This window comes from Coregonus lavaretus (assembly GCF_964263955.1).
Source record: "Coregonus lavaretus genome assembly, chromosome: 3".
NCBI classification, from domain to species: Eukaryota; Metazoa; Chordata; class Actinopteri; order Salmoniformes; family Salmonidae; genus Coregonus; species Coregonus lavaretus.
Window position 1 is genome coordinate 20,151,773 of NC_139990.1, and position 144,179 is coordinate 20,295,951.

The 144,179-nt window shown below is 43.0% G+C and overlaps 2 protein-coding genes across 2 annotated transcripts; both read left to right on the forward strand.

Annotated features, from left to right (window-relative positions):
- Positions 1 to 11,939: 11,939 nt before the first annotated feature.
- Positions 11,940 to 74,225, forward strand: LOC311126873 (transcriptional repressor p66-beta-like). The gene is made up of 11 exons (XM_084158573.1): positions 11,940 to 12,027; positions 44,284 to 44,658; positions 51,620 to 51,749; positions 52,143 to 52,274; positions 57,259 to 57,387; positions 58,264 to 58,431; positions 58,736 to 59,114; positions 59,686 to 59,888; positions 63,633 to 63,746; positions 64,071 to 64,287; positions 70,186 to 74,225. The coding sequence occupies exons 2-11, from the start codon at positions 44,285 to 44,287 to the stop codon at positions 70,320 to 70,322; spliced, it is 1,983 nt and encodes a 660-aa protein (XP_084014699.1). The 5' UTR covers positions 11,940 to 12,027; position 44,284; the 3' UTR covers positions 70,323 to 74,225.
- Positions 74,226 to 77,264: 3,039 nt separating this feature from the next.
- Positions 77,265 to 94,198, forward strand: LOC311114148 (DNA-directed RNA polymerase III subunit RPC7-like). Its single transcript, XM_084157158.1, has 8 exons — positions 77,265 to 77,455; positions 77,931 to 78,066; positions 78,436 to 78,565; positions 81,060 to 81,128; positions 81,519 to 81,575; positions 92,080 to 92,150; positions 92,296 to 92,415; positions 93,393 to 94,198. The coding sequence occupies exons 2-8, from the start codon at positions 77,947 to 77,949 to the stop codon at positions 93,477 to 93,479; spliced, it is 654 nt and encodes a 217-aa protein (XP_084013284.1). The 5' UTR covers positions 77,265 to 77,455; positions 77,931 to 77,946; the 3' UTR covers positions 93,480 to 94,198.
- Positions 94,199 to 144,179: the final 49,981 nt, after the last annotated feature.

Sequence of the window (144,179 nt, forward strand, 5' to 3'; positions counted from 1 at the left end):
GTGGTCGTGGTCACTGATGGCTCAATTCCTAGTCCTGACAAGTCTGTCACGGTATCCCACAGCTGCCCAAACTGACCGGTGTCAAAATATTTCCTTAAGAAATATGAGTTAATGCATGTACAATATCGTGCACTTCCCAACAGTGCACACTGTAGGGTAGGCTACTAACGGCGAAAGAATAGAAGAGCGTGCGCATGGCACTGCGACAAAGACCAACCTGGCAGCATAGAGAGGAGCTGTCCGGGCAACAAGGGCTGAAGCGCGACTTTTGAACCATTTCGCGCAAACGTGTTAAAGCACCTCAACATGTTAATCCATATATATCGAAATTCACTATAAAAAAATCATTAAATGAAGCACTTAATTCATATGCTATTATTATGGGATTAATATTCACATAGCATCAGAGTTCAACTTTCTTATCAGGAGCAGAGAAAAACGAAACTTGGTTAATTCATTCTGTAAGAAATGTTCAAATCTATTGCCAAAGACGTATAGACACCAGTACAGTCCGCTATTCGATTCTTATCTCACCAACACTGGCGCCTCCGCTCTTTCCCATCCCACCCGCATCGTCACGCACCAATGACATCTCTTCAATTCTGAGGCAAAAATTCCCGCATGACCTCTCAATATTTCCCTGCATTAGAGACAACAGGACCGCCTGCGGTAGCCAAATCACCCTGAAAATCAATAATTCCATATGTCTCTGAGGCAATTATTATATTTTAGGACCCCTTTTAGGACCCTTTTTGTGACAAGAAAGACATATTAATAACTCTTTCGATCTATAAAAATGTGTGAATAAGACGTTGCCTTTTGGCACAGATCTAGGATCTGTTTTAACCCTTCACAAATTCCAACCACTACATTTTTTTTGTTTACAATTAGTGTTTCATTTTTCATACATTTTTTAGAAATGTTAGATTGTTTAAAACATTTTGACATTACAGCGTATTTGGTGTAGATCGTTGACAAAAAAATGACAATTAAATCCATTTTAATCCCACTTTGTAACAATAAAATGTGAAGAAAGCCAAGGGGGTGAATACTTATGATACCCACTGTAAAGGCCTATATCAGATTGTCCACTTGTGGTTGTCTTTTTGTGTTATTGTGTGTGCGCATTGATACATGTGTGCCTGCACACCTTTATGTCAGAGAGTTTGATGCCTCTCTAAGCTCTAGAGGCTACTTACCGCCCCCAGAATGGAGGGAAAAGGAGAGAAGAGAGGGAGGAAGAGGGTGAGCTTGAATCAGTTAAAAATGGCGGAAAAAGGGGACATGGTTTGTTAAAGAAGAATGGTAGAAAGTGTAAGCAGAGTGAGCTGTAGGTCGGATCGAAGACAGGAGGAGAAATGGAAGTGTGTGAGGGCGAAGTATCGGAGGGGGTAGATGTGGTGAAGTTTTCGGAGCCTGAGGCTTGCACCGAGGGTTAGGATAAAGATGAGTCTGTGACGGTAAGAGTGAAATCTTTCGAAAAAGTGTACCCTTGCCTTTTGGCTGATCCATTTGTGGTTTCAGGGTGGGTGAAAACAGAGTTGGGTGCTGTGGAATCGGTGAAGGTAACCAGAAGTGGTCTTGTGATAATTGTTTGTGTTTCTGCTGGTCAGAGGGAGCAGGCGCTCTGCGTCAAAGGAATGGGAACAAGAGATGTGAATTGTTTTGCTCTCAAGAAAAGGGCTCCATTGAAAGAAGTGATTACTGGGGTAGGGGTAAATGTGAAAGTTGATCAACTGAAGGTGAAGATTCCCGGTGTTTGTGATGCTCATCGTTTGGTGCGACGCAGACAGGGGGGCATGAGCGGAGAAACAGAAGAGTCGTTGTCTGTTCTTTTGAGTTTTGATGTTGAGTATTTGCCCGACAAAGTGATTAGGTTAGGATATATAAGTTATCCCATACAAGCTTTTGTGTCGAAAACATTACATTGTTACAGGTGTCAAGCTTATGGGCATGTGGCAGCAGTGTGTAGGAGGGAGGTTCCTACGTGTGAGAAGTGTGCAGAAGGGCATGAGACAAAGAAATGTGTAGCATTGGGGAAAGTAGTGTTATGTGTTAATTGTAGGGGTGCCTATGGGTCTGGGGATCAGAAATGTCAGGTGCGAGAGAGGCAGGTTGAGGTTTCCAGGGTTAGAGTAGTGCAGAAGTTGTCGTATGCTGAGGCAGTAAAGAAAGTAGAGGAAGATGGATCAAGGGGGAGGGATCCTGAGAGGAGTGGTCTGAGTATTAGATTTGTACCAGTACGGGGGGATAGGCCAACAAGTGATATATGCTTCAGTAAGATTAGATTTTTTTGCATTTATAGCAATGGTTATCAACTGTACTGCAGGGATGGAATGTAAGTCGCAGAAAATTGAGGTTGTGGTGGCAGCTGCAGAGAGGTATTTGGGTGTACGAGACTTGATGTCAGAAGAGTTACAGGGTGTGTAGAGTGGTGCTGTCCCGTCCTTTCATGCTGTTGGCCTGAGGTAGGACTAGATATAATTAAATAGTGGAGTAGGGTGCTTGGTTTTTAGTGAGTGTAGGGTTAGATGGTAGGGTATTTGTTTATTGTATTTTTATTTTTTTCAAGCAAAGTATAAGGGAGTTATACTCCAGTCTAGTAGATGGCGGTAATGCAACATTTATTGGATGCCAACTGTCGTTAAACCTCATCGAAGAAAAAGGAGAAGAACTTGAGCTAACTAGAAACAGACAGGAACTATATTAATGGCATAATCATAACTAAAGTTATTTAAATTGACGAGGAGACATGCAACGCACAAACCCACACCAGGCACACTAGTAACGTGTGGCACAGATTTCATTTTCCTGATTTAAATGTTTTTTTCCTCTTTCATTTTCCATCCGTCCTGTAGGTCAAACGAGTTCAGCTGCCGTGAGGTGATTAACAAAATGGCAACTGTGGACAAGACAGCCTGATCAGTAATAAATGCTGTCTTCTAAGTTCAAAGGTTGCTAATTAATAAAGGCCAATTATGCCACTTTCAGTGTGCCAAGTTCCCACAGGAAAGAACATCCAGAGTTAGACATTTTGTTCGAAAGCGCTAAATGCTCGGAATGGGGTAGATGGCAACTATAGAGATGATTTGTCATGCCAACAACACGCAAATAAAATGCTTCTTTAGCTTTCATTATTGATATATCAGTTAAACCAGTCAACAAGACTTTCATTTTGGCTGGGCATTTCTCATTGGATGTGCCCCCTACTCTCCTCTATAGGCTACTCTCAGCGTTTATCAGCAGACTTTTGAATATACAGTCAAAAGGATGTTGTAGCCCTACAGAGGTATAGTAGGCCTAGTGAATGATTTTGGAAGTTGGAAAAATATATTCCTCTTCTTTGTTTTTCTACTTAGATCTGATAGATGGGTATGACTAGTGTTTCCTGAGTGCAATAGTTGTTGTTTTTAATGAAAGTTTATTAATTACACTTTTGTTTAAATAGACATTTGTCTTTTTCTGTTTCATGCTTTTTTTTCAACCACCAAGACACTAAACAAATGACACTACACATAGCCTACACTGAAACGAGAGGCTGGAAGGAGCCGCAGAGCTGTAAATGTAAATGCATTGCAGACCTAATGTCTCCTCTCTCTCATCTGAAAAGACATGACAAGTGAAGCAGTATGGCGGAAGCCTACAGGGGGACTACTTTATTGTGAATAGAGTAGGAAACCTTTTATAAACTATTGAGATTCACCAACAGGGTTTGACCAGAGAATGAAGTAAACAAAAGGAGAATACTGACCTCTGCTGTTTATATTTATAAGGTGCAGCTGGGTGTGCTATTATTTTTGTTTTGTTTCCAATAGTCACATAGTGGCACCAGGGCCCTGTTCATATACCTTTTTCTTTTTTTAAAGGAGTAGGGCAAGTCCCACCCCTTACACATGGTTTTGTTTATTGGATAGGACAGAAGTAGAGAGGAACGTGGAGAGTGTGTTGAAATAGCAGTGGGCCTGATGACTACAATTTTATTGAATTCAAACCACGATGCAGCGGTTTATGTGCACTGGAGGCAGTGGCTTGGACCGCTAGACCGCCCTAGGCCACACAAATACCTTTAAAGTACATCCATCTTTCCTCCCTTCCTTGAGGTAATCACTGACCTGTAAGTGGATAGGTGAAAAATGATTTGACCATGTCAGATTGGCGATTACCTTGGGGAAAGAAGGGTGCATTATTACATTATTAATCAAACAGAGCCCAGATATAGTTAAAGGTAGGCACCAAGTTCAAGCGTTTCATTTAGGTTTTTATTTTGACTGTAAATGTCACATCCATAATGCTAGAATTGTCCTAATCTCTTCTCCTTTTCACACGTTATTCCACCTGCCCTGCACCTATTCACTTTATGACTGTGAGTACACTATTCTGACCAGATATCCTGTCTCCTACAATGTCATTTCATTTTCAGACCAGGCTTCAGATATGTTTTGACCATTTTCATACATACAGTGCTTAGTGACAGTGCTCACTTGCTTGCACAATTTTCAAATTTTGTTGCCTTAAATTAGAAAATTCATGAGATTTGTATTTCTTTTCAGCAGTCTCTTTCTCCACACTCGCAGATTCTCTTAATGTAAGTTATTTTTATACACAGTGGTATAGGGTAGAAAGCAACTCCTTTCGTTTGCGTTGCAGTCCATCCCTGCAGACAGGGTTATGTAACCCTCATAAGCTCATAATGTGTGTCAGACTACAAGTAGATCCTTGGTCCCATGCCCTGTGCTATTGCTAGTGTGCTATCCTCTGTTTCACACGAAATATGATTTCATACTTTGGCATTCCTTGTGTTATGAAAAAGAATAGCAGGAATATGATTCCCAAACCAAACCATACTCCAGAATATTACAGCAGTATGGAATTATTTTGGAGTACATCATTCGATGCAACTTAGATTCTGCCACTCATATTTAAAGTGATAAAAAGGGTGCAAGAATCCCCAGTGTTTCTTTAGGGGTTAATGAGAATTAAAGGGATAGTAGCTCAGGCTTAATTTAACCACTGGTTTGGTGTGAAGATGAGGAATGTCACCACTCTTAAATGCATAGACAGAGCAATGGATGTAAGGACTGACAATCCATGAGATCTATGATAGGGTAAGGCAGTTGTACTAAGCCCATGAGGAATGTATTCATATTATTGCATTCTTCAATAATCAATGGTCATATCATTCATTTAAATAAGCATTGAACAGCAGGAAATATCCCAGATTGTTCCCTTTAATAATGTAAACTGAATATATAGTATATCAAATTCTAACCAAAGCATGTGGCCTTGCTGTGTAAGTATACTTTTAAATATATGTATGTGTATGTACTATTTATAAGTAACACTTTATCTTACAGCCTAGCTTTTACCAGGTAGCTACTTAGAAAGCACCCGTAATAATGGTAATTACCAAATAATTACAAAGTAGCCTAATTAGGGTAGCAATGACAATACAGGGTCGCTAGCTTGCTTGATATGTTGAATAAAGTGTGTATCATTGTTCTCTCTTCATATTAATGTGTGTTGCATAACAGTCTGAGAACATCCATATTCATATCCAAACATTATACAGTAGGCTATTAATGAGTTGGTCACATTGGTAAGGAGGAGCAGGTTGGAACAGTAGTGGATACAGCTTCAACCATCAATGGTGTTCTGGAAGCAGACATCTTGTGAAAATCTCCCTGTGAAGCATTTGAACAAACACACCTACAATATGGAGGACAGGACCATCCACACCCCTTCTGAAAACAGGTTGAGTAACCCAAAATCAACCCGGATTAAAGGAATTTATGTAAAGGAATGCAATGCCAGAATATGATCACTAGATGGAGGACTCCCCTTGAATCTTCTCTTTCATGAGTTCATGTATTTGAATCCCCAAATCGACCCCTAGTCCCTAGTAATAGGTTGATACATTTATTGGTCCCTAGGCACTCCTGTAAATCTGAAAGGATCAGATGGGTTTGAGGCAATATGGTAATTGCTTCACTTTGCCCTGGGTGGAATTTTCAGCACAGTCCATACATTTATTCGATGATTTTAGATCTACAGGAGTGCCTAGGGGTAAGCAGTTAGGAGTTGATTTGGAAGCGAGCAATCCAGAGGTCAACACACCTTATTGTCAGACCTACAGTATGAGGCAAAGCTTTCAGGATCAATCGACAAGACAATTGGACTATTGTGTCAATGTGAGTTATAATATCTTCTCTTCAGTTATAAAGGTTCTTTACTATTTTATACATTGTGTGTGTGTGTGTGTGTGTGTGTGTGTGTGTGTGTGTGTGTGTGCATGTGGTTGTGTGTGTGTGTGTCTATGCATCTGTGTCCGTCTGCTTGTCCACTGTATCTACTAACTGTCTGGAACACCACTTGTTCCTCTCTCTAACATCTGGCAGTCTCAACAAAGTGTTTGCTGCCTTATCCGTATTTTGTAGTATGGGTTTTTAATCAGGAGTTAAACCTCGTAATCTACTTAGAGTCAGTATTTAATGTGGGCCCCATGTTGACACACCAAATTTAGAGGGGGCAGGATTATAGATTGAATTTGGGCAACCATAATGAAGTGTTTTTTTGGCAAAGACTGGACCGGGGCCAGTTGAAACCTACATTCGCCCTCAGATCTCCCTCTGTGTGATTCCCCCCCCCCCCTTTCTATCCTACTGTAGGTCGACGAGAGGTTAATGTCAGATTAGGCCAAACAGCACATCTAATTGTGGTGTAAAAACATATCTCTGTGTCAGCCGGGGCGATGCAAGGGTTTAAAGGCGTCAACCATTTTTTTCAAACAAGTGTTTTTGAGTGATGACAAAACCCCACTTGGATCTACAGAGACGGGGGCTGCAGACGCTGCCAAGAAAGTCTGTCCATCAATTAGATGTGAGAAAAGGCCTATGAAGGGATAAGAAAGCAGATATCTTTAACCACATTCTTTTAGACTCCCCGTCTCTTAGAGGGATGAACGACCTGACGTTATTGGTGGCCCAGTGTAAGCATGATTTTTACCTGCATGGTAAAGCAACTGCCAGACAACCATATGAGTGGCAGAATGTACCTGTAATGAGTGCACTTCTCATCAGCAATCAATCAATCATCAACGTTTGAGATGACACAGTTTTTCTTTGCTGTGCATGCTAATCGCTTATTAGCCACTTAACCAAACTATTTTACTGGAATGTTAGGGGAATCTCCAGTGCTGTAAACAAAGAATATGGCCGGGATTCAATACATGGAGCTGCACTATAATTGATGTTAAAAAATAATTTCAATTTACGTCATTTAGCAGACGCTCTTATCCAGAGCGACTTACAGTTAGTGAGTGCATACATTATTCATACTGGCCCCCCGTGGGAATCGAACCCACAACCCTGGCATTGTAAGCGCCATGCTCTACCAACTGAGCTACAGGAGGTGATTGTCGGCTGTCTAGTTCTCTTAGACTGAATCCCAGCCTATGTCTTCCGAATGGTTGGGAAGGGAAAGGGTTGTGTTCATTAGGCACCAAACTGCCTAATGAAGAAGAAAACTGACTGAAAAAGGGACTTCCTGTACTTGTCCAATAAGAATCGCGCATAACATTTTCCCCTAATGAACAAGACCCAGGTTACACTACCGTGCATCACCCTCCCTCCGTATCTGCAGTGTTTTGAGCGGTCCCTCACCCATTTAACTGTAATTTCATGTCATGTACAAGAACCCCCTTTTCATAACCCTTAATCCCCACATCATGTGGAGGATGGAGAGCTTTGGCGTCAATGGTCACGTATCCTTTCATATGGGGTCAGGAAGTCACTCAGTGTCTCTGTTGGTAATACTTTGAAGAGACGTTCTTCCTCCCTTCATTAGTGGAGTCACTGATCTGACATGACTGTGAAGGTGTAAGTTCTGTGTAGCCATGTAAAATAATACTCCCCTCTCTTCCTTTCCACACAAAAATGGCCAACCATTAGAGAACATGTTGTTGGATTACAGTGGACATGTGTAAAATGTATCTGTAATCTATTTAATACCTAACTCCAGTGAATGATCCACATTGTAGGAAATCACCACAGAATAATCATACCAGCTTCACAGAGGAAGTAAAGTGTTGGTGTTCTTCAAGTGTTTCAAGTAGGTGTTTTACAAGGGGAATACATTGACAACATTTTGCAGGGACATTTTTATAAATCACACTGCTGGCTCAAGCAATGTGCATTAAGGCACTGAGATTAAATAATGCATGAGATAAGTCACACAGCATCCTCTCTCAAAGCAAGGTACAGTGAATATAATGTAATAAATTACAATGCGGTTGGTGGACTACTGCAGTGTTGCAACCCTCCAGATGCCTTCTCTGTTTGCTGTTGATCTTTTCTCCAGTTGCAGTGCCGACCTTCACATGAATGATTTAGAGCAGGCCCCGGAGAAGAACACTCTGGCTCTCACGCTTTGTGCCCTGCATGGTCCTCTGACAGTACAGCGGCTCCATGGATGTTAACGAGACGTTCGGCGCAGGGGACTATGTGGCATTCCGTTCCTACTAGTACGTTGTATGTACCTACCATTGCAAACCCACTGCCTTGTCCAAAATTAGCGCTTTACTCTAGAAGACAAAGCAGGCTAGCGAAAACAGGTTGACTTCCTGTGTTTGTGGGTTATTTTTGGGCAGCAGTGGTAGGTCACTTCTGGGAAAGGCTCTGAATGTGTTTCAAACGTACAGTACAGTACTGCAGTTAGAAAGATGACCTGGTGGCTTGGGAATTTGGATAATGAAAACAAGAGAAGCGTAGTGTCTGAATTTAGAGTAGGGGACATAACCGGGAACTGAACCCCTATCAAGGTTCACTTGACCCTGACAAACTGCAGATAAAGAACTTGTTTATATTTTGTAATCTTAATTTTATGATTCATAATTCTTTGGGGCTGATGAGAGAGTCCAAAAAGTAGTCGACAACAGCAACAGCAAAAAAACTTGCTTCTCAGTGAGCGACAGATGCATTTCTCATATTTGGAATCCGCTCTCAGTATCAAGCAATACGTCGATGGCTGGGGTTAATTAGACACACACACACACCATACACATGCACACAGACACACAAACACACACGCTCTAAAAATGAAAAAGTGTATGCAGTCATCATATTCTGTCCATAAAGAGTGATGAAGGCCCCGTGTAGCTCAGTTGGTAGAGCATGGCGCTTGCGATGCCAGGGTTGTGGGTTCGATTCCCACGGGGGGGGGGCAGTATGATAATGTATACACTCACTACCTGTAAGTCGCTCTGGATAAGAGCGTCTGCTAAAATGTAAATGAAGCTCCTATTTTCACTGTACAATACAGGGACTGAAGAACCCTGAACAAGAGTCTGCTTGTTTTTGAGGCATTACCTCATCCCGTTGAGTAATGTCAATTAGTGAACAAAGCTCCCTAACCAGGTTTCCTTGGCTACTCTTCCTGGAGTTAATCTAATTCTACTAGTCGAAAAGCAGGATAAGATGACTTCAAGATTTTAACTGCTGACCCTGTGGTCTTGCCATCATGATTATATTAGAGGTTGATAATGTGACATTCTATTTTACAGGACATGGCTAAGCAAGCTCAGGTTATAAGACTAACGTGAACCAGTTTAATATTTAATCGTGAATAATTAATTATATAAAGTGTAATATAACGTTTATGGTAAATAACAAGAAACTGATGTGAAACCCATAATTTACAGATGGTAAAGTCTCAAAATTTCATCATTGAGGGTTGACATGAGTAGCATAGTCTTTGTGATTTTATACAATCGCCTGATAGGCCTATATAGTACATGTAGTACATTGACCGTATGGTTACATATGTTGGCCAAGTGCCAAGCGAGGGTTCCTTTGCGCGTCACTAGAGGGCTCAGTTACCGCTGTTGCCAAACGTAATGATTTTTAACAGTGAATATCAACACAATCGCGATTCATATCACATAAACTGCGCATCTGCACGCCTGCATAGGGTTGAAGAGCTACGGGTAATATACCAAAGTTGACCAGAATCTTCAGTAAATTTGGTAATTAATAGAACATCAATGGCAATCTATCGTAACGTTGGTAATTTATACAAATAACTTTTATAAAATGTATTCATATAGAGTATTCATTTTTTATATCTGTGTCCATATTGTCCATGAGTTTCAAGAGACAATAGCCTAATTAATGAAAAACAATGGCATTATTTTCAATTGCCTCTGCATCTCATCCAACTGTTTACTTTTTCACATCTGCCACCAGTTGGACGCCAAAACATTGGCAACAAATACATATTGACATAGTAAAATAAATAAAAGTGAGTAAAATATTTAATGGTATTTACTAAGTTGATGGTTTATATTTAGGATAATATTTACAGCTTTGTCATTCAATTGTTTATTTAAAAATAATCTTATTTTATTATTTCATATATTTGACATTAAATAAGACCAGAGAGAGGGCCCGAGATAATTACAGACACCTGTAATAATCTGAAGTACCTAAAAGGGCCACTAGATGTCTTGTGATAGATTACATAAAATCCTTGAAAGATACCAAGATTCTGGTAGTTTACTGGTAAACTTCGAAAGTTTCCAGTAATAGACTCTCACTTCGCAACCCTGTGCCTGCACGTGCATGTAAAAATGTATGGGTATATATTTCCAACATAAACATTACTCAAATTAACCATTAACTTGCCCCAAAGTCACACCAAGCTGCAGTTGTTGACACACATTTTGCCACTTGAAGACGGGATAGTGGTTTTTATTAAATGGCTGCTTATTTTTAGCCATTACAATAATATACAATGCCATAATAAAATTTCGTCTATGAGGGAATCTATGTGCAATGAAGTGGAATCTGAACTCGGTCACTGAGTTCATATGGAGCAGTCCATACATACAGTAGGCTAAGCTTTAAGTGAAACTTGTTTTTTCCTCGTTTCCCCCTGCAATATGGCTATAGCCTACTGTATAGGTTATGGTTATTATCACAGCCATCAATAAACTATGACTGAAGTCCTCGAATTTAGGTTATTACAGGCTAAGGCTATACAATGCTGACATAGCCTATGCATAACCAATGCAAACATTTTTTAAATAAAAGAACAATATTGCTTGCCTTGTACGCATGACCTAAAGTGGAATTCAACAATCCTTCTGAGACAAATCCCCGCTTTAACGATCCTATTTTAGTTCCAAAGATGCATATTGAAACATTTACATTCGATTGGGCTATAGTTTGTTAAGTAGGTCAGCGAGTGGAAGGCATCTTATTGTTCATAATCTATTTTATTTTGAGTTTATTTATATTGTATCCTAAATGATAGGCTACTGATGTTACATACTCTTATGTATGAATATGTATATGTAAGCCCTATATGTACAATATGTATATAGGCTATATAGCCTATGTATTTTTTAATACAAATCCTAAATTGTGTAAAAAATATTCAATTTGAAAAAATATATAATATATATAACACCAAATTGAGTTATCTTATTTACGCTTTTGCGCATATGATTTACTGCCGTATAGACCATCAGGCGGTTGATCTGGTGTTCTTGGTAGAAAAGCGATACTACAAGTTAATTTAAATACAATTTGGAAGAAAATACTAGGTTCAAGATGAGTCCTACAAACGGCATTGTTCCTCCGAGATCCAGTCGATGACCATCGCCGAATGAAGAGGGAGTTAATATGGCTGTCCACTATGTATCTGTCAATGTAGTAAGCTTGCCTTGTCCTGCCGACACGGCGCGCATAACAACCTATTTAGTTCCCATAATTTCACTGCTTCTTGTCCCCTCCCCTCCAGACATAGACAACAACACACACCTTAATAATAGGGGCGCGCCTCCGACACAGCCGCCGACCAATAACCCGTCTGTCTGGGCTGAGACCAAGGGGATGAGCGCTAGCGGAGGCCCAATCATCGCTTTTGTGTTGCCTGCCGGTGCCGGGAACTGGTCGTGAGGAGCTACTGCAGCGCTTCAGGATCGGAAAGAGAACCCTGAGCTTGTGGAATCTGAGGGGAAAGGCGAGTCAGGTGAGTCCGAGGATATGGATGAGGCCTAGCTGAGATGGGGAATATACATTTTGAAATTGCGGCGGCAGGATTTGGAATCTTTCGGATGGAGTGAGCTCTCCTTGGGTAGTAATAATCGCATCCAAGGTTATGGGGGGTGATTATGGGGGAAATGTGCTGCAAAGACAGACAATACAATACCATGGTTCACATATTGATGCAAGCTGATTTGCAAGCCGATCAACAACCAACGGTTCAAAGTGATTAATCAAGGTCTGGGATCATTTGATAGGCATTTTTGGATACATGTCGCGCTTTGTCATAAACTACTCATGTGAAAGAAACAAAAGTTTAGAGAAATCATAAAGATGCGTGCAATGGCAACATTGTAACCAATGTCTTAAATCCGTTTCATTGTTTCATTTCGCGTCTCTGGGGGTTAACTCAGATTGGCGGAGAAAGCCCTGCGTGTGCCCGGCTGGCTACACAAGCAAAGCATGTGCACACGGTGAAATCCTCTAAATATACCAAAATATTTCGCTTTAAAACACCTTGTGTGAAGCATATCCGTGTGTACGACCAATGTAGTTCTAAACACAAGACTAAGCGGTAGCTTCACAGAGTTGTGTGGAGGGCGCAGAGAGGAGCCTATACTAGTGTGCATTGTAGCTGAGGCAGTACAATTATTTAAACAAATCCGAAAATCTATCAGCCATATACTTAAGTGAGGACGTTCTTATCTTGTTCCATATGCACGCAAATGGCTGCCTGACGCATGACATGCCGTAAGACTTGAAATGTAATTCTAACGCGAATGCATGTATTGATTGTAACCAACGGCCAACCACTGATTAACAGCAGTAGATGTCGAGATGACTTTAGGAAAGAAAGGCAGATCAATAGCTAATATGGGCCGGCTATTATTCTCGGTGCGGCAGACAAGTCAATAGTGAGGCAGTGCCTAATTTATTTATATAGGTGGACTGGGTAGAGCCTAGGCTACTCAACTGGGCCAAGCCTAACTGTCTGATCCTCATGCGGCTTTGGCAACATTTTGGGGAGTCCGTGTGTAGACTCTCTTGCCAGGCAGCTGTTGGAAGATATATGCATTTGTTCCCACTGAGAATAGTTTTAACCCATTAGATTAGCCTATCGATAGTTAACAGATTGCCAAAAGACTTAGATTGAATTCAATTTAAATTATTCTACCCTTCCCTTGTTGAATTACTTTCTAAGAATTCATCTGACAACGGGAGCTCAGTGTCTATGTAGGCCTAATTATAGCATGCAGTTTACAGAACAATGTAAGGAAAAGTCAGCTGAATTGATGAAGACTAGTTGGAACACAGGAGGGACCATTCTTTAAAAAGTTCCAAATATAGCCTATATCCATAGCCTCGGGAGGTAGGGGTGCTGAGGGTGCTGCAGCACCCCCCTGAAAAATCAGAATTGAAAAAAATATGAATAATGAAAAAACATATTAGTGGCCAATATAGACGTTTGTAACATCTGTAGCACAGGGTAAGAACATTATTTCTCTGCTTTGGCAAAAAAGTTAGTTGTATAATTTAAGAACAGTATCATTCAGTAGTTGGAATTGTAAGAGAGGTTGCCCTGTCCCTTTCTCTGTGATTGTCATTATAATGGGATCCAGAAAGAACAAAACCCTGTCCTCAAACATTTACATCAAAAGGTGCAAAGTTATGGGCAAATATATAAAACATCCACATCAAATTAAATATTTTTCTTGATCAAATAATATGGGAACAACTACTTTTTGTGCAGTATTAATTTACCATCCTTACAAAGCACTTACTTTAAATGTACAAAACTGTATTGTACATATGCTGGTCATCTAGTTTTGTACCTGTAGACTTTCCATCACCATAAAGAAAAACAATGCACAATATAGTAATTGAGTACATTGAGACATCAAGTGGTTTGTAATGAGATGTGATGTGATGATGTGGCTCAGTTGGTAACATGGCGCTTGCAATGTTAGGGTTGTGGGTTTGATTCCCACGAGGGACCAGTACGAAAATCTATGCACTCACTACTGTAAGTTGCTCTGGATAAGTTAGTAATGCTGGTAAAAATAAATAAATAAAAAGTAGTGCACTGGGCCTTTACTAGTCCTGTGTTAGCAGACCGATATAGACATCTTCAGCGCGGGCAAAACAAATTGCACCACCCCCAAACTACTTCCTGCGGCTATGCCTATATCTGTTCTATTTTGGGGTCTCAACTTCAGAATGACGCAGGGGTACTCGGGCAGGAGGAAGTATTTTCTTTCAGATCATATATGGAAATAAGACATACATAACCTACTGTATCTATACCAATCCAATATATGCAGGAATGAAGGATAAACACATCTGAACATGGATCCTTCATCATGGGTCTTGTTGTCTGAATATTGTATTTTTGCTTATTTAATGTTCCCTGTCTTTATAAGCCTACAATAACTTTTTGAGGTGTATTTCAACCGGTGCTTTGCCACCAGACACTATATTCTACCAGTTGAATCCAAAAGAACAGTACTTTCAGAGCCCTGGAAAATCCAATGCTCAGCTCTCTCTCTCTACCTACCTCTCTCTCTCTATGAATGAAAGTCTGCAGTCTGTAAATGGGACTCCCTGGTGTTGAACACTGTCTAGCAGTATGAATGAATGGTTACGGCACTGCTTTGTCAATGATGGACCATCCATGGCCATGTCCTCTAATGTGTATCACTCTACCATCCATCCGCTCCTTCCCAAATGTGTATGGAGAGACCTGTAGCCCTGATCACACTCAACTACAGTGAGGGAAAAAAGTATTTGATCCCCTGCTGATTTTGTAAGGCTGCCCACTGACAAAGAAATTATCAGTCTATAACACTTCACCCAGTTCTCCTCTGAATCATTCAGATGTTCATTGGCAAACTTCAGACGGGCCTGTATATGTGCTTTCTTGAGCAGGGGGACCTTGCGGGCGCTGCAGGATTTCAATCCTTCACGGCGTAGTGTGTTACCAATTGTTTTCTTGGTAACTATGGTCCCAGCTGCCTTCAGATCATTGACAACATCCTCCCATGTAGTTTTGGGCTGATTCCTCACCGTTCTCATGATCATTGCAACTCCACGAGGGGAGATCTTGCATGGAGGCCCAGGCCGAGGGAGATTGACAGTTCTTTTGTGTTTCTTCCATTTGCGAATAATCGCACCAACTGTTGTCACCTTCTCACCAAGCTGCTTGGTGATGGTCTTGTAGCCCATTCCAGCCTTGAGTAGGTCAACAATCTTGTCCCTGACTTCCTTGGAGAGCTCTTTGGTCTTGGCCATGGTGGAGAGTTTGGAATCTGATTGATTGATTGATTCTGTGGACAGGTGTCTTTTATACAGGTAACAAGCTGAGATAAGGAGCACTCCCTTTAAGAGTGTGCTCCTAATCTCAGCTCGTTACCTGTATAAAATACACCTGGGAGCCAGAAATCTTTCTGATTGAGAGGGGGTCAAATACTTATTTCCCTAATTAAAATGCAAATCAATTTATAACATGCGTTTTTTGTTGTTTTGTTATTCTGTCTCTCACTGTTCAAATAAACCTACCATTAAAATTATAGACTGATCATTTCATTGTCAGTGGGCAAACGTACAAAATCAGCAGGGGATCAAATACTTTTTTCCCTCACTGTACATGGGGTAGAGGAGGAATCCATTACAAATGTCTTATAATTTTTGGGGTGGCTGTAGCATATTCGTGAATTCTGTCCCTGATATAGAGCGTCAATAGTTCATCATCAAGGAGGGTTTACTCAGTTTAGGTAGTATGTGACATACAATGTTATTTATTTATTTGATTTCTTTGCGGTTCTTTAACACAATTGATGTGCTCCAGTACACTAGTGCTGCCCGTGAAGGGATTTCACACATTGTGCACTTTCATTTCCATGGTGCCTTATCGCTACTGACTGCCTGGTGTAGCAAAGCCCATGAGGCCTCCTTCACTCGTCCTCCTGCATTTCTAATGCGACATTGTGCCAAGATTCAACCCTGACAAGTTCCTATTGATTCAGATTCAGTTTCACAAAGAAAGGTCCCGCTGTTGCCTTGATAAACGTTCCACTGGTCGGTTTCTGTAGATGTGTATCATCAATGCAATATTTCAGATCGATCACAGATTATGGCTATAGCCAGTCCCTTGGCTCAATAGAACTTGCAGATTTAATTTTTTATCATCCTCTCAAACTATCAGGTTCTGCTTCTCATTCTAATTTAAGGATAAGCAACTACCTCCTCTCCTGGGAACAAATCTGTTCCAAATAAACATGGCTTATAAATTAGATTTTAGGCCTATATCGGACCAACTGGGCAGTTTTATGTAGGCCTTTATCATTTTTGGAGGGAAAGATCACAAAAGCACTCAATGTAGGTGGCCTTGCCTCTGCTTCAGGGTTGTTCACCTTGGTCAAAATAAAAAAGGTTTGAAAACAGACGGGCTGCCCTTTAAACGCCCCCTTTGTCCCAGACACAGCAACGTGACAGGCTCTAAATACATGACCAGTGCACCTGGATAACAATATTTTTTAAATTTAACTAGGCAAGTCAGTTAAGAACAAATTCTTATTTACAATGACGGCCTACCCCGGACAACGCTGGGCCAATTGTGCGCCGCCCTATGGGACTCCCAATCACAGCTGGATTGTGATAGCCTGGAATCGAACCAGGGTCTGTAGTGACGCTTCTAGCGCTGAGATGCAGTGCCTTAGACCGCTGCGCCACTCAGGAGCCCATAACAATAAACCAAGTGCTCTCCACTGATGTGCTTAGGATGCAGTCACAATGACCCCTGATGAAAGGAGCATGTTGTGTTGGAGAAGCTTGAATGTTGAATAGGGGATTTCAAATCAAATTTTATTTGTCACATACACATGTTTAAGCGAAATACTTGTGTTTCTAGCTCCAACAGTGCAGTAATATTTATCAAATTCAAAACAATACACACTCATCTAAAGTAAAGGAATGGAATTAAGAATATATAAATATTTGGACAAGCAATTTCAGAGCGGCGTAGAATAATATGCAAAAGAATAGAATATAGTATATTCATATGAGATGAGTAATGCAAAATATGTAAACATTATTAAAGTGACTAGTGTTCCATTATTAAAGTGGCCAGTGATTTCAAGTCTATGTATATAGGGCAGCAGCCTCTAATGTGCTAGTGATGGCTATTTAACAGTCTGATGGCCTTGAGATAGAAGCTGTTTTTCATTCTCTCGGTCCCAGCTTTGATGCACCTGTACTGACCTCGCCTTCTGGATGATAGGGGTGAACAGGCAGTGGCTCGGGTGGTTGTTGTCCTTGATTATCTTTTTGGCCTTCCTGTGACATCGGGTGCTGTAGGTGTCCTGTAGGGCAGGTCGTTTGCCCCCTTCTCCACTGCGGTCCCGTCTATGTGGATAGGGGGGTGCACCCTCTGCTGTTTCCTTTGTTGACGTTGAGTGAGAGGTTATTTTCCTGGCACAACACTCCCAGGGCCCTCACCTCCTCCCTGTAGGCTGTCTCGTCATTGTTGGTAATCAGGCCTACTATTGTTGTATCGTCTGCAAACTTGATGATTGAGTTGGAGGTGTGCATGGCCACGCAGTCATGGGTGAACAGGGAGTACAGGAGGGTGCTGAGCACGCACCCTTGTGGTGCCCCAGTGTTGAGGATCAGCGAAGTGGAGGTGTTGTTTCCTACCTTCACCACCTGTGGGCAGCCCGTCAGGAAGTCCAAGACCCAGTTGCACAGGGCGTGGTTCAGACCCAGGGCCTCGAGCTTAATGATGAGCTTGGAGGGTACTATGGTGTTCAATGCTAAGCTATAGTCAATGAATATAGCATTCTTACATAGTTTTCCTCTTGTCCAGATGTGATAGGACAGTGTGCAGTATGATGGCGATTGCGTCGTCTGTGGATCTATTGGGGTGGTAAGCAAATTGAAGTGGGTCTAGGGTGTCAGGAAAGGTAGAGGTGATATGATCCTTGACTAGTCTCTCAAAGCACTTCATGATGACAGAAGTGAGTGCTACGGGGCGATAGTCATTTAGTTCAGTTACCTTTGCTTTCTTGGATACAGGAACAATGGTGGACATCTTGAAGCATGTGGGGACAGCAGACTGGGATAGGGAGAGATTGATTATGTCCGTAAACACTCCAGCCAGCTGGTCTGCACATGCTCTGAGGACGCGGCTATGGATGCCGTCTTGGCCGACAGCTTTGCGAGGGTTAACACGCTTGAACGTCTTACTCACGTCGGCCATGGAGAAGGAGAGCCCACAGTCCTCGGTAGCGGGCCTCGTCGGTGGCACTGTGTTATCCTCAAAGCAGGCGAAGAAGGTGTTTAGCTTGTCCGGAAGTAAGACGTCAGTGTCTGCGACATGGCTGGTTTTCCCTTTGTAGTCCGTGATTGTCTGTAGACCCTGCCACATACGTCTCGTGTCTGAGCCGTTGAATTGCGACTCCACTTTGTCTCTATACTGACGTTTTGCCTGTTTGATTGCCTTACGGAGGGAATAACTACACTTTGTATTCGGCCATTTTCACAGTCACCTTGCCATGGTTAAATGCGGTGGTTCGCTCGCTTTCAGTTTTGCGATAATGCTGCCATCTATCAACGGTTTCTGGTCTCCTGTACGCCTCCTGATAAACTCAGTCACCGACTCAGTGTATTCGTCAATGTTATTCTCAGAGGCTACCCGGAACATATCCCAGTCCGCGTGATTAAAACAATCTTGAAGCGTGGATTCCGATTGGTCAGACCAGCGTTGAATAGTCATTAGCACGGGTACTTCCTGTTTGAGTTTCTGCCTATAGGAAGGGAGGAGCAAAATGGAGTCGTGATCAGATTTGCCGAAGGGAGGGTGAGGGAGTGACACAGTCAATGTGTTGATAGAACTTCGGTAGCGTTTTCCTCAAATTTGCTTTGTTAAAATCCCCAGCTACATTAAATGCGGCCTCAGGATATGTGGTTTCCAGTTTGCATAAAGTCCGGTGGAGTTCTTTGAGGGCCATCGTGGTATTGGCTTGAGGGGAAATACACACGGCTGTGACTATAACCGAAGATAATTATCTTGGGAGGTAATACATCGGCATTTAATTGTGAGGTATTCTAGGTTGGGTGAACAAAAGGACCTTGAGTTCCTGTATGTTATCACAATCACACCATGAGTAATTAATCATGAAACATACCCCCCCGCCCTTCTTGTCTAAGCGATAAACTGAGAACCCAACTGGCTGTACGGACTCAGACAGTATATCCCGAGAGAGCCATTTTTCAGTGATTGTATGTTACAATCCCTGATGTCTCTCTAGAAGGAAATCCTCGCCCTGATCTCGTCAACTGTATTATCCAGAGACTGAACATTTTCGAGTAAAATACTCGGAGGCGATGGGTGGTGTGCGCGCCTCCTGAGTCGGACTAGAAGACCACTCCGAATACCTCTTCTCCGCAGGCGGTGTTTTTGATCAGCCTCTGGAATCAGTTCAATTGCCCTGTGGGGTACGAACAAAGGATCCGATTCGGGAATGTCGTATTCATGGTCGTAATGCTGGTGAGTTACCGCCGCTGTGATATCCAAAAGTTCTTCCCAGCTGTATGTGATAACACAAAAAAAATCTGGCCTAATAATGTAAGAAATAACACATAAAAAACAAAATACTGCAAAGTTGCCTAGGAGCTAGAAGCACGGCCGCTCTGTCTATCGGCGCATGATGTTGAATGCACTCACCAATTGATTCAGAAATTCAGTGCTTGTGTTTCAAGAGACCCTCGCTTTTGATGCTTTTGCTGTGTGTGTGTGTGTGTGTGTGTGTGTGTGTGTGTGTGTGTGATGACCCTACCACTGAGTTGGCATGTCCAGATTGACTCAAAGGCCCTGGGTTGGGCAGGGGACTGGTGCTCTCACTCTCACAGATGAAGCATGTGTGCCTTGACACCAGCTGTTCACATTCCCTGTTGGTTCTATACAAAAGCAGAGTCATGACAACACCATTACCTCAGACTTTCCTATGACAGTGTACAGGAAAGCTCTCTGAAAAATATCAACAGAGTATACGACTTATTGGTCTGGAGAAGCTATGGTCCGGCAGCTTTCCCACTTAAGTTTTTATCAGAGCTGATTATGAGGGGGGTATGGTAAATTAAGAACGCAGCCTTTTAATGCTTTATTTAAAGGAGGTCAAATTTGCAGCCGAGTCAGTCAGCTTTGGTACCACTATGTTGTTATGTTATTTTCCAGCATTCAAAAGTAGGCCTATGTTTTTGAGCTCAAAAATATTTGCAGTGCAAAAAGGATTGTCATACTCAACACAGCCTGTGGTATCTTCTGAAAGCTGCTATGTCCAACGAAACTCCTTCCTTGTGTTTTCAGTCGTGGGAAGAGGGATCCTTAACACCCCATTACAATCTATGCTAATTTAGTGGTCCATACTTATTTGAAATTAAGAGATACACGCTCTCTGTTCGAGCGGAAAGAAATCTGTATAATTAGCTCTTAATCAGGAAAATTAAGTTTATTTAAGAATCCACCCAAGTGAAACTCCTTTGAGGGGGAGAAGCCTTGTCGGTAGTTGGCACGTGGCGCTAATTGATATGTGTGATGTTAATGAATGCATGTAAAGTGTAACAATAACAAGGGATTCATCTCGCATAGCAACCTGTGTAAAACGAAAGGAGAGTGTGGAAAAAATGCGTCCTCACAGGCTTCTAATTTGTTTCTGACATGCCCAGTAATAATGTTTTGCAGTTGATTTACATTGAGATTGTGCACATTGCAGCTTGTACGGAAAACGTACTATTGTACTATTGAGAAGATCACTGTAATGCCGTGTTGCTTTTAGCCATTTTCTCCCTTTCTACAGATCATGAAAGGTCAGCCCAGCCAATGATGTCCCCTTAGTTACATGTATAGTTTGTGTTATGTTTTAACCTTTAACCTGTGCTGTTCCTTGAAATAATTTTTATTAAAAGCAGTCCCGGTCCAAGCCAATGAGTACCAATGAGTAAGCCAAGGCATTCCCAAAGAGGAGTGTCGAGGCATGCAATGGGGGATACCCTTCCTTTTAATGTGGGTTCTGTTCAGTGCAAGTCCTCAATCAAAAATGGATAGACTAAATGAAATCCCCAAAAGCTGCAGGCTCTACATGCTTACACATATCCATTGGTTAACCAAAAACCGTCGTTTGAATCCGGAGGTGAGATGGGAAGGTAATTGGCAAGACTTTCCCACAGATATTACACCGGTATTACATCGGCCGATTTGTTGTCAATCATAGAAGAAAGTACCTTTACCACTCACCTTGGAATGTCCCTTCTTTCAATGGGCAACGCAACCTTAACCAGCAAACCGAGAAGAGTATCAATTTAATTAATTAGCAGCATGGGATGTAATTGGTTTGTGAACGGGTCTCAAGAATGCTTGGTTTTGCATGTTAAGTGTGTGTGTGTGTGTGTGTGTGTTTGGTGTCGTGTCCTTGTTAACACCTGAATCGGGGTGGCTGTGTTCAGTGGGCTTCACGCGAGGCTTATTAAACCCTACGCAGAACAAACAGCCCAGATGACTGGCTCCCTGCAACTCTTAATTAGCGGGCCTCCCCAACGTTTTGGCTCGATAAGCCACAGCGGGAAACGCAGCAAAATGCAGTTGTGGAACTCATGTGGAACACGTGTTCACCAAGCATCACCAGGTACCGGCTGTCTCATACCCTTTCACACTACTATGCCAACCCGAACCTTGCTGTGCTGGAATATACATTTAGTTTTCCAGTACAGTTCCAGCAAAGATGGTAGATGCGTAACCAGGCCAGCCCAGTACGACTCGGCTCAGCTCAGTAGTGTGAACAGGGTAGCCTATAATTGGTTAGATCAGACAAACTGAGACCTTTTTAAATTACTCCTTTCATAAGAACATTTTAGGTCCACGGGGGTCCTAATGCCACCATGTTCTCTTGTTGGACCTCTGCCATTGTGTCAGAGGTCCAACCATAAAGGTTAAATGCGTAGGGCACCATGGTGGCTAATTGGCACCGTTGTTCTGGATGAGTAGTTTGCCTCCCAGTTGGCTTTCACAACATCCCCATTTCTGGGTGTTCCTTGTTGGGTTAATTGTGTTTTTTGTTTGTTAAGATGAGCTTAAAATGAAAATGAATGCACTGCAAAGGTAGGCTGGGAGGTTGGCATGAAGGGGATGAGTTGGTAAATGGAACGAAAATGAAAGGCTGATGGACTGAGGGAGAAGTGGTGTCTATGCTTGGTCCGGTGATCATTTGCATGACAGGAGGAAGAAGATATAGGGATAACAACAAGGTTACAAGGAAATTCAACTTTTACATTGCCATGTATAAAATACTCCTTTATAGACTTGTAACATCCCCATTTAGGTGAAGGGAGGAGACCATTATGCACCAATACCCCCTCAGACTTCGTTTGATGAAGAGAGGTGGTGATATGTATGCAGGTTTTGTATGTAGGAACTGCTGTATTGGAATCATAGACTGACGTGACACTATAGATTGACATTAGTAACTCTCTTCCCACCTGTCAATGCGAAGATGGTTCCCTTCTTTTAGCACTTCCACCAGGCAGTAGCTTCTCAGATTTTCTCGAGGTAGATTGTGCAGCAGCAGTGCTACACCACTGTAGCTCTCCTTTTGTTGCACTGTGTACGTTTCACATCTGAAAAAAGTCCTTTGAAAATTGCTTAGACAGGAAATCACTGTTACGCCCTACAAAAACAAAATTACTTCAGTTTTACGGTGTGCCACGTCTTGTTAAATTACGTGAATTGAATTGTCACCTTCCACAATGTATTTTTGTCCACCAAAGTATACACTTCACACAAATCACACCACTTTGACCTTGTGACCTTTTGTAGAACGCGTATCCTGGCACGGCTTTGGCCTGTTCCTGCTCTTTTGACCTTTTTTCCCTGTGTTGAACTCTGTGTCCCATGTTCCCAGGGGGACGTGTCCTGGCTGTCATGTGTATCCCTCATCGTCACCCAAACACTGTCCCCTTCACTTATTGTATCTGTAGTGATGTCTGTGCTGTTACGATTCAGCCAGAGATGTAAAGTAGTGGTAACAGAACTGGTTGGTAAACACTAAATGCCAGTCCAGTCTAGTTATAGTTTAATTTCTTTGCTCTCTCTGTGTCTTAGTGTAAAGAGAACTAAGGCCAGTAGGTGAAGGAGAATCTGGCACTCCATTTTTCTGTCAATAACTGTGCTGTTGTTTATGGCGTCCATCTCAGACTCCTTCAGGACAGCGTTTCTCAACGTATGTGTTTGATTCCAGCACCACCTGATTCAACTAGTCAACTAATCAATCCAGCCTTTGATTAGTTGAATCAGGTGTGGTGAAATGGAACAAATAGGTGCAACGGTCCCTGAGGGCTATGTCCCAGTCGTCTTCACCCACAGCCCTCTCCCTCCCTCTCTCTCATATGAGCATGTTTATGCACTGGAACAGATTGCTATTCTGCCCCTTGAGATATTTCCTCATCCATGTCCTTTATGGCAGCGTCAGCCCACCATGATGAGAACTACGGTTTGCCTTCTGCAATAGGGCACCTTTGTGTGGCTGTGGCCAGACCTCAAATGTATTTTGTTCATACAGTTAGTGTCGTCAGCCCACAGAAGACATTGGAAACGAGCAAGATGTTTTCATACACTCCGTCTTTGTAACTCTCTTCTCTCTTCCTTCCTCTTCCTGTAACCTATTTTCACCTGGCTCTGTATAGTGGGATCTTGTGTTGTCCTTTGTGTATGTATGTGAGTGTATACGTGCCCATTACTCTTAGGTTGAGATAAGTAACTCTACTGACTCTATCTCCACTTGATGAAGCGTCCCTCCCGTAAGAGTATCAGTTGTGTGATTCAAGGGGTTAGTGCTCACAGGGTATAATGTAGAAAATTAGCCTGTCTATGTTGATGTCTTCACTGTACCTATTATTCTCTGCTCTCCTCTCATTTCGTGGAAGACATCGATACCCTCACTTCCCCATTCAACCCCATTTTACAAATCTATTGGCTTCCTCAGTCTCTCCAGATGGCCTAAGTTCCAGCATTTTTTCAAATATTTTAGTTTTTTGTTTAAACAATGTATGCCCCACCCTGTGGTCTGAAGTTCCGCAATGATCCCTTTTTGTCAAGGTGCCAGGTTTTAGAATCAGTATCTCGCAAGAAGTAGATTATCCTCTTTCTGCCCTGAAAGCACAGGGGCTTCATTGCCCCTCCCCCATCCCTCTCTCTCCCTCCCTCCCTCTCTGACTTTTTCTCTCTCCCTGTCTTCGTGTGACGTCCTGACCACTAACGGCTACATATTAAGAGATAATTCCATACCCTGAGGTTACAAACCGGCTTAGACTGGATCTCTTGCGTTTTGACTGTGCTGGGTACTCTGGGTAATAAAAAAGAAAAGTGAAGAGGATTGTGAGCCTGCTTTTTAAAGGAACAGGAGACAAATGTATGCCAAGAGTGACATTAAGTTAGGGTACTGTGTCTGAGAAACACATCCACAAATACAAATGGTGGATGGAGTAGACTACAGAGCCTCATTGCAAAATGTGGTAATCATGGGGGTAACCACACATTCTCAATGAACGAAAACGAAGCTCAATTCAATAGAGTAGACTTGTTTTCATGGTGAACCAATGACTTGGGAAGGTTTCTGATCGAAGTGCCCTCTTAACTGTAATTTAACCTTTGTGTTCTACCCTTGCCTCCCCAAATCCTCCTTGAGGATGCAGAGTACCTCAAAACACAGTGTCACAAGTCATTGTTATGCAGTTACATTACTGTAAGGTAGGTCAGGTAAAATCTAGTCTCAGTGAAAAATCGTAATTAGTTCATCTGAATGCTAACCTATTGTATACGCCATAGTACTGTATGTCAGCATGCCTGTGTATGACCCACTTAAAGTTAAAGGGTTCCATACTTGATATATGCACACAAAATCATCATCTATGAAAGCACAACATCATGTCCATATGACCAACACTCAAAAATGAAACCCATAGTCTGAATAGACTGGAAAAAAGTATGATATTTCAGTAGAGACATGCAGTACCAGTCAAACGTTTGGACACACCTACTCATTCAAAGGTTTTTATTTATTTGTACTATTTTCTACATTGTAGAATATTAGTGAAGACATCAAAACTATGAAATAATACATATGGAATCATGTAGTAACCAAAAAAGTGTTAAACAAATCAAAATATATTTTAGATTTTAGATTCTTCAAAGAAGCCACCCTTTGCCTTGATGACAGCTTTGCACACTCGTTGCATTCTCTCAACCAGCTTCATGAGGAATGCTTTTCCAACAGTCTTGAAGGAGTTCCCACATATGCTGAGCACTTGTTGGCTGCTTTTCCTTCACTCTGCGGTCCAACTCTTCCCAAACCATCTCAATTGGGTTGAGGTCAGGTGATTGTGGAGGCCAGGTCATCTGATGCAGCATTCCATCACTCTCCTTCTTGGAAAATAGCCCTTACGCAGCCTGGAGGTGTGTTTTGGGTCATTGTCCTGTTGAAAAACAAATGATAGTCCCACTAAGCGCAAACCAGATGGGATGGCGTATCGCTGCAGAATGTTGTGGTAGCCATGCTGGTTAAGTGTGCCTTGAATTCTAAATAAATCACAGACAGTGTCACCAGCAAAGCACCCCCTCACCATCACACCACCTCCTCCATGCTTCACAGTGGGAACCACACATGCAGAGATCATCCGTTCACCTACTCTGCGTCTCACAAAGACACGGCAGTTGGAACCAAAAATCTCAAATTTGGACTCAACAGACCAAAGGACAGATTTCCACCGGTCTAATGTCCATTGCTCATGTTTCTTGGCCCAAGCAAGTCTCTTCTTCTTATTGGTGTCCTTTAGTAGTGGTTTCGTTGCAGCAATTCGACCATGAAGGCCTGATTCACGCGGTCTCCTCTGAACAGTTGATGTTGAGATGTGTCTGTTACTTGAACTCTGTGAAGCATTTATTTGGGCTGCAATCTGAGGTGCAGTTAACTCTAATGAATTTATCCTCTGCAGCAGAGGTAACTCTGGGTCTTTCCGTCCTGTGGCGGTCCTCATGAGAGACAGTTTCATTATAGCGCTTGATGTTTTTTGCGACTGCACTTGATGAAATTGTTCGTATTGACTGACCTTCATGTCTTAACGTAATGATGGACTGTCATTTCTCTGCTTATTTGAGCTGTTCTTTCCATAATATGGACTTGGTCTTTTACCAAATAGGGCTATCTTCTGTGTACCACCCCTACCTTGTCACAAAACAACTGATAGGCTCAAATGCATTAAGAAGGAAAGAAATTCCACAAATTAACTTTTAACAAGGCACACCTGTTAATTAAAATGTATTCTAGGTGACTACCTCATGAAGCTGGTTGAGAGAATGCCAAGAGTGTTTAAAGCTGTCATCAAGGCAAAGGGGTGGCTACTTTTAAGAGTCTCAAATATAACATATATTTTGATTTGTTTAACACTTTTTTGGTTACTACATGATTCCAAATGTGTCATTTCATCATTTTGATGTCTTCACTATTATTCTACAATGTAGAAAATAGTAAAAAGAAAGAAAAGCCCTGGAATGAGTAGGTGGATCCAAACTTTTGACTGATACTGTAGCTATGGAGTTGTATCAATGTTTTTCTGATAGATACACCATTTTTCAAAGTGTTTATAATTTATCAGCTAAATATTCACACCTCAATACCCAATTGAATGTATCATGGTTTTCCTGGAAGTACTGAATAAAAGATAGGTTCTATTGAAATGAATGGAATTAATTCCCATTCAGGTTCAATTAAATGAATGAAATGAGTTCACGCTCAAATTCAATGTAGAGACGTTACTGGAACTGGAGGTAGTGTAACCATTTCATCACGATCCCAGTGTATAGGCATGTGTCCAATATGTTTGTTGTATTATGGAATATGGTGTTAAGGATACGTTTGTTTTTGTTTCTCTCTTTTTTACATTCGTACTACCCCAAACACTTTGAATATCCCACACCTGTCTTTGAGACAACACATTTTGTTAATGGGCATTCTTCAGAACCCATCTGATCTTTGTGGCCATGGGTATGTAATTTTTGCCTTTCCCAAATTAAATAAGGGAAACTAGCCTATGTCATAGGGCCTCAGATGAGTTAGCTTATGCTCATCTTATGCATGTATTTTGGCCTGACATGGCTTGCCGTCTTTAAAACGCGTGCTCCAGCAGTGGATGACTGGTTCTGTGGGAACCATGACCCATTGGGTTCTGGGCCCATTTGTTCTCAGCTATGTAACCTAAACTTATTGGGTCCTGGACCCATTTGGTCTGTGATTGATAACCATGATGACCCATTGGGTTCTCGTCCGTTACCGCCCGTATGGTAGTCTCCAAAAACCCAGACTGTGAGGCAGACGTGCCGTCTGTCGAGGACTTATTGCAATTAAGTCCTGGGTTGTGTTCATTTGGCACCAACTAGAAGACAACTGACTGAACTGAAGGTAGGGACTACATGGACTTGTACAGTAAGAAACGCTCATTTTTGTTTTCTGTTGCAAATATATTTTCTAAATATTTTCTAACTGATGAACACAGCCCTAGTTGAAGATTCATTCCTTTTCTCAATAATTCTGCTGCTCACCACAGATGGTCCCTCAAGGCCACTGTCGAGCTCCGCCATGTCAGTCGGCTACCTCGGGTCTCGCGTTTGTGCGCTCGGCTCTTTGTCTCCCAACTTCACACCCCCACACACTTCCTCCCCTTTGACCCCTGCCACTGCCCACCCCCCACCCCTCTTCACCACCACTACCCTCCTCCTCCTTCCTAGCCGCCCCTCCCTCTCTCCCTCCCTCAAGCGACAGCAGAACAGGAATTGATTAGTGGCACGGCTTAAAAATAGAAGGGGGTCGGTTGTCATGGTGATGACCACAATGAGCTGTTGTCTTGTTTAATGAAGTCCAGGGGTGTGTTTTAAGTGTTGTGGCTGAGCAGGGTTAGTGTGAGCGGGAGGAGAGACGTAGATGTGTATCGATGCGGGTGTGTTCGCTGCCTGGAGGAGAGACGTACGTTTGGTGTTCAGTAGATGAGGTAGACTTGCATGTATTTTATGTTAGTGTGCAGGTGTGCACATATATGTGTTTGTATGTAGCTAATTGTTAGAGTAAATGTGTGTTTTATATTGATTTGGAAGCCCCCCCCCCACACCATTTTTACGTGGATGTTGTTGCTTCTGAGATGTGAGACTGATTTTCTCTGTCACAGTCTAAACCTTGATAGGCTTACTCAACCTGAGGGTAAACAAAAACCACCAATATGAAATGAGATGCTGTAAGTCTGTCAACATCTCACAATTGCAGTGCTTACTATTGGCTTTGAACCCACATCCTCTTATCCATAACTCCTGAGCAGTTCAAGCCAACCAATTACAACTCTGTTGCCATGGGCACAATCCGCCTAATTGGCCTCATTAGTGTCAGAAACTAGCCGTATGCAAATTCTGGTCATATTCCCAGCAGAGCCCCCCATCTGAGTAATATACGTCAGGGCTGCCAGTGTGTGGGTTGATCAGGATGTAGGTCCAATTAGTACATTAACCAATGAGCTTAGCTGCTGCCCCCCTGCCCAGACCTCCCATTGGCTTTTTCCAAATTGCTGTGTCTTGTTTTTTGCTGTTCCCAGACATAACTTTATCAGCACAAGGATTGTGATAAGGTTGACCTCAAATTCCCTTTCTAACAACTAAAATGTGTTACTGTTCTGTCCTAGGCTATATTAACATTTATTTATCTAAATTTGTGCGGAAAGAGCACAGTAAATGTGAGCCATGGACTGCCACCTTTTGTCCGACTAATGTGAACTTGACTTGTGATCTGCATGTACCAAACTCACAGCACTGACGGTCTTTCCAGAAAATATGTATTATAAATTTTTTGATTTTGTGTTGATGGATGAATTGTATATTTATTTGTAAATGGGATCAAATAATTCATCATTAGCTGCTATTGATACCATGTAATGTTGCTTCATTGAAAAAATGCATAAACTATTCTCTCTATCTTGTAGCTTAATCAATTTGCCCACTTACCATCACCAGTTTGTTTTTCTATGTAGTTGCACAACGTTTAGCGCAAAAGCCAAGCTAACGGAATACCTCCCAGCAACTCGTAAAGCTAATCGGCGCATTGTTCCAATTCTCTGCCCTGCCTTAGTGTGCCAGTGAATTTGTGAATAATCCTTTTGAACAGATTTGGTGACTGATAAAATGGGCTCGTCTACATCTCCCCTCCATTTTCTTGAAGGATGGGATTTGGACATTCTCGCTGTACGCTTCCACTGTTTTCTGCTTATAACATTTGCAGATCCAGGTAGTTTTCCAACCTTTTCTCTTTGCATACAACTGCATCAAGATTTATTCCAATCGTCAGACCAATACCAATCAGAGTATTGATTTCTATCAACTAGATTACAGTTTTTCTTTTTTCTTAAAAAAAAAAAGAATCATCAATCAAGGTTGATTTTTGGGTCACCAAGCCTGGAAATCAATACAAGGTTAGATAATTACTAAGGAGTGGGTGTGGAGCTCTTGTAGGAAGCTCTGTAGAAACCAAGCTTTGGCCCCAAATGAACCCAGAGGATATATTGAAGCACTGTAACTCCACATCTCTGGCATTTTGGTGCTGCTCACCATTTGGTAAGCTCATGTTCCCCAATAATGCATTTTCCTTAACTATAAGCACTATAAAAGCAAAAAGGATGGATCATCTGCAAAAGCTATTAAACTGAAGAGATCTTATCGAGTGAAATGGAGGGAAAGGCGGAAACGGGACCTCTGCAACCCCAGCGTTTCTGACCTGTATGGTGTTTTGTCACCTGCAATACGTCTCCTGCGATGTTACGAGGCGCATGAATGGCTGCAGCATGAGATCATGAAACCAGTGTCTGCTGCTGAAGTAATATTTCTGCTTTATGTGCCCTTGGGGATGTCGCACTCTCGCCTGGTGCGTTGTCGCCTGTGTAAGCGAGTTCACAGTCTCTCTGCCCTGCTGTGCGGAGCCCCATCGGACTGCGCTCCTAATCACAAAGGATTGGCTGTTTGTCGTGGCGACCTTCAACCCCGAGCAGGGCAGCTAAACTGCATTAAATCTGGACTTTGTCTCCATTGTGCAGAAATGCGGGTCTGCCGCCGATTGTTAATCATAAATATCCCTCAGGAGTTCAGAGCATACAGCTACACAAATGAAAATAGGCTCTTATCTGATCCCTTGATACTATGGTTGCAAACGGCCTGTGGAATTCAGAGGAACTCAAAATCTGAGGATGTGTGAGGGATTTAAAACACACCAGTCACGTGTAGGAAGCTATTTTCAGCAACTAAAATCATCTGTCAAATGATATGACCTCCACATGATGTCATTATTCCAATAGCATTATTGCCATGTTCAACTGGCTAGTAAATGTTCACCAGTTCGTGAAAGGTTCATAGGATTTCTCTCAGAAATCCAATAATCACAATGGAAAGCCAGTATTTCTATGTTCCGTGTTATTCCTCATACAGTTTATATTTATCTGTGGTACAAGCACACCAACCTATGTCTATGGTTACTCTATCCTGCTTTGGAACTGGGAATGTGAAACTGGAGATTAGTCAGCCATCAATGGTCATGGGCTCTGAGCTCAAATTAAAGATGTCTGCCCTATAACCTCAGAGAAGCTGACTCATGCCAACACTTATCTTTTCACTTCACCAACCATTATCTTAAACAAATAGGCACCTATTCCTCATCCGCATGAACTTCAATTAAATGTTGTAATACAACTTTGAATGAAGTCTGTTGATTTGTGCAAGCTAGTTAATCAATTAGACTCCTTTTAATTTCAGCATATGTACAGTGCCTTGCAAAAGTATTCAACCCCCTTGGCTTTTTTCCTATTTTGTTGCATTACAACCTGTAATTTAAATGGATTTCTATTTGGATTTCATGTAATGGACATATACAAAATAGTCAAAGTTGGTGAAGTGAAATGAAATAAATAAATTCAAAAAATAAATAACGAAAAAGTGGTGCGTGCATATGTATTCACCACCTTTGCTTTGAAGCCCCTAAATAAGATCTGGTGCAACCAATTACCTTCAGAAGTCACATAATTAGTTAAATAAAGTCCACCTGTGTGCAATCTAAGTGTCACATGATCTGTCACATGATCTCAGTATGTATACACTTGTTCTGAAAATCCCAAGAGTCTGCAACACCACTAAGCAAGGGGCACCACCAAGCAAGCGGCACCATGAAGACCAAGGAGCTCTCCAAACAGGTCAGGGACAAAGTTGTGGAGAAGAACAGATCAGGGTTGAGTTATAAAAAAATATCAGAAACTTTGAACATCCCACGGAGCACCATTAAATCCATTATTAAAAAATTGAAAGAATATGGCACCACAACAAACCTGCCAAAAGAGGGCCGCCCACCAAAACTCACGGCAAGGAGGGCATTAATCAGAGAGGCAACAAAGAGACCAAAGATAACCCTGAAGGAGCTGCAAAGCTCCACAGCGGAGATTGGAGTATCTGTCCATAGGACCACCTTAAGCCGTACACTCCACAGAGCTGGGCTTTACGGAAGAGTGGCCAGAAAAAAGCCATTGCTTAAAGAAAAAATAAGCAAACACGTTTGGTGTTCGCCAAAAGCCAAGTGGGAGACTCCCCAAACATATGGAAGAAGGTACTCTGGTCAGATGAGACAAAAATTGAGTTTTTTGGCCATCAAGGAAAACGCTATGTCTGGCGCAAACCCAACACCTCTCATCACCCCGAGAACACCATCCCCACAGTGAAGCATGGTGGTGGCAGCATCATGCTGTGGGGATGTTTTTCATCGGCAGGGACTGGGAAACTGGTCAGAATTGAAGGAATGATGGATGGCGCTAAATACAGGGAAATTCTTGAGGGAAACCCGTTTCAGTCTTCCAGAGATTTGAGACTGGGACGGAGGTTCACCTTCCAGCAGGACAATGGCCCCAAGCATACTGCTAAAGCAACACTCGAATGGCTTAAGGGGAAACATTTAAATGTCTTGTAATGGCGTAGTCAAAGCCCAGACCTCAATCCAATTGAGAGTCTGTGGTATGACTTAAAGATTGCTGTACACCAGCGGAACCCATCCAACTTGAAGGAGCTGGAGCAGTTTTGCCTTGAAGAATGGGCAAAAATCCCAGTGGCTAGATGTGCTAAGCTTATAGAGACATACCCCAAGAGACTTGCAACTGTAATTGCTGCAAAAGGTGGCTCTACAAAGTATTGACTTTGGGGGGGTGAATAGTTATGCACGCTCAAGTTTTCTATTTTTTTTGTCTTATTTCTTGTTTGTTTCACAAGAAAAATATTTAGCATCTTCAAAGTGGTAGGCATGTTGTGTAAATCAAATGATACAAACCGCCAAAAAATCCATTTTAATTCCAGGTTGTAAGGCAACAAAAATATGAGAAGTGCCAAGGGGGGTGAATACATTCGCAAGCCACTGTACATCGTCGTGGCACTGTCCCTCCAAACCACATACAAGGCCAAGGGGATAGCAGGATTGTGCGTTTCCAGAAAGGTCCCAGAGCCCAGCAGCCATCCCGCATCCCCAGAGACTTGCAATGCTCACCCTGTCTTACCCTGGGACAAGGCCAGGCTTTTATAACTCCTAACTGGGTCACAGCCCAAAGCCTTGTGATACCATACCACATATTACATACATTACTTAGAACACCATACATAAGTGACTTATAAAGCCATGATGATAACTGTGATGATGATGATTTATAATGACAAATATGTTGACTCGATTAGGGATTCAGCCCCAGAGCATTTCACAAGGGTGAGTGTCCACTTTTGTTATGGCAACAGCGGCCATTTTGTGTGCCCGCAATGCTTGCTCGACATCAGATGTGGTGAAGAGGAAAATGATTAATCGAGCCAATTGAGCTGGTGGGTGATCAGACAAGCTGGATGGGTAGAGCCAGATATTTTTTGGGAGTTTGGCCAAGATCACAGGATGGAGATGAGGGGGCAGGGTGGTGATGGCGAACATCCCTCCTGCGCCTCTGCGATAAGCACCCCCACCGTCACACAAACCTAACGGTTAAAAAAATATATATTAGAAAAAGAGGATGCTCTCGTAGTCTTGCGTGAAGTTGAGTCGGAAAGGGGTGAAGAATTTCTGTGTGCCCTCTCTCTCCCTCTCTCTAGCCCTGGGTGAAAGATGCAGTGCCGCCAGCGTATTGGGTTGGGGAAGGTGGGGTCCGGGAGTTGCGTCAGCCAAATATATTGTCATGATGCAGATCAGGCGTGAAATGAGCTGCGGATTCCACCGTGTAGTTGCAAATGGCCTTATTACTATTGTACCCCACCATCTGGCATTTGGCCTGTTTGGTAAACTCTCCAAACCAGTTATGTCTAGGAGCATAGGACAATTGATTGTGCAGACGTTTTGACGTTAAGGTTTCTGGAGGTGGTGAATTTTTGAGGTGCAAAAAAAGAGGTGGACATTCTGGTGTGTGAGTGTGTGTGTGTGTGCTCTGATCTGATCGACAGGCATGCACATAAAGAAAATTGTGTGTCGGTGGGGGGATGGGCGGCGGGGGGGAATTTAGGGTTGGCATTATAAGGTAGCGTGTCAGGAGAGCGTTTATTTTTTCTGCTCCATTTCCCTCTATCCTCGTCCCCACCCCTCACCACGCACGTACACGTGCACACACACTTTTAGATGGGGTAGTGTAACGTAAATGCATTAATAAAAAATGAAGCCCTCCGCTGTCAGTACCTTCGAGGGGCCCCCAGAAAGTAAGCATGTGTGTTTATTTTTACGAGGGGTGAGAAAATGGGGGAGGGGTGCAGGAGAAGGGAGGGGTCGCTTATGCACACTTCTTTGTGGTGTGGCACAGCTGTAGTAGAATGCCGGAGAGGGGAAGAGGAGGGTGGAGCATGGATGAGGGGGGTTACAAAAGAGTGCCTTATGTTGGAATGGCCTGTTATGTCCCTGTGTGCCGGATTTTTTGGGTAGGATGCCCTTCCTCTCACCCTCAGTCCCCTCACTGTCCCTGGGTTCCGACTGTGTTTCTTGTAAAGATTTAGTGTGTGTCGCAGGTCGCAGTTGTAAATGAGAACTTGTTCTCAACTAGCTTACCTGGTTAAATAAAGCTGACATAAAATAAATAAATAAATAAAATAAATATGTATATGTATATGTGTCAATGGCAAAGTGAGGTGATGAAATCTGCCCAGAGAGAGGTGGTGGGGGGGTTAAATGAAAAATGGCGATTTGGGGTAAAGGGGGATGATGTTGTTCTTATCTCAAATTGTCTCTCCTCCCTCTCGCACAGTCTTTCTTTCTTTCTTTTCGATTCCCTTAGCTGCTGCTGCGTTGGCTGGCAAAGTGCCCAAAGCCGTGAGTCTGTCACGGAGTGCGCGTGTGCAGTTTTCTGTGAAAGGAGGGAGGAGGGGTGGGCGTTTTAGGCGGAGGGATAAGGGGGAGAGGGGTGTTTGGGTGGAGAGGGGTTGGGGAGCAAGCGTCTGGTTTGTGTAGCAGCTGACTGAAACAGCCATTATATTATGTAAAGGCAGATGGGGGAACAGTGGGTGGGGGGGGGGCAAGACTGACGCGCACCACAGAAGCCACACTGATTGGCTCGGCCAGTGCCATTGTTGGCCATGCGCGTGCTTGTGCTCTTTTTTTCTCATTAGAGGTGGGTGGCTTGGCATGGAGGTTGCAAGGGTGTTTTTTTTATTATTATTTTTATACACGAAATGGAGACTGTGATTCACATCATGCCTTTGAGGCATCCAAAATTAAACGAGGCGAATGTGCACTCGCATTGCCCCAACACTCCCTGAGTCCTTATTATTGAGGAGGGGATATTACGTTATCGTAAAAGATTCCTCACTTTTTTTTTTTAAGAGAACGCTTCAGATCTGGAGATGATAATATTGAGATGTTACAGAATGACAGGCTGAATGGATTTAATGGTGCCAGCCAGAAGAATAAGATAATGCTATAGATGAGGGGGAATGATAGAACGACATGACAAGGAATAATCCACTAATAGGGAAGTGATTAAGCGATAAAAGGGGCCAATTAAATGTCTTTTTTGAATTCCAATTGAGGAGGCACTCGCTACATGATATTTTTGTACAGTTAGATGTAAGGCCTTAGGGATTAATTAGATGATGGTTCCTGTACAATGGTGCAGGTGAACTACTAATGCTGATGGCTCAGTCTTACAAAGGTCAGTTCAAAGCAGGTGTTTGCATACTGTGGCCCTTTTGAGGGCCAACTAAATCTTCTTACGAGATTCAGTGCTGAAGTTAAGAACATTTTGGACTCTGATAACTTGTAGAAAAGAGTCTTCGCACTCTTTGAACAATGCACATTTCAGTAATTTAATGTGCCAAGCTTTTGGGCTTATGACCTTTGTCAGAGCATCTGATTCTCTGATAGCTTAAAACAGAATGTGACTGTTTTGAGAAGCTAGAGAAACAAACTTGCCCTTGAAGAGCTTGACCTCTACATTGCCCTTCACTTGGCAATGACCAGCGAGTGTGGTCTGAGAGTTGTGTGTTCAGGAGCTCAGTCTGTCTACCTGTGAGTCTACCCAAGGATCTAGATACTTTTGTAACACTGTTCGAAGTCTGACTCCATGTTTGTAGGTAAACCTGATTTGAATCATTTGCGGCAGCCCCCTAATGCATAGATGAGGCACAAGTTATTATATTTTGGCAGTTGAAATCACAGCAAATTGGGATCCATTTGTCTTTGAGACCCTTAACCTTTGGAAATTACTTTACTGGTGGTGGGCACTACTGGCTCTTTATTCAGTTTCAGGTTTTGTGAGACTAATTTGAACCAGGACTGAAACCTTACTGCTAAAGCGGTAGGCTATAAACGGAATACTTCACAAGAAAGTAGACCATTGGTATGCATTGTGAGGACCAGGGATTCAGTGGAAAACAGTCACCAGTCTTCTTCAGACGGTGTGTCTGGAGACTGTTCTTCTTACCGGACCTCATCAAACGCCTCTCTGTGAGGTCAAGTGCGAATCAGACCACATCAGTCAACATGGCTGAACACACATAGCGGTTACAGTCCAGCAGCCTCTGTGCCTGTCACCAAGGTGAATAAGGTCAGAACGTCAGCGGTAACACTGTACCAAACAAGGTTGTCCACTATCGGCATATCTATTTATTATGGCCATCGAAATGTTAGCTATTCAAATTAGATCCAACAATAATATCAAGGGGCTAGAAATCCAAGGCTTAAAAACAATCAATCGTCCTATGCTGCTAGACATAAATGGTTTGGAGAGTGATGACTCATATTTTCTTTTAAATCCGCAATCTGGATCTCTGCACAGCCTCAAAGAGGATCTAGATAATTTCTCTAACCTCTCTGGATTACAACCAAACTATGATAAGTGTACCATATTGCGTATCGGATCGCAGAAATTACAACTTTTACATTACCGTGTAGTTTACCAATAAAATTGTCTGACGGTGAAGTGGACATACTCGGTATTCATATAAATTATCTCACTACAATACATTTTTATAGAAAGTTAGCAAAAATAAGATCTTGTGACCATGGAAAGGTAAATACCTGTCTTTTTGTGGAAAAATCCCCCTGATTTTAATGATTTAGTCATATCCCAGTTGACCTATTTACTTACAGTGAATTCAGAATGTATTCAGACCCCTTGACTTTTTCCACATTTTTGTTATGTTACAGCCTTATTGTGAAATGGATTCAATCGTTTTTTTCCTCAATTTACACACAATACCCCATAATGACAGAGCAAAAACAGATTAGTAGACATTTTTGCAAATGTGTATATATACAGTGGGGAGAACAAGTATTTGATAAATTGCCGATTTTGCAGGTTTTCCTACTTACAAAGCATGTAGAGGTCTGTAATTTTTATCATAGGTAAATTTTAAACTGTGAGAGACGGAATCTAAAACAAAAATCCAGAAAATCACATTGTATAATTTTTAAGTAATTAATTTGCATTTTATTGCATGACATAAGTATTTGATACATCAGAAAAGCATAACTTAATATTTGGTACAGAAACCTTTGTTTGCAATTAGAGATCATACGTTTCCTGTAGGTTTTGACCAGGTTTGCACACACTGCAGCAGGGATTGTAAACCTGTTTTCGCTTTGTCATTATGGGGTATTGTGTGTAGATTGATGAGGAAAAACATTTATTTAAGCCATTTTAGAATAAGGCTGTAATGTAACAAAATGTGGAAAAAGTGAAGGGGTCTGAATACTCTCCAAATGCACTGTATGTGGCCCTGTCTACACGAACAACTTTTTTAGGTGAATTATGTGAGCATTTGGAATCGCAAGCCAGACAAAATTAAATAGGCCTATTTATATAATGAATATGAATTCGGAGGGCTTTAATAATCTAAATATTAAAGCATTGAACCTCTCACTAAAGGTTTCAGTCATACAAAGGTTATACTTAAATCCAAACTGGTTCTCCAGCAGATTAATAAGAATGGCTCACCCATATAAAAAAATTGCCTTTTTTCCCTTTATCCAGATGACAATTTCTCACTTTCAGTTATTTGAAAATGAAAAATGTCCAAAATATAGTTATTTTTAAAACAAGCCATAGAAAGCTGGTTGCAATTTCAGTTTCATCCACCAGAAAAGACAGAACAAATATTACAACAAATATTATTGATAAATTGGTAAAAAAATATATTTGTTATTTTATTCTTTGTCCAAATTATTTTATGATATCATAAATAGGACTGGTGGAGTTATGTCACACATGGAGCTAACAAAAATATATGGAAATGACTGCTCTATCCAAAATTACAACCAATCGATTGCAGCATTACCGCAAAAATGGAGGAGGCAAGTCGAAGGGGGAGTAGGTAAGGAAAAAAATTGGTATGAAAATGTTTGGGGTGATAAATAAAAACGTATACCAGTTCCATTTATTAAGGACCAAATAATTCACATCTGCGCCACACAGGTTGCAAAATAGTTGAAGAGATTTTCAACGTAGTGTTTCAATTTAAATTATTATACAAAATTCTTGCAACCAATAGAATGTTTTGAATATGGGGAATACAATCATCCCAGCTCTGCAGATTTTGCTGCGAAGACACAGAATCATTAGATCACTTGTTTTGGTACTGCCCATATGTAGCTTGTTTTTAGTCGCAGGTTCAGGAATGGCTGAAGAATAGCAACTCTGCAAATAGCACTGCTGGGTGATTCGAAAAGCCGTAGTAAATCGATCAATAATATAATAATACTCTTTGTAAAAATCAACAAAAATGGATTTAGAATCTATATAAACTATTACAATAGAAAGGTTCAGAACTTTTGTGAAACATCACAGCATAGTTGAAAAATATATGGCAAGTAGAAATCAAAACATTCCGAAGTCGGAAGTTTACATACACCTTAGCCAAATACATTTAAACTCAGTTTTTCACAATTCCTGACATTTAATCCTAGTACAAATTCCCTGTCTTAGGTCAGTTAGGATCACCACTTTATTTTAAGAATGTGAAATGTCAGAATAATAGTAGCGAGAATGATTTATTTCAGCTTTTATTTCTTTCATCACGTTCCCAGTGGGTCAGAAGTTTACATACACTCAATTAGTATTTGGTAGCATTGCCTTTAAATTGTTTAACTTGGGTAAAACGTTTCGGGTAGCCTTCCACAAGCTTCCCACAATAAGTTGGGTGAATTTTGGCCCATTCCTCCTGACAGAGCTGGTGTAACTGAGTCGGGTTTGTAGGCCTCCTTGCTCGCACATACTTTTTCAGTTCTGCCTACAAATTATCTATAGGATTGAGGTCAGGGCTTTGTGATGGCCACTCCAATACCTTCACTTTGTTGTCCTTAAGCCATTTTGTCACAACTTTGGAAGTATGCTTGGGGTCATTATCCACTTGGAAGACCCATTTGCGACCAAGCTTTAACTTGCTGACTAATGTCTTGAGATGTTGCTTCAATTTATCCACATCATTTTCCTTCCTCATGATGCCATCTATTTTGTGGTCATTATGGCCAAACAGTTATATTTTTGTTTCATCAGACCAAAGGACATTTCTCCAAAAAGTAAGATCTTTGTCCCCACTGTAGTCTGGTTTTTTTATGGCGGTTTTGGAGCATTGGCTTCTTCCTTGCTGAGAGGCCTTTCAGGTTATGTCGATATAGGACTTGTTTTACTGTGGATCTAGATACTTTTGTACCTGTTTCCTCTAGCATCATCACAAGGTCCTTTGCTGTTGTTCTGGGATTGATTTGCACTTTCCGCAGCAAAGTACGTTCATCTCTAGGAGACAGAACGCGTCTCCATCCTGCGCGGTATGACGGCTGCATGGTCCCATGGTGTTTATACTTGTGTACTATTGTTTGTACAGATGAACGTGGTACCTTCAGGCGTTTGGAAATTGCTCCTAAGGATGAACCAGACTTGTGGAGGTCTACAATCTTTTTTCTGAGGTCTTGTCTGATTTCTTTTGATTTTTCCATGATGTCAAGCAAAGAGGCACTGAGTTTGAAGGTAGGCCTTGAAATACATCCACAGGTACACCTCCAATTGACTCAAATGATGTCAATTAGCCTATCAGAAGCTTCTAAAGTCATGACATAATTTTCTGGAATTTTCCAAGCTGTTTAAAGGCACAGTCAACTTAGCGTATGTAAACTTCTGACCCACTGGAATTGTGATACAGTGAATTATAAGTGAAATAATCTGTCTGATTGTTGGAAAAATTACTTGTGTCATGCACAAAGTAGATGTCCTAACCGACTTGCCCAAACTATAGTTTGTTAACAATACATTTGTGGACATTTGTTGACTCCAACCTAAGTGTATGGAAACTTCCGACTTCAACTGTATATCAATTGATGGATTTCCTTATATGAACTGTAACTCAGTAAAATCGTTGAAACTGTTGCAGTACAGAAGTGGTCAGATGACGCGGATGCTACGCTACAGGACTGTTTTGCTAGCACAGACTTTAATATGTTCCGGGATTCATCCAATGGCATTGAGGAGTATACCACCTCAGTCATCGGCTTCATCAATAAGTGCATCGACGACATCATCCCCACGGTGACTGTACGTACATATCCCAACCAGAAGCCATGGATTACAGGCAACATCCGCATCGAGCTAAAGGCTAGAGCTGCCGCTTTCAAGGAACGGGACACTAATCCGGACGCTTATAAGAAATCCCACTGCGCCCTCAGATGAACCATCAAACAGGCAAAGCCTCAATACAGGTTTAAGATTGAATCCTACTACACCGGCTCTGAAAACTATTTACGGACTACAAAGGGAAACCCAGCCGCGAGATGCCCAGTGACGCAAGCATACCAGACGAGCTAAATGCCTTTTATGCTCGCTTCGAGACAAGTAACACTGAAGCATGCATGAGAGCACCAGCTGTTCCGGACGACTGTGTGATAATGCTCTTGGTAGACAATGAGAGCAAGACCTTTTAAACAGGTCAACATTCACAAAGCCGCGGGGCCAGATGGATTACCAGGACGTGTAGTCAAAGCATGCACGGACCAACTGGCAAGTGTCTTCACTGACATTTTCAACCTGACCTAGTCTGTAATACCTACATGTTTCAAGCAGACCACCATAGACCCTGTGCCCAAGGAAGTGAAGGTAACCTGCCTAAATAATTACCGCCCTGTAGCACTCACGTCAGTAGCCATAAAGTGCTTTGAAAGGCTCACATCAACAGCATCATCCCGGATACCCTAGACCCACTCCAATTCGAATACTGCCCCAACAGATCCAGGAAAAGGCGTGCTGAACAGGCCCCCATTAACATCGACAGGGCTGTAGTGGAGCGGGTCGAGCGTTTCAAGTTCCTTGGTGTCCACATCACCAACAAGCTATCATGGTCGTGAAGAGGGTACGACAACACCTTTTCCCCCCCCCCAGGAGACTGAAAAGATTTGGCATGGGTCCCCAGATCCTCAAAAAGTTCTACAGCTGCAACATCGAGAGCATCCTGACCGGTTGTATCACCGCCTGGTATGGAAACTGCTCGGCATCTTGACCGTAAGGCGCTACAGAGGGTAGTGTGTACAGCCCGGTACATCACTGGGGCCAAGCTTCATTCCATCCAGGACCTATATACTAGGCGGTGTCAGAAGAAAGGCCAAAAAATGGTCAAAGACTCCAGTCACCCGAGTCATAGACTGTTCTCTCTGCTACTGCACGGCAAGCGATACCGGAACGCCAAGTCTAGAACCAAAAGGCTTCTTAACAGCTTCTACCCCCAAGCCATAAAACTGCTGAAATGGCTACCCGGACCCCCCCCCCCATTTGTTTTTACACTGCTGCTACCCGCTGTCTATTATCTATGTTTAGTCACTTTACCCCTACCTACAAATTACCTCGACGAACCTGTACCCACGCACATTGACTCGGTACCGGTACCCCCTGTATATAGCCTCATTATTGTTATTCAAATGTTTTTATTATTTTTTTCTTTAGTTTATTTGATAAACTGCATTTTTGGTAAAGGGTTTGTAAGTAAGCATTTCACGGTAAGGTCTACACCTGTTGTATTCGGCGCATGTGACAAATAAAGTTTGATTTGATGTTGCGTTTTATATTATGCAAATTATGAAAGTAATCTTTCATCTACAAACCAGAACAGAAAGGGTAACACCGTTACGACACACATGGACGCATGTTCTGATGGGGAAGCATCATATTACAGAACACCTGCATTGAGGTGATATGTGTGACTACAGACAAGGCATCCTCCATTGTGCTACTTCTATAGCTCTGTTTGACTGTTGGTGCAGTGTGCTCATATATGCATCACTGAAGGCCTCATCTGTCATCTGTTAACTGAGAATGAGCTTGGCTCTCCCCGCACATTGTCTGAATATGAATCGAGATAGTTTCTTAATTGGGATGGTTTTTCATCAGATACTGGCTGTATCTACAATGGAAATCCATATATGTGCTGCCAGGGGAAACTTATCTTTGTAGAAAATCCTGGAAATACCTGAAGATTATAACAGAGCCATACATCCACAGATTTTAATGTACTCATCATGTTTCCCCCAACATCTTATGTTTATACTATCCTTTGATGCTTTATACTATCCTTTGATGTGCTGTTATTTATTTTATGTTTGTATGTCTGGCTGGGATGTTTTATCTAATATATTTTGACTGCAATCTTATGTTTTGTCTACTTGTAGACAGTGGATAGCATTTTGTAAGGTCAGTTCTGAACTGCTTATTGTTGGTATGCAGAGCAAGATCTCTAGGAACCGATGCAGACGTCAGAGCACTGTGCAGTGCAACGCCTGATAGTAATGCACTTAATCTCAGGCTTGCTATCTACGGTGACTGGAATACAAATGTATTGAGCAGATAGGGAGTTGCCAGCGGACAAAAGCCGACACATACTGTCTGGTGTGTGGGTGTGTGCGTCTGTCCTCGGGCCTTCCATAGCCCACCCAAGCGTGCTTAACTTAGTGTGATAGGCACGCACATACATGATCATTTAGATCGCTTGTACGTGACACATGGTCAAACTGGAGCAGACTCTGTATGTATGCACACAATTTAACTCACGGGCACTTGAACACGTATGACCTCATGCGCATATGTTCTCCACACACATTGAACATACACTATCTAGTATGATCTGGATTGATACTGGCCTCTGAGAAATGTTTCTTCTTATGTGGATATTATAGGACCTTTCTTTAGAATCTAAATCTTACGGCTCTACTGTAACTGTACAAACAGAGGGCTCCTTTCACGTGCATTATGAAGATGTATGTGTAAAACGTACAATCTGTTATCATTGCCTTATTCAGTAAACATGCAATTACTGTGTCAGTGTTTTGAGGCTTTTTGCACTTCCAGCTTGCATTCCTGACGCAGGCTTTTGATTGGACCAAATGCTCAGTCAGCCTACTTATAGCAACCAGTCACATGACAAAACCGTGTTTGTGAGAGGTCATTGGTTGCCACCCAACCGAAGTCTTCCTCACTGGTGTGATCCACATAGTAACCACGCACAATTTGGCTCGCGGGTGATTTTTATTTGTCACCCCAAGTTTTCTGAGCAAAAATAAATACAAATGAAATGTATTTTTTATTTTAATTGTTGGACTTAAGACTGTAAAAACCCCAGCAAATCAGCTCCAAGTAATTTTTAATTTAGTAAATCTGTTCCAAAGAATTCCCACGCATAATAGAAAGATATATGTGATCGTATACCAATGTAAGCAAGGTTTAAAATGGTTATGTTTTAGTCAAATATTATATCTGTTTGGGCTTCTTGCGGTCAATTTGCAGTCAACAAATCATTTGTAATTATGTTCCGGCACCCTGACCATCCGCTAAAGAAAAAATCGGCCCGCGGCTGAATCTAGTTGATGATCCTTGGCCTAAAGAGATGTCTTGAGCACCAATGTAGGTTACTTGAAAATGTCAAGTCAATGTTTAACACGCATTAATTGTATTTGTGTGTTCCTTCTCATACATTCATTTGGTGGATAGGAACTTGTTTTAATATAACGACATGACATGAATAACCGTCATCCACTTGTTAACATAATTGTCAGTTAGTCACGGGTCAATGCACCTGATGTCATCTGGTGATATTGCAAAATAAGAACACCCCCATTCACTCAAGGTGAAAGAGTTCACTTTCAGACTCTCACAGATTCACCGTTGAGGATGAGAATTCTGTAGGCTTTCAAATATTTTACAATTTCCCACTTGAAAGACTCAAACATCCCTTTCTTAAATATTTTTGTTGACTTCAATATTCGTGCCATCAAGTGGTGAATATGACTGGTATCAAAATGTAATGCTTGTGTAATTAGTTAATTGGATGCTGTCAGGGAGTCACCTGATTGCGTAGTTAGTCAGTGGGCGGTCAGGGATATAACAATCCCACACACTCATTTTTACGCACACGCACACACACACACACACACACACACACACACACACACACACACACACACATAAAGAGCAACAAAGGCCCTATTTTCACTATAAAATACATAGCTGCAGGGCGAGACTGTTCGTTTTGAGGTGTTATCTTCACATAGGCTCACTCTCAACCATGGTTCATAAGCATCTGTGATCTGTGAAATGCTTTCAAATATCTGGTTGAATTGAATTGAACCTCACGTTCCTCCCTCCCTTCCTTTGTTTCCAGGATGGAGCGGATGTCTGAGGAGGCGCTGCGGCTGAACCTGCTCAAACGGGGCCTGGAGACGTCCGAGGAGCGTGAAGAGGCCCTGGCCAAGCGCCTTAAGATGGAGGGCCACGAGGCTATGGAGCGCCTCAAGATGCTGGCCCTGCTCAAGCGCAAGGACCTGGCTGCGTTGGAAGGGGCAGCAGTGGCAGCCGGGTCCCTGGACGACGGCAAAGGGGGACTGGAGGGGAGCCACCACCACCAGAGTATGCTGGCGGGCGCGGCGGCGGCCTATGAGGAGAAGATGAACGGGAGGCTGGGGGGCCACGGAGGGCCGAGTAAGAACGGCAAGGAGAACATGGTGGACGAACCAGTGGACTTTAGCGCCAGAAGAGGGTAAGAATAATATACAGTGGCTTGCGAAAGTATTCACACCCCTTGGCATTTTTCATATTTTGTTGCCTTACATCCTGGAATTAAAACAGATTTTTTGGGGGCTTTGTATCATTTCATTTACACAACATGCCTACCACTTTGAAGATGCAAAATACTTTTTTTGTGAAACAAACATGAAATAAGACAAAAAAACAGAACTTGAGCGTGCATAACTATTCACCCCTCCGCTTGCTTGGTGGTGCCCCTTGCTTAGTGGTGTTGCAGACTCTGGGGACTTTCAGAACAGGTGTGTGTGTGTATATATAAATACAGCTCTGGAAAAAATTAAGAGACCACTGCAAAAATATACATTTCTCTGGTTTTACTATTTATAGGTATGTGTTTTGGTGAAATTAACATTTTTGTTTTATTCTATAAACTACTGACAACATTTCTCCCAAATTCCAAATAAAAATATTGTCATTTAGAGCATTTATTTGCAGAAAATGGTCAAACAACAAAAAAGATGCTGTGTTGTCAGGCCTTGAATAATGCAAAGAAGTTCATGTTAATTTTTAAACAACACAATACTAATGTTTTAACTTAGGAAGAGTTCATAAATCAATATTTGGTGGAATAACCCTAATTTTCAATCACAGCTTTCATGCGTCTTGGCATGCTCTCCACCAGTCTTTCACATTGATGTTGGGTGACTTTATGCCACTCTTGTCGCAAAAATTTAAGCAGCTCGGCTTTGTTTGATGGCTTGTGACCAGTGGTGTAGTGGTCCCTGGAGAAGTGGGTATACTCTCAGTATTCACCTTTTTTTTTTTTAAGTAGTCCAGAAAAAAGCCCTGTTTTAGAAACAGTGACATGTAAGACTATGATTTAGTTTACCCAAAAATATGTAATTTCTACTTGCACACTATTATAAAATGATCATGACTTGATTAGGAGCAGTTTGTAGTTACTACTGGTCACAAGAGCAGCCTGGATGAATGTAAAATGTATTTATCATGAGGCAAACAGGAAATGGTGTTTCGATTATTTTTTGCACATTTATTTAAATAAAATACTTCAAATCTGAAGGTGACAATGCATCCTTGTTCATATTGCTATATGCTTTGTTTTGAACATGTTCATTTACCGGTAAATCATTCAACAAAATATGTTACAACAATATTTAGTTAACAATTAACAAAAATATATGCATTAACAACACATCAACAGTGATATACTCTCTCAACCCAGCACTGGGTTTCTGACCTTTGCTCATACTACAGTATATTCCAGACAAATTTGCTTTCTGCAGGAGCTTTCACACTGCACTGTCTAGAACGCACCGAAGAGGCAGCACGATGGCTCTTCAACCAGGTCCTTGTATATTTTCTAGGATCAAACTTGGAAGTTGGTGGGCCGTTGATATTAATCATCATCAAGTTTGATATGTTTGAGATCAGAAGGACAGCCCTCTTGTCTGAGCTTATATTGTTCATAAGGCTAAAATTCCTCTCACACTCTGCTGTACCGACAGGGAATGTTTTCATACAGTTCATAAGTGGTTTTAGGTCCTTGGGCTCACTACTGGGCTCTTCCAGTAGGTCCCGCATCCCATTCAGTGCTTGGTCTGTGCACAAGTTAAATCGCTTGCACAGTCGCTTAACTTGTTCTTCACCATGGCGGATGCTGGGCTTTGATGGCCACTTACTCTGATCAAGGATGCTGAGGTCCATGATGGTCTCATCTTCAAAAGACAAGCGTTTCTCCAGATTGTTCACAAGGCTTTGTAAGAACTGGCCTGGATTGATAGACTTCAGCTTTGCATTTGTTTTCAGGGCTATAGACCGATACTCCCCAGTCTGTTTTGCTTCTAAAGCCTCACTATATTTCTCACCTGGACTCTCTTTGAATGACTGGATCACTCTGATTGAGCGTTTCAGCAGATGCTCTGCTCTGAGGAGCGTTATAGAACGAGACTGAAGCTCCTGTGACAGGAGACTTAGTTCATGGAGAGTGTCGTACATGAGGCCAAGGTCACAAATGAATTCTGGACTTTGAACACGGTCTAACAAACCTCTGTACATCTGCCTCTCTTTGGTGGACCTCATCTCATCACTGCAAGCATTTTTAAAGTGCTGCACAAGAGCTCCCAGGGATGTCCAAACAGCACGAACAGTCCGAAAGCTACTGGCCACCCAGCGTACATCCAAGATTCTGCCAATGCGAAGAAGTTGTGAGCCTACTTCAGCTGCTGCATTAACAAGTTCACGTTCATTTTTGTTTGACACACTATACAGAGAGTATAGCTTCTGGATAAAAGTTTTAAAGTGATTGACAGAGTTTACCTCATCAACTGCATCTGACACAGCAAGTTCAAGTCTATGGTTCATGCAGTGCCATACAAAAAGCTTTGGGAATCTCAAAGTCAGTCTGGTTGCTACTCCTGACTTCTTTCCTAGCATGACACTGGCTCCATCAGATACAAATGTTACCCAGTTTTCATGAAGCCACTCTTCTGTAAAGCCAGCATTAGTTAAACAGGTGAGTAACGCCTGTAATATGCCATCTGCTCTCTGATTTTCCAGTTCAACAAGTTCCAGGAATATGAACTCAGGGCTTTCTTCTTGAATTGATGCTTTAATAGAAACTGTCATGACAGCTTTGTGACTTAAAGAAGATGCCTCGTCAATTAGGACAGCTAACTTACTGGATGATGCTATAATGCTACTGATGATTTTGCTCTGCATCTCACTAGCAACATGTTGTATTATTTGTGTTGCACTGTAACGTGAATGAAGTATTGAGCCCATTTTTACACCATTCAGTTCCTGCAGCTCAATGAGGCTCTCATGGTCAGAAAAGGGTCGGTTCTTTTTGGCCAGATGGTAGGCTGTTCGAAACACAGCTTCAGTTTCCTTCATGTAGGACTCAGTCATAGTCTCCACTGCATTCTCAATGGCAGCTTCTTTCTGTTGCTCTGCCACCTTCACAGCCTGAGTGTGGGCCTTGGACAACGCATGTTTCCTCACCTTATTTCTCAAGATTGACAAACTTGTTGTTCTACTTCCCTGGCCAGACACTTGAATTTCAAAGTTCATCCATTCTCTTGAGAGCGATACACCTTGTCCTTGCTCCTTGTCGATCCCAATGGAGTTCACACTGCTACAGACCAGACATCCTGCGAAGCATAAACAAACAATGTAACTACTCCTGTATCCACAGCTGTACGTGTGCATGGTCCTTTACACACACACACACACACACACACACACAAAGTTATCTGTGCCCACTGTTTCAGAAGTTACCCAAACTAGCAATCTACCTAAACTTACCCAATTTTTTGTTTTTGGATCCCAACCAGGGGTTCTTGGATTTGAAGTCTTCTGTTTGTTTAGCACTCCACAGGTCTGGCCAGTCATTATTGATGTCTACAGACAACAACAAAACTAATTATGCATCTCCCTGTCTCTCTCTCTCTCACACACTTACACACACACACACACACACACACACACACACACACACTACTGTGATCACAATAGTCATCAGCAAGACATGGGTCCCCCTCTTTACATTAACAATCTGCATAACCAAGTGGAAATATTTTCAGCAAGTGAAGCTGAAGCATACAGGAGATTAGTGAGTGAAATACTTGGGAGAGTTTATTTAACAAAAAAACAACAAATTTAACACAAAATGTTATATAACAGTAGCATTGTAAAAAACAAACATGGATACAGACAAAATAAATAGAAGGGCAATAAAATAAATAACATCACACAGAAATTCAAAATGAGGCTTAATCTGTCAAAATCACCTTTTGTTACAGTGTGAGGCTTCACTTTTCAATAAACTGGAGATGCAATTTACTGCCTGTGTGTTCTGACCTGGTGGTGGTAGACTGGATCCTTCTCTATGCTCACACTGACTTGCCTGGCTAGCTCCCGGTTGAGAGCTGCCAGGGCTGCTGGTTTTAGGGGTGGGGTCTGCCTGGGCCTGATCTGGGCCTGATTTGTGCCTCTTTACAAAAAAGTCTGCAATATCTCCCTTCCTTTTCATGGTTACCTGTCCCTATACAAAATAAGACAGCCTGATTAGACCTCAATATTGTTTTAGGCTGAATCTTAAACTATTTGTCCCCATTCTTGTGTTTTAACTTACTTAAAAATCAACTACCAGCTTAGCTACTATGCAATTAAACTAGATCATATAGGTTAGTTAGGGCTAAGTAACTTGGCTAATGTTATAATTTAGGGCTTAGTAACTTGGCTAACGTTATAATTTAGACCTTTACAATAATAAACAAGCTTCATAAACATTGAGATAATCAGTTTCATCAGTCTGGTATGAAATTCTTATGAACTGGGTTGATTAAACACTTACTGAAAACCAACAATGCCCCGGTTTCCCCACATTATCCCAATCTACGTAGCTAGCTTCATAACGTTAGCCGACTCGCACTAACTATTGGCGGCAACATCTCTTCTCCTCTAAATGTGCAGTCACTGGCAATTTGCCAGTAGTTTAAAATAATGATTCATTTGGAAACCACCTTAAAACTTACCTCAGAATGATGTCTTCCATCAACTGGGGTGGCACACCGCCGCTTGTGTCCTTTCTTCATCCGTTGTTTGGTCTGCTGCCGTTATCGTAGTCAAGTGGCACCGGCACCTGAGTTTTTTTTTTTTTTTTTTTCACTGGCACCTGAGGTATTAGCGATATTTTCCTCGGCATGACCCGCCCTACTCTGCCTCTGATTGGCTCATCAGTCCTCATGCCTAAAGTTAACCAATCTAATCAGTGAAAGCAGCGAGTACCAGCCAATTAGAGGCAGAGGAGGGTGGGTCATGGCTTCACTATCCCCGAGGAAGAAAATAGGCAATCTGACTCACAGATATTACTGAATGATGCGCATCAGGGGGGATTTAGAAGTGGGTATACGCAATGCTGACTGAAAAATAAGTAGGTATACGCCGTATACCAGCGTATACCCTGGACTACACCTCTGCTTGTGACCATCCATCTTCCTCTTGATCACATTCCAGAAGTTTTCAATGGGGTTCAGGTCTGGAGATTGGGCTGGCCATGACAGGGTCTTGATCTGGTGGTCCTCCATCCACACCTTGATTGACCTGGCTGTGTGCCATGGCGCATTGTCCTGCTGGAAAAACCAATCCTCAGAGTTGGGGAACAATGTCAGCGCAAAAGGAAGCAAGTTTTCTTCCAGGACAACCTTGTACGTGGCTTGATTCATGCGTCCTTCACAAAGACAAATCTGCCCGATTCCAGCCTTGCTGAAGCACCCCCAGATCATCACCGATCCTCCACCAAATTTCGCAGTGGGTGCGAGACACTCTGGCTTGTAGGCCTCTCCAGGTCTCCGTCTAACCATTAGACAACAAGGTGTTGGGCAAAGCTGAAAATTGGACTCATCAGAGAAGATGACCTTACTCCAGTCCAATCCTTATGGTCTTTTGCAAATCTCAGCCTGGCTCTTATTTGCTTCTCATTGATGAAGGGCTTTTTTCTAGCTTTGCACGACTTCAGCCCTGCCCCTAGGAGCCTGTTTCGAACCGTCCTCGCCGTGCACTTCACCCCAGCTGCCATTTGCCATTATTTTTGTAGGTCACTTGATGTCATCCTACGGTTGTTGAGTGACATTCGAATGAGTTGGCGGTCATCCCGGTCAGTAGAGAGTCGTTTTCGCTCTCTGCCGGTCTGTAGCTTTGTTGTCCCCAATGTCTGCTGCTTGACCTTGTTCTTATGAACCGCCGTCTTTGAAATTTTAAGGATGGAAGCAACCTGACGCTCACTGTATCCCTCTGCCAGTAAAGCCAGAATTGAACCCTTCTTTTCCTCACTCAAAACTTTCCTTTTCAACTCTTTTGGCATGGTCAATAGTTATTTTTTGATTATTACTTTTGAGGTACTATTAGCACTGTTTTTGCCATCCAGCTGATCCTATTGCAAGAGGATAGGGATGACCACAGCAGTGGTTTTTATACTTTTCCTCATTAAATAACATTTGGTTCAGGTGATCACCTAATCAGTACCTAATTCAGTAGAATGAGGTGTGCCTGTGTTGGAATTCAACAGACACTGGAATGGAATGGCTATCATACATGTAGAGATGCTGATTTAAGAAAAATTTGCAGTGGTCTCTTAATTTTTTCCAGAGCTGTATGTGTGTATATATACTGAGATCATGTGACACTTAGATTGCACACAGGTGGACTTTATTTAACTAATTATGTGACTTCTGAAGGTAATTGGTTGCACCAGATCTTATTTATGGGCTTCATAGCAAAGGGGGTGAATACATATGCACGCACCACCTTTCCGTTATTTAGAGTTTTTTGAAACAAGTTATTTTTTGCATTTCACTTCACCAATTTGGACTATTTTGTGTATGTCCATTACATGAAATCCAAATAAAAATCTATTTAAATTACAGGTTGTAATGCAACAAAATAGGAAAAACGCCAAGGGGGATGAATACTTTTGCAAGGCACTGTAATCAATCATGATTTAAAATGGACGTAGAACAGGTGATGGGTGGACAATTTGGGATTGAAATTAGTTGTGCAGAAGATGTGGACTTTGGAAGTGTATTTAGTTGGCGTGTAACGCAGATTTAAAAAACAAAAACACCTTATACATGTATTCATGCGATGCGCACTGCAGAGAACACCGGAAGAAGAATCCTCACTGAATTATCACAGTGAATTATTGTAATGTTTGTTTGTGTCAATTAATCCCATAAGGGATGGGTTGCCAACTGACGATTTGACACACATTTTCTTTCATTCATTCATTCATTGTACAATGCATATTGTTGTAGCCTGTTTAGTATTGTGTTACTCAGTGTAGCTCCATGTAGAGGAGGTAATGCAGTGTAGCTCTATGCAGCGCTAAACAGAGTACACCATTCATCCTCTGTTGGTCATCATTCGTCGCTGGTCCTCCTCTCTCCCACCTCCAGCGATGTGGACCGTGAGAGACACACTCCGTCCCCAGACGTGATCATCCTGTCGGACAACGAGGCATCCAGTCCCAGGGGGACGCCCCACCCCGAAGAGAGGCTGCACCAGGCCAACCTGGAGATCTTCAAGGTACATTGTCTCCACGTGGCCTGGGTGGTCTAGCAATTAGAGCCGCTGACTCTGACCATGGCACACATGTAGACCAGAGTCGGCATGGTTCAAATCTGCCCCACTGCCCTTCATACTCACACTCCTCCTACCTTTCCTGTCAGCCCTTTACTGTCCTATCCATAAACGTGTGTGTGTGTGTGTGTGTGTGTGTGTGTGTGTGTGTGTGTGTGTGTGTGTGTGTGTGTGTGTGTGTGTGTGTGTGTGTGTGTGTGTGTGTGTGTGTGTGTGTGTGTGTGTGTGTGTGTGTGTGTGTGTGTGTGTGTGTGTGTGTGTGTGTGTGTGTGTGTGTGTGTGTGTGTGTGTGTGTGTGTGTGTGTGTGTGTGTGTGTGTGTGTGACGTATGTGTTCTAGGGGAAGACTGGCGAGGAGCGGCAGCAGATGATCAAGGCTCTGCGGGAAGAGTTGCGTCTGGAGGAGGCCCGTCTGGTGCTGCTCAAGAAGCTTCGGCAGAGCCAGATCCAGAAGGAGAATGTCGTGCAGAAGGTTAGTACCAGAGTTGACACTAATATCATTCCATATTCAATTCAGAAAGTTGACTGAAATATCGTTATATAAAATATCAAATGAGACCCAGCACCCTAGTATGTGACAATACAGTGCCTTCGGAAAGTATTCAGATTCCTTCCCTTTTTCCAGATTTTGTTACGTTACAGCCTTATTCTAAAATGGATTAAAACGTTTTTTTTTTCCCTCATCAATCTACACACAATACCCCATAATGACAAAGCGAAAAACAGGTTTTTAGAAATGTGTGGACATTTAAACAGAAATACCTTATTTACATAAGTATTCAGACCCTTTGCTATTAGACTCGAAATTGAGCTCAGGTGCATCCTGTTTCCATTGATCATCCTTGAGATGTTTCTACAACTTGATTGGAGTCCACCTGTGGTAAATTCAATTGATTGGACATGATTTGGAAAATGCACACACCTGTCTATATAAGGTCCCACAGTTGACAGTGCATGTCAGAGCAAAAACCAAGCCGTGAGTCGAAGGAATTGTCCGTAGAGCTCCGAGACAGGATTGTGGCGAGGCACAGATCTGCGGAGGGGTACCAAAACATTTCTGCAGCATTGAAGGTCCCCAAGAACACAGTGGTCTCATCATTCTTAAATGGAAGAAGTTTGGAACCACCAAGACTCTTCCTCTTCCAAACTGAGCAATCGGGGGAGAAAGGCCTTGGTCAGGGAGGTGACCAAAAGCCACTCCTCAGTAAAAGGCACATGACAGCCCGCTTGGAGTTTGCCAAAAGGCACCTAAAGGACTCTCAGACCATGAGAAACAAGATTCTCTGGTCTGATGAAACCAAGATTGAACTCTTTGGCCTGAATGCCAAGCAACACGTCTGGAGTAAACATGGCACCATCCCTACGGTGAAGCATGGTGTTGGCAGCATCATGCTGTGGTGATGTTTTTCAGCGGCAGGGACTGGAAGACTAGTCAGGATCGGGGGGAAAGATGAACGGAGCAAAGTATAGAGAGATCCTTGATGAAAACCTGCTCCAGAGTGCTCAGGACCTCAGACTGGGGCAAAGATTCACCTTCCAACAGGACAACGACCCTAAGCACACAGCCAAGACAATGCAGGAGTGGCTTCGGGACAGGTCTCTGAATGTCCTTGAGTGGCCCAGCCAGAGCCTGGACTTGAGCCTGACTGAACATCTCTGGAGAGACCTGAAAATAGCGATACTCCCCATCCAACCTGACAGAGCTTGAGAGGATCTGAAGAGAAGAACGGGAGAAACTCTCCAAATACAGGTGTGTCAAGCTTGAAGCATCATACCCAAGAAGATCCGAGGCTGTAATCGCTTCAACAAAGGTGCTTCAACAAAGTACTGAGTAAAGGGTCTGAATACTTATGTAATTGCAAACATTTCTATAAACCTGTTTTTGCTTTGTCATTATGGGGTATTGTGTGTAGATTGATGAGGGGGGAAAACGATTTATTCAATTTTAGAATAAGGCTGTAACGTAACAAAGTGGAAAAAGTCAAGGGGTCTGAATACTTTCCAAATGCACTGTATGCTGGTGTTTCAATTCCTTAGCCAACTACCTCACTTTACATTGGATAATCAACCAGTAAACAAAAACACAATCCGGGACGCATTCACTAAAATCAGCATCAAATATCTCACAAAATACAGGCTAATGCCACTCTTGCTTGAATGTATAGCCACTAAAACTGCCTGATACTAGTGAAACCACAGTGTAAATGGGTATGGCTCAGCATGTACAGTTGAAGTCGGAAGTTTACATACACCTTCGCCAAATACATTTAAACTCAGTTTTTTACAATTCCTGACATTTAATCCTAGTAAAACTTCCCTGTCTTAGGTCAGTTAGGATCACCACTTTGTTTTAAGAATGTGAAATGTCAGAATAATAGTAGAGAGAATTATTTATTTCAGCTTTTATTTATTTCATCACATTCCCAGTGGGTCATCAGTTTACATACACTCAATTAGTATTTGGTAGCATTGCCTTTAAATTGTTTAACTTGGGTCAAACGTTTCGGGTACCCTTCCACAAGCTTCCCACAATAAGTTGGGGGAATTTAGGCCCATTCCTTCTGACAGAGCTGGTGTAACTGAGTCAGGTTTGTAGGCCTCCTTGCTCGCACACGCTTTTTCAGTTCTGCCCACAAATTTTCTATGGGATTGACGTCAGGGCTTTGTGATGGCCACTCCAATACCTTGACTTTGTTGTCCTTAAGCCATTTTGCCACAACTTTGGAAGTATGCTTGGGGTCATTGTCCATTTGGAAGACCCATTTGCAACCAAGCTTTAATTTCCTGACTGATGTCTTGAGATGTTGCTTCAATATATCCACATAATTTTCCTTCCTCATGATGCCATCTATTTTGTGAAGTGCACCAGTCCCTCCTGCAGCAAAGCACCCCCACAGCATGATGCTGCCAACCCTGTTCTTCACGGTTGGGATGGTGTTCTTCGGCTTGCAAGCATCCACCTTTTTCCTCCAAACATAACGATGGTCATTATGGCCAAACAGTTATATTTTTGTTTCATCAGACCAGAGGACATTTCTCCAAAAAGTACGATCTTTGTCCCCATGTGCAGTTGCAAACCGTAGCCTGTTTTTTTATGGCGGTTTTGGAGCAGTGGCTTCTTCCTTGATAAGCAGCCTTTCAGGTTATGTCGATATAGGACTGGTTTTACTATGATTTAGATACTTTAGTACCTGTTACCTCCAGCATCTTCACAAGGTCCTTCGCAACGTTCTGGGATTGATATGCACTTTTCACACCAAAGTACGTTCATCTCTAGGAGACAGAACGCGTCTCCTTCCTGAGCGGTATGACGGCTGCGTGGTCCCATGGTGTTTATACTTGCGTACTATTGTTTGTACAGATGAACGTGGTACCTTCAGGCATTTGGAAATTGCTCCCAAGGATGAACCAGACTTGTGGAGGTCTACAAAAAATGTTCTGAGGTCTTGGCTGATTTCTTTTGATTTTCCCATGATGTCAAGCAAAGAGGCACTGAGTTTGAAGGTAAGCCTTGAAATACATCCACAGGTACACCTCCAATTGACTAAAATGATGTCAATTAGCCTATCAGAAGCTTCTAAAGCCATGATATCATTTTCTGGAATTTTCCAAGCTGTTTAAAGGCACAGTCAACTTAGTGTATGTAAACTTCTGACCCACTGGAATTGTGATACAGTGAATTATAAGTGAAATAATCTGTCTGTAAACAATTGTTGGAAAAATTACTTGTGTCATGCACAAAGTAGATGTCCTAACCGACTTGCCCAAACTATAGTTTGTTAACAATAATTTTGTGGAGTGGTTGAAAAACTAGTTTTAATGACTCCAACCTAAGTGTATGTAAACTTCCGACATCAACTGTAGCAGTGTTACCTAAGTCCACTGTTTGAAGTAGTAGTGAGATTGTGCTGACACAGACTAAACATCTCAATGTCATAGAGCAGGAGTAAACATAGCAGCGATCAGTGACATTATTATGTGTGGTGTGTGTCTCTGTTTTGAAAGAGAGAGCGAGAGTTTGTGTATGTTCTCCTGCCAGACCTGACCCTGCCACGTGTAAAGCAAGTGATAATACAATGTACAGTACCAGTCAAAAGGTTGGACACACCTACTCATTCAAGAGTTTTTCTTTATTTTAACTATTTTCTACATTGTAGAATAATAGTGAAGACATCAAAACTATGAAATAACACATATGGATTCATGTAGTAACCAAAAAAGTGTTAAACAAATCAAAATATATTTGAGATTTGAGATTCTTCAAAGTAGCCACCCTTTGCCTTGATGACAGCTTTGCACACTCTTGGCATTCTCTCAACCAGCTTCCCCTGGAATGCTTTTCCAACAGTCTTGAAGGAGTTCCCACATATGCTGAGCACTTGTTGGCTGCTTTTCCTTCACTCTGCGGTCCAACTCTTCCCAAACAATTGGGTTGAGGTCGGATGATTGTGGAAGGCAGGTCATCTGATGCAGCACTGCATCACTCTCCTTCTTGGTCAAATAGCCCTTACACAGCCTGGAGGTGTGTTGGGTCATTGTCCTGTTGAAAACAAATTATAGTCCCACTAAGCGCAAGCCAGATGGGATGGCGTATCGCTGTAGAATGCTGTGGTAGCCATGCTAGTTAAGTGTGCCTTGAATTCTAAATAAATCACTGACAGTGTCACCAGCAAAGCACCATCACACCTCCATGCTTCACGGTGGGAACCACACTTGCAGAGATCATCTGTTCACCTACTCTGCGTCTCACAAAGACATAGCGGTTGGAACCAAAAATCTCACATTTGGACTCATCAGACCAATAGACAGATTTCCACCAGTCTAATGTCCATTGCTCGTGCAAGTCTCTTCTTCTTATTGGTGTCCTTTAGTAGTGGTTTCTTTGCAGCAATTCGACCATGAAGGCCTGATTCACGCAGTCTCCTCTGAACAGTTGATGTTGAGATGTGTCTGTTACTTGAACTCTGTGAAGCATTTATTTGGGCTGCAATCTGAGCAGCAGAGGTAACTCTGGGTCTTCCTTTCCTGTGGCGGTCCTCATGAGAGCCAGTTTCATCATAGTGCTTGATGGTTTTTGTGACTGCACTTGAAGAAACGTTCAAAGTTCTTGAAATTTTCCCGGATTTACAGACCTTCATGTCTTAAAGTAATGATGGACTGTTATTTGTCTTTGCTTATTTGAGCTGGTCTTGCCATAATATGGACTTGGTCTTTTACCAAATAGGGCTATCTTCTGTATACCAACCCTACCTTGTCACAACACAACTGATTGGCTCAAATGCATTAAGAAGGAAATACATTCCATAAATTAACTTTTAAGAAGGCACACCTGTTAATTTAAATGTATTCCAGGTGACTACATCATGACGCTGGTTGAGAGAACACTTTTTTGGTTAGTACATGATTCCATATGTGTTATGTTTTCTATTCTAACTATTCTATTCCAACCCATCCAGGTACCGGTGGTCCAGAATACCCCCGCTTCGGTGCAGCCATCCCCTATCCACAGTTCACAGGGGATGGGAAAGCTGCCGGTGCGCCCTGGCATGCACACTCCAGAGCCCCAGAACTTCCGCAGTGCACAGGTGTGTGTGTGTGTGTGTGTGTGTGTGTGTGTGTGTGTGTGTGTGTGTGTGTGTGTGTGTGTGTGTGTGTGTGTGTGTGTGTGTGTGTGTGTGTGTGTGTGTGTGTGTGTGTGTGTGTGTGTGTGTGTGTGTGTGTGTGTGTGTGTGTGTGTGTGTGTGTGTGTGTGTGTGTGTGTATTGCAGTGATTTTTGGCATTAGACTAACCGGAGCTCAACCTGCACCCCTGGTCTGAGTCAAACCTGCGATCCACAGCTCCAAGAGCATTATTGGTCCTTCAGTTGGAACGTCTTGTAATGCATTACTTACCAATGCTGTAGGATCATTACTCTATGCTTATTTGTGTATGCATGCTGAGGCAAATCTATTTCACTACTCTTTGGATCATGTTTGTGTTTTGAAAAGCATATGGTTCCTGGTTAGGTTGATATCTTACATTTATAAATGGAAGACATTGCTTTGATCCATGATCCCTTGAATTGGACATGGGTTGGTCAGGTCAGCTTTTTATCTTAGCTGTTCAATGACTATCTGAACTGTGACAATAAGGCCAAGTATCTATTGCCCTCTAGTGACTACAAACAGTACAACATATACCCATTTATAGAAGCATTACATTCTTGGATGACTGCCTCTCTCTATTTCAATGGCACACGGCGTGTAGCAAATGTGGATTCCTGATCAATTCAATTGCGTAATTAATTAAAATGCATCCAAATGTGAATTGTTCCTCTCATGATTCTCCCCATTTTTTATTAACTCTCTCCTCTTCTCTATCACTTTCTCACCTTTTTCTGTTCCTCTTCCTCCTCCATCCCTGCTGGTCATCCCTTCTTCTCTTTCTATTTCCTCTAACCTTTCCTCTCCTCCCTCCACAGGGTCACACAGTCATCAGGTCGGGGGCCAACGCCTCCCTGCCCCCGATGATGATGTCACAGAGGGTCATCGCCCCCAACCCGTCCCAGCTACAGGGCCAGAGAATGCCCTCCAAGCCTGGCATGGGCCGCTCCAGCACGGGTAGTATGAGCAACGTCAGCTACCAGCAGGTATGGTGCCACCCCTCTGCTCTCCACGTTTCAGAAAACACTGGTTGCATTCCAATTCTCTAACCTTCACCCATGAGTATGCACTTGGTCACTCCCCCTCATGCATTTAAAGGCATTGGATCATTGCAAGCATGGCTGGAGGAAGTTCCCACTATATTCCTTATACCACTTCATCCCTTGAGCATTTTAAACGTCATAAAGGCCATCCAGAGGACCATTCCGTGTTTAGAATAGCAATCACTTCAACTTGTCTCACAGTCTTTCCACTGTGCCCCTTTTCCCTTGTGCGTTGAACGCACCACAGGCCACCAGCCAGCAGGTGGCGGTGTCCCAGCGTTCGTGCTCCTCTGCAATCTACATGAACTTGGCCCACATGCAGGCTGCGGGGGGTGTGGGCGGCGTGGGGATGGGCAGCAGTGGGATGGGCGCTGTCAGCCCTTCCACCATATCGAGCGGAACAGGTAGCGGCGGAAGCTCCGGCGTGAGTTCCCTGGCGGACCAGGCAAGCAGCCAGGCAGCAGCCAAGCTGGCCTTGCGCAAACAGCTGGAGAAAACCCTGCTGGAGATCCCGCCGCCCAAGCCGCCGGCCCCACTCCTGCACTTCTTGCCGTCGGCGGCCAACAGCGAGTTCATCTACATGGTGGGCCTGGAGGAGGTGGTGCAGAGCGTCATCGACAGCCAGGGTAAGCCACTGGACAGGCACCGCTACAAATCTCTTTATATGATCAAGATGAGAGATTCTGCACCTCACCATGCTGTCCAGTGAAAATCGAACTTATTAAAGTGAATATTATGTTAACTCATACCCAAATAATGTTGTTAACTCATCCTATACTCATATTTGTGGCCAAAGCATAAATTGATGAAAAAAACATTTTTAAAAAACCCACCTCAAACTTGTATCTCAAACAGACCATTTAAAAAATTGCTATTTCTTCATATAGGATGATGTTATCCTCCTGAGGAGGATGAGCTGGCCAATCACCTATCTAATCACATGAATATTTTTTATGACCGATATACGCCCACACCATTCTGTGTTTGTGGTACGCCCACCCTATTCCAACACAGAAAAGCTGCTTTTTAACATACTTAATTAAACACATTTGGAAGGAAACTATTTTGCTCATATTGTAATTAATTATAGGTAATATTTCATAGAAATCTGGAAACACTGGACAGTTACTTTAAACTGACCCCCTCAAGCTGATTAAGAATCAAAACCTTTAATAAATGCCTCCTGCCTCTCATCAGGTAAGCTGCGGGGGACGCTGTCGCGCATGGAGCCCTTCTTCTGCGGCCAGTGCAGGATCGACTTCACCCCCCACTGGAAGCAGGAGAAGGGCGGGCGTATCCTCTGCGAGCAGTGCATGACGTCCAATCAGAAGAAGGCCCTGAAGGCGGAGCACACAAATAGGCTGAAGAACGCATTCGTCAAGGCCCTGCAGCAGGAGCAGGTTAGCTCAACCCCTTTTAACAGGGCCTGATCTACAGTGCATTCGGAAAGTATTCAGAACCCTTGACTTTTTCCACATGTTACGTTACAGCCTTATTCTAAAATTCATTAAATTGTTTTTTTTTCTCATCAATCTACACATAATACCCCATAATGACAAAGCAAAAACAGGTTTTTAGAATTGTTTGCTAATTTAAATAAAACAAACCTGAAATATCACATTTACTTAAGTGTCAGACCCTTTACTCAGTACTTTGTTGAAGCACCTTTGGCAGCGATTACAGCCTAGAGTTTTCTTGGGTATGACGCTACAAGCTTGGCACACCTGTATTTGGGAAGTTTCTCTCATTATTCTCTGCAGATCCTCTCAAGCTCTGTCAGGTAGGATGGGGAGCATTGCTGCACCGCTATTTTTAGGTCTCTCCAGAGATGTTCGGTCGGGCTCAAGTCTGGGCTCTGGCTGGGCCACTCAAGGACATTCAGAGACTTGTCCCGAAGCCGATTTAATCAATTTTAGAATAAGGCTGTAACATAACAAAATGTGGAAAAAGTAAAGGGGTCTGAATACTTTCGGAATGCACTGTAATCTGATCTAAAAGACAATTGATCCTAGATCCGCATTCCTACTCTGAGACTTTATGAATAGGGGCCCAGATTTTATTTTTCATATGTAATGGCATGGATTAAAGAGATACAGTGCTGTGAAAAAGTATTTGCCCCTTTTCTGATTTCCTCAATTTTTTTGCATATTTTTTATACTGAATGTTATCAGATCTTCAACCAAAACCTAATATTAGATAAAGGAACCTGAGTTTACAAATAACAAAAAAATAGATACTTATTTAATTAACACATTTATTTAACACCCAATTTCCCTGTGTGAAAAAGTAATTGCCCTCTTACACTCAAGTACTGGTTGTGCCACCTTTAGCTGCAATGATGCAGCCAAATGCTTCCTGTAGTTGTTAATCAGTCTCTCACATCGCTGTGGAGGAATTTTGGCCCACACTTGCATGCAGAACTGCTTGAACTCTGCGACATTTGTGGGATTTCAAGCATTAACTGCTAGTTTCAAGTCCTGCCACAACATCTCAATTGGGATTAGGGCTGGACTTTGACTAGGCCATTCCAAAACATCAAATGTGTTGCTTTTTAGCCATTTTCATGTTGACTTGATTGTGTGTTTTGGATAATTTTCTTGCTGCATGACCCAGCTGTGCTTCAGCTAACAGACGGATGGCCTGACATTCTCCTGGAGAATAATCTGATACAGAGCAGAATTCATGGTTCCTTCTATTAAGGCAAGTCGTCCAGGTCCTGAGGCAGAAAATCATCCCCAAACCATCACACTGCCACCACCATGCTTGACCGTTGGTATAAGGTTCTTACTGTGGAATGCAGTGTTTGGTTTTTGCCAGGCATAATGGGACCCATGTCGTCCAAAAAGTTATACTTTTTACTCAGCTGTCCACCACAAACCGATGCTGGCACTAAGATTGCACTCAATGAGCTGCATTAGGCCATAAGCAAACAGGAAAACGCTTATCCAGAGGCAGCGCTCCTAGTGGCCTAACCCGGACGCTTATAAGAAATCCCGCTATGCCCTCCGACGACCCATGAAACAGGCAAAGCGTCAATACAGGACTAAGATTGAATTGTACTACACCGGCTCCGACCCTCGTCGGATGTGGCAGGGTTTGCAAACTATTACAGACTACAAAAGGAAGCACAGCCGTGAGCTGCCCAGTGACACGAGCCTACCAGACGAGCTAAATTACTTCTATGCTCGCTTCGCGGCAAGCAACACTGAAGCATGCATGAGAGCACCAGCTGTTCCGGACGACTGTTTGATCACGCTCTCCGTAGCCGATGTGAGTAAGACCTTTAAACAGGTCAACATTCACAAGGCCGCAGGGCCAGACGGATTACCAGGACGTGTCCTCCGAGCATGTGCTGACCAACTGGCAAGTGTCTTCACTGACATTTTCAACCTGTCATAGACGGAGTCTGTAATAATAACTTGTTTCAAGCAGACCACCATAGTTCCTGTGTCCAAGAACACTAAAGTAACCTGCCTAAATGACTACCGACCCGTAGCACTCACGTCTGTAGCCATGAAGTGCTTTGAAAGGCTGGTAATGGCTCAAATCAACACCATTATCTCAGAAACCCTAGACCCACTCCAATTTGCATACCGCCCCAACAGATCCACAGATGATGCAATTTCTATTGCACTCCACACTGCCCTTTCCCACCTGGACAAAAGGAACACCAACGTGAGAATGCTATTAATTTACTACAGCTCAGCGTTCAACACCATAGTGCCCTCAAAGCTCATCACTAAGCTAAGGACCCTGGGACTAATCACCTCCCTCTGCAACTGGATCCTGGACACCTGGACCAGGTGGTAAGGGTAGGTAACAACACATCTGCCACACTGATCCTCAACACGGGGCCCCTCAGGGGTGCGTGCTCAGTCCCCTCCTGTACTCCCTGTTTACCCATGACTGCATGGCCAGGCACGACTCCAACACCATCATTAAGTTTGCTGACGACACAACAGTGGTAGGCATGATCAACGATAACAATGAGACAGCCTATAGGGAGGAGGTCCGAGACCTGGCCGTGTGGTGCCAGGATAACAACCTCTCCCTCAACGTGACCAAGACAAAGGAGATGATTGTGGATACAGGAAAAAAAGAGGACTGAGCACGCCCCCATTCTCATTGACAGGGCTGTAGTGGGACAGGTTGAGAGCTTCAAGTCTTTGGTGTCCACATCACCAACAAGCTATCATGGTCCAAACACACCAAGACAGTCGTGAAGATGGCACGACAAAGCCTATTCCCCCTCAGGAGACTGAAAATATTTGGCATGGTTCCTCAGATCCTCAGAAAGTTCTACAGCTGCACCATCGAGAGCATCTTGACAGGTTGCATCACCGCCTGGTATGGCAACTGCTTGGCCTCCGACCGCAAGGCACTACAGAGTGTAGTGTGTATGGCCCAGTACATCACTGGGCCCAAGCTTCCTGCCATCCAGGACCTCTATACCAGGCGGTGTCAGAGGAAGGCCCTAAAAATTGTCAAAGACTCCAGCCACCCTAGTCATAGACTGTTCTCTCTGCTACCGCACAGCAAGCGGTACCAGAGCGCCAAGTCTAGGTCCAAAAGGCTTCTTAACAGCTTCTACCCCCATGCCATTAGACTCCTGAACAGCTAATCATGGCTACCCGGACTATTTGCATTGTATCAAATAGGTATCAATGTTTTTGTTATTTGTAAACTCAGGTTCCCCTTTATCTAATATTTGGTTTTGGTTGAAGATCTGATAACATTCAGTTTCAAAAATATGCAAAAATAGAGAAAATCTAAAGGGGGCAAATACTTTTTCATGCCACTGTATACAACAAGGCTAGGTAAAATATACTAGTTTGCAGGAATGTTACAAACAACTTGTGACTCACAATAAGTACGTTTTGCGGCTGACCTCTTGACAACTGTCAGAGAGCGTGACCTTATTATGTTCTAGTGCCCTGAGCTGTCGGAGTGAAACAAATTACTTTTTCCCCTTGACCACTGACATGCTCTGACTGTTACGAGTTTTTTTTACGTGTGTGTGGCTGTGCTTTTGTATTTGAATTTCTTGTCTGTTTCTCTCTCCCTCTCCCTGTCCCACCCTTTTCTTCCCATCCTTTGTTCATTGTCTCCACCCTTATCTCTCTCTATCTCCTCATGTTTAACAGGAGATTGAGCAAAGGCTCCAGCAGCAGGCAGCCGTCTCCCCCAGCACGGCTCAGACTGTTCCCAACGTCGTCAGCAAGGCCGAGACCATGATCCGACATCACGCTCTGCGTCAGGTAACGGGCCTACACTAAGACACCTTAAAGTGACAGTTCACTGCAAAACCTTAATTTGTCAACTGTTGTCAGACCTCAAAAGTAGTCAATTTTTTTTATTGAGATGAGTCCTTGGCCCATCCCAATATTTGCGTAGATCCACTTATATCCCCCAGTCAACCATCCTTAGGCCCCATTTTAGTTGGCAGCGTTTGTAGACTGTACTCCGGCACAGTATCATATTATGTTTTCAATTGTTAAGTTACCAAAAAACTTTTTGACTGAACTGATGTATCTGGAGGTCACTGATTTCCTCCTCCTCTCTCTCACCCTCTGCTCCCTCAGGCTCCCCAGCCTCAGGCCTCCATGCAACGGGGTCTCTCCAGCTCGGCGAGGGGCGTCCTCTCCAACTTCGCCCAGGCATCCCAGCTCTCCGTGGCCAGCGGCCTGCTGGGGATGACGGGGAAGCAGCGCTGCGGAGGAGGTGGTGGCAGCAGTAGTGGTGGCGGTGGCAGCAGTCGGATCCAGCATGATGGCCGTCGCCAGATCTACAACATCCCCGGTGGGTTTTTGAGAACCCCTTATGGTAACACTTCACTTAGGCCTAAAGCCTGCAGATACAGTGCCTTCAGAAATAATTCATACCCCTTGACTTTTTCCACATTTTGTTGTTGTACAAAGTGGGATGTCAACGATCTACACAAAATACTCTGTCAAACTGGAAGAAAAATTCTAAAATGTGTAAAAATAAAAATATGAAAAATAAAACACTAATATATCTTGATTAGATAAGTATTCAACCCCCTGAGTCAATACATGTTAGAATCACCTTTGTGATTACAGCTGTGGGTCTTTCTGGGTAAGTCTCTAAGAGCTTTGCGCTACTGGAATGGACAATATTTCTTCAAGCTCTGTCAATTTTCTGCCATTTTCAAGTCTTACCATAGATTTTCAAGCAGATTTAAGTCAAAACTGTAACTAGGCCATTCAGGAACATTCAACGTCGTCTTGGTAAGCAACTCCAGTGTATATTTGGCCTTGTGTTTTAGGTTATTGTCCAGCTGAAAGGTGAATTTGTCTCCCAGTGTCTGTTGAAGAGCAGACTGAACCAGGTTTTCCTCTAGGATTTTGCCAGTGCTTAGCTCTATTCCATTTATTTTTATCCCCCAAAAACTCCCTAGTCCTTGCCGATGACAAGCATACCCATAACATGATGCAGCCACCACAATGCTTGGAAATATGAAAAGTGGTGTTCAGTGATGTGTTGGATTTGCCCCAAACATAACGCTTTGTATTCAGGACATAAAGTTCATTTCTTTGCCACATTTTTTGCAGTTTTACTTTAGTGCCTTATTGCAGACAAGATACATTTCTTCGAAAATTTGTATTCTGTACAGGCTTTTTTTACAGGGTTCTTTTCACTGTCAATTAGCTTAGTATTGTGGAATAACTACAATGTTGTTGATCCATCCTCAGTTTTCTCCTATAGCCATTAAACTCTGTAACTGTTTTCAAGTCACCATTTGCCTCATGGTGAAATCCCTGAGTGGTTTCCTTCCTCTCCGGCAACTGAGTTAGAAAGGACGCCTGTATCTTTATAGTGACTGGGTGTATTGATACACCATCCAAAGTGTAATTAATAACTGCACCATGCTCAAAAGGATATTCAATGTCTGCTTTTTTTTAAAAACCAATCTACCAATAGGTACCCTTCTTTGCGAGGCATTCGAAAATCTCCCTGGTCTTTGTGGTTGAATCTCTGTTTAAGATTCACTGCCCAACTGAGGGACCTTACAGATAATTGTATGTGAGGGGTACAGAGAGGAGGTAGTCATTAAAAAATCTAGTTAAACACTATTATTGCACACAGAGTGAATCCATGAAACGTATTATGTGACTTGTTAAGCAATGTTTTACTCCTGATTCAGGCTTGTCATAACAAAGGGGTTGAATAATTATTACTCAAGACATTTCAGCTTTTCATTTGTAATTAATTAGTAAAAACTTTTAAAAACATAATTCCACTTTGACATTATGGGGTATTGTGTGTAGGCCAGTGACAAAAACATATAAATATAATCCATTTTAAATTCAGGCTGTAACACAACCAAGTGTGAAAAAAGTTAAGGGGTGTGAATACTTTCTGAAGGCACTCTATAATGTTATTACATGTTATAAGTCTGGTCCCGTGTGTGTGTATATATGTAAAATGTGTGTATATACCTATATATATGTGTGTGTGTGTGTGTGTGTGTGTGTGTGTGTGTGTGTGTGTGTGTGTGTGTGTGTGTGTGTGTGTTACAAATAAAGAAAAACCCTGGAATGAGTAGGTGTGTCCAAACTTTTGACTGGTACTGTACATATATATATTTATATTACACACATACAGTGAAGGGAAAAAAGTATTTGATCCCCTGCTGATTTTGTACGTTTGCCCACTGACAAAACATGATCAGTCTATAATTTTAATGGTAGGTTTATTTGAACCGTCAAACATGGAGGTGGAAACATTATGCTTTGGGGGTGTTTTTCTGCTAAGGGGACAGGACAACTTCACCGCATCAAAGGGACGATGAACGGGCCGTCAAATCTTGGGTGAGAACCTCCTTCCTTCAGCCAGGGCATTGAAAATGGGTTGTGGATGGGTATTCCAGCATGACAATGACCCAAAACACACGGCCAAGGCAACAAAGGAGTGGCTCAAAAAGAAGCACATTAAGGTCCTGGAGTGGCCTAGCCAGGCTCCAGACCTTAATCCCTTAGAATATCTGTGGAGGGAGCTGAAGGTTTGAGTTGCCAAACGTCAGCCTCGAAACCTTAATGACTTGGAGAAGATCTGCAAAGAGGAGTGGGACAAAATCCCTCCTGAGATGTGTGCAAACCTGGTGGCCAACTACAAGAAATGTCTGACCTCTGATTGCCAACAAGGGTTTTGTCACCAAGTACTAAGTCATGTTTTGCAGAGGGGTCAAATACTTATTTCTCTCATAATGCAAATCAATATATAACATTTTTTACATGCATTTTTCTGGATTTTTTTGTTGTTATTCTGTCTCTCACTGTTCAAATAAACCTACCATTAAAATTATAGACTGATCATGTCTTTGTCAGTGGGCAAACGTACAAAATCAGCAGGGGATCAAATACTTTTTTCCCTCACTGTATATACAGTGGGGAGAACAAGTATTTGATACACTGCCGATTTTGCAGGTTTTCCTACTTACAAAGCATGTAGAGGTCTGTAATTTTTTTTATCATAGGTACACTTCAACTGTGAGAGACGGAATCTAAAACAAAAATCCAGAAAATCACATTGTATGATTTTTAAGTAATTAATTTGCATTTTATTGCATGACATAAGTATTTGATCACCTACCAACCAGTAAGAATTCCGGCTCTCACAGACCTGTTAGTTTTTCTTTAAGAAGCCCTCCTGTTCTCCAATCATTACCTGTATTAACTGCACCTGTTTGAACTCGTTACATGTATAAAAGACACCTGTCCACACACTCAATCAAACAGACTCCAACCTCTCCACAATGGCCAAGACCAGAGAGCTGTGTAAGGACATCAGGGATAAAATTGTAGACCTGCACAAGGCTGGGATGGGCTACAGGACAATAGGCGAGCAGCTTGGTGAGAAGGCAACAACTGTTGGCGCAATTACTAGAAAATGGAAGAAGTTCAAGATGACGGTCAATCACCCTCGGTCTGGGGCTCCATGCAAGATCTCACCTCGTGGGGCATCAATGATCATGAGGAAGGTGAGGGATCAGCCCAGAACTACACGGCAGGACCTGGTCAATGACCTGAAGAGAGCTGGGACCACAGTCTCAAAGAAAACCATTAGTAACACACTACGCCGTCATGGATTAAAATCCTGCAGCGCACGCAAGGTCCCCCTGCTCAAGCCAGCGCATGTCCAGGCCCATCTGAAGTTTGCCAATGACCATCTGGATGATCCAGAGGAGGAATGGGAGAAGGTCATGTGGTCTGATGAGACAAAAATAGAGCTTTTTGGTTTAAACTCCACTCGCTGTGTTTGGAGGAAGAAGAAGGATGAGTACAACCCCAAGAACACCATCCCAACCGTGAAGCATGGAGGTGGAAACATCATTCTTTGGGGATGCTTTTCTGCAAAGGGGACAGGACGACTGCACCGTATTGAGGGGAGGATGGATGGGGCCATGTATCGCGAGATCTTGGCCAACAACCCCCTTCCCTCAGTAAGAGCAACAACCCCCATTTTCTAATAATTGCGCCAACAGTTGTTGCCTTCTCACCAAGCTGCTTGCCTATTGTCCTGTAGCCCATCCCAGCCATGTGCAGGTCTACATTTGTATCCCTGATGTCCTTACACAGCTCTCTGGTCTTGGCCGTTGTGGAGTTGTTGGAGTCTGTTTGATTGAGTGTGTGGACAGGTGTCTTTTATACAGGTAATGAGTTCAAACGGGTACAGTTAATACAGGTAATGAGTGGAGAACAGGAGGGCTTCTTAAAGAAAAACTAACAGGTCTGTGAGAGCCGGAATTCTTACTGGTTGGTAGGTGATCAAATACTTATGTCATGCAATAAATTGCAAATTAATTACTTAAAAATCATACAATGTGATTTTCTGGATTTTTGTTTTAGATTCCGTCTCTCACAGTTGAAGTGTACCTATGATAAAAAATTACAGACCTCTACATGCTTTGTAAGTAGGAAAACCTGCAAAATCGGAAGTGTATCAAATACTTGTTCTCCTCACTGTACATACACACACACACTGAGTATACCAAACATTAGGAACACCTTCCTAATACTGAGTTGCCTCCCTCTACAAGGTGTCGAAAGTATTCATTACATTTACATTTACGTCATTTAGCAGACGCTCTTATCCAGAGCGACTTACAAATTGGTGCATTCACCTTTATAGCCAGTGGGATAACCACTTTACAATATGTATTATTTTTATTTATTGTTTTGGGGGGGGTGGGGTAAGGGGGGGGTAGAAGGATTACTTTATCCTATTTATCCCTGTATTCCACAGGGATGCTGGCCCATGTTGACTCCACTGCTTCCCACAGTTGTATCAAGTTGGCTGGATGTCCATTGGGTGGTGGACTAATATTTTGATACACACAGGAAACTTTTTTAGCGTTAAAAAACCCAGCAGCATTGCAGTTTTGGCACAAACCGGTGCACCTGGCATTTACTACCATACCCTGTTCAAAGGCACTTCAATTTTTTGTCTTGCCCATTCACACTCTGAATGGCACACATACACCATGTCGTTATTGTCTGATGGCTTAAAAATCCTTCTTTAACCTGTCTCCTCCCCTTCATCTACAATGATTGAAGTGGATTTAACAAGTGACATCAATAAGGGATCATAGCTTTCACCTGGATTCACCTGGTCAGTCTATGTCATGGAAAGAGCAGGTATCCTTAATGTTTTGTGCACTCAGAGACGATAATATGGGGGTCATATGTGCTTATGACAGGTCTTACAATGCATTATAATTAATTATACCTGAAGGTGATGCCCAAATGTTTAGCATTCAAAGAAAGCGTAAGAGTGAGACACAATGGGCTTTATACATTTTTCACAAATATGGCCATACTGAGAGCATAAATAAAAATAATTATTGCAATAATAATTGTCATACCTATGATTGTCTAACAAACTCTGAAATCTCTGGTGAGGTGGACAGCAGGTTTGGGATTAATTCAACAAATTACATTCTAATTAAATTCCTTTTCCCTGTAAATATATTATATTTAATTCAATTCAAACTCCAGGTCAGTCTTTGAATTCAGAGAGAATTCAAATCCCTCTCAGTTATAATGTTGGGTTATACATTTTTTTTTTTATTGCCAATTCAATATTATCCCCAACAATTATACAAATTCCAATGAAATTCCCTCAGGCTGTTAGGCTGATCATGTCATTGTTTAGACAGCGTAGTTATACTGTAGTTATACTGGACAAATAGAAATAATTTTAAAATAAATCCTGCGGTCAATTTTCGATACTAAGTACATTAACTGTGAAATGTACAAATATTCAATTCAATTCCACATCGTTTTTTTGTACAATTCCAATTTAATTCCAATTCAATCATAATTCCATAACTTGAAGATTGTTGAAACTTTAATTGAATTCAACATAAATTCTCCACTTCATGAGTGAATTCAAGTACTACGTTTGAATTTCAAATTAAATTGGAATTGACCCCAACCCTGGTGGACAAAACAGACACAGCCGACTGGAACATTTTTCGCTTTTAAATATGTTGTGGGTACAAAGGTTTTATTGAATGTGTTCCTCTTTCTTCCTCTCTTTCTTTTTCCTCTATCTCTCTTTCTGTCCTTTTAACTTTCCTTTCCTTGTTCATTCTCTCAACCTCCTTGTTTGAACTCTCTCTGGCTCTTTCTCGCCTTCTCTATTATTCTTGATCTCTTTCTCCTTTTCTGTCAGGGTTGAACATTGCCTACCTGAACCAAGGAGGGGTCGGGGCCCACAAGGGCTCCAGCTTAGCGGACCGCCAGAGGGAGTACCTGTTGGACATGATCCCGCCACGCTCCATATCACAGTCCATCAACGGACAGAAATGAACCCCCCCACCTTCCCAATCCTCGCCCCAAGGGCCACCTTCTCCACCCCCCACCACCATGCCCTCACAAAAAAAAGGCCACCTCCCCCACCCCATTGCATGCAGTGCCTGTCCGTGTGCCTACCTAAACTAACCCATGAGAAACTACACAATCAGCCTGAGAAACTACACAATCAGCCTGAGAAACGACACAATCAGCCAGACAAAAGACAACCAAACTGTCAATGCATCTTCTCGACTTTCTTACTATAGCAAAATTATTTAGAAGACTCTCAAATAATTGTTACTACTATTATTGTCATTGTTACTATTATTATTATTATGATAACTGTTACCGCTTCAGTTACTATTACTCTTATTAAGGTTTTTTATTGTTATGCTACGTAGAGCGCCTCACTTTCAGTTCATACCCTTACTTTTATTTATTTTGGGGGGGGGGGGATCTTTGTTTTTCTTTTGCCATAATTATCTTTTAGCTACTCCCCTGCTACGCTCCATATGTACGGTTCTTTAGTTTTCAATTTTTTTTAAGCCACCTTCTATTATGGATTGGATTCTTGTGAAGTTTCAACGCAGCAAAAGAGATGGAAATACCGCTATGTAAGAGGGAGATCATGTGGAATGAACTGGATCCAACTGGACACTGGTCCAATGACTGACTGCCCTGCTTTGAGTGGACCAGCAAAGATGACGGATCATAACCAGGAAACACTATTAATATGTTTTGTTTGACACAGTATTAATGGGAGCGAGAACAAGGACAAGATCCAGAAAGTGCACACTAAGGAGCATTAAAAAAAATAAAGGAACTAAGCACGGTGAGAAAAAATACCTACTATGTCACCGGTGGAGGCCATGGCCTGCAGAGAGAAGGAGCGTGACAGCCATTTTGGACTGTGGCGTATCATCCCATCTCGCTGCTCAGAACTGGCCTGAAAATGGGGTCATGAAAGCTGCCCCCAAGATCCTCCATTACCTCTCAATGCCTTCACATTCAGAGTATGCAGAGACTTCAAACCTTTCTAAACCCAACTGTTCCTTGTGGTACCGTGATGGAAATGGAGAGGACTGGAGTTGGCTGTGGCATTGGGCATGTTTTTTGTTTTCTTGTTGTTTTAGGGTTTCTTGATTGTAGTTTTTTCTTTTTTGCGGCGTCTCCTGTAGTAAAGGCTGCGTATCTGAGAGGTACTTGCCCCAGGAGACGATAATTATCAAAAAGTAATGAACAGATTGAAACTATTCAAATATCTATATGGATGTGTATCGATGGCTAGCTTGAGAGAAAGGAAACTGATATGGATTTATCTATAAAATGGGAGAGATGGATCAATCATCGTGTTCAGGCAATGCACATGAGATGCCTCATTCTCGAAGAGCACTTTTCTTATTATGAATTTTTTTTTAAATGAAAATGGAATAAAATGTTACAATTCCCAGGTACCCCAAGGTCCGGATGTTATCTGATTGTCTACGAGAGAGACCATTGTCCAGAGTGTTCATGTGGACTGTATCAGACGACATTCAATTGGTTTAACCCTCTTACCTTTTCAATGATTTGAACAGGTTTGTTAACGCTGGCAGTGACACCAAATTGTTTTTATCCTTTTTTGCCCCCCATTGTACTTTGGGGCATCACTCTGTCAACACTCTGTTACCACTGCCACACACATTTCACCAGCAGCACTTTCTGTGTTTGTTTGTTTTTGAAGTCGCCTGGACTCGCTAAGCCGAGTTTGCTACAGGTCATACAATACATTAAAGCAGTGTTCAGTCAATATGCAGTATTACTCAGAGAGAGGTAGACCAGCAGATCTTCAATTAGTTTAGGGTTTGCCTGGCTGGCATAGGAAATAAGTATTTACATGTGCGTCCATGTAGAAGCTATAGAGGGTTTATGGATAGTGTTGGGAAGATCAGACAGGACTTTTAGTTTGTGCTAGGTTCAGCGTCACAGTTTTCAGGCTTTCTTTCAGGCTTTTAGAGGATTGTTGCATTATTTACTGCTATAAACGCTTTAACCCATCTTTGCAATTTCACCTCTCACTGTATCAGGAGTTTAGGTCAACCGTTGAATGACATTTAAAATGTGCTCCTGTAGGCCATTGGCTCAACAGTGTATTATGTCAGTTTTTGGTCAAATAGGTTATAGAATAAAGGGTTAGGGCACATCACCATCCCAATTGCCATAGAGAGACTTAAGTAAAGCCAAAGGACCATGGAAAGACCCAATGGCAACACTGCAATAATATTAGCACTTAAAAATGTCTCACCTGTATTGTTCACTAGCCTCAAGAAAAAGTTGTGAAGTTTGGGGTTTGTCACCCTCTTACGCACTGACAACCTGTAAGGTTTGGTTGTGAGATTATGACCAACACTGTTAGAGTGGAAGCAATGAGGAGCTGAACCAATCAAGATGGATTCTTTGAAATGGGGTAATCTACTGATTTGGATCAATCTCATGATAGTTAACACTACTATCATTGGGTGTGTGCAGTTTAGCAGGCCTGACATGACAGGGGCTTACATTTAGTCCTATGGCAGAGTAGTTTGAAAATTGGATGCAAGCTCTACCCACTGGATACACAGATTTGGTGTGTCAAGTGCACTCATGCAGTGGCCTATGAAATCTCAAGTCCCCTTTCCTAGTTCTCGTAAGTTATTTATACTGAACACACACCAAGTCATTATGAAACTACCTTGGGTTTGATTGGCAGGTGCAATATGTAGATGTGAATGGAAGTTTACTTTCAGAAGAGAGTGTTTTTTGTTGCTTATACAATTGTCAATCAATTCCCTCTTTTGTGGTTGGTTAGTATAGGATGTCATTAAAAAAAAAAATTATGTCGGTGGGTACATTTTCTTTCCAACCCCCTCGTATGTTTGATTCGGCTGTCTCGTTTTTCTATGTCCTTTTGCTACAAAGCTGGACTTGTATATTGAAGATCCTTTCTCTCTCTTGCGGACTGTAATAGATGAATCCACACACCTTGGTAATTTCAAACACAATCTTTTTTTTAAATGTCAAATGTTTTAGGGTTTTTAGATGTCTAAATTCAGTTAATTTTTTGTTTTGTTTGTAATGTTTTAAGTTTTCAAGAAAAAAGAAAAAAAATAATCAAACAAAACATTTTATTGACTGAAATAAAATTGACACGATATTTGCTAGGTCAGAAGTAATAATGACTTATTGTACATAAGCTTTGTTTCTCCCTTCGATAAAAAAATATAATGGTATATTGTGTAGAAAAGCAAACAAAAAGCCATGAATATAGTGAAGCTTGTCATTTCGTTTTGTGATCACTGTGTATTATTGTGTAACAAATGTGCAAAATGTATGGGATTATTATTCTCTTCTTTCTCCCTGGATGTATTTTTTTTTGTAGTGAGTAGTGTTTGCCGGAAAAGTGGTCATTGTTCTGATGGAGTTTGAGCCATTCCACAGGCTTCGAGCGTGAAGAATGTAAAGTTTACGTATGTTTGTATGTTCTATTAGAAGCTCAACGCTGTTCAGTGTATTTCTTACATTGGATGAACCCATGCAGACTTCATTTGTGAGGACGTGGCATGGATCAAACCGCTGACGGACAGTATTACCCCGGGGTAGTCATCAAATCCACAGATCTCACTCAGAAACATAGCTCTCTGTATTTTGTTGATTTCAATTTATGTACTGAACTACAGGGCTACCCATGTCTGAAATGACAGGTTTAAAAATTACATTTCCTTTGCTTTCTTCCATATTTCTATGAAAATATGATATTGTCGGCAAACTTAATGTTGGTGTTGGAGTCGTGCCTGCTCATGTTTTCCATTGGAAAAGTATAAAAAATTTACTTTTTTTATTTGTTGGAGATGAATGAAATCTTGCCCTCACCACCTTTGTTCTGGTCAGCATCTGTTTTGGGGGAATTTTCATGGAGTTATCAAACTGACAATACTCTTTATTGACTGCCATATACAGTGGGGGGAAAAAGTATTTAGTCAGCCACCAATTGTGCAAGTTCTCCCACTTAAAAAGATGAGAGAGGCCTGTAATTTTCATCATAGGTACACGTCAACTATGACAGACAAAATGAGAATTCTTTTTCCAGAAAATCACATTGTAGGATTTTTTATGAATTTATTTGCAAGTTATGGTGGAAAATAAGTATTTGGTCAATAACAAAAGTGTCTCAATACTTTGTGATATACCCTTTGTTGGCAATGACACAGGTCAAACGTTTTCTGTAAGTCTTCACAAGGTTTTCACACACTGTTGCTGGTATTTTGGCCCATTCCTCCATGCAGATCTCCTCTAGAGCAGTGATGTTTTGGGGCTGTCGCTGGGCAACACAGACCCTCCAAAGATTTTCTATGGGGTTGAGATCTGGAGACTGGCTAGGCCACTCCAGGACCTTGAAATGCTTCTTACGAAGCCACTCCTTCGTTGCCCGGGCGGTGTGTTTGGGATCATTGTCATGCTGAAAGACCCAGCCACGTTTCATCTTCAATGCCCTTGCTGATGGAAGGAGGTTTTCACTCAAAATCTCACGATACATGGCCCCATTCATTCTTTCCTTTACACGGATCAGTCGTCCTGGTCCCTTTGCAGAAAAAAAGCCCCAAAGCATGATTTTTCCACCCCCATGCTTCACAGTAGGTATGGTGTTCTTTGGATGCAACTCAACATTCTTTGTCCTCCAAACACGACGAGTTGAGTTTTTACCAAAAAGTTATATTTTGGTTTCATCTGACCATATGACATTCTCCCAATCCTCTTCTGGATCATCCAAATGCACTCTAGCAAACTTCAGACGGGCCTGGACATGTACTAGCTTAAGCAGGGGGACACGTCTGGCACTGCAGGATTTGAGTCCCTGGCGGCGTAGTGTGTTACTGATGGTAGGCTTTGTTACTTTGGTCCCAGCTCTCTGCAGGTCATTCACTAGGTCCCCCCGTGTGGTTCTGGGATTTTTGCTCACCGTTCTTGTGATCATTTTGACCCCACGGGGTGAGATCTTGCGTGGAGCCCCAGATCAAGGGAGATTATCAGTGGTCTTGTATGTCTTCCATTTCCTAATAATTGCTCCCACAGTTGATTTCTTCAAACCAAGCTGCTTACCTATTGCAGATTCAGTCTTCCCAGCCTGGTGCAGGTCTACAATTTTGTTTCTGGTGTCTTTTGACAGCTCTTTGGTCTTGGCCATAGTGGAGTTTGGAGTGTGACTGTTTGAGGTTGTGGACAGGTGTCTTTTATACTGATAACAAGTTAAAACAGGTGCCATTAATACCGGTAACGAGTGGAGGACAGAGGAGCCTCTTAAAGAAGAAGTTACAGGTCTGTGAGAGCCAGAAATCTTGCTTGTTTGTAGGTGACCAAATACTTATTTTCCACCATAATTTGCAAATAAATTCATTAAAAATCCTACAATGTGATTTTCTGGATTTCTTTTCTTCAATTTGTCTGTCATAGTTGACGTGTACCTATGATGAAAATTACAGGCCTCTCATCTTTTTAAGTGGGAGAACTTGCACAATTGGTGGCTGACTAAATACTTTTTTTGTCCCCACTGTAAGTGAGTTCAAGAATGGGGTTGTGTCTAAAACATTCTAAGGCAGATAAAGCTGCCCATCAGGACAGTGTTAGTTATGGGGTTTACTAATCGTGATGTCATTCTGATGGAGGACTGATCAAATTTCCTGGCTATACAAATGTATTATATTATTTTATTGGTATAATTTAATTAACTCTTGGCATATTAGTTATTGTTGGAAATACAGGAAACTTTTTGAAGGGGAGGGAGGGGGGATTTATTGCAAATCTTTTTCTAAATTTGATGTGAATATGCTGAAAGCTTTTCTTTTTATACATGTTAAATGAACTGCAATTCCTCAGTTTGAACATTGCATAATGTTGATGTTGTATATTACATTTGTGGGGGAAAAATGACATTGATAATGACCCAATCTTTATCAATTGAATGGACATTGGGGAACGGGTGAAAATATTAAAATGAATTTAGATCCTGGAAAATGAAGCCCTTTTTGTTTTATTTTGATTTCAAATATAAATCCTGACCTTTTGCACATACTTGATATTTAACTGTCTTCAAAGAAAAAATAAAATACAAAAATATTAATGCTGTTTGAATACTGCCAGTTGATTTAATAACGATTATGCATTGACTGAAAAAATAAGCTAATTTTGGAGGAAATAACTTTGTAATATTTATCTCTTGCAAGCTATGTTTAATAAAGGATGAAACGATTTACTTCTGGAGTGTGTGACTTGTGCTCTGTTAAAAAAAAGAACCCCTGTATTTCCTGTGTCACTATATATTTTTATTTATTTAACTAGGCAAGCCAGTTAAGAACAAATTATTATTTACAATGATGGCCTACCCACGGCCAAACTCGGACGACGCTGGGCCAATTGTGCTAGGGGTAGATGTGAAATGTAAAGTAAATATTTGGCATTACATACCATTTAAGAGTCTAAACTTTTCAGCAACACAAGCACAAAGCTTACATGCAAATCTAAAATTCACTCCAAACTAAACACCACACCCTCACTTTCTTACTCAAACAATCCTAAATCCTTGTTCATAAACCATTGGCAAATTACAAAAGACTCAAGGAATAATAGCGCCATCTGGTGGCAGCACTGGCAGGGCTATTTTGGGCAGAATGAGAAGAGCATCAATTATTTATTTTTCAATGTGTTATGAGCTGTTTTTCCTTAGTGCACAGACAGAAGAATTAATTAATGAACAATTTACTACCTTTTGTTTTTTTCTATGATGTGGCTCACCACAACTGCTAAAAAACACTAACACATTTTTGAGGGGGAAATGGTATTACGGTAGATTAAATTGGAAACGTATTATATGTCAGTACTTGACAGTAGGGCGGAATCATTCCGCACAGTAAATGTTTCCTGAGACATTCAAGGCCGACGGAACACACGTTTTCTCCAGTTGAAAACATCCGGCAGTCTATGCACGTGTGGATTTATTCCTAAAATGTGTAGTGTTCTACAGTATAAGCTATTTATGTGTCAAGAGGAAAATCAGCATACATATTATAGCCTGCAGTTTATTAGACGGCTCAACCTGCAAGCTTAATCGTAAACTACATCGCTATCAAGCCAGTTAGGTAAATGGAAAAAGGACCATGTCATAGAATGACCCTTGGCGGCGAAATATAGCTTGCTAGCCAGCCAATACTAGCTAGCTAGCTGGCTAAACAACAAGCACAAAGCTGCACTAGAGAGGTCACTGGCTGGCAGTTGAAATATCACAGCTAACTAGATATCTTGCTTGCTAAAAAATGTGGTGTACTTGTGTGAAATTAACTCTCGAGAACCGAAGCCCATACAGCAGAGTCAGTAGGGCAAGGGTGAAATGCGATAGCTACTGTAACTAGCTTTCCTATTCTGTATGGACTTCCATGTGGTCATTGAGTGCTAGCTACCTGACTAGTTACTAGCTATCTGTAAACAAAGTTACATTGGGGCCCTAGTGTTGGGAGCCCTGTCTCAAATGCTAGTTAGATATCCACAATACTGGCTGCTATGTGTATTTGTGTTTGTTAGGCTACGTCTACTATCTGTTTTCTTTCATGCATTTAGCTACAGACTCATCGCCATGGCTGGAAGAGGCAGGGGTCGTGGAAGGGGTCAGATGACCTTCAACCTGGAGGACTTGGGCATAGGAAGGGGAGACAGCCTGCCCCCCACCACCTTTAAGCCCTCACCCCTCTTCCCTGTGAGTGTGCACATGGAGTCATGGCTTGTAAAGAGCCTGGACTCACCTTGCCACTGTTGCTTATAGTGCTCTTGTCTTGAGCATCACAAAATTTAAATAATGACAGTTATCTAATATTACTAGTAATGTAATGGATACATGTTTTGTTTTTCTCTTAGAGGCATTTTTTCTCTGAGTTACATGTACAATATGATTTGTATGGACACTGACTGGTTTAGACACATGATAATGCCTACCATCCTCTAACTGTGTTGCAGTATTTTGAAATACTGTATAGTAATTTAAATGTAGTAATGTCTTTGCTTAGTGCTAGTGTTGTGGCGCTATAACAACCCAGTCTCCTGACCTGTTCCCCCTCCTTAACCTCAGCCCATGCCAGTCCAGCCTGTGCCCCTGCAGACAGGAGAGGAGGTGGAGTACATGCTGGCTCTGAAACAGGAACTGAGGGCCGCCAACAAGACCCTGCCCTTCTACATCAGACGGGCCGCTCCCAAAAGAGGTAAGCCAGCGCACACAGGATTAAAGGTAGAGTTAGCGATGCACAAAATAAATGGCAATATCAGGCCGATTTCCGCAAACAACTAAGGGCATTGAAGCGTGAGGCCATTTTGGTCCCATAGCTATCACATTGTAGCTATTGAAGTGCACCCGTGCACATGCACAGCTACTCTATGATAATTGGTGAGTGCATTCTCTTGCATCTCGCTCATCTGCAACATCTGCGGTGCTGCTTGTGGCAACGTCATCAAATCAAATTGTATTTGTCACATGCGCCGAATACAACAGGTGTAGTCCTTACAGTGAAATGCTTACTTACAAGCCCATAACCAATAATGCAGTTTTAAGAAAATTAGAATGAGGCCGCACTCAGTCCTCTTTTTCCTGTAGTCCACAATCATCTCCTTTGTCTTGATCACGTTGAGGGAGAGGTTGTTATCCTGGCACCACACGGCCAGGTCTCTGACCTCCCTATAGGCTGTCTCATCGTTGTCGGTGATCAGGCCTACCACTGTTGTGTCATCAGCAAACTTAATGTTGGTGTTGGAGTCGTGCCTAGCCATGCAGTCATCTGTCAACAGGGAGTACAGGAGGGGACTGAGCACGCACCACTGAGGGGGCCCGTGTTGAGGATCAGTGTGGCAGATGTGTTGTTACCTACCCTTACCACCTGGGGGCGGCCCGTCAGGAAGTCCAGGATCCAGTTGCAGAGGGAGGTGTTTAGTCCCAGGGTTCTTAGCTTAGTGATGAGCTTTGAGGGCACTATGGTGTTGAACGCTGAGCTGTAGTCAATGAATAGCATTCTCACGTAGGTGTTCCTTTTGTCCAGGTGGGAAAGGGCAGTGTGGAGTGCAATAGAAATTGCATCATCTGTGGATCTGTTGGGGCGGTATGCAATTTGGAGTAGGTCTAGGGTTTCTGAGATAATGGTGTTAATGTGAGCCATGACCAGCCTTTCAAAGCACTTCATGGCTAGAGACATGAGTGTTACGGGTTGGTAGTCATTTAGGAAGGTTACTATAGTGTTCTTGGACACAGGGACTATGGTGGTCTGTTTGAAACAAGTTGGTATTACAGACTCCGCCAGGGACAGGTTGAAAATGTCAGTGAAGACACTTGCCAGTTGGTCAGCGCATGCTCGGAGTACACGTCCTGGTAATCCGTCTGGCCCTGCGGCCTTGTGAATGTTGACCTGTTTAAAGGTCTTACTCACATCGGCTACAGGGAGCGTGATCACACAGTGGTCCGGAACAGCTGAGGCTCTCATGCATGCTTCAGTGTTGCTTGCCTCGAAGCGAGCATAGAAGTAATTTAGCTCATCTGGTAGGCTTGTGTCACTGGGCAGCTCACAGCTGTGCTTCCTTTTGTAGTCTGTAATAGTTTGCAAACCCTGCCACATCTGACGAGGGTCAGCGCCGGTGTAGTACGATTCAATCTTAGTCCTGTATTGACGCTTTGCCTGTTTGATGGGTCGTCGGAGGGCATAGCGGGATTTCTTATAAGCGTCCGGGTTAGAGTCCCGCTCCTTGAAAGCAGCAGCTCTACCCTTTAGCTCAGTGCGGATGTTGGCTGTAATCCATGGCTTCTGGTTGGGGTATGTACGTACGGTCACTGTGGGGATGACGTCATCGATGCACTTATTGATGAAGCCAGTGACTGATGTGGTGTACTCCTCAATGCCATCAGAAGAATCCCGGAACATATTCCAGTCTGTGCTAGCAAAACAGTCCTGTTGCTTAGCATATTGCAGAGTCTCAGTTTGCAATGCCAGGGTTGTGGGTTCGATTCCCACGGGGGACCAGTATGAGAAGAAAAAAAAATGTATGCACTCACTAACTGTAAGTCACTCTGGATAAGAGCGTCTGCTAAATGACTCAAATGTAAATGTTGTCCCGAGTGAAGTATGTTCGGAAAACTCGAAGGAATGCATCTTAGAAATAGTTTTTTACATACAAACTGTATATGTCTGAACTCATAATCAAATACGCTTCCCAAAAATTATATGATCGCTGAGATAGAACCTTTGTTTCTGATTGGCAAATTTCTAAAATGTTCAAAGTCCCATTAGGTAGCCTTATTATAATAATAATATGCCATTTAGCAGACGCTTTTATCCAAAGCGACTTACAGTCATGCGTGCATACATGTTTTTGTGTATGGGTGGTCCCGGGGTTCGAACCCACTACCTTGGCGTTACAAGCGCCGTGCTCTACCAGCTGAGCTACAGAGGACCATTATCAGCTGTCCATGTAAACCGGATTGTAAGGGCAAAACATGTAAATATTTAAATAAACTATTATATTAATCAGAGTATTCACAATAGTCATATTATATAATGCATGTAAAAGTACCCAGTTATGATGGCTGTTACTGTATGTCAGACAAATAGTACGGTATAGAAGGTTTTGTAATTGAGTCTTCTAATTGTTTTCCCTGGCTGGTATTATATGAATAGGACATTGTTAGTTGTAATCATGCTGCTGTTTCCCTTGTAGATGTTGATCGCTACTCTGATAAGTACCAGAGCGGAGAGCCCAAGGACAGTGCCACGGAGTGGAACCCAGGTGAGTGATGATTGGTTGGGGCTGGTTTGTGGAAATACTGGGGGTTAGAATCTGCACCCAACTGATCACAGAACAGTTGTCTCTTTCATTAACACTTTAGTTCCCTGTACCACTTTCCTGCCGTTAGTAGTTTTCAGTGGCAACACCTAGCCTAGCCAGACTGAGTCAGTCCTTTTTCTGAACTGGTTTCTTTTGATGCAGTGTTGGTATATGTCCAGCAGATGGTGCCAGACAACAAGTCAATTTCTGGTCTGAACTAATCTGACTTTTATTCTTGTGCTGTGGTGTCATTATTCCTTATACTGTGAATAAGATCCATTATGGTGTGTTTTTTGTGATGTGTATTTTTCTTTGTTAACGTGTTTCTCTTTTTCTATGGTTCTGTTTCAGACTGGAGCAGATTGCCTAAAGAGCTTTGCATTAAAGTGAAGAAGCCTCTGGCTAAAAGTGAGTACTTTGTCTGAAAGGCCTTGAGATTTGTGTGTGGAATTCAAACTTTGTGGAAGCCATGTATTGTTTTCAATTGAGAGATTTTTTTCTCAGATACTCAATAAGTGAACTTTCATCTACATATTTTCTTAGCTACTTACTTTGGCCTTTGAATTCCTTCAGAAACACAGGCCGCTATTGAACCGCTTCTCACCCCTTCTGTCCAGGGCCGTAACCAGGGTTTGAGTTTTAGTGAGGTCATAAAAAAAAAACATTCAAATGCTATTTGGTGAACAGCAAAAATGACCCCAGCCATTATCACCTTGGCTGCTGTATGTTCATTCACCTCAATTGATCTACATACACATCACCTATTAGCTATATAATTGTAAGCTATATAATTGTAATGTTATAACCATGAAAGGGGTGTAATGTGAGAAATGGTTCACACTGACACGTAGCATCAGGGACGAAACGAAAACGTATGATATTTTTAGAACTTTATTATAAGGTAGGCCTATATGGAAGATAGGCCATGTGGAGATGTTCATATTGAAACATAATTTTTGTAAGTTCTTAACTTGTTTGATAAGATTAGTACAGATTTTCTCAGGCCCAAGTTTAGGAACCACTGTAGTAACTTCTCTCTCTGCTTGCTTCCTCTCTCTCTGTATCTTCTGCTTCCTCCTGCATGAATTGCAGCCTGCCTCAGCCTCATCACTGAGCGCCACATGCCCACATCACTGTCTGTCTCAGTAGCCTACTCTCTGTAAAGGAAACCTATTATGAGAACGTATTGGCGTATCGTTTGCTTCTGCTGAGGTAGGCTCAGTTCAACGTTAGCTTCTTACTTCATCCTTCTAACTGGCTAAGTAATACTAGCCAGAGACCTTCAACGTTGCTGCAATACAAGTCTCTGCCGGCAGCTAGTCACCTAACTGACTAACATAAGTGATGATTTACCAGTTGTGCATTATCCGAGAGTCAGTTTTTGTTTGTTTGGGACGGTTTTTGTTTGTCGCGGGATGATTTTAAAATGGCCCTTTGTCCGACATCTCGCAAAAGCACTGTCAGCAGCGTCTCTTCTTGTTTACTTGAGCCGACTGTGAGCTGGGGTAGTTCGTTTCACATCTCAGGCCCTCGTGAGGTCTGTGACACGAGAGGGCGGAGTTAGCCTTTTGGGAGACTGGTGAATGTGCTCCTAAAAAGGCAAATCTGGGGGATGCAGGCGAACATAACGAACAAGATAAAGGCGAAAGAAACGCACACCTATTTAGGCGAGGTGCTGGCTGACGGCGTAAAACACTTAAAAAATATAAGGAAATCCGCACACTCTAGGAGCTCAGATGCAATAATTTAATATCTTAATAACCAACGTTTCGACAGACAAGCTGTCTTCATCAGGGTATAATGACAAACACTGCGGGTCACTGGTTTATATAGTGTGAAAGGACACACGCAGGTGTCTGTAATCATGGCCGGGTGTGGCCTAATAGCATTGGCCAATTCACAGATAAAAAGCAACATACAAAAAACATGGATAGCATATGATCATAGATACTTAGCTACATAGGCCCACAACATTTACAATGAATAGCAAAATCACAAGAATGGCTTCAAATCAAAGTCTACGTTGAGACCGAAGGGAGCAAGGGTCTTTAAATTAAAGATCCAGGCAGCCTCTCGTTTTAACAATAAGTTGTCGAGGTCACCCCCTCTCCTAGGGAGGGTGACATGTTCGATGCCGATATAACGTAGGGAAGAAATAGAGTGGTTCGATTCCAAAAAGTGGGCAGCGACTGGGTATGTCGAGTTTTGGCACCTAATGGTGCTACGATGCTCCGGGATTCGTACTTTTAATTCGCGCTTACCAGTTGTGCATTATCCGAGAGTCCGTTTTTGTTTGTTTGGGATGGTTTTTGTTTGTCGCGGGACGATTTTAAAATGGCCTTTTGTCCGACATCTCGCAAAAGCACTGTCAGCAGCGTCTCTTCTTGTTTACTTGAGCCGACTGTGAGCTGGGGTAGTTCGTTTCACGTCTCAGGCCCTCGTGAGGCCTGTGACACGAGAGGGCGGAGTTAGCCTTTTGAGAGACTGGTGAATGTGCTCCTAAAAAGGCAAATCTGGGGGATGCAGGCGAACATAACGAACAAACCACTGTTCATGATTCCACTCGTTCGCAAAGAGGCAGGCATGATTAGAACTCTGTCAGATAAAAAATATAAGCGTTCTGAGCTTTAATCAACGCTGGGAGCAATATTTAGATGTTGACCCGTAATATATGTTATTTATTGTGTACAAAAACTCTGAATATACAAAACAATAAACATAGACTGACCAGGTGAAAGCTATGATCCCTTCTTGATGTCACTTGTTAAATCCACTTCAATCAGTGTAGATGAAGGGGAGGAGACAGGTTAAAGAAGGATTTTAAAGCCTTGAGACAATTGAAACATGGATTGTGTGTGTGTGTGTGTGTGCTGTTCAGAGGGTGAATGGGCAAGACAAAATATTTAAGTGCCTTTTGAACAGGGTATGATAGTAGTAGGTGCCAGGCGCACTGGTTTGTGTCAAGAACTGCTACACAGTTTCCTGTGTGTATCAAGAATGGTCCACTACTCAAAGGACATCCAGCCATACTCCGTATACAGGGCATTCGGAAAGTATTCATACCCCTTCACTTTTTCCACATTTTGTTACTTTACAGTCTTATTCTAAAATTGATTAAATACATGTTTTCCTCATCAATCTACACACAATACCCCATAATGACAAAGCAAAAACAGGTTTTTAGAAATTTTTGCAAATGTATTAAAATAAAAGAAATATCACATTTACATAAGTATTCAGACCCTTTACTCAGTACTTTGTTGAAGCACCTTTGGCAGCAATTACAGCCTCGAGTCTTCTAGGGTATGACGCTACAAGCTTGGCACACCTGTATTTAGGGAGTTTCTCCCATTCTTCTCTGCAGATCCTCTCAAGCTCTGTCAGGTTGGATGGGTAGCGTCGCTGCACAGCTATTTTCAGCTCTCTCCAGAGATGTTCGATTGGGTTCTGGCTGGGCCACTCAAGGACATTCAGAGACTTGTCCCGAAGCCACTCCTGCATTGTCTTGGCTGTGTGCTTAGGGTCGTTGTCCTCTTGGAAGGTGAACCTTCGCCCCAGTCTGAAGTCCTGAGCACTCTGGAGCAGGTTTTCATCAAGGGTCTCTCTGTACTTTGCTCCATTCATCTTTGCCTCAATCCTGACTAGTCTCCCAGTCTCTACCGCTGAAAAACATTCCCACAGCATGATGCTGCCACCACAATGCTTCACCGTAGGGATGGTGCCAGGTTTCCTCCAGACATGACGCTAGGCATTCAGGCCAAAGAGTTCAATCTTGGTTTCATCAAAGCAGAGAATCTTGTTTCTCATGGTCTGAGACTTTAGGTGCCTTTTGGCAAACTCCAAGCGGGCTGTCATGTGCCTTTTACTGAGGAGTGGCTTCCGTCTGGCCACTCTACCATAAAGGCCTGATTAGTGGAGTGCTGCCTTCTAGAAGGTTCTCCCATGTCTAGAGCTCTGTCAGAGACACCATCAGGTTCTTGGTCACCTCCCTGACCAAGGCCCTTCTCCCCCGATTGCTCAGTTTGGCCGGGCGGCCAGCTCTAGGAAGGGTCTTGGTGGTCCCAAACTTCTTCCATTTAAGAATGATGGGGGCCACTGTGTTTTTGGGGACCATCAATGCTGCAGACATTTGTTGGTACCCTTCCCCACATCTGTGCCTCGACAGAATCCTGTCTCGGAGCTCTACAGACAATTCCTTCGACCTCATGGCTTGTTTTTTGCTCTGACATGAACTGTCAACTGTGGGACATTCTATACACTGGTGTGTGCCTTTCCAAATCATGTCCAATCAATTGAATTGACCACAGGTGGACTCCAATGAAGTTGTCGAAACATCTCAAGGATGATCAATGGAAACCGGATGCATCTGAGCTCAGTTTCGAGTCTCATAGCAAAGGGTCTGAATACTTATGGAAATAAGGTATTTCTGTTTTTTTTTTTGTTATAAATGTCATTATGGGGTATTGTGAGTAGATTACTGAGGAAATTATTATTTAATCCATTTTAGAATAAAGCTGTAACGTAACAATGTGAAAAAACGTCAAGGGGTCTGAATACTTTCCGAATGCACTATGTATGTATGTATGTATGTATATATATGTGTATGTATGTATGTATGTATGTGTGTGTATATATATATATATATATATATATATATATGTATATATATATATATATATATATATAAATAATTGAAATAATAATTGTCCTTCAAACTTTGCTTTCGTCAATAAATCCTCCATTTGCAGCAATTACAGCCGTGCAGACCTTTGGCATTCTAGTTGTCAATTTTGTTGAGGTAATCTGAAGAGATTTCACCCCATGCTTCCTGAAGCACCTCCCACAAATGGGATTGTCTTGATGGGCACTTCTTACGTACCATAAGGTCAAGCTGCTCCCACAACAGCTCAATAGGGTTGAGATCCAGTGACTGTGCTGGCCACTGCATTATAGACAAAATACCAGCTGACTGCTTCTTCCCTAAATAGTTCTTGCATAGTTTTGAGCTGTGCTTTGGGTCATTGTCCTGTTGTACAGTGAGGGAAAAAAGTATTTGATCCCCTGCTGATTTGGTACGTTTGCCCACTGACAAAAACATGATCAGTCTATAATTTTAATGGTAGGATTATTTGAACAGTGAGAGACATAATAACAACAAAAAAATCCAAAAAAACGCATGTACATTTTTTTATAAATTGATTTGCATTTTAATGAGGGAAATAAGTGTTTGACCCCTCTGCAAAACATGACTTAGTACTTGGTGGCAATCACAGAGGTCAGATGTTTCTTGTAGTTGGCCACCAGGTTTGCACACATCTCAGGAGGGATTTTGTTCCACTCCTCTTTGCAGATCTTCTCCAAGTAATTAAGGTTTCGAGGCTGACGTTTGGTATCTCGAACCTTCAGCTCCCGCCACAGATTTTCTATGGGATTAAGGTCTGGAGACTGGCTAGGCCACTCCAGGACCTTAATGTGCTTCTTCTTGAGCCACTCCTTTGTTGCCTTGGCCGTGTGTTTTGGGTCATTGTCATGCTGGAATACCCATCACGACCCATTTTCAATGCCCTGGCTGAGGGAAGGAGGTTCTCACCCAAGATTTGACGGTACATGGCCCCGTCCATCGTTCCTTTGATGCGGTGAAGTTGTCCTGTCCCCTTAGCAGAAAAACACCCCCAAAGCATAATGTTTCCACCTCCATGTTTGACGGTGAGGATGGTGTTCTTGGGGTCATAGGCAGCATTCCTCCTCCTCCAAACACGGCGAGTTGAGTTGATGCCAAAGAGCTCCATTTTGGTCTCATCTGACCACAACACTTTCACCCAGTTCTCCTCTGAATCATTCAGATGTTCATTGGCAAACTTCAGACGGCCCTGTATATGTGCTTTCTTGAGCAGGGGGACCTTGCGGGCACTGCAGGATTTCAGTCCTTCACGGCGTAGTGTGTTACCAATTGTTTTCTTGGTGACCATGGTCCCAGCTGCCTTGAGATCATTGACAAGATCCTCCCGTGTAGTTCTGGGCTGATTCCTCACCGTTCTCATGATCATTGCAACTCCACGAGGTGAGATCTTGCATGGAGCCCCAAGCCGAGGGAGATTGACAGTTATTTTGTGTTTCTTCCATTTGCAAATAATCGCACCAACTGTTGTCACCTTCTCACCAAGCTGCTTGGCGATGGTCTTGCAGCCCATTCCAGCCTTGTGTAGGTCTACAATCTTGTCCCTGACATCCTTGGAGAGCTCTTTGGTCTTGGCCATGGTGGAGAGTTTGGAATCTGATTGATTGCTTCTGTGGACAGGTGTCTTTTATACAGGTAACAAGCTGAGATTAGGAGCACTCCCTTTAAGAGTGTGCTCCTAATCCCAGCTCGTTACCTGTATAAAAGACACCTGGGAGCCAGAAATCTTTCTGATTGAGAGGGGGTCAAATACTTATTTCCCTCATTAAAATGCAAATCAACTTGCGTTTTTCTGGATTTTTTTGATGTTATTCTGTCTCTCACTGTTCAAAAAAACCTACCACTAAAATTATAGACTAATAATTTATTTGTCAGTGGGCAAACGTACAAAATCAGCAGGGGATCAAATACTTTTTTCCCTCACTGTAGGAGGAAATTGGCTCGAATCAAGCGCCGTCCACAGGGTATGGCATGGCGTTGCAAAATTGAGTTAAAGCCTTCCTTCTTCAAGATCCCTTTTACCCTGTACAAATCTCCCACTTTACCACCACCAAAGCACCCCCAGACCATCACATTGCCTCCACCATGCTTGACAGATGGCATCAAGCACTCCTCCAGCATCTTTTCATTTGGTCTGCGTCTCACAAATGTTCTTCTTTGTGATCCGAACACCTCAAACTTCGATTCGTCTGTCCATAACACTTTCTTCCAATTGTCCTCTGTCCAGTGTCTGTGTTCTTTTGTCCATCTTTATCTTTTATTTTTATTGGGCAGTCTGTGATATGGCTTTTTCTTTGCAACTCTACCTAGAAGGTCAGCATCCCAGAGTCGCCTCTTCACTGTTGACGTTGAGACTGGTGTTTTGCGGGTACTATTTAATGGAGCTGCCAGTTGAGGACCTGTGAGGTGTCTGTTTCTCAATCTAGACACTCTAATGTATTTGTCCTCTTGCTCAGTTGTGCACCGGGGCCTCCCACTCCTCTTTCTATTCTGGTTAGAGCCAGTTTGCGCTGTTCTGTGAAGGGCGTAGTACACAGCCTTAGTTTCTCAAATGACTGCCTTGCCTGGTTCACCAACTACTTCTCAGATAGAGTTCAATGTGTCAAAACGGAGGGCCTGCTGTCTGGACCTATGGCAGTCTCTATGGGGGTGCCACAGGGTTCAATTCTTGGGCCAACTCTTTTCTCCGTGTATATCAATGATGTCGCTCTTGCTGCTGGTGACTCTCAGATCCACCTCTACGCAGACGACACCATTTTGTATACATCTGGCCCTTCATTGGACACTGTGTTAACAATCCTCCAAACGAGCTTCAATGCCATACAACACTCCTTCCGTAGCCTCCAACTGCTCTTAAACCCTAGTAAAACTAAATGCATGCTCTTCAATCGTACGCTGCTGGCACCCGCCCACCCGACTAGAATCACTACTCTCGACGGGTCTGACCTAGAGTATGTGGACAACTACAAATACCTAGGTGTCTGGTTAGACTCTAAACTCTCCTTCCAGACTCACATTAAGCATCTCCAATCCAAAGTTAAATCTAGAATCGGCTTCCTATTTCGCAACAAAGCCTCCTTCACTCATGCAGCCAAACGTGCCCTCGTAAAACTGACTATCCTACCGATCCTTGACTTCAGCGATGTCATTTACAAAATAGCCACCAACACTCTGCTCAGCAAATTGGATGTAGTCTATCACAGTGCCATCCGTTTTGTCACCAAAGCCCCATATACTACCCACCACTGTGACCTGTACGCTCTTGTTGGCTGGTCCTCACTACATATTCGTCGCCAAACCCACTGGCTTCAGGCCATCTATAAATCACTGGTCATCCCCAAATCCAACACCTCCTTTGGCAGCCATTCCCTCCAGTTCTCTGCTGCCAATGACTGGAACGAACTGCAAAAATCTCTGAAGATGGAGACTCTTATCTCCCTCACTAACTTTGAGCATCAGTTATCAGAGCACCTTACCGATCACTGCACCTGTACACAGGCCTTCTGAAATTAGCCCACTCAACTACCTCATCCCCATATTGTTATTTATTTTGCTAATTTGCACCCCAGTATCTCTATTTGCACATCATCTCTTGCACATCTATCATTCCAGTGTTAATACTAATTGTAATTATTTTGCACTATGGCCTATTTATTGCCTTACCTCCATAACTTGTACATTTGCACACACTGTATACAGTGAGCACCATAATTCATTGGACAGTGACAATTTTTTTGTTAATTTGGTTCTGTACTCTAGCACTTTGAGTTTGAAAGGATACAATCACAATGAGGGTGAAGTGCAGACTGTCAGCTTTAATTTGGGGGTATTTTCATACATATCGAATTAACCGTTTAGAAATGACAGCACCTTTTGTACATGGTCCCCCCATTTTAAGGTACTACAAGTATTTGTTAAATTGGCTTCACAGATGTGTGTTGTTAGGCAGGTGTATTCATTTGTGTCGTTAGTGAATGCAGGAGAGCTGTTGATGAATAGTATTGATTCTAGACTTTGCTATTGCCTTTGGAGGTTGTTGTTGGGGTGTGACAACATGAGGAAGACAGCAGTGTCGATGCAAATGAAGCTGGCCGTCATAAGGCTCAGAAATTAAAATCAATCAATCAGGAACATTGCAAAAACCCTGGCCATGCCCAAGTCAACAGTTTGGTTCATCATTAACAAGAAAAAAACAACCGGTGAACTCAATTATGTCAAAAGACCCGGTAGACCGAGGAAGACCATTGTAGTGGATGACCGGAGAATACTCTCTATGGTGAAGAAAAAACCCCTGACAACAGCCCAACAGATCAAAAACACTCTCCTGGATGTAGGTGTAGATGTGTCAAAGTCTACCATACGTAGAAGACTACACCAGCAGGACTACAGAGGCTACACTACACGATGCAAACCACTGATAAGCCTGAAGAACCGAAAGGCGAGATTACAGTTTGCTAAAAAGCACCTAAAAGAGCCCCAAGAGTTCTGGAAAAAAAGTATTGTGGACAGATGAGACAAAGATTAACATGTACCAGAGTGATGGAAAGAGGAGTGTGGAGAAGAGAAAAAAAAATGCCTATGATCCAAAGCATACCACCTCATCCCTGAAACATGGTGGAGGGGGTGTTATGGCTTGGGCCTGTATGGCTGCCAGTGGAACAGGTTCACTTGTCTTCATCGATGATGTGACTGCAGACAGAAGTAGAACAATGAATTCTGAAGTCTACAGAAATATTTTATCTGCTCAGATAAAACCAAATGCCTCCAAACTCATTGGACGGCACTTCATCATGCAACAAGACAATGACCCTAAACATACTGCTAGAGCAACGAAGGGGTTTTTGATGGCCAAAAAGTGGAAAATCCTTGACTGGCCGAGTCAATCACCGGATCTGAATCCAATTGAACATGCATTTTACATGCTGAAGAGGAGACTGAAGGCAATAAGTCCCCGAAACAAGCACAAACTGAAGATTGCTGCAGTACAGGCCTGGCAGAGCATCTCCAGGGAAGATACTCAGCGTCTGGTGATGTCGATGCATCGCAGACTTCAAGCAGTCATTGCATGCAAAGGATATGCGACCAAATATTAACAATGATTACTTTATTCTACATTATGTTAAACTGTCCAATGTTTTTTGATGCCCGAAAATGGGGGGGACCATGTACAAAAGCTTCTATAATTTCTAAACGGTTAATCCGATATGTATGAAAATACCCTCAAATTAAAGCTGACAGTCTGCACTTCACCCTCATTGTTATTGTATCCTTTCAAACTCAAAGTGCTAGAGGACAGAACCAAAATAACAAAAAAATGGTCACTGTCCAATGAATTATGGTGCTCACTGTATATATTTTCTGTGGTATTTTTGACTTTATCTTTTGTTTTACCCCATATGTAACTCTGTGTTGTTTTTATCGCACTGCTTTGCTTTATCTTGGCCAGGTCGCAGTTGTAAATGTGAACTTGTTCTCAACTGGCTTACCTGGTTAAATAAAGGTGAAATAAAAAATAAATAAACAGCGTTGTACGAGATCTTCAGTTTCTTGGCAATTTCTCTCATGGAATAGCCTTTATTTCTCAGAGCAAGAATAGACTGACGAGTTTCAGAAGAAAGTTCTTTGTTTCTGGCCATTTTGAGCCTGTAATCGAACCCGCAATTGCTGATGCTTCAGATACTCAACTAGTCTCAAGAAGGCCAGTTTTATTGATCCTTTATTCAGCACAACAGTTCTCAGCGGTGCTAACATAATTGCAAAAGGGTTTTCTAATGATCAATTAGCCTTTTTAAATGATCAACTTGAATTAGCAAACACAACGTGTCATTGGAACACAGGACTGATGGTTTCTGATAATGGGCCTCTGTACGCCTATGTAGATATTCCATTAAAAATCAGCCGTTTCCAGCTACAATAGCCATTTACAACATTAACAATGTCTATACTGTATTTCTGATCAATTTGATGTTATTTTAATCTACAAAAAAAATTGCTTTTCTTTCGAAAAAAATGACATTTCTAAGTGACCCCAAACTTTTCAACGGTAGTGTATGTATGTGTGTGTGTATATATGTGTGTGTGTGATTAGAAAAAATTCACAAGTTACAGACATTGGTGTCCTCATATGTAGTTACGGCCATGCTTCTGTCTTTTGCCATTTGTTGCCATGTCAGTTCTCCATTTTTTATTTACTTACTTTTGGGTTAACCTTCATGTTCCATTCTTCTCTTCTAGGGCATGCACCCCAAGTTAAACGGCCAAAGAAACCTATTGTGGGAAAAGAGGAGATTCTCACCAAGCTGGATGTAGGATATTACCGTAATGACTAACCTTTCTTCGAAAGGAGACTAGAGATCATAAATGTATACCTTTTTAGTTATTCCTAATTAAGGGCCATTTGCATATTCCCTGCCCTGGTTTTGATGTTTCATGGAAATTCCCACTCTTCAGACTCTCGAAAAGAAAGAAGAGGCGGTGAACTCTGATGAAGAGGAGGACGGGGAGAAAAAGAAGACAAACGAGGAAGAAGAACAGGCAGAGGCAGAGGACTATGAGGAAGACTTTGAAGAGGTAAGGGGGAATGGCGACTGATGTGGCCCGTTACATTTTGTACCCGTCTCCTCTTTGAACCTGATTGTTATGGTCAGGGATTTAGTTTTTTTTATGCCAGTTGAGATAATGGGTGGCGAGTAACACTGATGCGAACAGCACTAGTTTATCGTAATAGCTACTCAAACGCTATTCACAAAATATAAATGGTGTGTAAGGTGTGTTTAGGTTCCTTAAAATCCTCACTTTCTCATCAGAGGTCCGTTAGCTGGTAATAGCCGTCTTTTGGTCGATAAAACATTCGCCGGACACATTGACCAGCAGAAAATATCCTGACGAAAATGCATGTCTTCTATAAGTCACAATGGCTATGCATGGAGATTGGTTCAGGTTGTCTTTCAATCATCTGTAGATTATTCCTGTCTGTCTTGAGCTCGCGCTCTAGCTAGCGAACTTGACACATTATGTTAACTGGATCCGGCCTTCAGTTTCCTGTGCCATTGAGTTTGTGACATACACAGCTGTATTTACGCAGGCCATAAGTGTTCTATGATGTTTTGCTAGATTAATCTCTCCAAAAGAGTACTCACATAAATGTCATTCAATTTCACAAAGGAGGACTATTTAGATTAAGTAAGATGCCTTCCTCTTCCTCTAATGTATGGTTGAATAGCTATGTCAAACATGCTAAAAACAGCGCAAATCAAACTAGCTATCTACTATACCAAGAAGGGACAGACAAGTGGAAAAATTAAGCGACACTGAAACAGAGAATGTTTACAAGCCAGCGGGACCGAGGAAATGTGCATTGTGCATGGAGCCATTGTTCACTTGGTAGGCTATCATTCCTCCTTGCATAGCTCAATAATCATTGCAACCGTCTCGATTCCATAAGTGCTGTCATTTGGCATTGGGCACTCTGGCAAATTAAAATCTGGTCACAAGTCTGGCCACAAGTTTTTCCCTAATGGAAACTCTGCTTCTCATCTGTGTTCCAGGATACCGACTACATTATGTCTTACTTTGACAATGGAGAGGAGTTTGGAGGGGACAGCGATGACAACATGGACGAAGCCACTTACTGAGAGACAATAAGAGTGCTGATAACACTAAATAGACTATAAGAGGAGGCCTTGAGTAATCCTCCCTGCGGACGCAGTTACAGTATTTTAATTACTTGTGGAGTCATTGGCCATGGTAATAAAGACATTGAAAGCCTGCTGCTATTCAGCCATGACAGGTATAGTCTAAAACATGGAAAGAACAATATGCTGCTATCTGATAACCTAGGTCCAAGACATGGAAGGTGGTGACTGCTGGTGGAGACAGTTGCTCAATGTAGATGTCTAGAGAAAATACTTAAACTTATTGTATGTGGTGGTTTAAAGTGCCAAAGATACTAACTAGTCATACTGACTGTTCCACTTTCTTCAGCTATGTTGAGGTAGTAATGGGAGTTGATTTATTTACAGGCCATTGTTGCCTTTTATAACTTTTTAATAATAGATTTTATGGTTTTAATTAACAAATAATGTACAATTGCAGTAATATAGGGTTTTTAGAGTAAAGACATGTTTTAGAGAAAGGTATTTTAGCTTTTGCAATTCCTTGGTGTAACAGCCTTTTTTTGTGTGTGTATACGACAGTCAAAGGTTGTAATTACAGTTTTCAATGTCTTAGCTAATCAAAAAATGTCATTTTTTTATTTTAAATATTTTATTGCTGTAATGTGTAATTTATATTATACGAGTTGAAAATTTGAAAGTGTTGAATTTGATTCTCTAAATACATTTTAAAGAACCCTAGCAAATAGTTGCGTTTTCTTTCAACCAACCAGCAGATGGCATATTAGTTCAAGGTGAATCAAGGGTGGTGTAAGTTAATTGTGTGTAGTTGTTAGGTTATTGAGCTAATTTTACTGAATTCCTGGTAATTTATAGTGGTGAGCTCCCAGAAATAGAGTTATCCTCTATTTCATTGAAAAGGGTTTAACATCGTGCCGTCCACAGTGAAAAGAAAACCCTTGAAATCCAAGCCTAATCTAGGGGCAGAAAGTTTCCATTGCGTGAATAGCTTTGAAAAAAGGCTTTGTTGATTTTTACTCCCAAGATCAGCCCTGCAAGTCTTCTGCGCTCTAACCATTGGATTTTAAGAAATTCTCTATCCAAACAACATCAATGACACTTAAACGGGGCGCAGGTAGCCTCAAGGTCAGAGCGTTGGGCCAGTAACTGAAAGGTTGTTAGAATCCCAAAGCTGACAAGTTGAAAAATCTGTCGCTGTGCCCTTGAGCAAGCCACTTGCCCCTAATTGCTCTAGGGACGCTAGACAATGGTGACCCTGGCTGTGACCCTACTCCCTGCGGGTGTCTCAGGGGAAGTTGGGATAAACAAAAAACACATTTATATTACTTACTTGTGCGTAACAGCACAAATATAAGCACCCCCCCAAATAATAATAATAATAATTATTATTATTATTATAAACAAGTGCATTATGAATACTGCACATTCTGTTTAGTGCTCAGTTAATCCTCAGCAGACACAGAACTGGGTTAAGACCTGTGATTCATAATCATCCTCACACAGACCTGACGTGATCCAGACTAGCCTACTGCAGCTGCACTCCTCTGCTGCTGGGTGTAAATCAAGGAGGTATACCAAATGCCGAAGATATTCTTTGGTATTTTTGTTTAAGCCATAGCACTTGTCACGTTGTGCACGTATGCAAAATGTGCATGTATGCAAAAGTGTTAGCTTACATGTTGACGTGGTTGTATCTGCAATGTAAGCATTCCCTCTGCGGTTCCCTCATTAGAGCATAGCTAAACTAGGCTCTAGGGGCGACCTGGGTCCGGGGCTTCTCCTTTTCAAAGGCATGTTGAAAATGGGGAAATATGTTTTCATGTAGTTGCTAAGGGCAGTGATACCAATTGTAACTGTGTCGGGACCTAGTCCTGGGGTTAGTTCCTTTTTAGGAACAAGACTGTAGTCAGCATAGGCTGTGCGCAACAAATTGACCGCTTGTGTGTGTAAGCCCACTGCACCGCCCCTGGCTGCCGTTTAAAGCAGATACCCATAGACTTCCAGTCATTGCACATTGGCTCCCGAGTTCATCTGACTCTGGGGAAGTAGATTAAGGGCCTCATTGCCAAAATCTTGATATAACTGTTTAAGTAGACCAAATGTTTCGGTTGTGGACTTAAACATTTACAGTAGGCCTACTTCCTTCCATCCAAGGTGTGGAAAGACATGTAAATAGTACGAGTTCCTCAGAAGTGTGCGTGGACTAACCAGTTGAGCTTCAGATAAGGTTAACTTTGCATTGTATTGCCTATGGTTTTGCGGTTTAGGCTGAGCTAATGAGTACAGTTCCTCCAAAGTAATGGTTGCTGCAGTCTATTTGGCTTTCAGTTCAAGTTATCTAGTGTCACATCTGAAAAGCGCAGTCTAAACTGAGTAATGTTATAGGATGAGTTTCACATCATAAGCATGTAGCTCATTTTTGCCTTTGCATTCACAGATCTAACCCCTGGCAAAGATGTCCCCTCCTGTTGTTGTCAACTCAACGCATAGAGCTTGAGTGGCCTTGCCATTCATGAGTTCAGTATGGGAACCATAAAGCCACAGCCATCGGTAAACAAAGGCAAAGCTCTGTGGGCCTTTCTATTCATGGTGGCAGCCCCACCCACTGTCACATACACAGAAGGAGTGGAGGTGATGGTGCTCCTTTGTCGGTCGGTCACACGACCATGAGTTCTGTTTACAGACCTGCATATCTCATCTGCTCTTTCTGCCGGATGACTTCGTTGTGCAACGTGTTTTTCTTCCTGAGGGAAGACCGTATATTATACATGCGGGGCCCACGCACAGTTGTCTATAGCTTGCACAGGTTTGTTCTGTACACTATTTCTAAAACAACATGTTTTAGGGTGAAACTGCTTTACCAGGTGCTCTGCGCATACAAAGGTGAAAGATGTATTCTTACGTAAAACTCATCCTATGATCTTCGCTGAGTTGGTACTGCAATTATAATACTGCTGGGGATTAAACTGTTCTCATCTTTGACTCATGTAACTCTTTTGATGGAGGGAAATAATGTCATTATTGAGTTGATTATTAAATGTCACCAATTCAGTTTCATCACTTTATTGTGCATTTTAGCCACTGTCAATTCAGAAGAGATTCTATTTCATTACATTATTACCCAATTGAGATTTAACCTAAATAGACGAGGACATGCAAACAAATAGCCTCTTGACTGATTCTGAAGAGTTGGTCAACATAATCACAGAATACTCCTTCAAAACAAGGTTGTGTTCATTTGGCACCAAACAGAAGAAAACCTACTGAGAGCAACACTCATTTTTGTTTCCGTTGCAAAATATTTTCTGTTGCGTGTCCCCAATGAACATGACCCTGGACTTGTTCACCACACTCCTTCCATGGGTATCCCACTTTCTGGAATTTAGCCAGGCTGCTCCCCCTTGAATCGGGGCCATACGACGTAACCAGAGAGGATTCTAGTGTCTGGTCAGGGCCGACAAGCAGGCGACAATTTATAGCTCTCGACAGCCCCCGCATTTGAACTGCCTACAAGAATGTCAGCCTTATGGAGTGGAGTGATCTGTGGCCATAGTGCTGGCACCCCTTTTCACAACAAGCCTCACACGCTGGTTTTTACAAGGGCACACACTTATTTCTTTGTCCACAACCTAGTGTTTGAACTGTGTATAGGTTAGTCCCTGTTGCCCTCTGTCCCCTACCATGCTAGTCCATTTTGTAAGTGTCTTATACTGGGTTTATGTTGGGGTGCTATCTCAAGACATTTGTGAAAATAATTGGTGGTTATTGATGCAGGCCTAACAGTGAAATAAGGCATGCTAAAAAAGGTGAGCAATATCACGTTTCCTCTTCAAGGGCGGAAGTGGTATTGCGGTTTGCCTTTTGTTTATGCTGGGAGAGAACATAGCTAGAACATTGTGTGCTATGCACTCTACTGAAACCTTTGATGGGTGGGTGTCTGCAGAGAAAATGAACTCTTAGAAAAATAGACTCAGCAAAAAAAAAGTGGCACAAGCTAGAGTGTGATAGTGCAAAGCATCTGACTGTTTATTCAATGTGTCATTGTGTTTTCCTGAGGATATGGCACAATATTGTGTGGCTCCAATGCTTCCCTATCTTTTATATCACAACTGCTTTCCTTAGCAACTGACTTAGGCAACACATGTTGCATCCTCTGATCAGATGTAGTAGATTTGAACAATGCTTATTCAGTAAGATTCTGTATCTGATGGTGCAATTCCACCATAATCGTCATGGTGACAGTATACTCTTCTGAACTATGTTCAAAACAGTTCATAAAACAAATCAAATCAAATTCTATTTGCCTCATGTGCCGAATACAACAGGTGTAGACATTACAGTGAAATGCTTACTTACAAGCCCTTAACCAACAATGCAAAGTAAAACAAATAAAAAAAAGTGTTAAGCAAAAAAATTAAAGCAAATAACTAAAGAGCAGCAGTAAAATATAATAACAGTAGAGAGGCTATATACAGGTGCCATAATGGTGTTGATGTGAGCAATGACCAGCCTTTCAAAGCACTTCATGGCTACAGACATGAGTGCTACGGGTCGGTAGTCATTTAGGCAGGTTATCTTAGTGTCCTTGGGCACAGGGACTATGGTGGTCTGCTTGAAACATTTTGGTATTACAGACTCAGTCAGGGACATATAATAATAAATATAAATAATAAATATGTTGAAATAAATATGTTGAAAATGTCAGTGAAGACACTTGCCAGTTGGTCAGCACATGCTCGGAGTACATGTCCTGGTAATCCGTCTGGCCCTGCGGCCTTGTGAATGTTGACCTGCTTAAAAGTCTTACTCACATCGGCTACGGAGAGCGTGATCACATAGTCATCCGGAACAGCTGGTGCTCTCATGCATGCTTCAGTGTTGCTTGCCTCGAAGCGAGCATAGAAGTGGTTTAGCTCGTCTGGAAGTGTTGTGTCACTGGGCAGCTCGCGGCTGTGCTTCCCTTTGTAGTCTGTTAATAGTTTTCAAGCCCTGCCACATCCGACGAGCGTCAGAGCCGGTGTAGTACGATTCAATCTTAGTCCTGTATTGACTCTTTGCCTGTTTGATGGTTCGTCGGAGGGCATAGCGGGATTTCTTATAAGCGTCTAGCCTTTAGCTCAGTGCTGATGTTGCCTGTAATCCATGGCTTCTGGTTGGGGTATGTACGTACGGTCACTGTGGGGATGACGTCATCAATGCACTTATTGATGAAGCCAGTGACTGATGTGGCGTACTCCTCAATGCTATCTGAAGAATCCCGGAACATATTCCAGTCTGTGCTAGCAAAACAGTCCTGTAGCTTAGCATCTGCGTCATCTGACCACTTTTTTATTAACTGAGTCACTGGTGCTTCCTGCTTTAGTTTTTGCTTATAAGCAGGAATCAAGAGGATAGAGTTATGGTCAGATTTGCCAAATGGAGGGCGAAGGAGAGCTTTGTATGCGTCTCTGTGTGTGGAGTAAAGGTGGTCTAGAGTTTTTTTTTCCTCTGGTTGCACATTTAACATGCTGGTAGAAATGAGGTAGAACGGATTTAAGTTTCCCTACATTAAAGTCCCCGGCCACTAGGAGCGCTGCCTCCGGATAAGCGTTTTCCTGTTTACTTATGGCCTTATACAGCTCATTGAGTGCAGTCTTAGTGCCAGCATTGGTTTGTGGTGGTATATAGACAGCTACGAAAAATATAGAAGAAAACTCTCTTGGTAAATAGTGTGGTCTACAGCTTATCATGAGATACTCTACCTCAGGCGAGCAAAACCTTGAGACTTCCTTAGTAATAGATTTGTTGCACCAGCTGTTGTTTACAAATATACACAGACCGCCACCCCTTGTCTTTCCGGAGTCAGCCGTTCTATCCTGACGATGTAGCGTATATCCCGCCAGCTGTATGTTATCAATGTCATCGTTCAACCACGACTCTGTGAAACATAAGATATTACAGTTTTTTATGTCCCGTTGATAGGATAACCGTAATCATAGGTCGTGATTGAACATTGGCTAATAGGAGGGGAACTTTGTCAGTGTTTTGAGGTGGATGTGGTGTTGGAGTCAGGCGCAGGACACAGAAGCTTAGTCCAAACAGACTTTACTTGTCAGCAAATGACAATACAAAATAAAGGGCCTCAAATAACAGAGGCGAGCGATACGCAAAACAGTGCGTAAAACACTAAACATAAGCGATGCGCAAACAGTGCGTCAATACACTTAATAACAAGAATGCAAAATCCAAAACCTCAACGGACAGGCGTACAACAACACACAACTACAAACAAAACCAAAGGAAACTTATAGGTGACATAATCAGGACAGGATAAGACACAGGTGCACCAAACAGACAAAACCAAACAAACACAGAGAACATCAAACGGTAGCAGCTAGTACTCCGGGGACGACGAATGCCGAAGCCTGCCCGAACAAGGAGGAGGAGCAGCCTCGGCGGAATTCGTGACAAACTTGTTGTTTATCTCACTTTCTCCCTCCAACCATGGAAACAATGTGGGGTTGTGCAACATGTTGCTCTTTCTTTACTTAAAGTAATAACCATGATATGTAATCAAAATAAATGCATTCGCTACAATATCTATAGATATGTCTGTACAAGGACGAAGGGGCATCCAACTCTAACTGTAGTTGAGGTTCACTTGAATTATGCATTTTGTTACATTGAAGAAGTTTGTTATTGTGTCCTTTTTGTCCTTCATGTTTCTTCCAGTCTGTTCATTCAGCAGGACCTTCCACCATATGTTTGTGTGCGTGGCAGTGCACAGGTGTTCATAAGATACCATCAACTTTATGGTGGTTAGAGTGAATGTCTATGGTAAAGAGTTAAACAGTGGGCACATTAATTGATAATGAGACTGACAAGGGCAATCCAATGTGTGTGTTTTTTTGTTTTGTTTTTTTGCTTGCTAGTTTGTTTGCTTGAAACTGTACCATACAAAAGATCTACATGAAATCCTGGACAACATGAAAGGACACCCTGTATGTGTACCTCCTATGGCAACGCATTGTATTTTTGGCAGAAACTGAGACTACACCATGCCAGGGCAAGAGCTGTTTGAATGTCTGGTATCATACACTGAGTATACAAAACATTGCTCTTTCCATGACATAGACTGACCAGGTAAATCCAGGTGAAAGCTATGATCCCTTTTTGATGTCACTTGTTAAATCTACTTCAATCAGTGTAGATGAAGGCGGGAGACATGTTAAAGAAGGATTTTTAAGCCTTGAGGCAATTGAGACGGATTGTGTATGTGTGCCATTAAGAGGGTGAATGGGCAAGACAAAATATTTGCCTTTGATTGGGGTATGGTAATAGGTGCCAGGCGCACCGGTTTGTGTCAAGAACTGCAACGCTGCTGGGTTTTTCACGCTCAACAGTTTCCGGTGTGTATCAAGAATGGTCCACCACCCAAAGGACATCCAGCCAACTTGATACAACTGTGGAAAGCATTGGAGTCAACATGGGCCAGCATCCCTGTGGAATGCTTTCGACAACTTGTAGAGTCCATGCCCCAACGAATTGAGGCTGTTCTGTTCTGACTCAATATTAGGAAGGTGTTCTTAATGTTTTGTACACTGTGTATATTTATTGGCCTAATCACATGCTTAGTGTTTATATATCAAACCCCAATCGGTTGGCCTGCAGTACTTTAGTGTAATTAGCTACTTCAACTATTTCAAAACAATTGGTTGGTCCTGCTAGTAGACAGTACCTCATTGTGTTTTCAATGACACCCCAAAAAATCGAAATGTAAATACTAGGTAATTAAGGTTAAGCATTAACAGTAAGGGAATATCTTTACATTTGCATTACTTATTTGAAATGGAAATGTCCTCAACCCTGATTAAGGTTCAATCCAGTGTGTATGTGAATTACCAAAGGAACCCTTTGGTTCTAGACTAGTTCTGCAATGTTAGCCTGTTAGAGGTTTTGCTTTCTGCCTGGCTAACCCAGCTGTGTTCTGCTGAGTAACACAAGCGGGTTAGGTTCCCAAGCACCTGTCACGCTTGGAGCTCATCACTAATCAATAAGATTGTTGTCTTGACTACCCTCATCTGTATCCACTGTGTTGAGAGACTAGCTTTGAACAAGGCAGATGTGGTTTGTTACCATGGTAAAAACAATGGAGATTGACTGACTTGAAGTGAGGTAATGGTCGTTTAGGTTGATGAACTGAAGAAGGACTGAGTAGCTGCTCGTCATTAGTGTAAATGCAGAACACTAACCAGTATTTTTGCCCACATTCCCAACCATAAGGTCAATAGTAGACTTTTTGTACATTCAAGGATGGCGTGTTAGTGTAACGTTAGTACTTATATTTTCCAGTGCCTGTACTTTCCAAGATTTCTCAGCCAGGTCAAGTGCACAGACTCGCACATGCCGCGGCTAGTCTCGCAGCTCCTCCTTTGACTCTGAGAGGCTCTTTTCACAGGTGGCCGTCCAATAAAACCCCCCTATTTTTTGAGCGTCATCTCCACTGGTCATCCAATCAGGGACCTCATTATTATCCCAAGCGCTGGCAGTGGCCCAATTGGATGCTTCTTTCACCATTAGAGGCTAAGCTGATCCTGGTAGCATGCGGGATGACCGGATGGGCTTATCCGATTTCAGCCTTCTCATTTTACGTCATCACCCCCAGATCACCAAACTCTGACCCCGCCTTTCAGGTGACACCACATGGCGCAGGTTTCCTCCACACTGGCAAAACAAGACAGGTAAAAGTGGCGGATGGAAGAGGGGATACTTATAGGGGCACTGCTAGAACGCAGGAAGTAAAAAAAAATAGGATTGGACCAATGAGAGTGAAGAGGGGGTACGCATGTCACAACTTCCCATGGTGTCACTCCAGACCGGGGAGAGCTGAGCAGAAGGAGAGAGGAAGAGGAGGACGACAGGAGGATAACAGCAGTGTGATCCCTACAAAGTGTGCCCAAACCTACGTTTACTGAAGCCGTAGTGTAGGTTCATGCTTCTCTGGTCTGTCCATGAATCTGTTCTTCACTAATCTAGCAGCAGGAATGGAGAGAAAAGCTTGAAACAGCCGTGACTGTCCGCCGGACCATTACTACCCTTGTCCGAGCCTCGTAAGAGTCAATTTAATGAGGCTCTTATTTATGTCCTAATGGGCTGGCGTACTATTGCAGCTCTGTGGCTGTGAACTATGAATTCAGCTTTAGCCAGCCATACCTACAGAAAGGGACTATCACAGGGTAACCGGGAGCCATTACTCTGCACTAGAACTCCTGACCTCTTAGTTGAGCCCTACATCCCACACCTCAGGCCACAGGCTGACTCGGATGTCTAGCATTGCGCTTAAAATATGAGGTCTTCTACTTTGGCCACAGCAAAGTTATCCACATATGGGCCCAGAGCAACAGCTCTAACTGTGAGGATAGAAAAAACTGACGGCCAATATCATGTCTTTATATAGTGATTAAAATATGTGTTTACAGAGAACAACTTGCTTGTCAAGAGGCATCAGCTCATTTCCCAAGCAACTTAAAGTTTTGCTTTCTGTTATGATGTTATGGCTTCAAAAGAGATACATCTGAAGTTAAGTTTTGTGTGGCTGACAAAAAAATATATCTTGTTGGGTATATTTGGCTCACAGCCAATGTCTTTTTAATCTGATAGACTTGGTCTTGTGACTGGTTGAAAACAAAAAAAGGAAAACTGTGACCTCTGCCATTTTATGAACACAGCCACTGATGATTTAATGCAGGTTTCCTCCTACTTTACCTCTCTTATGTTGTGAGATGAACTAATCTAAGTGTAATAAACAAATCTAAAACTAGGGTTTATGAGGTTCACGCGAAAACCATCAAGCCACAGTTAGATTATAATGTTTGTGTCCTGTAATCAGTTTATGCTGTTAAGGGGGCAGACGTGGTAAGTCTTCTCTTGCTGAGGCTGTCCCTTTTTTCCTATACTGATTCGGTGCAACGTGTTCATGTCTCCTGACTGCCACGAGACTACAGGCTGACAAACCACTTCCTGTTTCGCCCACAGCGCAGAAAAAGCCATTCAACTGCGTTTCCTTTACGGATGGACCCTGACTGTGGGAGGGTCAGCGTTGGACATCCTCTGTTTGTTTGTTTTACAGCTTTTGCTTCCTCACGATTGCTCTCTGGCATGGGCTTGCTACCCTGAGACTACACGCTCTTATTATTTCAACAAGCAAAGAAAATATTAGCATTTCACTCTTGCAAAGGTTTAATTAAATATAAAATGTATCACATTTCTAATCAAATACCTCATTGTTGTTATATATGACTTAAATCCAGTTTGACATTTTCTCCTTTCCTTATGTTTCGCATGTTTTGGATATCTAATAACAAATAGCCTTTATTTATAGGTTATTATATTACTATGTTGTACTGATCCAGTTTCTTACTTACTATATTTTCAACATCAAAGGTTTTTATGTTCTTTATAGAGGAATCATTGATCCTATGAAGCCCTTGACCCCAGTTCTCATGATGACCTTTCGCCTTCGTGGTTTCAACCAATTACTGTATGCTTTAAACAGTCGGCCATGGGAACAGCCTGGGAGAGATGACATGAGCCACTTCGTTGAAGCCCTACTAGCTGTCAACACCACCTATGTGTGTGCCTGTGAGCCCTCGATAGAACTTTCATTGATGGCAGTGTACTTCCACAAGAGCAGCAGATCATTGACCTTTAATGTTAATGAATGAGGAAGTCACTGCTGATGTTATTGCTACCTATAAGGCATAGACCTATCAAGGCACTAAGTTATATATCATCTCTAGTGCTGTGTAATGTGTAGTCATTTGAACTCATTGGCATATTGTACATACTGTACCTTTTGCGGTAGATCTGGACATTTCACATTGCTGTAGGGTTATGAATGTAATGTAATGGATGTAGGACTAAGCTAAAGAACCATTACGTGCCATCTTCAATAGGAAGTGACGAAGTACAATGATATCAACAGAGGCGTAACTGTGCTTTGAGGGGCAGACCTCTGAATATTGATGTGCCACTGCCTTTTGAAGGGTTGTTACATCACACATAGCGAAGTGAAACACACTCCATCTTATCAAACCAAACTCAAAAGCAGTTTACAGCCATTGGTATCAGTGAGCATATGCAATATCCATGACAACAAAGCAGGCCATAGCCATATAAATGATTCTGGATGAGAACATGGAGAAACAAAACAACAATATGCTGAAATTATGCCGTTAGCCATAACAGAGTGCAATACTCTGAAAAAGCCATGGTCAGTAGTGTGGCTAAAGGGACTGGTTTTCTTCTGTCAAGGCCTTGATGGTGTCACACTCCATCTGAGTGATGTCAAAGATGTTCTATTCACCCAATCCCTGACCTTTCCTTTGGGAGGATTCCAGTTTTTCTTTTCTGATGTCCTGCCGTACAGAACAAAAACTCAGCAGCTGCATCTGAGAAGCATCCACATTGACAAATCTGTGTCCTGAAACACTTTCTGTAATGCAATCATTCAAACAAATGAAAGTATAGTCTACCCTTTTTTCAATATAAACCATTTTTATCTACTATCATATCAATCTTTCTTTGTTTCCTCAAATGGCTAATTCAAGACCTATACCTCCTTCCATTACAATTTTACAGAACAATGGCATGGGACTTCCAGGCCTGTTTCCCTGACGTCCTGCCAAAACCCTCCATGCTCTGTAACCTCTTTATTCCTTTCATTAAAGCTTCTCGCTACCATTAAGAGGGCCAATCAGCAATATATTGTAATTATGTTCCTTTGCCAAGCCCATGTCAACAAGTTGACACTGAGACAACTCAACCCTGTCTCATGGTGAGACAGCGGGGACATCCGTGCTCCGTACTGCCACAACCAGCAGAGCTCAGCAGGCCATGATTGATGCTGATGCTATTATTAGCCTAGGGCAGAGGGACCGTGTTATGGTATAGTGAGAAGGGCATTTCCCTGCAAGTTACAGGGCACTTTTAGAGGTAAGGGAACTCTCTGGCACATGCAATGCTGTTTAGAGCTTAAAGACGTCCTCCAGCAATTTTTGAACATTTACTGTTGAAAAGTGATATCCCATGTATAAATACAGTAAAGTACACACACTGAAGTTTTTTTAAATGTTTTGCAATGTAGTGTTTTTTATACACAACTGCAAACTTCAAGGAGTAGGGCATTCAAGGAGTTGGTCTCATGGGGATTTGTGATGCTTGAGGAACAACAAAGGAGAAATAGAGAACAAAAGAGGAAAGCCCCCCCACACACACACACACACTTGTGCTATGTCATGAGGATACCTGGACCACCTATTGAGATGTGCCTTTTGTTAATTAGGTGATACATTAGCTGAAATGGAGACTGGCGTATGACTTTAAAGGGATAGTTCACTCCAAAACCAAAGTTTGTCAGACATTTAGAAGTATTTAATGTGGTGTCATTTCAGGATATGTCTATTTTCTAAGTCATCTGTTGTGGCGATCCAGCTACCAGTATGTGACTCAATCCCAAATGAATGGAAAATAACATTGAAATGCAGTTACATTATAGTTGAGTGGCGTATTTTGCATTCCTATCAACAATCAAGCAGTACAGTGAGGTCATTATCAGATAACTAGGGCGGAGCTAGACTTTGCGAGGGGAGTTAACCTTGTGGTGTCTCTTGTTTTGCTCTTTTTCACCTGGTGTGCTGAAGCTTTAGGTAAACAGCACATTCCGATCCCTCACAGAGTGTGGGAGGGCTGTGTTTGCTCAGCCTCGCTCTTCAGGCCTCTGCACGTCCACATACACATATGTGCAGACATACACCACATGCACGCACGACACACGCACACACATTCTGTGTACATTCATTTACGATCTTGCCCAAGATGTTTGGATTCTATCTTCTAATTGTCTTAAAGGAGAACCAAGTGTATTCTGGTCAAAGATAGGCCTAATGTATCTCCACATTTATACTGTATTTTAGTGTGCAGAGCACTTGACTAGACTCTTTCATTACTATGATCCAGACAGAAAATGTGTGACAATAGCCGGTTTCCCAGACATGGATTAAGCGTAGTCTAGTTTAGTCCTGGAATAAAAAGCATATCTAGAAATTATCCACTGAACATCAATTTCTGTCCAGGAATAGGCTTAATCTGTGTCTGTGCGAAACTGGCCCCATAGAGTTTAACCAGGCAAGTAGCTACAGATTATGTCTGTGTGTTGTGGGGTGGGTGGAATAGCAGGTACTTTCTCTTACTTCTGCAGAGGGCATGTACTGTTCATGACCCCATTTGCGACACGTGACCACAGTATCTCAAAATCTCTCACCAGTCCTTGTGTTGTGTTTTCTCTTTTACAGTTTTGATGTGTTAGCGGATCAAACTGATTTTACGCAGTCTGAGTCTCATAACTATGTGTAAGTTAGAACAGTCCTTGACCATGAAAGCACCTTCTATCTGCGGTAAACAAATAAGACATCAAAGAAGACATGCGGTTAATGCTGCGAGACGTATTGTAGTTGTTCAAAATGTGCAAAACATGCAAATGTACGGTAAAAGTGGCTGACGTGTGAAAGTGATGTCACTAGATGAACAAAGGCTTTGATTTCAGCAATAATTTGTTGAAACAAAATGTCTTGTGTTACCTTTAGTAGCATTTGCAGACTTGCTTATGTAACTATTTAACTGTGTCTGATTTCCACACCCATTGAGAGTGAAAATAGACTTGTGGTCAAGAGATTCATCACCCACATGACTTGGCAAACATATTTCCTCCCTCTTCATTAAACCCCATTTTGCCATGGCAGGTCACACAGTACTCAACTGATTTACATGTGTTTAGCTTACTTATTTAATGTTTCCCACTTCACAATTTAGTACAGTGGGCACAGTCAAGTAAATAGGCCACAGCAGAGTATGGGTTTAAGACTAGTTCCGTGTTATTCCATAGACAGGTTGGTTGTTTAGCAACAAAACCGAAGCGTGCGCAACTATGTAGCAAAACTGACAGGGTTGGCTTAGATTGTTTATTTTATTTTTTGGGGGTAGATCACCTTAATATTGCAGATAGATTGTAACTTCCATCAATATAATTGTCTGCATCACTTCCAATCCCCCATGTTTTTTTCATATATATACACACATATACATATATACATATACATACAAACACACACATACACATATATATATATATATATATATATATATATATATATATATATATATATATATATACATATACACACATACATACATACATACACATACATATCCTTTAAAAATATATATATATACAGTGGGGGAAAAAAGTATTTAGTCAGCCACCAATTGTGCAAGTTCTCCCACTTAAAAAGATGAGAGAGGCCTGTAATTTTCATCATAGGTACACGTCAACTATGACAGACAAAATGAGAATTTTTTTTCCAGAAAATCACATTGTAGGATTTTTAATTTATTTATTTGCAAATTAGGGTGGAAAATAAGTATTTGGTCAGTAACAAATGTTTCTCAATACTTTGTTATATACCCTTTGTTGGCAATGACACAGGTCAAACGTTTTCTGTAAGTCTTCACAAGGTTTTCACACACTGTTGCTGGTATTTTGGCCCATTCCTCCATGCAGATCTCCTCTAGAGCAGTGATGTTTTGGGGCTGTCGCTGGGCAACATAGACTTTCAACTCCCTCCAAAGATTTTCTATGGGGTTGAGATCTGGAGACTAGCTAGGCCAGTTCTTACGAAGCCACTCCTTCGTTGCCCGGGCGGTGTGTTTGCGATCATTGTCATGCTGAAAGACCCAGCCGCGTTTCATCTTCAATGCCCTTGCTGATGGAAGGAGGTTTTCACTCAAAATCTCACGATACATGGCCCCATTCATTCTTTCCTTTACACGGATCAGTCGTCCTGGTCCCTTTGCAGAAAAACAGCCCCAAAGCATGATGTTTCCACCCCCATGCTTCACAGTAGGTATGGTGTTCTTTGGATGCAACTCAGCATTCTTTGTCCTCTAAACACGACGAGTTGAGTTTTTACCAAAAAGTTCTATTTTGGTTTCATCTGACCATATGACATTCTCCCAATCCTCTTCTGGATCATCCAAATGCACTCTAGCAAACTTCAGACGGGCCTGGACATGTACTGGCTTAAGCAGGGGGACACGTCTGGCACTGCAGGATTTGAGTTCCTGGCGGCGTAGTGTGTTACTGATAGTAGGCTTTGTTACTTTGGTCCCAGCTCTCTGCAGGTCATTCACTAGGTCCCCCCGTGTGGTTCTGGGATTTTGCTCACTGTTCTTGTGATCATTTTGACCCCACGGGGTGAGATCTTGCGTGGAGCCCCAGATCGAGGGAGATTATCAGTGGTCTTGTATGTCTTCCATTTCCTAATAATTGCTCCCACAGTTGATTTCTTCAAACCAAGCTGCTTACCTATTGCAGATTCAGTCTTCCCAGCCTGGTGCAGGTCTACAATTTTGTTTCTGGTGTCCTTTGACAGCTCTTTGGTCTTGGCCATAGTGGAGTTTGGAGTGTGACTGTTTGAGGTTGTGGACAGGTGTCTTTTATACTGATAACAAGTTCAAACAGGTGCCATTAATACAGGTAACGAGTGGAGGACAGAGGAGCCTCTTAAAGAAGAAGTTACAGGTCTGTGAGAGCCAGAAATCTTGCTTGTTTGTAGGTGACCAAATACTTATTTTCCACCATAATTTGCAAATAAATTCATTAAAAATCCTACAATGTGATTTTATGGAGAAAAAAAAAATCTCAATTTGTCTGTCATAGTTGACGTGTACCTATGATGAAAATTACAGGCCTCTCTCATCTTTTTAAGTGGGAGAACTTGCACAATTGGTGGCTGACTAAATACTTTTTTCCCCCACTGTATTCCCCTTTATTACTTTCCAACCCCACCACCCTTTCCCTACTTGGAGTAAACTAGTGAACAACAATGCTTAGGCCTCTACTTCCAGCTTATACCTACTATCTACATTTTATGGACACAGTCAATTTTACAATAATTATATTTTGTTAGTTTTTTCTCCTGAACTTCCTCTACTCTCAACCTCTCCGATCATTTTCATGATAACCATCCGGTTTCCTTCTATATGCCATATCTTTCTAACTGTGCTCTTTCACAAAAGCTCCCAACCTACAACCTATATACTTATTATGGACACAGTATGCTTACATTATTAGTTATCTTGTTATTATTTGTTGTTAGTTGTTATTAGTCCCATCCTTCAATTCCATTCAACACCTCCCATCTATATTTTAACACCATCCATATAGGATTTCTATTTGCCATATATATTTCAACTGTACTGTGTTGTCTTACAAAAGTTCTGAACCTTTCTATTCTCATTGTTTCTACAGATTGTGAATTGAAAATAAACATTTTTGCTAAAAGTTTTATGTTATTGATCGATTGACTATGACTTTTCAGATCACCCAGTAATGCTATCTGCAAGGTTAGCTCCAGGTAAATATTGCAATCCTTTATCCATTCCTGGACCTTTGTCCAAAAATAAGCTACAAATGGACAGTACCAAAACAAATGATATAATGATTCTGTCTCTTCGCAGCAAAATCTGCAGAGCTGGGAAGATTGTATCCCCCATATAAATAACATTCTACTGGTAGCAAGAATTTTATATAATAATTAAAATTGAAAGATTCAAAGTTTTGAATCCAGTGTCGTTTTGCGTATCAGTTCATAAACACTATGCCATGGGAGCGTGTTACGATCGTTGAAAGACGGGTCAGACCAAGGTGCAACGTGAAAAGCGTACATGTTTATTAACTCAATAAACATACAACAAAACAAGAAACAACGTAACGTGAAGTCCTCCGGCTATACACATACAAGCCTAAACGGAACAAGATCCCACAACTAAGGCAGGCAACCAGGCTACCTAAGTATGATCCCCAATCAGAGACAACGAGCGACAGCTGTTTCTGATTGGGAATCATACCAGGCCAAACATAGAAAAACAACCTAGATCTACCACATAGAAATACACTAACATAGATCTCAACAGAAAACTCACACCCTGACCCAACCAACGAGAGTTCTCTCGATCAGGGCGTGACAGATCGGTACGTCAAAAATCTCTTCCCAACTATTTTGCAATCTAAATGGGACAGCTGTCAATCCTTTGGTCCTTAAATTAAACTGATATACTTTTTTATTTATCACAGTTTTCCTTAACCAATTATGTTCTTTAATGCAAGTTCCTCACTTTCTCCCTCTTCCACTTTCCTCTTCCATTTTTGCGGTAAGGCTGCAATTATTTGGTTGTAATTTTGGGTAGAGCAGACATTTCCATATGTTTTTGTTAGCTGCATGTGCAACATAACTCCACCAGTCCTACCGATGATATAATTTACAAAGATTATACCTTTTTTTTTTTTTATGTTTTTTTGTCAATAAGTATATTTGAGTTTAACCACAATATTTGTTGCATTATTTGTTCTGTCGTTTCTGGAGGATTAAATTGAAATTGCAACCAACTTTCTATGGCTTGTTTTAGAAATAGTGATTTTTGGGAGATTATCTCCTTTTCAAATAACTGAAAGTGAGTGGTTGTAATCTGAATAAAGGGGAAAAGGCCATTCTTGAACATTGGGTGAGACAATCTTACTAATTTGCTAGAGAACCAGTTCGGATTTAAGTATAACTTTTGTATGACTGAAGCTTTTAGTGATAGGTCTAATGCTTTAATATTTAATCATTTCTGTCCTCCGAATTCATATTCATTATATTTGTTGACATGTATATTTCATCTCCAATGTTTATTGAAAACATAAATATATTTGCACAATGAGCACTTGTTGTCTCTCAAATACATCGTTACAGTTGTTGGTTAGCTAGCTAGCGAATTGTAGCCATATTAGCATAGACATGACATCAGTCAAAACACCTCAAAACAAGACATGGTATCAACAACAAGATAAAACTAGCTGAAACGAGCCACCTAAGATTCCCCACATGGCAGCTTCTTGTCATTGTTGCTAGCTATCTGGCCATCCAAACTCACAACAACACACGGCCTTCTGCCCCTTTGAAGCGCACACATCAATTTTGTGACGTTGTCAGCTAACATGTCTATAGATAGAGCATATGCTAGAAGACTTGGCCCATATAACTGACACATTTGTGTCCACAATCATGGAGGAAGATGTAGGTCAGTTTCACAGTTATGTGGATGACACCAATGCACCTTCTATCGAAGGGGGACAGGGATGTTGGAGCGGGGCCTGGGGATGTAGTGCCATAAGAGTGCAAGAACTGGAATTGATGTAGAAAAATTCACTGGGAACCAGATAACCAGTGCTTCAAAAGCATGAAATAAATATTTAGTAGTAGACGCTCTTATTCAGAGCAACTTACAGTTAGTAAATACATTATTCATTTTTTTTTCTTCATACTGGCCCCCCGTGGGAAACGAACCCACAACCCTGGCGTTGCAAACACCATGCTCTACCAACTGAGCTACCTCCCATTCCCTCCCCTACCCTGGACGACTTGTGCGCCACCCCATTCGTCTCCCGGTTGCGGCCAGCTACAGCAGAGCCTGGATTCGAACCAGGATCTCTAGTGGCACAGCTAGCATTGCGATGCAGTGCCTTAGACCACTGCGCCACTCGGGAGGTGGTAAGAGACATCAAGTAGCTTTCATCTCTAGGACACCTTGTCCTTTCAAGTCCAGTCCATTTGAAGTTGGGCTCCACCATAGGAATGGGGAGCTCACTCCTAAAAGAAAGGAAGTTAGTCATTAGGGATGGTTCGACATTTACATAATGGGTACCTGGAGGAAAATGGGGCAGGATCATGCTTTTTCAATTTCAGTCTATGGGAGGGTTTAGTATTTTTTTAAATCTAATCCAGGGGAGGGTCATGTAATTTGTAATTTATGAAATATCATAGAATGCTTATTAGGCTATATAACGATGTGTACCCGATGCCGTCCCTCATCTCATTCTCCGTTGGGCGCGCAATATCAAGTGCGCCTATAGGCTGTTTAGTGTGGTCTCAATCAAATGATCCATAGCCTATAAGCTATAGGCTACGAAGTGCATGCTCGGAGAAGCACAGAGCAAAGTCATATTTCTAAGATAGCTGCTGGGATGGTGTAAATAAAACTAGGCTGCATTACACACTGCAATGGATATTCCAACTCTGAGCCGCGGCCTGCTCTGCTCTTGCTGATCAAAAACGTGTTTTGTGTGCTGCCTAACCAATGGCTGTGCTGTGTAGGCCTACGGTGGCAGTTCAGGAGGAGCGTCAAAGGCTTCTTCCGAAAAAATATTTTGATTAGGCCTAGTCCAAGAAATCTTCCTTGTGGACTAGCCTATAGTCTATGTTCTGTTCAGTTTGAGAACGCGAAGATGAGAAGGAGGACAAGAGGTAAACTTTAATAGCTTGCTGCTGCTATAATTGATTTTATTAAAAACAATATGTTTCTTGCCCATCATGTAGGACTATTTATCAGGGTTATTGACCTCACAATAAACCAAATTTGAGTCATTTCCATTGTGGTGCTGAAACTTGGAGCACAATCAATCGGAAATGGACAGCTCATGGTGCTGAGATTCTAGTAGGCATAATTCATTTCAACCGTCTTAATTTTAATTCGACTTTACTAACAACAAGAGGGCTTTGTGTTGGAGCCTATTTATTCCTATTTAAGAAATAAGAGGTAGGCCTACCTGTTTGACAGACAAAATTAGGCTATAGGCTGCTATATACACACATTTGTCGATCAATTCCTCCACCCATCATGCACTCTTTAAATAGCCTACCTCTGTGTCAGTGAAGGGCTGTTAAGTTAAAACCATGACTCGAATTGAGGGGGTATGAGAGGGTATGCCATAGGCCTACTAAAACTGATCCGATTATATAAAGTGATCTACAGTTGAAGTTTACATACACCTTAGCCAAATACATTTAAACTCAGTTTTTCACAATTTCTGACATTTAATCCTAGTAAAAATTCCCTGTCTTAGGTCAGTTAGGATCACCACTTTATTTTAAGAATGTGAAATGTCAGAATAATATTAGAGAGAATGATTTATTTCAGCTTTTATTTCTTTCATCACATTCCCAGTGGGTCAGAAGTTTACATACACTCAATTAGTATTTGGTAGCAATGCCTTTAAATGGTTTAACTTGGGTCAAACGTTTCGGGTAGCCTTCCACAATAAGTTGGGTGAATTTTGGGCCATTCCTCCTGACCGAGCTGGTGTAACTGAGTCAGGTTTGTAGGCCTCCTTGCTCGCACACGCTTTTTCAGTTCTGCCCACAAATGTTCTATTGGATTGGGGTCAGGGCTTTGTGATGGCCATTCCAATACCTTGACTTTGTTGTCCTTAAGCCATTTTGCCACATCTTTGGAAGTATGCTTGGGGTCATTGTCCATTTGGAAGACCCATTTGCGACCAAGCTTTAACTTCCTGACTGATGTCTTGAGATGTTGCTTCAATATATCCACATAATTTTCCTTCCTCATGATGCCATTTATTTTGTGAAGTGCACCAGTCCCTCCTGCAGCAAAGCACCCCCACAGCATGATGCTGCCACCCCCGTGCTTCACGGTTGGGATGGTGTTCTTCGGCTTGCAAGCCTTCCCCTTTTTCCTCCAAACATAACGATGGTCATTATAGCCAAACAGTTCTATTTTTGTCTCATCAGACCAGAGGACATTTCTCCAAAAAGTACGATATTTGTCCCCATGTGCAGTTGCAAACCGTAGTCTGGCTTTTTTATGGCGGTTTTGGAGCAGTGGCTTCTTCCTTGCTGAGCGGCCTTTCAGGTTATGTCAATATAGGACTAGTTTTACTGCTGATATAGATACTTTTGTACCTGTTTCCTCCAGCATCTTCACAAGGTCCTTTGCTGTTGTTCTGAGATTGATTTGCACTTTTTGCACCAAAGTACGTTCATCTCTAGGAGACAGAACGCGTCTCCTTCCTGAGCGGTATGACGGCTGCGTGGTCCCATGGTGTTTATACTTGCATACTATTGTTTGTACAGATGAACGTGGTCCCTTCAGGCATTTGGATATTGCTCCCAAGGATGAACCAGACTTGTGGAGGTCAACAATTATTTTTCTGAGGTCTTGGCTGATTTCTTTTGATTTTCCCATGATGTCAAGCAAAGAGGTACTGAGTTTGAAGGTAGGCCTTGAAATACATCCACAGGTACACCTCCAATTGATTCAAATGATGTCAATTAGCCTATCAGAAGCTTCTAAAGCCATGGCATCATTTTCTGGAATTTTCCAAGCTGTTTAAAGGCACAGTCAACTTAGTGTATGTAAACTTCTGACCCATTGGAATTGTGATACAGTGAATTATAAGTGAAATAATCTGTCTGTAAACAATTGTTGAAAAAATTACTTGTGTCATGCACAAAGTAGATGTCCTAACCGACTTGCCAAAACTATAGTTTGTTAACCAGAAATTTGTGGAGTGGTTGAAAAATGAGTTTTAATGACTCCAACCTAAATGTATGTAAACTTCCGACTTCAACTATATAACAGCGCTTTGATCCGCAAAGCTTTATGCTGGAAACGAGCTGTAAAATACGCGGGAAAGACGTGATGCCGATGCACATGGGGATATCATTGTTTCGTTTCTTTGATATTCAGAGGCTGAGCTACAACCTTCTATAGCCGAGGAGACAAAACATTGACTTTGTTTGGGAAGTAATCTCATTCTGTCACTATCAAGTGATTAAGATATTCACTTTCTGTACAGTAAAAGATGTTTAAACCCAGACAGCATTTAGGAAAATACTTCTGACCTTCTCTCTTTGGGTTAAGCCATGGAAGAAGAGTAGCCAGCAGTTAAAGCTTACATTTTCTGCCTCAGTAGGCCCACTGTCTTTAGTGGAAAGGTATGCCTAACTTTTGAAAGTACCATGCTCAGATTCCTAATGACGTATCAGATTGAATTATTTGCAAACTGGGAGAGTTTTGTTACAAACAAGACACGCTGATTTGGCATTGGAGAAATATGATAAGATGAATACATAGGCCTATGTCTCTGTCCATCCTTAGCCTGTAATTTCGCTAATTTGCATGGTATTACAAAATATTCTGCTGATATGTAAATTGAAGTAGAATTGCATGACATTTTTATAAAAGGCTATTTTTCCTCCGACCTGCAAATAAGATGATAGATTCATGCAATGCTTTTACTATAAAGGAGCTCTTTCCACCCCTACTCTTGTCCACGGTGGTCTGCGAACCCACAACCTTCTGGCCTGCAGCCCTGTGTGCTATCAAAATAATAAAACAAAGAACAGTTTCTAAAACTGCATATCTAAGGCTCTGGTCTGTCCAAGAAATGATAGTAAACATGTTCTCCGCTATCCACTTTATGTTTAAATTATTATTTTGGGTATAGGGGAGGATCACTTGTTTTTTTTCAAGCGTTCAAAGAGGGTTTAGGTCAAATATATTTTGCTGAAGGGAAGGCCATCCATTTTCATTTCAGAGAAGTCAGGTTTTCTCCATGTAACCCTTATTGTAAATAACGTTCACTCCCTTAGTGGCATGAGGGAGGCCCTTAAGAAAGCCTATCTCCTAAAAATAAGCTCTGTCTCAAGACCAGAGTCTGAACTGAACTGTGTACAGGAGATGCTTGCATGCACTCCTCGCATGGCAGCCGCATGCATTGCCCTTCAGCCAATCAAAGAGTGAGTGATAGTGCCTGTCAGCCAATGGGGGCTCACTTCATTTCTGTTCAGGATAAACAGAGAGAAAAAGGCTGAGTTCAATAGGCGAGGGCCTATTGTACTGTAGCAAATGTTCTGAAGGTCATACAAATTCTCTCACCTCATACAGTACGTGATGAGTTTATTTGATACATAGGCTGTTAGATTATTCTAAAACAATATAACCTTCACACATTTAAATCCACTTTTAACCTGTGATAAATTCACGCTTTAGCCCGTTCCTTTCACCATCAATCAGTGAATCAGTGAAGTATGTACGACAAGGCTCTGCTTTGACTTTGATCATCCCTGCCATGAGATCCTATACTGCTATCAGATCAGCTCTCCTATCTCAGCATTTAAACTGACCTGCTCAGTTTCCTATTTCAGAGTCAGACTGGGCTGTACTGGGAATGAAAGGGGCCATGCTTGCATAAGAGGAAGACAGTTACCCTATACTCGCTCTTCTGTGTCACACTGTGACTCTAGTTATCTAATGCCCGTGTCAACTTAGTTAATGAAGCACGATTGACAAAATTGTTATCAAGTTAACATTCACCTACCAATGAAATATTCTGTGTGTCATGTAGTCTACATATAGTAGGACTACTTCACTAATTTGCCAAGCAAATTGTTACACGTGAAAAAGGCCTGAGGGTCTGTATGTGTTCAATAGTAAAACTTGTCGAACAGGACTTTGATGTAATGTAAAGCCAGCATGCCAAGTAGGCCTATGCATTTATCTGGACTTGCTCTCCCTTGGGAACATGAACGAGAAAGGCACAGAAAGGAAGACTGCACAGTTTGATGGGGGATTTAGATGGAGACGGAAATCGTTTGCCCTGCCAGTATAATGGCTTGTGATAGTCTTTCACAGATCAGGCTTCATTGTTATCTTACACATACTTTTTTCCCTAACACATGTGCTCCACCCATCTCTTTTTACAATAAATATGTTAGATATTTGTAAAAATATAGAAGTATTTTACATTAGAGTCTATTGTAAACCCTTTTATATTCAACTCTATTGTGTGCCCTGCCATTTATCGAGGTCTTTCAGTGGTGCCTAAGCCTAAAAGTCATAAAAGCATGTCCATAACTGATCAGAGATTCTGTTTGTTTCCTATAGCAGCTAGCTAGCACATGGTGGCCTGGATTATCTCAACCAGCTGTAATAAAAGCAAAACAGAGAGGAGGAGGAGTAGAGAAGTGAGGGAGGCTTGCTTGACGCAGACCCCTAGAACATAAACAGGAAATCCACAAGTGGGAGGGCAGGGATTTCTTGGGAAGGGTGTGGTGAACACACGCTGACTGAATGGTAGCCCTCGTGAACAACCGGTTTGACCAATCACAATGTGAGTGATCAAGGGCCTGAGCCAATGAGAAGCCCTATAAAGAAACCAGAGAGTGTGACTGCTGAGTTGAGTATCAGGGTTTTGTGTTAGAACGAGGGCGGGTAGTCTGTTGCAATGTTTACATTGAGGCTTATTTCCAAAGGTATTCAGAAAGTGAATATAGTTAGAAGGTATCATTATTGTAATTTGTGTTAATTGGGTGTCATCCTGGCATATCTTCCCACAAAATGTCATTATATTCATTGTGTCATACCTGCTTATTTCTGAATATGGAATGATCACTGAAGAGAATGACATACACCAGGGACTCCAAACTCTGATTCAAGAGTGATCAACATAACCACACAATGGGCACAATTCTTGTGTATGTGTGTCGGTGACTGAAAGTTAGCTGTAAAATTAACTATTACTACAGTAGCTTCAGCGTCCACGGTTTACTAGCCTGGTCAGGTGGGGAAACTGGATGGGGAGTATTTCCTTTTTTCCTAGAAGACCGGCTGGACATATCTGGACAAGAGACCAGTGTGAGTGTGCGTGTGTCGGGAAGTCTTGAAGCACATGCCATAGTAGTCAAGGCATACCAGAGCAGCACTGAGCAGGGAAGGAGAGCATTGCAGCAGACAGACTAACCTTGTTTGGTCAGAGAGAACAGATAAGAGAACATTCTGTACTTTGACAGGTGGCACTTCTCTCAGCTTTACAATGCTGGCCAAGCCTTTGGTCACAACACAATACTGAACACCGACAGGTATAATGTATTATGATGCATTTATAATGCATTGTAAGACTTGTTATAAGCACGTATGACCTCCTGACTAAATAACAGTCATTTTGAGTCCAACAATTTGCTATATACAGTGGGGAGAACAAGTATTTGATACACTGCCGATTTTGCAGGTTTTCCTACTCAAAAAGCACGTAGAGGTCTGTAATTTTTATCATAGGTACACTTCAACTGTGAGAGACGGAATCTAAAACAAAAATCCAGAAAATCACATTGTATAATTTTTAAGTAATTAATTTGCATTTTATTGCATGACATAAGTATTTGATACATCAGAAAAGTAGAACTTAATATTTGGTACAGAAACCTTTGTTTGCAATTACAGACATCATAAGTTTCCTGTTGGTCTTGATCAGGTTTGCACACACTGCAGCAGGGATTTTGGCCCACTCCTCCATACAGACCTTCTCCAGATCCTTCAGGTTTCGGGGCTGTCGCTGGGCAATACGGACTTTCAGCTCCCTACAAAGATTTTCTATTGGGTTCAGGTCTGGAGACTGGCTAGGCCACTCCAGGACCTTGAGATGCTTCTTACAGAGCCACTCCTTAGTTGCCCTGGCTGTGTGTTTCGGGTCGTTGTCATGCTGGAAGACCCAGCCACGACCAATCTTCAATGCTCTTACTGAGGGAAGGAGGTTGTTGGCCAAGATCTCGCGATACATGGCCCCATCCATCCTCCCCTCAATACGGTGCAGTCGTCCTGTCCCCTTTGCAGAAAAGCATCCCCAAAGAATGATGTTTCCACCTCCATGCTTCACGGTTGGGATGGTGTTCTTGGGGTTGTACTCATCCTTCTTCTTCCTCCAAACACGGCGAGTGGAGTTTAGACCAAAAAGCTCTATTTTTGTCTCATCAGACCACATGACCTTCTCCCATTCCTCCTCTGGATCATCCAGATGGTCATTGGCAAACTTCAGACGGGCCTGGACATGCGCTGGCTTGAGCAGGGGGACCTTGCGTGCGCTGCAGAATTTGTATCCATAACGGCATAGTGTGTTACTAATGGTTTTCTTTGAGACTGTGGTCCCAGCTCTCTTCAGGTCATTGACCAGGTCCTGCCGTGTAGTTCTGGGCCAATCCCTCACCTTCCTCATGATCATTGATGCCCCACGAGGTGAGATCTTGCATGGAGCCCCAGACCGAGGGTGATTGACCGTCATCTTGAACTTCTTCCATTTTCTAATAATTGCGCCAACAGTTGTTGCCTTCTCTCCAAGCTGCTTGCCTATTGTCCTGTAGCCCATCCCAGCCTTGTGCAGGCCTTGTTTTATCCCTGATGTCCTTACACAGCTCTCTGGTCTTGGCCGTTGTGGAGAGGTTGGAGTCTGTTTGATTGAGTGTGTGGACAGGTGTCTTTTATACAGGTAACGAGTTCAAACAGGTGCAGTTAATACAGGTAATGAGTGGAGAACAGGAGGGCTTCTTAAAGAAAAACTAACAGGTCTGTGAGAGCCGGAATTCTTACTGGTTGGTAGGTGATCAAATACTTATGTCATGCAATAAAATGCAAATGAATTACTTAAAAATCATACAATGTGATTTTCTGGATTTTTGTTTTAGATTCCGTCTCTCACAGTTGAAGTGTACCTATGATAAAAATTACAGACCTCTACATGCTTTGTAAGTAGGAAAACCTGCAAAATCGGCAGTGTATCAAATACTTGTTCTCCCCACTGTAGAGAGACATAACATATCATACAGGAATCCTTAAAATAATAACACATTATAAAGGCACATACATGTTTATAACAAGTTATAAAGCATTATGTCTGTCAACTTTATGTAAAGTAGTTACATTTAATCCATCGTCTCCCTTTAATAAAACGTTTACATGAATAATAGCTCAGTTGGTAGAGCATGGCACTTGTAACGCCAGGGTAGTGGATTCAATTCCTGGGACCACCCTTATGTAAAATGTATGCACGCATGACTGTAAGTCACTTTGCATAAAAGCGTCTGCTAAATGGCATATATTCTAATGCATTATGTCCATTCCGACAGATTACCAAATTACTGATCACTTCTGTCAAAGAAAAGCTGTAGGGAACACAAATAATCACTTTATATTATTCAAAAGTTTAAGGACATTTTGCATGAGGACTTTGTGTTTGTTACAAATGGATGAAAATCAACTTTAGTCTGTAATTTCAACTGTGCTCATTGTGAAACAATTGAGTGTCCCTATAGGATATGCCTGAATGGTGGATGGTAACGTGACTAATATATTCCACATGTACAACTGTTCTAAGATAACAGTCAGAGGGAAAGAGACTGCTAAAGTACCTAGGTTTCTGATATTTGTCATCACCAAGGATTTCCTCTTTCTAGTCTTGACTCAACTTGTTTCTGATTGGTCAGAGGGCTAAATCACTGGCAATGCCATTGGCTGAGGCCAGTTTCACACGTGCTGCCACTTGCACTCTGCATGCACAGCACTTCCCAGAGCTCTGGGTCATGCTGTATTTATAATGATGAAACTCTTGATTGAGAAACATGAACTGGCAAGTAAGGCATCGTCACACATGGGAGGCTTTTCATTGCGCAAACGCATAGAAAAGGCAACATCTTTAGCTTTTGCATAAACAGCCTCATTTGCAAAGAGTTCAGTTGACACATTTTCAATATTTATTTATGACTTAACTTAATCTAGGTTCTGAGTTTTGTTTTTCTTACAAAATTATACTGTATAATGTTTGGTGAGATTGACTTACTGTGACAGACCCAAAACATTAATGAGAGAGGTGGTGATAGACTACTAGAGCCTGAGGCAAGTTATATTGCGAAATAAGAGTCGTTCTTCAAACAGTTGCCTTTGAATATGGAAAGTAAAGGCAAAATGATAACCAAAATCCCCCATCACTATAACTCTGTCACAAAAATCCCTCAAGAGAGAAAACTCCAAGCCAACCAGACAAAAGAACAGTTCAACTCCAACATGTCATGTCACTGACAGGTAGTGACTACTCAATTGTTCACATTAGCTGAGCTAAGCCACAGCTAAAGCAGTTTTTCCCCATGGCCAAGAGCCAAAATGATGGCACGTGTGTTTGTGTTAGTGCATGTTTGTATGTTTTGCTCTGGCGTACACATCACTGACAAATTGAAATGGTCCACCCACGCAGACAGTGTGGTGAAGAAGGCGCAACAGAGCATCTTCAACCTCAGGAGGCTGATGAAATTTGGCTAGGCACCTAAAACCCTCACAAACTTATACAGATTAACAATTGAGAGCATCCTGTCGGGCTGTATCACCGCCTGGCAACTGCACCGCCCACAACCGCAGGGCTCTCCAGAGGGTGGTGCGGTCTGCCGAACGCATTACCGGGGGCAAACTACCTGCCTTCCAGGACCCCTACAGCACCCGATGTCACAGGAAGGCCAAAAAGATAATCAAGGACATCAACCACCCGAGCCACTGCCTGTTCAGAAGGCGACCGAGAGAATGAAAAACAGCTTCTATCTCAAGGCCATCAGACTGTTAAATAGCAATCACAAGCACATTAGAGGCTGCTGCTGCCTGTTGAAATCACTGGTCACTTTAAGAAATGGAACACTAGTCACTTTAATAATGTCTACATATCTTGCAATATTCATCTCATATGTATATACTGTATTGTATAATATTCTACTGTATCTTAGTCCATGTCGCTCTGTCATTGCTTGTCCATATATGTATATATTCTTTCCATTCCTTACTTAGATTTGTGTGCATTGGGTATATGTTGTGAAATTGTTAGATATTACTTGTTAGATATTACTGCACTGTCGGAGCAAGAAGCACAAGCATTTCACTACACCCGCAATAACATCTGCTAAACACATGAATGTGACAAATAAAATGTGATTTGATTTGGTGTCCAAGAGACTCTCTCTCTCTACGAAGCCCACACCCATACCAGACGCCATCCTATTCACTCTGTAGTCTCTAGGCTATGCTATGCCTCAAGGTGATTCTGCAATCCGCAAAGACAAACAAGACTGATACAGTAGAACAATTAGTGCATTTACTTCGTGTTTCAATCTCTTTGGCCTGGGGCCAAATAAATCTATCAAACTCAAAATGTGCTCCAAACTGTCAGGAGCCAGGCAAGTGTCTGGGACATGGCAGCCAATGGGAGACTGCATGAACAACTTCCCTTAACCAATCAGAGCTCTGATAAGGAGCATGTGAAATGCCTTTAGCTACAGTGCCTTGCAAAAGCATTCATCCCCCTTGGCGTTTTTCCTATTTTGTTGCATTACAACCTGTAATTTAAATGGATTTTTATTTGGATTTCATGTAATGGAACACAAAATAGTCCAAATTGGTAAAGTGAAATTAAAAAAATAACTTGTTTAAAAAAAGTATAGAAAATAAATAACGGAAAAGTGGTGCTTGCATATGTATTCACCCCCTTTGCTATGAAGCCCCTAACTAAGATCTTGTGCAACCAATTACCTTCAGAAGTCACATAATTAGTTAAATAACGTCCACCTGTGTGCAATCTAAGTGTCACATGATCTGTCACATGATCTCAGTATACATACACCTGTTCTGAAAGGCCCCAGAGTCTGCAACACCACTAAGCAAGGCGCACCACCAAGCAAGCGGCACCATGAAGACCAAGGAGCTCTCCAAACAGGTCAGGGACAAAGTTGTGGAGAAGTACAGATCAGGGTTGGGTTATAAAAAAAGATCCGAAACTTTGAACATCCCACGGAGCACCATTAAATCTGTTATTAAAAAATTGAAAGAATATGGCACCACAACAAACCTGCCAAGAGAGGGCCGCCCACCAATACTCACGGACCAGGCAAGGAGGGCATTCATCAGAGAGGCAACAAATAGACCAAAGATAACCCCGAAGGAGCTGCAAAGCTCCACAGCGGAGCTTGGAGTATCTGTCCATAGGACCACTTTAAACCATACACTCCACAGAGCTGAGCTTTATGGAAGAGTGGCCAGAAAAAAAAGCCATTGCTTAAAGAAAAAATAAGCAAACACGTTTGGTGTTCACCAAAAGGCATGTGGGAGACTCCCCAAACATATGGAAGAAGGTACTCTGGTCAGATGCGACTAAAATTGAGCTTTTTGGCCATCAAGGAAAACACTATGTCTGGTGCAAACCTTACACCTCTCATCACCCCGAGAACACCATCCCCACAGTGAAGCATGGTGGTGGCAGCATCATGCTGTGGGGATGTTTTTCATCGGCAGGGACTGGGAAACTGGTCAGTATTGAAGGAATGATGGATGGCACTAAATACAGGGAAATTCTTGAGGGAAACCTGTTTCAGTCTTCCAGAGATTTGAGACTGGGACGGAGGTTCACCTTCCAGCAGGACAATGACCCCAAGCATACTGCTAAAGCAACACTCGAGTGGTTTAAGGGGAACCATTTAAATGTCTTGGAATGGCCTAGTCAAAGCCCAGACCTCAATCTAATTGAGAATCTGTGGTATGACTTAAAGATTGCTGTACACCAGTGGAACCCATCCAACTTGAAGGAGCTGGAGCAGTTTTGCCATGAAGAATGGGAAAAAATCCCAGTGGCTAGATGTGCCAAGCTTATAGAGACATACCCCAAGAGACTTGCAGCTGTAATTGCTCTAAAGGTGCCTCTACAAAGTATTGACTTTGGGGGGGTGAATAGTTATGCACGCTCAAGTTTTCAGTTTTTCTGTTATTTCTTGTTTGTTTCACCCCAAAAAATATTTTGAATCTTCAAAGTGGTAGGCATGTTGTGTAAATGAAATGATACAACCCCCCCAAAAAATCAATTTTAATTCCAGGTTGTAAGGCAACAAAATAGGAAAAATGCCAAGGGGGGTGAATACTTTCGCAAGCCACTGTACCTGAGATAAGGACCAAACTTCCTCCAATTACCTCAAGAGACTCACAGAGCCAAACCATATAAACAGGATGTCTAACCTCTCAAACATTTCTTATAGGGATACTGTTTATAGAGTTGTCATATGATTTCTTTAAAAAATGTTTTAGTAAAGGTTGATGAAGTCAAATCTAGAACTCTGGGTTGTATTCCAATGTGTTCCTTTCACTTTCTTTGAGACCCTCTGTTTTTAATCTAATTTGACTGGTCGTGAACTTGGCACTGTGACACACTTCCATTAAGTGATTGCAGGTGTAAAAATACTTTCTCCCATGCCGGGGCCTCAGTGCACTAATGAGCACCATATAAAATTAGCCCCCACTAATCCAAGGATTTCAATTGCCCTGTCCTTGTAAAGACTTTCCATCATCTTTAAGTACAGAACGGATGGCTCAGCAATAGGAGATAACTCACAATGCTTGCATTAACAGATGCACATTTGAAATAGATGAAACAGATTAAATCTAAGTTATTTCATATTAATACTGTCTGGTGGTTCGGGTAGCACTAGCTAGCTTTACACCTACTGCCCTGGGGTTCAGTGGAGTGGTGTCTTCTTTGTGACATAATTCTCAGATGAGTTTCCTGAAAGCTTTGTGACTTATATGGTCCTTTTTTTCTCTTGACGACCCAAACGAACACCACTCATAGAACCGCTTTATTTGACAAATTTGGTTTGTTCATGCAGAGGATTGACTGTCAAATTGATGTTATACTTTTTACTCTATAATGACTGAGCTTTTGTGAAAACGCACCGAGTTCCTTATATATAATACTCAGATAGGCTTCATTACTGGACTTATAGAAAGATGCAGATCTTTATCAATTTATAACCATGCAATTTCTGCATATATGTCAATACACATATTTTTTATTGATTAGGGTAAGAATAATGTTCATAACTGTCTCAGACATAGAAACTACTTTGTTCCTGAGGATCTTTGTCTTGCCAACTGGGTGAAAGGGAAGCTGGTAATGAGATCAGTCTAGATTGGGCTACTCAGTCAGACTCGCTTTGATATAATTCTCTCAGACAGATCTCAGAACAGGTCTCATATTACATCCTCTTGGCTCAGGGGTCGCAGGACATGACTTGTTTGTTCCACCTCTAGGCTTCGCTTGCCATTGAACGTTCCAAAACAAAGCATTTACGCCACATGTTGCATGTTTCCCAGACTGCCTGGATTTAAAATGATTTAAGAGCAACGTGATCTCCACTGCGATGTCGCTGGCTCCCCAGCAGGTGATGGAAACTGGAGAACAGGTTTATCTTCTGTCACCTTTGTTCCACATGGCCTAATTTAATGTAAAATAGGGCTCATCAGGCCAGTTTCCCCTCTTACACAGTTCACATACTGTACTCGCAGCTCATGCTGTTCCACAGTGCATTCAATTCCATTCGTGATGCTGATGCTGATGATATGCCTCTTCAGAATTTAGAGATTCTAATACTGCTTACTTTAAAGTTGTTTGTTTTTGTAGCATTAAAGGGCCAATCCGCAGTTGAAACATTAACAAAGTGGTTACCACTGTTTTGGTCAAAAACTAAGGAATGGGGCTGGAGAAAATGCAATCCAGGACTGACCATCCATGATATACAAATTATAGTTTTAAGCATGTTTTGAGGCTATACAATGTTTGTTTATATTTGCTATGTTTACAAAACATTGCTGTAAAACAAGCTTATATTTTGGGTTTGTCAGGGCGTGTGTAGGTGTAGTGTAGGAAATCAAATGCAGGACGCCGACGGTAGGTTCCAAATGCTGTATTTCTGGCCCAACACAGGCAACAGGACAACTAAGCCCAACAGCTAAATTACGCACAAGGCGAAAAGGCAAATGCGCACAAACAGGTGCGACAAACGAAGTGGTGCACGAACAAGTGCAACTGTGCTCCAGCGCAGTGGAGAAAATATGCTCAACCGAGCAAACACAACACTGACGAAAAACAATCATACACAACACATGACAAACACAACGAGAAACTTATAGGACACTAATTACGTAAAACAGAAACAGGTGTGACACAAACAGACAAAAGCAAACGAACATGAAACATCTATCGGTGGCAGCTAGAATTCCGGAGACGACGAGCGCCGAAGCCTGCCCGAACAAGGAGGAGAGGCAGCCTCGGCCGAAACCGTGACAGTACCCCCCCCTTGACGCGCGGCTCCAGACGCGCGCCGACTCCGGCCTCGGGGACGGCCAGGGGGACGCGGCGCAGGGCGCGTCGGATGCCTCCGATGGAACTCCGTCAGGAGCGACGGGTCCAACACGTCTCTCCTCGGCACCCAGCACCGCTCCTCCGGACCGTACCCCTCCCACTCCACTAGATACTGGAGACCCCCCATCCGACGTCTCGAATCCAAGATGGATCTCACGGAGTACGCCGGTGCCCCCTCGATGTCCAACGGGGGCGGAGGAGTCTCCAAGATCTCATCTTCTTGGAGTGGGCCCGCTACCACCGGCCTGAGAAGGGACACATGGAACGAGGGGTTAATACACTTATACTCCACAGGAAGCTGTAATCTATAACAAACCTCGTTCAACCTCCTCAGGACTTTAAATGGCCCTACAAACCGCCGACCCAGTTTCCGACAGGGCAGGCGGAGGGGCAGGTTTCTGGTAGAGAGCCAGACTCGATCACCAGGTGCGTACACCGGTGCCTCACTGCGGTGGAGATCAGCGCTCGCCTTCTGACGTCGGAGGGCCCGCTGCAGGTGGACGTGTGCAGCGTTCCAAGTCTCCTCCGAGCGCCGCGCCCACTCAGCCACCGCAGGAGCCTCGATCTGGCTCTGCTGCCAGGGTGCCAGAACCGGCTGGTAACCTAACACACATTGAAATGGGGTTAGGTTCGTGGAGGAATGGCGTAGGGAATTCTGGGCCATCTCGGCCCAGGGAACGTACCTTGACCACTCCTCCGGCCGGTCCTGGCAGTATGTTCTGAGAAACCTACCCACATCCTGGTTTACGCGTTCCACCTGCCCATTGCTCTCCGGGTGGTAGCCCGAGGTGAGGCTCACCGAGACCCCCAACCGCTCCATAAACGCTCTCCAGACCCTGGAGGTGAATTGGGGACCCCGATCAGCCACAATGTCCTCGGGCACCCCGTAGTGCCGGAACACATGGGTAAACAGTGCCTCGGCAGTTTGCAGGGCCGTAGGAAGACCCGGCATGGGGAGCAAACGACAGGCCTTAGAGAACCGGTCCACAACGACCAGGATGGTGGTATTCCCTTGGGAGAGGGGAAGGTCTGTTATAAAGTCCACTGAGAGGTGGGACCATGGCCGTTGTGGAACGGGCAGGGGTAGCAACTTACCCCTAGGTAAATGTCTAGGCGCCTTACACTGGGCGCACACCGAGCAGGAGGAAACATAAACCCTCACATCCCTAGCCAACGTGGGCCACCAGTACTTGGCACTAAGACAGTGCACTGTCCGGCCGATACCCGGATGTCCAGAGGAGGGTGACGTGTGAGCCCAATAGATCAATCGATCCCGAACCTCGAGCGGAACGTACTTCCGACCCTCCGGGCACTGTGATGGACTAGGGTCGGTGCGTAACGCCCGCTCGAGTTCAGCATCGACCTCCCACACTACCGGCGCCACCAGACACGACGCAGGCAGTATGGGAGTGGGCTCCACGGACCTCTCCTCCGCGTCATACCGCCGAGACAGCGCATCTGCCTTGCCATTCTGTGACCCAGGGATGTACGTGATCTTAAACGTAAACCTGGTCAAGAACATACTCCATCTTGCCTGGCGAGGGTTCAGCCTCCTCGCCGCCCGGATGTACTCCAGGTTACGGTGGTCCGTCAAAATGAGGAAAGGGTGTTGAGCCCCCTCAAGCCAGTGCCTCCACACCTTTAGAGCCTGTACCACGGCTAACAGCTCCCTGTCCCCTACGTCATAGTTCCGCTCCGCCGGACTGAGCTTCTTAGAGTAAAAAGCACAGGGGCGGAGTTTAGGTGGCGCGCCAGATCGTTGTGAAAGCACGGCTCCTAAACCGGCCTCCGACGCGTCCACCTCTACTTGGAACGGCAAAGAGGGATCCGGGTGCGCCAGCACCGGGGCCGAAGTAAACAGGTCCTTCAGCCTCCCAAACGCCCTGTCCGCCTCGGCCGACCACTGCAGACGCACCGGACCCCCCTTCAACAGAGACGTGATGGGAGCTGCCACCTGTCCAAAACCCCGGATAAACCTCCTGTAGTAATTTGCAAACCCCAAAAACTGCTGCACCTCCTTCACAGTGGTTGGTGTTTGCCAATTACGCACGGCCGACACTCGATCTACCTCCATCCTCACCCCTGACGCAGACAACTGATAACCCAAAAAGGAGACCGACTCCTGGAAAAACAGACACTTCTCTGCCTTCACATACAGGTCGTGCTCCACCAGCCTCCGCAACACCTTGCGCACCAGGGCTACATGCTCGACACGGGTAGGTGAGTACACGAGAATGTCATCAATGTACACCACCACCCCCTGCCCCTGCATGTCCCTGAAGATCTCATCCACAAATGATTGGAAAACTGATGGAGCGTTCATCAACCCGTATGGCATGACCAGATACTCGTAATGGCCCGAGGTGGTACTAAAGGCTGTTTTCCATTCATCGTTCTCCCTGATGCGCACCAAGTTGTACGCGCTCCTGAGATCTAGTTTCGTGAAGAAACGCGCCCCATGCAACGACTCAGTCATGGTCGCAATCAGCGGGAGTGGATAACTATACTTCACCGTAATCTGATTGAGACCACGGTAATCGATGCATGGGCGCAAACCACCATCCTTTTTCTTCACGAAAAAGAAACTCGAGGACGCGGGGGAAGTGGACGGCCGTATGTATCCTTGTCTCAGTGATTCGTCTATGTAAATCTCCATAGCTTTCTTCTCCTCCTGAGACAGAGGATACACATGGCTCCGTGGGAGCGCAGCTCCTGCCTGGAGGTTTATCGCACAATCCCCCTGCCTATGGGGTGGCAACCGCGTCGCCCTCGCCTTACTAAACGCAATAGCCAAATCCCCATACTCAGGTGGAATGTGCAATGCGGGCACCTGGTTTGGACTCTCCACCGAGGTAGCCCCTACGGAAACGCCCAAACATCTACCCACACACTGAGCAGACCACTCCATCAGAGCCCTCTCCTGCCACGAAATCACTGGGTTATGGGTACTCAACCAGGGCATGCCCAGCACCACCGGATACGCAGGAGAGTCAATCAGGAACAGCTGAATCATCTCCTGATGATCCCCCTGCGCACACATCCTAAGTGGCGCCGTGACCTCCCTGATCAAGCCCGTACCCAACGGACGACTATCTAGGGCGTGAACGGGAAAAGGAACATCAACAGGAATGAGGGGAATCCCTAACGCTAAACAAAACTTTTTATCAATAAAATTCCCAGCTGCGCCTGAATCTACCAGCGCCTTATGCTGGGCATGAGGTGCTACCTGTGGAAAACATACAGGCATACAAAAATGGGCAACAGAGAGCTCTGGGTGAGTGGGGCGCCTACTCACCTGGAAGGAATCCCCAGTGCGGGGCCTGTCGTCATCTCCCCTAGGAGGCCATCCCCAGCACCTAGCCGCGGTGTGTCCTCCCCGACCACAGTTGGTGCAGTGGATGGACCCCCTAGCCTGCCGACTCCTCCTCTCTCTAGCGCCAGCGCCCCCGAGCTCCATGGGACAAGGCTCGGAGGCGCTGGAGGGTGGAATGGACGGACCCTCCGCAAGACGTCCGCGGGTAGCCAGCAGGGTATCCAGCCTGATGGACATATCCACCAGCTGGTCGAAAGTGAGGCTGGTGTCCCTGCACGCCAGCTCCCGACGGACGTCCTCACGTAGGCTGCATCGGTATAGATCGATGAGGGCCCGATCATTCCACCCTGCATCTGCCGCCAGAGTACGGAATTCGAGCGCGAATTCCTGGGCACTTCTCCTCCCCTGTCGGAGGAAGACCAGACGCTCCCCCGCCGCTTTCCCCTCCGGGGGATGGTCAAACACCGCCCTGAAGCGGCGGGAGAACTCGGTGTACGTGATGGTCGTGGCGTCGATCTTCCTCCACTCCGCGTTGGCCCACTCCAACGCTTTTCCGGCCAGGCAGGAGATCAGGGCGGACACGCTCTCATGCCCTGAAGGTGCCGGGTGCACGGTGGCCAGGTATAGCTCTACCTGGAGCAGGAATCCCTGACACCCAGCCGCTGTCCCGTCGTAAGCCCTCGGGAGAGATAGTCGGACTCCTCGAGGTTCCGGCGCTGGAATGGGCGGGCTGGCCGATGGTGCTGGCAGGGCGGGCGGTGGTGGAGGCGAACCCCAGCCTCGGAGTGTGGTAATCACCTCCTGCAGGGCGTTCCCCATCTGCAGGAGTTGCTCTTGCTGGTCCCGAACCTGGGCTTCCAGTCTTGTCTGGGCTGCTTCGGCTCCTGCTGATTCCATGACTGGTGTATGATTCTGTCAGGGCGTGTGTAGGTGTAGTGTAGGAAATCAAATGCAGGACGCCGACGGTAGGTTCCAAATGCTGTATTTCTGGCCCAACACAGGCAACAGGACAACTAAGCCCAACAGCTAAATTACGCACAAGGCGAAAAGGCAAATGCGCACAAACAGGTGCGACAAACGAAGTGGTGCACGAACAAGTGCAACTGTGCTCCAGCGCAGTGGAGAAAATATGCTCAACCGAGCAAACACAACACTGACGAAAAACAATCATACACAACACATGACAAACACAACGAGAAACTTATAGGACACTAATTACGTAAAACAGAAACAGGTGTGACACAAACAGACAAAAGCAAACGAACATGAAACATCTATCGGTGGCAGCTAGAATTCCGGAGACGACGAGCGCCGAAGCCTGCCCGAACAAGGAGGAGAGGCAGCCTCGGCCGAAACCGTGACAGGGTTCTGACAGGGTGTGAAAGTTTTACTAAGCTCAGCAGGCATTTATAAATTATATTCTTCAAGAATCAATGGGTATATATAATTAATGTATAAGTCCAGAAATGAATGTAGCAACTGCAGATTGCCGTTTTAAGATGAATTTCGTTATTTCCATAGACCATAATGCTATAGTTCAACTAATAGTTCCACAAAGATCCAAAGGATCTCAAGAAAAACCTTAAAGGTAGAGTTCTCGGTTTTATAAAGGGTTTATGGGATGTAGGGGAGAGTTTGGGGTCAGTGCAAAAATTGATTAGATATAAATAGATGACTTATACCAAAATAGCTGTCACATTTCCAATTTCCAATAACTCCATTCATCGACACTTTACCTTCTCTCACAAAAACAACAAAATATCCCTGGAAATAGCATTAACCTCGATCCTAGCCTTGTGAGGTGGGGGGCATGTTGACAAGGTTGATACTGTTTGGTACTATCATTAAAACAAAGCCAAGCGTCATTAGTTGGCGATGAGAGGGTTGGAAATGCTCACACATAATGGGGATGTGGTGATGGGAGGGAGGAGGGCAAGGGTTGACCTGGCCTCACTTGGACGCTCCCTCGTGTCTGGTTTCCCCTGTCTGTAGTTACCTGGATTGCTATTTTGACAGCTAGGGTGTTGCCCAAGGGGTAAGGGTAAATAGGTGAGAGGTATTGGAGTCAAGTTCCAAGGGCAGTCTTGCTCTATTCTAAGAACAGTTGCAGGTGGTGAAAACAACAGTGTTGGGTTGCTCATGTAGTGTCTGTAGGGGCTCACTAGGACACTGACCAATGGGACTTCTGGGGTATGTTATGGAATCTGAGTGGAAGAAAGTAAGGAGCTGCTCACACACTAAACTGTTTATATAAGCACAGGTCCACACAGATAAGATTTCTGCCCTTGTACTTTGTAAAGTACTGGTTGCTCCCAGTGCCCTATATTTCACATTGAGACATCAAAACTATGAAATAACACATATGAAATCATGTAGTAACCAATAAAGTGTTAAACAAATCAAAATATATTTTAGATTTTAGATTCTGTAAAGTAGCCACCCTTTGCCTTGATGACAGCTTTGCACACTCTTGGCATTCTCTCAACCAGCTTCACCTGGAATTATTTTCCAACAGTCTTGAAGGAGTTCCCACATATGCTGAGCACTTGTTGGCTGCTTTTCCTTCACTCTGCGGTCCAACTCATCCCAAACCATCTCAATTGGGTTGAGGTTGGGTGATTGTGGAGGCCAGGTCATCTGATGCAGCACTCCATCACTCTCCTTCTTGGTCAAATAGCTCTTACACCTCCTGGAGGTGTGTTGGGTCATTGTCCTGTAGAAAAACAAATGATAGTCCCACTAAGTGCAAACCAGATGGGATGGTGTATCACTGCAGAATGCTGTGGTAGCCATACTGGTTAAGTGTGCCTTGAATTCTAAATAAATCACAGACAGTGTCACCAGCAAAGCACCCCCACACCATCACACCTCCTCCTTCATGCTTCACGGTGGGAACCACACATGCAGAGATCATCCTACTCTGCGTCTCACAAGGACACGGCAGTTGTAACCAAAAATCTCAAATTTGGACTCATCAGAACAAAGGACACATTTCCACCAGTCTAATGTCCATTGCTCATGTTTCTTGGCCCAAGCAAGTCTCTTCTTCCTATTGGTATCCTTTAGTAGTGGTTTCTTTGCAGCAATTTGACCATGAAGGCCTGATTCACGCAGTGTCCTCTGAACAGTTGATGATGTGTCTCTTACTTGAACTCTGTGAAGCATTTATTTGGGCTACAATTTCTGAGGCTGGTAACTCTCATGAACTTATCCTCTGCAGCAGAGGTAACTCTGGGTCTTCCTTTCCTGTGGTGGTCCTCATGAGAGACAGTTTCATGTTTTTTGTGACTGCACTTGAAGAAACTTTCAAAGTTCTTGACATTTTCCAGATTGACTGACCTTCATGTCTTAAAGTAGTGATGGACTGTCGTTTCTCTTTGCTTATTTGAGCTGTTCTTGCCATAATGTGGACTTGGTCTTTTACCAAATAGGGCTATCTCTGTATACCACCCCTACCTTGTCACAACACAACTGATTGGCTCAAACGCATTATGTAGGAAAGAAATTCCCCAAATTCACTTTTAACAAAGCACATCTGTTAATTGAAATGCATTCCAGGTGACTACCTCATGAAGCTGGTTGAGAGAATGCCAAGAGTGTGCAAAGCTGTCATCAAGGCAAAGGGTGGCTACTTTGAAGAATCTTAAATATAAAATATATCTTGATTTGTTTAACACTTTTTTGGTTACTACATGATTCCATATATGTTATTTCATAGTTTTGATGTCTTCACTATTATTCTACAATGTAGAAAATAGTACAAATAAAGAAAAACCCTGGAATTAGTAGGTGTGTGTCACGACTTCCGCCGAGGCTGCCTCCCCTCCTTGTTCGGGCAGGTTTCGGCATTCGTCGTCACCGGCTTACTAGCTGCTGCTGATCCATTTATGGAGTTCCGGACGCTGTCAGCGGGGTCCGAGTGGAACGAGCGGGCCCTGATCGACCATTTCCGGTGCCATCTGCGGGAGGACGTCCGACAGGAGCTAGCCTGCCGGGACACCATGTTGTCCTTCGATAAACTGGTGGACATGGCCAATCGGTTGGACAACCTACTGGCAGCCAGAGGACAACCTGGTAGAGGTCTGCCCGTTTCCACCCCGGAAGACTCGGACCTCGAGCTGATGGAGCTGGGTGGAGCCGCCGGCCGAGAGAGTGGAGGAGGACAGCGACAGTGCCACTCTGGTGGCACGAAGGGACAATCCACCACACGTCGTAGTCAACGTTCTTTTGGGCCTGGAGGCGGCACTCACGCATCACTCCAGGTATCGAACACCCACACTTGTTCAGAGCCCTCTGTTGCGCACTGTACCCTACCTATCCACTTTCCCGATCACATGGTAGTTCCCCAGTGTAAGGCGCTAGTCGATTCAGGCGCAGCTGGGAACTTTATGGATAGGGCATTCGTACGCCGTCAAGGCATTTCATTGGTTCCCCTCTCCATTCCACATCCCCTCAGAGCACTCGATAGTCGACCATTAGGGTCCGGATTTGTTAGATTATTGAATCTCCTGCTTTGCCTTTGGTATTAGGTATCCCTTGGTTAGCACTCCACAACCCCACCTTCTCATGGCTGCAGAGGGCTCTCACGGGGTGGTTGTGTGAATGTCAGGGTAGGTGTCTAGATGTTTCCGTTGGTGCAACCACGGTGGAAAGTCCAGATAGTACCTCCACCGTGCGCATTCCCCCCGAATACCGTGATCTGGCGCAAGCGTTCTCTAAAACGCAGGCGACTAAGTTACCACCTCACCGGGCGGGGGATTGCACGATAAACCTCAGGGTAGACGCTGTACCTCCCAGGACTCATATATACCCCCTGTCACAGGCGGAAACGGTGGCTATGGAGACATATGTCACGAGTCCCTGCGTCAGGGGTATATACGTCCCTCCACTTCACCCGCCTCCTCAAGTTTCTTCTTTGTGAAGAAGAAGGATGGAGGTCTGCGCCCGTGCATTGATTATCGACCACTGAACAGGGAGACAATCAGATTTAGTTATCCTATCCCCCTCATTCCTTCAGTGGTTGAATCGATGCATGGGGCGCGCTTCTTCACTTAGTTGGATCTCAGGAGTGCGTACAACCTGGTGCGTATCCGAGAGAGGGATGAGTGGAAGACAGTATTCAGCACAACCACGGGTCATTATGAATAACTGGTGATGCCCTATGGTTTGATGAATGCTCCCTCAGTTTTCCAGTCCTTTGTCAACGAGGTGTTTCGGGACCTGCTTGGTCGCAGTGTAGTGGTCTACATCGATGACATCCTGGTGTATTCCGCTACTCGCACTGAGCATGTGTCCCTGGTTCGCAAGGTGCTGGCCCGACTGTTGGAGAATGACCTTTATGCTAAGGCAGAGAAGTGTATGTTTTTCCAGCAGTCCATCTCCTTCCTTGGATACCGCATTTCCACCTCAGGGGTGGAGATGGAGGGAGATTGCATTTCAGCCGTGCGTAATTGGCCGACTCCAACCACAGTTAAGGAGGTGCAGCGATTCCTTGGCTTTGCCAACTACTATTGAAGGTTTATCCGGGGCTTTGGTAAGGTCGCAGCTCCCATCACATCCCTGTTGAAGGGTGGGCCGTCCCGGCTCCGCTGGTCTGCTGAGGCGGATCTGGCCTTCAGGAGACTGCGGGGTCTGTTCACCTCGGGAGCTGATCGGGAGCTGTTGGCTGTTGTCCGAGCTTTGACCGTATGGAGGCATTGGCTCGAAGGGGCGAAACACCCTTTCCTCGTCTGGATGGACCACCGTAACCTGGAGTACATCCGGGCAGCGAGGAGGCTGAATCCTCGCCAGGCAAGGTGGGCCCTATTCTTCACCCGTTTTGGTTTTAAATTGTCATACATTCCGGGTACAAAGAACGTAAAGGCAGACGCACTGTCCTGGCTGTATGACACAGAGGAGAGGCCCAGAGACAACACCCCCATACTCCCGGCCTCCCGCATTGTGGCGCCGGTAGTATGGGCGATGGACGCGGACATAGAGCAGGCATTACGCACAGATCCATCTCCACCGCAGTGTCCAGCTGGGCTGCAGTACGTGCCTGCTCTTAACCGTGATCGTTTGATCTTCTGGGCACACACGTCACCCTCCTCTGGTCACCCAGGTATCGGTCGTACAGTGCGCTGCCTGAGCGGAAAGTGCCTACCTTAGCTAAGGATGTGAGGGTGTACGTCACCTCCTGCTCAGTGTGTGCCCAGAGTAAGGCACCTAGGCACCTCCCAGCGGGTAAGCTACAACCGTTACCAGTTCCACAATGACCATGGTCTCACCTTAGCATTGATTTTCTGACTGATCTTCCCCTCTCCCAAGGTAACACCACCATCCTGGTCGTTGTGGACCACTTCTCAAAGTCCTGCCGCCTCCTTCCTCTGCCCGGTCTCCCCACGGCCCTGCAGACTGTGGAGGCCCTGTTTACTCACGTCTTCCGGCACTACGGGGTACCAGAGGATATAGTGTCTGACCGAGGTCCCCAGTTCACGTCCAAGGTCTGGAGGGCGTTCATGGAACGTCTGGGGGTCTCGGTCAACCTGACCTCTGGGTTCCACCCCGAGAGTAATGGGCAGGTGGAACGGGTAAATCAGGATGTGGGTAGGTTTCTGTGGTCCTACTGCCAGGACCGGCCGGGGGAGTGGTCGGTGTTCTTGCCATGGGCAGAATATGCCCAGAACTCTCTCCGCCACTCCTCCACTAACCTAACGCCTTTCCAGTGTGTTCTAGGTTACCAACCGGTTCTGGCACCATGGCACCAGAGCCAGACCGAGGCTCCTGCGGTGGATGACTGGTTTTGGTGAGCGGAAGAGACGTGGGATGCTGCCCACGTTCACCTCCAACACGCCATGCATCGTCAGAAGGCCAACACTGACTGCCACCGCAGTGAGGCCTCCGTCTTTGTACCGGGGGATCGGGTCTGGCTCTCAACCCGGAATCTGCCCCTCCGCCTGCCCTGCCGGAAGCTGAGCCCGCGGTTTGTGGGGCCGTTCAAATTCCTGTGGAGAGTCAACGAGGTCACATATAGGTTATTACTTCCCCCTGATTACCGTATTAACACCTCATTTCATGTGTTTCTCCTCAGGCCGGTGGTAGCTGGTCCGCTCCAGGAGTCTGAGGTGTGGGAGGTCCCTCCACCTGCTCTGCACATCGAGGGGGCCCCGGCCTACTCAGTCCGTTCCATCCTGGATTCGAGGTGTCGGGTGGGGGGCCTTCAGTACCTCGTGGAGTGGGAGGGGTACGCTCCGGAGGAACGGTGCTGGGTCCCGGTGAGGGATATCCTCGATCCCTCCATGTTCCAGGTTTTCCACCGTCACCATCCGGCTTGCCCTGCTCCGCGTCCTCCTGGCTGTCCCCGAGGCCGGGGTCGGCGCGCTGCTGGAGCTTCGCGTCAAGGGGGGGGGGGGGGGGGGGGGGTACTGTCATGACTTCCGCCGAGGCTGCCTCCCCTCCTTGTTCGGCAGGTTTCGGCGTTCGTCGCCACCGGCTTACTAGCTGCTGCCGATCCATTTATCATCACTCCACTACACACCTGGTCCTTATCCCCAATTAGTCATTGTATACAGTGAGGGAAAAAAGTATTTGATCCCCTGCTGATTTTGTACGTTTGCCCACTGACAAAGAAATGCTCAGTCTATCATTTTAATGGTAGGTTTATTTGAACAGGTAGAGACAGAATAACAACAACAAAATCCAGAAAAACGCATGACAAAAATGTTATTAATTGATTTGCATTTTAATGAGGGAAAAAAGTATTTGACCCCTCTGCAAAACATGACTTAGTACTTGGTGGCAAAACCCTTGTTGGCAATCACAGAGGTCAGACGTTTCTTGTAGTTGGCCACCAGGTTTGCACACATCTCAGGAGGGATTTTGTCCCACTCCTCTTTGCAGATCTTCTCCAAGTCATTAAGGTTTCGAGCCTGACGTTTGGCAACTCGAACCTTCAGCTCCCTCCACAGATTTTCTATGGGATTAAGGTCTGGAGACTGGCTAGGCCGCTCCAGGACCTTAATGTGCTTCTTCTTGAGCCACTCCTTTGTTGCCTTGGCCGTGTGTTTTGGGTCATTTTCATGCTGGAATACCCATCCACGACCCATTTTCAATGCCCTGGCTGAGGGAAGGAGGTTCTCACCCAAGATTTGACGGTACATGGCCCCGTCCAGCGTCCTTTTGATGCGGTGAAGTTGTCCTGTCCCCTTAGCAGAAAAACACCCCCAAAGCATAATGTTTCCACCTCCATGTTTGACGGTGGGGATGGTGTTCTTGGGGTCATAGGCAGCATTCCTCCTCCTCCAAACACGGCGAGTTGAGTTGATGCCAAAGAGCTCGATTTTTGTCTCTTCTGACCACAACACTTTCACCCAGTTCTCCTCTGAATCATTCAGATTTTCATTGGCAAACTTCAGATGGGCATGTATATGTGCTTTCTTGAGCAGGGGGACCTTGCGGGCGCTGCAGGATTTCAGTCCTTCACGGCGTAGTGTGTTACCTATTGTTTTCTTGGTGACTATGGTCCCAGCTGCCTTGAGATCATTGACAAGATCCTCCCGTGTAGTTCTGGGCTGATTCCTCACCGTTCTCATGATCATTGCAACTCCACGAGGTGAGATCTTGCATGGCGCCCCAGGCCGAGGGAGATTGACAGTTCTTTTGTGTTTCTTCCATTTGCCAATAATCGCACCAACTGTTGTCACCTTCTCACCAAGCTGCTTGGCGATGGTCTTGCAGCCCATTCCAGCCTTGTGTAGGTCTACAATCTTGTCCCTGACATCCTTGGAGAGCTCTTTGGTCTTGGCCATGGTGGAGAGTTTGGAATCTGATTGATTGATTGCTTCTGTGGACAGGTGTCTTTTATACAGGTAACAAACTGAGATTAGGAGTACTCCCTTTAAGAGTGTGCTCCTAATCTCAGCTCGTTACCTGTGTAAAAGACACCTGGGAGCCAGAAATCTTTCTGATTGAGAGGGGGTCAAATACTTATTTCCCTCATTAAAATGCAAATCAATTTCTAACATTTTTGACATTTGTTTTTCTGGATTAATTTGTTGTTATTCTGTCTCTCACTGTTCAAATAAACCTACCATTAAAATTATAGACTGATCATTTCTTTGTCAGTGGGCAAATGTACAAAATCAGCAGGGGATCAAATACTTTTTTCCCTCACTGTAAGTGTTCCCTCTGCTTCCTTGTCTGTGTGGGTGATTGTTTGTAGTGAGATTACTCTCCTGCGCCTGACTCCTTCTATCACATGCATCACAGTGTGTCCAACTTTTGACTGGTACTGTACATGCAATCACAGTTTTTGTTTAGGGATAAACACATGCAAGAGTTGTCTGATGACAGCAATGTTGACACACAGCAATAGCATGTCGATTTTGGACATCGTGTTGTCCTCTTCATTACCTGGTATGACCATGTGAAAGACGACCATACTGTACCACCGGAGATATCTTTCCACACTCGGCTGTGAAATAGCTTCCGTCCTATGCCTAGGGATCATAGCGAGGCTTCCAGTAGTGTTTCTAAGAACTGGCCCAAGCATTCAGTTGTTTTAAGGGGGCCTTGTTTATCTGCATACGTGTCTGAAATAGATGTGGGTGGAATCCACCACCACATAACACTAGATCGCTGGTCAGCCAATCGATTGTGAGATAAACAGGGTCTGCTGACAGCTCTGGTGGTGGCTCAGTCATCTACAGAGATATACACTGAGTGTACAAAACATTAAGAACACCTGCTCTTTCCATGACATAGACTATGATCCCTTATTGATGTCACTTGTTAAATCCACTTCAATCAGTGTAGATGAAGGGGAGGAGAGGTTAAAGAAGGATTTTTAAGCCTTGAGACAATTTAGACATGGATTGTGTATGTTAGCAATTCAGAGGGTGAATAGACAAGACAAAATATTTTGAACAGGGTATGGTAGTAGGGGCAAGGCGCACAGGTTTGTGTCAAGAACTACAACGGTGCTGCTGGGTTTCCCGTGTGTATCAAGAATGGTCCACCACCCAAAGGACATCCAGCCAACTGGACACAACTGTGGGAAGCATTGGAGTCAACATGGGCCAGCGTCCCTGTGGCACGCTTTCGACACCTTGTAGAGTCCATGCCCCGACGAATTGAGGCTGTTCTGAGGGCAAAAGCGGGGGTGCAACTCAATATTAGGAAGGTGTTCCTAATGTTTGGTACACTCAGTGTATATGGCTCTTTCAAGAGATGGTACTTGTTTTCATAACGCTGGCTCTGGGGGTGGGTTGTGGGGGTAGGAGTTGATTAGTTGGGTTACAGACCAATCTCTCTTCTACACTGCGATTATAAAATACTCAGAAGCAGTCTGAATTGCCTTCTGCTGTACCCAAACTGCAAATTTTTTATTTTTTTATTTTTATTTTATTTTATTTCACCTTTATTTAACCAGGTAAACCAGTTGAGAACAAGTTCTCATTTACAACTGCGACCTGGCTAAGATAAAGCAAAGCAGTGCGATAAAAACAACAACACAGAGTTACATATGGGGTAAAACAAAACAAAGTCAAAAATACAACAGAAATACATATAATATACAGTGTGCAAATTTAGCAAGTTATGGAGGTAAGGCAATAAAATAGGCTATAGTGCAAAATAATTACAATTTAGTATTAACACTGGAATGATGTGCAAGAGATGATGTGCAAATAGAGATACTGGGGTACAAATGAGCAAAATAAATAACAATATAGGGATGAGGTAGTTGGGCGGGCTAATTTCAGATGGGCTGTGTACAGGTGCAGTGATCGGTAAGGTGCTCTGACAACTGATGCTTAAAGTTAGTGAGGGAGATAAGTGTCTCCAGCTTCAGAGATTTTTGCAATTTGTTCCAGTCATTGGCAGCAGAGAACTGGAAGGAATTGCGGCCAAAGGAGGTGTTGGCTTTGGGGATGACCAGTGAGATATACCCGCTGGAGCGCAGACTACGGGTGGGTGTTGCTATGGTGACCAATGAGCTAAGATAAGGCGGGGATTTGCCTAGCAGTGATTTATAGATGGCCTGGAGCCAGTGGGTTTGGCGACGAATATGTAGTGAGGACCAGCCAACAAGAGCGTACAGGTCACAGTGGTGGGTATTATATGGGGCTTTGGAGACAAAACGGATGGCACTGTGATAGACAACATCCAATTTGCTGAGTAGAGTGTTGGAGGCTATTTTGTAAATGACATCGCCGAAGTCAAGGATCGGTAGGATAGTCAGTTTTACGAGGGCATGTTTGGCAGCATGAGTGAAGGAGGCTTTGTTGCGAAATAGGAAACCGATTCTAGATTTAACTTTGGATTGGAGATTCTTAATGTGAGTCTGGAAGGAGAGTTTACAGTCTAACCAGACACCTAGATATTTGTAGTTGTCCACATACTCTAGGTCAGACCCGTCTAGAGTAGTGATTCTAGTCGGGTGGGCGGGTGCAAGCAGCGTTCGGTTGAAGAGCATGCATTTAGTTTTACTAGTGTTTAAGAGCAGTTGGAGGCTACTGAAGGAGTGTTGTATGGAATTGAAGCTCGTTTGGAGGTTTGTTAACACAGTGTCCAATGAAGGGCCAGATGTATACAAAATGGTGTCGTCTGCGTAGAGGTGGATCTGAGAGTCACCAGCAGCAAGAGCGACGTCATTGATATACACAGAGAAAAGAGTTGGCCCAAGAATTGAACCCTGTGGCACCCCCATAGAGACTGCCATAGGTCCAGACAACAGGCCCTCCGATTTGACACATTGAACTCTATCTGAGAAGTAGTTGGTGAACCAGGCGAGGCAGTCATTTGAGAAACCAACCAAATAAACCCTCTCATGACAACAACAGGTGTTTCTACTTTTAAAGAGTGACTGAACACCCTGATTGGCACGTGTGTTTTTCTGTTGCTCATTAGAAAAAACAAGCTTTAAGTCTTGGAGGTGTTTCCTAACCGATTCCATGTTTGGTTAATGATGTTTGTCCCCCATGCGACACTGTAGCCTTTTTCACTTCCTCAAAATCCCCAGAATGAATCTAAGATAACTCAAGAAATCTGTAATTAATTTTGACGTTTTTCCGAAGATGTATTAGTTGCGCAATTTTACATCTAACTAAGGTGTTTGTTGCAGTATTTTGCAAGTAAAAAAATGTGACGTGTTGTCAACAATGTTGGAGCTGCTGGGCAGATCTTTCTCACTGTCTATAGATTAACTGACAACTTTACGAAAACGATGTGCACGCTTCAATGGGGCAGAAGTCATTGTGTTGTTGTGATTCTGGATGGCCAGATAGCTAGCAACAATGACAGGAAACTGCCATGTGGGGAATCGTAAGTGACTCGTTTCATCTTGTTCTTGATACCATGTCTTGTTTTGAGGTGTTTTGACTGATTTCATGTCAATGCTAATATGGCAAAAATTCACTAGCTAGCTAACCAACAACTGTAAGGATGTATTTGAGAGACAGCAAGTGCTCATTTTGCAAATGTATTTATGTTTTCAATAAACATTGGAGATTAAATATACTGTAGTTTACATGTTGTCAACAATCTAAGCCAACCCCTTCTGTTTTTCCCCATAGTTGCGCAAACGTTGGTTTTGTTGCTATACAACCAACCCATCTATGCTATTGGATAGAGGGCAATCACCGCAGCTGTTCGCCCCATGTTAGTGGGCAAATGGACATTGTCAAATCAAAACCCAACCTTAATTTACCCATTGTGACACACAGATGTTCCAAACTCCATTTTAGACAAGACTGACTTTATGACCAAAATTATCCTATTTACACTTTGGAATCAATTTTGACACTAGAATATCTGTTTCTGACTCATATTGATGCCACATAGGCCGTTTTCAAAGGGATTCATTGCTTTTTAAAGGCAGTCGCTCTTTAAGTCCAAGGACTCTGAAGCCTATTTTGAGTGTTCTTATTTGATGGCTTACATATGTTTCCTCTTCCATCATGCTTATACTGGTCTTGTCTATTCTGCTCATCATCTATTATTTAACTAACCCTTCATTCTTTTTGGTTTTGCGTATCTTCTTTTCTCTGCTACACCAATAAAATTTTATTTTCTTAAAACATTTACATTACATTTTACATTTAAAAGGTGTGACTAAGGGTAAGCGAACCCTAATTCAGTGACTCACAGGACCAGAATGGCAGGCAAATTAGTCAGCATTCTAGTAGGCTACACAGTGTGCCATGCACACCTTACAACTTCCTTTTCTTGTAACTGCAACAGGCAGTGTAAAATCACCATGTAGCATTTGTAGCAATAGTTTTAAAGCTAGTTATGTTCATTCACAACAAGATACTGGGAAGTTGGAGAATGGAGCAAAGACCAATTTCCAATGTTCGGTGTAACATGGCCAATAAAGTTGTGTTGTTGTTGTACTGTAGCAACTCAATACTTTGTGTGCCTGGACACATCACTGTAGTCTGTAACGCATTGACCAAACTGTAATGTGATCTTGAGTGACATCAGATCAAACGTATTGAGACCTGTCTGGGTGCCTATGTCTATGGGTAGAATGGTGAATGCCTGGCAATGAGATTTCTGGGATATTCCCTGTGCATTGGGGGATTATAGCTTTATTGGCATCTCCATCAGACACACCCAGGTGTAAAGGACGTCACGCTGCTTGCTTAGCGAGTACCACTTCCTCCTGATTCGGTTCACACGAGGCTGGAACCCAGGACCTCTGCCTTGCTAGCACATGTAACCGTCTTCCTGAAGTGTCTTACCGGCGCAAGTGGCAACACTTCAGGCTGAGGAGTAAGTTTCACACATGGTTGCCATGTTCTCAGAATATAAAATATTAATGTTCTAGACAAGCTTCATGGAAACGTTGCAAGAACTTTCATGTGTCCAGAATTCTGAGGGATAGGAAAATATTCCATCAACGTCCCACAAAATGTACACAGAACATGGTTGCCATGTTCTCATAATATACAGCCTGGTCTCATAGACTCGACCTAACATAGTAAACAAAAATCCGGGACACTCAAATGAGTATCATAATGTATGTTACGTTTGGTATGGTTAGATTAAACAAAAGGTTACTTAAGGCAAAATGAAAGGAGGGTGGTTGGTCAGGGTGGATGGGTGGTCATATAATGCGAACGTCTAGCAACCCAAAGGTTGCGTGTTAGAATCTCATCATGGACCACGTTTAGCATTTTAGCTAATTAGTAACTGTCACGTTCGTTCATAGACGGGTCAGACCAAGGCGCAGCGTGATATGCATACATGTTTATTTGAACCGAATAAACAACGACAAAACAACAAACGAAACGAAACGTGAAGTCCAAGGTACACAAACAACATACCTCACACGGAACAAGATCCCACAACCCACTAGTGCCAATAGGCTGCCTAAAAATGGTCCCCAATCAGAGACAACGAGCGACAGCTGCCTCTGATTGGGAACCACACCGGCCAACATAGATCTAGACATACTAGACTATAAACATAGATCTAAACCACA

Bases quoted from the DNA above. Each gene is read 5' to 3' on its own strand.
- LOC311114148 (XM_084157158.1), top strand. From the start codon at position 77,947: ATGGCTGGAAGAGGCAGGGGTCGTGGAAGGGGTCAGATGACCTTCAAC. The intron at 78,566-81,059 runs GTAAGCCAGCGC...TTTCCCTTGTAG, and splicing joins ACGGGCCGCTCCCAAAAGAG to ATGTTGATCGCTACTCTGAT. The intron at 81,576-92,079 runs GTGAGTACTTTG...CTTCTCTTCTAG, and splicing joins GAAGAAGCCTCTGGCTAAAA to GGCATGCACCCCAAGTTAAA.
- LOC311126873 (XM_084158573.1), top strand. From the start codon at position 44,285: ATGGAGCGGATGTCTGAGGAGGCGCTGCGGCTGAACCTGCTCAAACGG. The intron at 59,115-59,685 runs GTAAGCCACTGG...GCCTCTCATCAG, and splicing joins GAGCGTCATCGACAGCCAGG to GTAAGCTGCGGGGGACGCTG. The intron at 64,288-70,185 runs GTGGGTTTTTGA...CTTTTCTGTCAG, and splicing joins CCAGATCTACAACATCCCCG to GGTTGAACATTGCCTACCTG.